This window comes from Pseudophryne corroboree, chromosome 11, assembly GCF_028390025.1.
Source record: "Pseudophryne corroboree isolate aPseCor3 chromosome 11, aPseCor3.hap2, whole genome shotgun sequence".
NCBI lineage: Eukaryota > Metazoa > Chordata > Amphibia > Anura > Myobatrachidae > Pseudophryne > Pseudophryne corroboree.
The window spans coordinates 313,784,579-313,928,757 of NC_086454.1; positions in this window are offsets into that span (position 1 = coordinate 313,784,579).

The window sequence follows — 144,179 nt, forward strand, 5'->3', positions numbered from 1 at the left end:
GTCTGTCAGCGTAGTGTCCAGAGCATGGAGGCGCTACCAGGAGACAGGCCAGTACATCAGGAGACGTGGAGGAGACCGTAGGAGGGCAACAACCCAACAGCAGGACCGCTACCTCCGCCTCTGTGCAAGGAGGAACAGGAGGAGCACTGCCAGAGCCCTGCAAAATGACCTCCAGCAAGCCACAAATGTGCATGTATCTACTCAAACGATCAGAAACAGACTCCACGAGGGTGGTATGAGGGCCCGACATCCACAGGTGGGGGTTGTGCTTACAGCCCAACACCGTGCAGGACGTTTGGCATTTGCCAGAGAACACCAAGATTGGCAAATTCGCCTCTGGCGCCCTGTGCTCTTCACAGATGAAAGCAGGTTCTCACTGAGCACATGTGACAGATGTGACAGAGTCTGGAGATGCCAAGGAGAACGTTCTGCTGCCTGCAACATCCTCCAGCGTGACCGGTTTGGCAGTGGGTCAGTAATGGTGTGGGGTGGCATTTCTTTGGGGGCCGCACAGCCCTCCATGTGTTCGCCAGAGGTAGCCTGACTGCCATTAGGTACTGAGATGAGATCCTCAGACCCCTTGTGAGACCATATGCTGGTGCGGTTGTCTATGGGTTCCTCCTAATGCAAGACAATGCTAGACCTCATGTGGCTGGAGTGTGTCAGCAGTTCCTGCAAGACGAAGGCATTGATGCTATGGACTGGCCCACCCGTTCCCCAGACCTAAATCCAATTGAGCACTACTGGGACATCATGTCTCGCTACATCCACCAACGCCACATTGTACCACAGACTGTCCAGGAGTTGGCGGATGCTTTAGTCCAGGTCTGGGAGGAGATCCCTCAGGAGACCATCTGCCATCTCATCAGGAGCATGCCCAGGCGTTGTAGGGAGGTCATACAGGCATGTGAAGGTCACACACACTACTGAGCCTCATTTTGACTTGTTTTAAGGACATTACATCAAAGTTGGATCAGCCTGTAGTGTGTTTTTCTACTTTAATTTTGAGTGTGACTCCAAATCCAGACCTCCATGGGTTAATAAATTTGATTTCCATTGATAATTTTTGTGTGATTTTGTTGTCAGAATATTCAACTATGTAAAGAACAAAGTATTTAATAAGAATATTTCATTCATTCAGATCTATGAGGTGTTGTATAAGTGTTCCATTTATTTTTTTGAGCAGTGTATATATATGTAATCTGAACAGCGGCCCTACGACCTTTCACCGCAGCTCAGGGTAACATCATTCCCCAGTTATCTCACTGTCCGAATCCTGGCCGTCTCCCAGCTGCTGGTTACTGACTCCCCTCCCGTCCTATCACGTAGCACCCATGGTAACCGGCAGTAATGTGTCTGTTCCTGTACTACACCCCGTTATCTGTGATGTCGGCTAGTGATGGTGGTGTTTACAGTTTGCGGCTCCTTTGCATGTGGTGGAAGATGGGTAAATAAAATTATAGGCTTCATTCACTACACTTGTCAGTTCGGTCACTAATTTTATACTCAATAAAGGGGCGGATTGGGATGGAAAACCAGCCTCGGAAATTTACGGAAGCAGCCCTAATGGGGGTGGGGTCTATAGAGGGGGGCGGGATCCCTCCTCATGGGGCCTGTTTGTACGCAGTTGTGGCCTTCCTTGCGTCCTTTGCTGCAGTTGTGTCTGAGACCAGGGGAGGATTGGGAACTAAAAGTGACCGTGTAGAATTTAGTAGAAGTGGCCGGACATGGGCAGCACAAGAGGTATAACAGGCAGAGTTGCTGTACTGCAGAGGTGGAATAACAGAATGAATGGGGACAATGCAGTGTAATGAGTGCGGTGGGCTGCCTGTCATGTGGGGGGTGCGGCCACATGTCAACACACAAAACAGGCCCCGCAGGCACATCAGCCTACCGGGAATCTTCCTGGAGTGTCTTATGGCCAATCCGCTCCTGCTGTTTCCAACTGTAAAGCGCAACGGAATTTGCTCCGCTATATAAGAAACTGTTAAGAAATAAATAATAAATGATCTTGTTGCCCATCTGCCCCTGGTTAATAAGGTTAGAATAAAGCACATGAATCGCCACATTCAGTGGTGGAAAGCAGGTAGGGGGAGGCTGATGATGTTACAGACAGCCGTTGTGATGTCACTCAGGTGAGAGGAAAAAGGCCCTGCATGACAGAGGACAATCAGTTATTGGATGAGAGTGAGCTGTGTAGCTACATACACGCGTTTTCTCATTACTTTAGCGCTGATTACGGATACGAGAGTCTAAGGTAAGCTTATTTTTACCTGAATATTATAGGAAAATATAGTTTAATAACATGGGGCTGTTATAGCGGGACCATCGAAGCCCGGCATAGCCTGCAGCTGGTTACAGTTTTTTTTGGGTGGACCTTACAACATTATTCCTTTGCATTAGATATGTGCAGACTATGCTATGGCCGTCGGTGCTTAGCAGGGGCGGATTGGGAACAAAAAGCGGCCCTGGAAAAATTTGTACTAGTGGACCCACATGGGCAGCACCAGAGGTGTAAGTTCTAGCCATGGGCCATGGCAGCAGCACCCTCCCCCCAAGACTTTCCAGATAGTGGGCATGTCCAGCATCAAGGGGGAAGTTAATAAGAAATAAAATTAAATATTATGAGCACATTATATGATACACCTTCAGAATTTAGGAAACTATATCATTCTTTAGAAATATATATTTTCTTACTTATTACACCAACCGTATCCCAATCACTATTCACTCAATATTTTACTGTATGTCAGCCAAGCAGTCAGAGAGAACATACACTAGATCATCTGCAATCACAGGCTAAGTGGCAGAGTAATTTTCATATATGCAAATTATTTAGCATCTTATTCATTATGTCTATAAAAAGGACCACATGTCCTCAAACAAAACAGGCCCCACTGGTGCGTTGGCCCACTGGGAATCTTCCCTGTGAACCCTATGGCCAATCCGCCTCTGGTACTTAGAGATATTTTATTTTGCTGGTGCGGTTGGCTATTATTTTCCCATTTACCATTTTTTTATTGAACCACAACACACTTGCTACAATTCCATCTGAAATGTGATGTGCAGTGACATGAAGTCGTGGAACAGGCCATAGCAGTCATGTGACCTTACCGCTTTGGCTTTCATACTTGTGTCTTTTCCACGCATTTAAATAATATTAGTAAGTAAAAACACTGGTCATTTTATTAATGTATTTATTTTATTTTTTCTTGCACATTTACAGAAAATGTGGTTGCCACATCTTGGACTGACAGATCAAGACAGAGATGACATCCTCCAGGGCATCGATCTGACCGGTGACATTCCTGATGCTGCTCTGCATATACTGCGCAAGCGATTTAAGATCCAAGGCTTGCAAGCCACAGCGAAAGCAGAGTTTGGCTCCTTCGACGCTGTTTCTGGGCCGGCTGTGCAGATCCACCCAGATCTGGATCTCTCACACTGCTTTGTGTCTTGTTTTCGGAATGGACGCATACAAATTGCCGACAGTGGTGGATGGCAGCTTACCCCCTGTGCCAGCAAACAGCTGCTAGACCTCTACGGGACTGTCATTCCAAAACACACCCTGGAAAACATTGAAGTCCTGGACGTGGAGAGACAGGGGGCGGACACAGAAGACTGTGTTGTATATGCCATAGCGACAGTTGTGGAGCTCCTCTTTACCGGCGATGTGCCCACCCACAGCTACAACACTGCATTAATGAGGCCACATCTTGTACGGTGCCTGGAGGCTGGGAAATTTACACCTTTCCCAAAAGCTGCAAAAAGAAAATGCCATGATGAAGATGGATGTAAGAAACGGAGGAAACTTGATCCGGCTTTTGTCAGATGCAGCCTAGACGCTGGAAAATTAACATCAATTCCAGAAACTAGGAAAAGAAAATGCCGTGATGGACGTAAGAAACGGAGATAACTTCATCCAGCTATACTCTGTTGGTCCATGAAGTGACGTTGTATATTCACTATCTTCTGTTTTTGGTACATATACGGCATTAATACCGCCCTGCAGCTGGTACCATCTTATATATAAAGTCATTGGTCTGTCTGTCTGTTCGGCTGAACAGAAAGGAGAGCTGGGGATTAGGGCTACTGGCGACACCCCAAGAAAAAAAAAAACGACACTGGGCAGCCACCTCATGGGTCTGTTGGAAGAGCTGCTATCTCATTTGATGCGCAATGTCCGCAGTGCGACTGCGCCAAGTAAATTTGCTATTAAGTTAGGTATTTTACTCACGGCATTACAAGGTTTTTTCTTCGTTCTGGTGATCGTAGTGTGATTGACAGGAAGTGGGTGTTTCTGGGCGGAAACTGGCCGTTTTATGGGTGTGTGCGAAAAAACGCTGCCGTTTCTGGGAAAAACGCGGGAGTGTCTGAAGAAACGGGGGAGTGTCTGGGTGAACGCTGTGTGTGTTTGTGACGTCAAACCAGGACTGAACTGATCGCAGTGGCAGAGTAAGTCTCGAGCTACTCAGAAACTGCTAAGAACTGTCTATTCGCAAATCTGGAGGAAGAGGAGAAAAAGAGCTGTATTATCGGTGCACAAGAAGAAGATCCGATCTGGTTATCGCATCCACTTATATTGGTTTAAAATTTAAAAACAATATAAGTGGATGCGATAACCAGATCGGATCTTCTTCTTGTGCACCGATAATACAGCCCTTTTTCTCCTCTTCCTCCATGTATCTAGTATAGCTGTAGTTGGTTGCACCCCCGAAGTAAATGGTAATTACCAGTAACATAATAGGGGTCTGATATTGAACTTATGTTTCATACCTTCATTTGACAAAAAAGAGTGTGTGTGCAGATACAACATTGGTCTCCATGGCCCTCATTCCGAGTGTATCGCTCGCAAGGCGAATTTAGCAGAGTTGCTCACGCTAAGCCTACGCCTACTGGGAGTGTATCTTAGCTTCTTAAAATTGCGACCGATGTATTCGCAATATTGCGATTACAAACTACTTAGCAGTTTCAGAGTAGCTTCAGACTTACTCGGCATCTGCGTTCAGTTCAGTGCTTGTCGTTCCTGGTTTGACGTCATAAACACACCCAGCGTTCGCCCAGACACTCCCCCGTTTCTCCGGCCACTCCTGCGTTTTTTCCGGAAACGGTAGCGTTTTTATCCACACGCCCCGAAAACGCCGTGTTTCCGCCCAGTAACACCCATTTCCTGTCAATCACACTACGTTCGCCAGAGCGAAGAAAAAGCCGTGAGTAAAAATACTATCTTCATTGTAAAATTACTTGGCGCAGTCGCAGTGCGAATATTGCGCATGCGTACTAAGCGGAATTTCACTGCGATGCGAAGAAAATTACCGAGCGAACGACTCGGAATGAGGGCCCATATTCGCAAATCTGCTAATCTTTCATTCGCAAATCTACTATGCTAAGTAGGCAGCGGCTTAGCGTTTACAACTCGGAATGAGGGCCCATGTGCACTGCAGGGGAGGCAGATATAACATGTGCAGAGAGAGTTAGATTTGGGTGTGGTGTGTTCAATCTGCAAACTAATTTGCAGTGTAAAAATAAAGCAGACAGGCTGGCAGTGTCTGAACTGACTTCACGTGTGGCAAGTTCAAAAGGTTGCAGAACCTTGCACAACGTTGAAATCATTCTCCACTGCGCTTGAGACAGGTACAGATGTATAGGCTTGAATGGCCTTTTGCTGCTCCTCCATCCTCTGAAGCATATAGAGGGTTGAATTCCACCTCGTTACCACTTCTTGCTTCAGATGATGGCAGGGCAGGTTCAGGCGTTTTTGGTGTTGCTCCAGTCTTCTGTACGCGGTGCCTGTACGCCGAAAGTGTCCCGCAATTCTTCTGGCCACCGACAGCATCTCTTGCACGCCCCTGTCGTTTTTTAAATAATTCTGCACCACCAAATTCAAGGTATGTGCAAAACATGGGACGTGCTGGAATTTGCCCAGATGTAATGCACGCACAATATTGCTGGCGTTGTCCGATGCCACAAATCCACAGGAGAGTCCAATTGGGGTAAGCCATTCTGCGATGATCTTCCTCAGTTGCCGTAAGAGGTTTTCAGCTGTGTGCGTATTCTGGAAAGCGGTGATACAAAGTGTAGCCTGCCTATGAACGAGTTGGCGTTTGCGAGATGCTGCTACTGGTGCCGCCGCTGCTGTTCTTGCGGCGGGAGTCAATACATCTACCCAGTGGGCTGTCACAGTCATATAGTCCTGAGTCTGCCCTGCTCCACTTGTCCACATGTCCGTGGTTAAGTGGACATTGGGTACAACTGCATTTTTTAGGACACTGAGGACTCTTTTTCTGAGGTCTGTGTAAATTTTCGGTATCGCCTGCCTAGAGAAGTGGAACCTAGATGGTATTTGGTACCGGGGACACAGTACCTCAATCAAGTCTATAGTTGGCTCTGAAGTCATGATGGATACCGGAACCACGTTTCTCACCGCCCAGGATGCCAAGGCCTCAGTTATCCGCTTTGCAGCAGGATGACTGCTGTGATATTTCATCTTCCTCGCAAAGGACTGTTGGCAGAGCTGGATTAAGGCTTTGGGGGGCCCGGGGCATTGAAGACTGGGGGGCCCTCATTCAGATGTGGACGGAGTAGCTATCGCTGCTGCTTACATAAAAGCAGCAGCGATAACACTAATGTGGTAAATGCACAGTAGGTGTCATGCCTCCAGCTGCATTACCGATATGAACTATGTCCAAGGATGGGGATTTAGTTGGTCACAATACCGACGGCTACATCCCGAACCCCCTAAATCCCGACAAGCATTGGCTGGCTGCGTGACCCAAGGGGTTGCGCAAGCCGCCCGCCACAATACCTACCAAGAGGCCAGGAAATATCCATCCTCTGACAGAGACCCTGGCCTACTGTGTCCCCGGAGACATGCCTGTTTGGAGAAATGGAGGCCGTCGCTGCCCCCAAATGGCATCAGACTGTCAATCTCTGACAGTCTGATGCCGCCTTATGTCTGGCGCCACAGACCCGTACTGCGCACATGCAGTACGGGTCTGGTCCATGCACAAAGTACTGAACATCGGTACTTTGCTGCATGAACCACTACTCATCCACATCTCAATAAGAGCCATAGGTGGTCATTCCGAGTTGATCGCTAGCTGCATTCGTTCGCTGTGCAGAGATCAGGCAAAAAAACGGCACTTCTGCGCATGCGGGGCAATGCGCACGCGTGACGTACTATTAGAACAACCGATGTAGTTTCCACAGGGTCTAGCGAAGCTTTTCAGTCGCACTGCTGGCCGCAGAGTGATTAACATGAAGTGGGCATTTCTGGGTGTCAACTGACCGTTTTCAGGGAGTGTTCAGAAAAACACAGGCGTGCCAGGAAAAACGCAGGCGTGGCTGGGCGAACGCAGGGCGTGTTTGTGACGTCAAAACAGGAACTGAACAGTCTGAAGTGATCGCAAGCGCTGAGTAGGTTTTGAGCTACTCTAAAAGTGCACAAAATTATTTTGTAGCCGCTCTGCGATCCTTTCGTTCGCACTTCTGCTAAGCTAAAATACACTCCCATAGCGTTTGCACGGCTGCTAAAAACTGCTAGTGAGCGAACAACTTGGAATGACCACCATAGTGCGCAAGCCTTCTGCGTGTACATAAACAAGGAGCACGGACACACGTCACGCAAAAAATTCATTTCATGCAGGGGGCATGCACATCACTTAACCAGCCGATGTACTGCCCCCAGCATCATGCACACAGCAGGTAGGAGCGATCCCTCATAACCTTTTCTCCAGTCCACAGGTGGGACAGTTCCCGAAAAACAGGACGGTCCCACCAAAACGTGATGGTTGGCAGGAAATGCATGCATTCATACTCATATACATATATACACACACACACACACACACACACACACACACACACACACACTAACTATATATATATATATATATATAGCAGAACTGGCAGGCTCGGCACTCACTGTTGGGGCTGATTACTTGCTGTGGTGCCTTCCGCGAATGTTGCCATCCCAATGTAGTTTCAAAGAAAAGCAGCGGCACTCAGCAGACTGATTTGCAGAAAAAAAGCCGTTTATTCCGGTCCGGAATAAACGGCTTTTTTTCTGCAAATCAGTCTGCTGAGTGCCGCTGCTTTTCTTTGAAACTATATATATATATATATACACACACACACATTTATACAGTATATATAAACACACAAAAGCATACATACAGTCTCACACGTATACACATGCATGTATACTGTTACACACTGACAGTTACACACTTATACAAATACATTCACACAGTCACACATACACATACATTCACAAACATAGTCACACACTTATACACATATATACATTTGTCACAGTCAGAAACATATACACCTATCACAAACACACTTATACATATACTGTAGAGTGCTCCTCTCCTCCCTCGCTCTTACCTCACTATCACACACTGACTGGGTGGGCTGTGGGCACGTCTGTAGCTGCTCCTCCTGCCTTCTCTCCTCCCTCCTCTCACATGCTGCCTGCAGTGAAACTGAAAGCAGTGCCGTGTAGCCCCGCCCCCCGGCTCGGATTCCACCCCTCTGCCCTCTCCCTCTTCTTTCTTTGGACTTTATGCAGCTTGCGGTGCGCTTTGCACTGCAGCTGCACACTGAACTGTGAGGCCCCTAGCAGAAGGGGGGCCCAGGGGAATGTACCCCCTGTGACTCCCCCTTAATCCGGCTCTGACTGTTGGACAGTCAATTGCTTGGTGGAAGTAGTAAAAGTGGTCTTACGACTTCCCCTCTGGGATGACCATCGACTCCCAGCAGCAACAACAGCAGCGCCAGCAGCAGTAGGCATTACACGCAAGGATGCATCGGAGGAATCCCAGGCAGGAGAGGACTCGTCAGAATTGCCAGTGACATGGCCTGCAGGACTATTGGCATTCCTGGGGAAGGAGGAAATTGACACTGAGGGAGTTGGTGGGGTGGTTTGTGTGAGCTTGGTTACAAGAGGAAGGGATTTACTGGTCAGTGGACTGCTTCCGCTGTCGCCCAAAGTTTTTGAACTTGTCACTGACTTATGATGAATGCGCTGCAGGTGACGTATAAGGGAGGATGTTCCGAGGTGGTTAACGTCCTTACCCCTACTTATTACAGCTTGACAAAGGCAACACACGGCTTGACACCTGTTGTCCGCATTTGTGATGAAATAATTCCACACCGAAGAGCTGATTTTTTTTTGTATTTTGACCAGGCATGTCAATGGTTATATTCCTCCAACGGACAACAGATGTCTCACCGGGTGCCTGACTTAAACAAACCACCTCGCCATCAGAATCCTCCTTGTCAATTTCCTCCCCAGCGCCAGCAACACCCATATCCTCCTCATCCTGGTGTACTTCAACACTGACATCTATAATCTGACTATCAGGAACTGGACTGCGGGTGCTCCTTCCAGCACTTGCAGGGGGCGTGCAAATGGTGGAAGGCGCATGCTCTTCACGTCCAGTGTTGGCAAGGTCAGGCATCGCAACCGACACAATTGGACTCTCCTTGTGGATTTGTGATTTCGAAGAACGCACAGTTCTTTGCTGTGCTTTTGCCAGCTTAAGTCTTTTCATTTTTCTAGCGAGAGGCTGAGTGCTTCCATCCTCATGTGAAGCTGAACCACTAGCCATGAACATAGGCCAGGGCCTCAGCCGTTCCTTGCCACTCCGTGTGGTAAATGGCATATTGGCAAGTTTACGCTTCTCCGACAATTTTAATTTTGATTTTTGAGTCATTTTTTTACTGATCTTTTGTGTTTTGGATTTTACATGCTCTGTACTATGACATTGGGCATCGGCCTTGGCAGACGACGTTGATGGCATTTCATCGTCTCGGCCATGACTAGTGGCAGCAGATTCAGCACAAGGTGGAAGTGGATCTTGATCTTTCCCTATTTTTTGAACTTCAACATTTTTGTTCTCCATATTTTAATGCGCACAACTAAAAGGCACCTCAGGTATACAATGGAGATGGATGGATAGTATACTTATGGATGACGAGTGACTGACGACACAGAGGTAGCTACAGCCGTGGACTACCGTACTGCGTCTGCTAGTATAGAGATGATAAAGATATAATAAAAAAATATATGATACTACTGTCTACTGTAGGTATATATATAATATATAATGACGGACCTGCTGGACACTGTCAGCAGACTGCTAAACTAACTAGTACTAGACTAGTATGAATGAAGATAGAAAAAAGAAAACACCACACAGGTAGAGGTATATTATTTACAATATTGGCCGAGCACTAGTAGTCACAACACAGAGGTAGCACTAGCTACAGCCGTGGACTACCGTACTGCGTCTGCTAGTATAGAGATGATAAAGAATTATAATAAAAAAAAACATAATACTACTGTCTACTGTAGGTATATATATATATATAATGACGGACCTGCTGGACACTGTCAGCAGACTGCTAAACTAACTAGTACTAGACTAGTATGAATGAAGATAGAAAAAAGAAAACACCACACAGGTAGAGGTATATTATTTACAATATTGGCCGAGCACTAGTAGTCACGACACAGAGGTAGCACTAGCTACAGCCGTGGACTACCGTACTGCGTCTGCTAGTATAGAGATGATAAAGAATTATAATTAAAAAAAATATGATACTACTGTCTACTGTAGGTATATATATATAATATAATGACGGACCTGCTGGACACTGTCAGCAGACTGCTAAACTAACTAGTACTAGACTAGTATGAATGAAGATAGAAAAAAGAAAACACCACACAGGTAGAGGTATATTATTTACAATATTGGCCGAGCACTAGTAGTCACGACACAGAGGTAGCACTAGCTACAGCCGTGGACTACCGTACTGCGTCTGCTAGTATAGAGATGATAAAGAATTATATTTAAAAAAAATATGATACTACTGTCTACTGTAGGTATATATATATAATATAATGACGGACCTGCTGGACACTGTCAGCAGACTGCTAAACTAACTAGTACTAGACTAGTATGAATGAAGATAGAAAAAAGAAAACACCACACAGGTAGAGGTATATTATTTACAATATTGGCCGAGCACTAGTAGTCACGACACAGAGGTAGCACTAGCTACAGCCGTGGACTACCGTACTGCGTCTGCTAGTATAGAGATGATAAAGAATTATAATTAAAAAAAATATACTACTGTCTACTGTAGGTATATATATATTATATAATGACGGACCTGCTGGACACTGTCAGCAGACTGCTAAACTAACTAGTACTAGACTAGTATGAATGAAGATAGAAAAAAGAAAACACCACACAGGTAGAGGTATATTATTTACAATATTGGCCGAGCACTAGTAGTCACGACACAGAGGTAGCACTAGCTACAGCCGTGGACTACCGTACTGCGTCTGCTAGTATAGAGATGATAAAGATGATAGAGATGAAAAAAAAATATAACACTACTGTAGGTAAATATTTATATAATATAATGAATGACGGACGTGCTGGACACTGTCAGCAGAATGCGTTTATAGAATTAAAAAAAAAGACACCACAGGAGTGTTTAACTTTTTCAGGCAGACAAACGTATACTGGTGGTCACTGGCAGCAAAAGTGTGCACTGTACTCCTGCTATAACTGCTCCCCAGTCTCCCCCACAATTAAGCAGTGTGAGCAGTGAGCACTCAGCACAGTCAGATATACATATATCATGCAGCACACTGAGGCTGAGCACAGATAGTATGGAGCATTTTTGTTCAGGCAGAGAACGGATAAAAAAAAAATAGCAAAACCTCCCCAATCCTCCCAACACTAAGCTAAGCAGTAGCACTAGCAAATCAATTAGATCAAGTGTAATACGTAGTAATAATAATAACTAACTACTATAAAGTAAACGGAGAGGACGCCAGCCACGTCCTCTCCCTGTCAATCTCAATGCACGTGTGAAAATGGCGGCGACGCGCGGCTCCTTATATAGAATCCGAGTCTCGCGAGAATCCGACAGCGGGATGATGACGTTCGGGCGCGCTCGGTTTACCCGAGCCACACGGGAGAATCCGAGCACGGCTCGGACCCGTGTAAAAAGGCTGAAGTTCGGGGGGGTTCGGTTTCCGAGAAACCGAACCCGCTCATCACTATATGTAATAGTTTGTTTTTAGAGGAGATGCTCCCCTCCACCCAAACATACAGTATATAGACTACCACATACACAAAGAAGGCAGTAAATGGGTGCACTGGTCTATCAGATGTTGACAGCAATGAAGTACTGTTGTCAACAAAAATAACAGAAGGGGTCACATAATTAGAAAAGGCTGGTACTGCCATCTAAGGGTGGACAGTTGTAATTGCACATGAAATACGGGAGGTTTCCTTTAGTCTTTGATCTAGACATCCAATGAGAAGCATTGGGCAGATTCAGGGGGTACAACAATCACATGAATGAAACTAAAATAACTAATTGTATGCATTGGCAAATAATAAAATGTATAGAAAGAAATGATAATTGGACTTTTTTTTTATAATAATTAATAAATAATAAATGTAGCTATACAGACAGAGCTGAACACAAGTATAGAACATAACTGAAGCTTAATAAGAGCATATAACATTAGTTTATTTATGCCATACTTAGTAAGCAGTCCCCCCACTCCCAGGGGGTTCAGGGGCATTTGCAGGATTTCTGGACGGGGGGTTTCCCAATGCCCGATTGTAGAGCAATTGTCGCCAGTCCATGAACAATGCAGAATTAGCAGGTAACAAGCTATAGCCTGCCCCCAAAGTGCTGTTTATGGAATACAGTACGTCAGACATATGCAGACCTAATGATCACGATAAGCCACTTACCAGAGTCTCTCTCTGTCTTTGGTGCAATTATTGAGCACTCAGATCCACAGACACACACACAGCAGGCTTGGTAGTAAAATCTACTGCCACTGGGGATGGATGTGCAGCAACTTAGTTCCACCTTTTATACTACATGTAGTTGTCGCTGTCCAGGTTGTTGGGAAGGGGAGTCTCCGGGCAACTGGAACCCCCCCGTGTTTGCATCCTGAAGTGAAGTAGATTGCCTGGGGATTGATGACGCAATTTGCAGTGAATTGCGCCATGAATGTCTCACTGTCTGTATTATATGAATTGTGCCACAGCGGGAGAGGGGAGGGGGGCTGCGATAATGCAATGCACCATCACACCCCACTTCTATCTTGTCTCTGGAATCTACGAGAAGGGAGTATTTAAAAATAGGCAAGTATGCACTAAAGTTGCCTAAACTTGCAGAACATTCAGATTAGGAAGAGAACTCTTGGACTCCCAAGAGAGCAGCCATTCTCCTGCTGCAAAGTGGGCAGAGACGTGATATGTGTCACATGATCAGGTACTGCCAACCTCATTAAACACCAAGCAGAAGGGGCAGGGTGATGAAAATGACATGATCACTGAGGTGGGTGTGGCTTATTCATGTGATTTACCAAGTACTATTAAAAAAAGTATATCTGCAAGTATTGGGTTCTACGTACCCAGGAAGATGGGGACATACTTCTTAAGATATAGAAATACTTTAAATTTATTGGTGGGGCTTCATATTTATACGGAACAGTTTCTATCATCATAGCAGTTTAAGAGACTTGTTTCATGTTAATTTGAACAAAGCTGTTGACACAGTGAAACGCGTCGGTTTTAAGAGGCCTCCCACTACAGTTACCACTTTTATCCTGGAATACGCCTAGAAGTCCATCAACGATCTCAAACGGAGAACTTGTTGCTGTCCGAGAGAGGAGTACAAGACCAAGCTTTCAATAGGACTGTATTTGTCCAGAATCAAGCATTCAAGGTCCCTCCATCTTACTCCATATGAACTAAAAACATCTACAAGTGTTACATATACCCCCTGGACTGTGGCATTTTTTCCAAGGATTCTAAACAGGAGACTGTGTTTGGCTTCCACATGTGGTAATACATCTAACAAATTGTTGTGCTGTGTTTGCCCTAATTGTTTACACATTTTTAATTTAGTATTTTATATCAGCATTGACTTGTTGCAACTAGATGATAATTTTTAATAATAAAAAGCTATCTTGTCTATATCCAGTTTATAGCGCTGTACATCTTTTCCTGTATACCTTTTTTTTATGGTCTGTACCGATTTTTGGCTCTCCAAACTTACATTGAAAGTATAGGAAAAGGGACGTGGCCACGCTCCCTTTACCCATGGCCACACCCACTTCCCCAATTTGTACCAAATTTTATGTGTAAAATGTTGGAGGGTATGCAGCACCTTATTCATTAGCGTTCAGCATCACCCCAGAAACGTTGGACCAACCGCCTCAATTTGGCTGCCAAACTTACTCCAATTCAGGGTTGGACTGGCCCACAGGGGTACAGGGGAAACCACCGGTGGGCCCTACTGCCTGTGGGCCCACCCCATCCTCAGGTTCCAGACTGTGCTGTTACTAATCTAGTACATTAGCTTGCATGCACTACAGTATTTACTGTATATATTTATCTAGGGGACCAACACTTGCAAAATGGTTAGGCAAACCAATGTGGTGGTTGGACACACACCCTCTGGAGACTGGCCACACCCCTAAACATGGGCCCCTACAACTGCATTCACCCGGTGGGCCTTACATGCCCTAGTCCGTCACTGCTCCAATTGCATCATACTCTTCTATACTTTCATTCAAAAGTTGGTGGTCGCTGTTCAGTAGACGGTCACTGATATCATCACTGTGTCCTGCCTCACTGAATCTTCTCCTGATCCTTCTATGTGAGCTACCAGAACCTTGGCGCTGAGAAGCTTAGTTGCTGGTGGATGCAGTTGGAGGATGGATACTGGTGGATGAAGTGGGTTGATGCTGGGAGTTGTTTGAAGAGAGGACTCCTGATCTGTTACTGGTAAAGGCTGAAAATATATTTTTAGACATTTACTCTTAATTTTACATTTAAAATACTTCAAAATAAAAAGTCCTTCTACAAGAGAGGAGTGTCTACACATTGTGATGGAAGTATTGGACAGGTGGGTTTTCAATAAACTGTGGCTGAGCTATAGATGGCTTGAGTCAGCCCTAAAAACAACGCAAAGTGAACAGGTTCAACTGGGACCTCTAACTCACACTGGGGCAGATTAAAGTAACCTGGAGAAGGCAAAAGGAAGGGATAAGTGCACGATGATAAAAGCACCAGCCAATCAGCTCCTGTTAATTTACATATTGGAGCTGATTGGCTGGTGCATTTATCATCTTGCACTTATCACTGGTTTATCACTTCCTTATGCCGTCTCCAGGCTTAATATATCTGCCCCATTGTTTCATACCACTGACAACATACATTGTCAAAACAACATAATTTGCGTATCTAGAATGGGTGCAGGGTGTGTGGTGTACATGGGCCCCATGGTCCAGGGTGGCCACACCGCACACCCTGCACCCATATAATTATACTATCACCTCTGGAGTATCGCGATGGCTGACATACAAACAGAAATCACTGGGAAAATGGCGCAAGCTCAGCTACAGGCTCCCCAGGAGTCCATCCTACAGCGATGAAAGTGCATTGACGTCACAGGGACCTCTGAGGCAATATGCTACTGCGCACCTGCTCCGCAAGTTATTCTTCTCTGTCCTCCATGAGTCAATGATGTGCCCCTGAGTGTCTCCCTGACACACTACAGAGCCTGCTATTACTGTTGTGTCACCACTGCTAGGCACCGCAAACCTTCTACTGTCACCACTGAGTACATATAGAAGCATGTCCTCCAGATAACATGCAACATTAGCATTAAACCCATTCCTGGATGCACGTCTTACACTATATTCCTGTATTGTGTATCTGCTGAATTAACCGGGTGTGGTATGGCTGACCGCCGGTCAGCATACCGACGCTGGGATACCGGCAGCATACTGACGCCGGGATCCTGGCAGGGAGGGGCGAATGCAGCAAGCCCCTTGCGGGCTTGGTGGCGACCACGGGTTGTATTCCCACTCTGTGGGTGTCGTGGACACCCACGAGTGGAAATAGTCCCTGTTGGTCGGCATGCTGACCGTCGGGATAGTGAGGGGGCAGGATGTTGGTGAAGGTCATGTTACCGTCGGTCTCCCTACCGCCGGTCACATGGATACCACCTGAATTAACCCTGTGTTGATTTGCGCCCTGTGTTCTACCTGGCTAATAAACCAATCTCTGGTGAAGGTATTCATCGTGTAGACCAGGCTTTTTCAACCATTGTGCCGCGGCACACTAGTGTGCCGCGACCTGTTGCAAGGTGTGCCGCGGAGCCAGAGCAGCTTCCTGCACCTTCAGAGTGAACTGGTGGCCCGGGATCTTCTTAGAGGATCAGTCGTGCTCTGGCCGTGACCTATGCCTTGAAGACACGGCGGTGTGATATCATAGGTCACGGCCGCCGCTTCTCACCACCCAGTCAGCCCACCCGCCTGCATACACATCTTCCAGTTTCTGCCTGCATCCACAGCTTTCCTTGCCCACCCACATCCACACCTGCCCGCCCGCTGCTCAGTATTCACAGCACTCCACTATGAACAACCCCCGCCACTGAGGGACAGGGAGGAGGACAGCTGACCTGTAGGGGCTAATATTTGTTATTTTATTTCTCTTGTTGGGAACAATAGGATTTTTGTGGGGGAGAATAAGGATTTATGGGGGGAACAATGTGAATAATTCATGTGGGGAGCAACATGATTTATGTGTGGAGCAATAGGACTTATGTATTGAGCAACATGATTTATGTGGGGAGCAATGTGATTTTTTTATTTCTGTGTAGGCCAATGTATGTGTGGATTTTTGTTTTTCTGTGGGGAACTGTTGGTGTGCCTTGGCAATTTTAAAATATTGTTTGGTGTGCCGCGAGTAAAAAAAAGGTTGAAAATCACTGGTGTAGAGTCAGACTGACCTCCATTACATACTGCTGACACCATTATTGACACCTGTAGGTTCTGTCAATCATTTCTAAAGAGACTGTTAAAATTGGTCTTATTCAGAATGTATATTCTATTACATTAATTTCTCATTTACTTAAGATGCTTACTGTTGTCTCATCCTGGGTTTCAGTACAAGCCTCGTCATCTTCATCCAAGGTGTGTAGAGATGTTCTTGGCAGCTCCTGGTCCCATGGAAATGTCATTAGGTCGTTACACCACAGGTGAGGAGTACAGATGCTGTCTGCGTCTGGACCTGATCTTTTTGAGTCCAAAATTTTATTGTGCTCCTTTTTGAAAACAGTTTTTTTTCTATTTTAATCTTCACCAACACAACGCTGGCGTTAGGGTGATAGGATTTTGCCAATTCAACAAGTTGATTTTATGCCAATACCCTTTTCTACTGGTTGACATACTCTGGTGGTTTACACTTCCATAAATTGGATTTGCTTCAATAAGTTTAGTTACTATATGGAATCTTTCTCAGGAGCCATGTCTGCAAAGCAAAGTATCACAATTAATGTATTAAAGTTTATTCACTTTAATAAAGACTATGGGGGAGACGTAATAGGGTGTAAGAATCAGGATGTGAGAGATTTTGTGAGTATTTTCCTGTTTTTTAAAGTGGCAATCATTTACATAGCAAAATCAACCTGCTCTTGTCATGTAAATGATCGCCACTTTTAAAAAAAAAACCAAAACAACAGAAAAACTTTCACAAAATCTCTCACATCCTGGTTCTCTCACCCTATTACATTTCCCCACTATACCTATCACCATGGCCATAGTGGGAATCGCATGTATATTTCTTATACCCATAGTATTCATAAATTTTTTGACATTATATAACACAACATTTTGCATCTAGACAATTGCGAATATATTATTATTATTATTATCCTTTATTTATATAGCGCCACAAGGGATCCACTGCGCCCAATTACAGAGTACGTAACAAATAAGTAAAAGAAGAAAACAGTGGCCCTCATTCCGAGTTGTTCGCTTGGTCATTTTCTTCGCATCGCAGCGATTTTCCGCTAATTGCGCATGCGCAATGTTCGCACTGCGACTGCGCCAAGTAAATTTGCTAAGAAGTTAGGTATTTTACTCACGGCATTACAAGGTTTTTTTCTTCGTTCTGGTGATCGTAATGTGATTGACAGGAAGTGGGTGTTTCTGGGCGGAAACTGGCCATTTTATGGGTGTGTGTGAAAAAACGCAGCCGTTTCTGGGAAAAACGCGGGAGTGGCTGGAGAAACGGGGGAGTGTCTGGGCGAACGCTGGGTGTGTTTGTGACGTCAAACCAGGAACGAAACTGACTGAACTGATCGCAGTGACAGAGTAAGTCTCGAGCTACTCAGAAACTGCAAAGAAATTTCTATTCGCAATTTAGAGAATCTTTCGTTCGCAATTTTGATAAGCTAAGATACACTCCCAGTAGGCGGCGGCTTAGCGTGTGCAATGCTGCTAATAGCAGCTTGCGAGTGAACAACTCGGAATGAGGGCCAGTGCCTTACAGTTCAAGTCAATATAGGACACGTACAGTATATACACCCAACCCCCTACAGTACAGACTGTTTAGTGAAGATTTACACCTTTTATACCTGGAAGGAATCCTCCAGGGTTAATATCTCATTACCGGGGGCGGGGGGAAGTGTATGTATTTTTTTTTTTGTAACCCCTTTAAAAGAATAAAACTTCACAACATTTTTCAAGGGCCACCATATTAGTATATGCCCTAGACACCATCATCCCTAGTTATGCCTCTGTATGTATGTGTGCAGGAGTGGATTGTCCATAGGACTCTCCAGGAAGATTACTGGTGGGCCGACAAGTCTGTGGGGTCTGTTTTGTGTGGTGTCATGTGGCCGCACCCCCACATGACAGGCAGCCCACCGCACTCATTACACTGCATTATCCTCATCCGTGCTGTTGTTCCATCTATGCAGTACAGCAACCCTACCTGTTATATCTCTTGTGTTGCCCATATCGGGCCACCACTACTACATTTTACAGGGCCACTTTTACTTCCCAATCTGCCCCTGGTCTCAGACACAACTGCAGCAAAAGATGCAAGGAAGGCCACAACTGCGTACAATCAGGCCCTATGACATACCTCCCAACATTCTTCTTAGTGAAAGAGGAATACGCGTGCGTTGAAGCCGCACGTGCTCCAGAGAAGGGGACGTGGCCTATGAAAAGGGGGTGTGGCTTTGTGGGAGGACCCGCAATCGCGATCCATGCCCCCATTTTCATCAGTGAGAGGGCATGCCCAGCGCTCCGTGAGCTGCTGGTATGCCCCCTCTCCTCTCCTCCTGTCTCCGCTGAATAGATGCTGTGCGCATGTTTAGCAGAGCAGCGAGTGCAGGAGCCTCCCAACTGCCCCCCCCTCCCCCCACCGCTGGACACTGCAGCCCGCGGGTGGGACAGCGGGACAGTCCCAAAAAAACGGGACTGTCCCGCGAAAATCGGGACAGTTGGGAGGTATGCTATGAGGAGGCATCCCGCCCTTCTCAACAGACCACACCCCCATTAGGGCTGCTTCTATAAACTTCCTGGGCTGGTTTTCCATCCCAATCAGACCCTGGGAAACAGTGATAACATTAAACAATTGTAAACAACAGGGAAAACACAAGACTGGGTGATAACAGACATAGAGGAAGGAAGGCCCTGCTCGCTTACAGTCTATAGGTGGCCATAGCTCACCAGAAGGCGGGTGTATACAATAATTATTCTCTGAGAAATTGGGGAGGGGGCTGAGACATATAAAAAAGAGGTTTTGAGTGATAAAAAGGGGGCGAGAGGGAAAGTGGGGGGAGGGGTGCTAGGGGTAATAGAGACATAGGGCTGGATGTGCTGTGTTTGAAAAATGACATTTAGGAGCTGATTGGCTGGTACTTTATCACTCTCCACTTTATCACTTTTTTTAGGCTTAGTACATCTGGCCCATAGAGAGAAAAGGGAGTTAAAAAGAAAGAAGAGTGTGAAAAATGTTGAGCAGTGAAATTCAACATGCAGGACTCCAGCTGCTGGAGAACTACACATCCCAGCATGTTATGCCATAGTTTTGCTATTAGGGCATGTAAAACTGTTGCGGGGTATGCTGAGGTGTGTAGTCCCACAATAGGCCTCTGCTGCCCCCTGTGTATCAGACTACCAAATCCTATACAATGATACCGTGTTAAACAGAGAGCCACAGATATGCCGCTACTACTTGTTTCTACATCGAGATGTATATACAAATCCTACAAAGTACAAACTCGATAAACACAGAGACATAAAATGTGCAAAAATCAAATATACTTCATCTTTAGAAAGGAGTTTAAGACGAGATAGAAATTTGCTGCTTAACATGAAATAAAAGAGAAACCGCTTAAGTGATAAACACGTCATTTATTATAATATAAAATACAGACTGATTGTGAACCAAACCATACATGGAGGATAATAAATAAAAAGTATATATATATATATATATATATATATATACACACACACTGCTCAAAAAAATAAAGGGAACACTTAAACAACACAATGTGGTGACCACAGACCACTTCTCAGCTCCTATGCTTTCTGGCTGATGTTTTGGTCACTTTTGAAAGCTGGCGGTGCTTTCACTCTAGTGGTAGCATGACACGGAGTCTACAACCCACACAAGTGGCTCAGGTAGTGCAGCTCATCCAGGAGGGCACATCAATGCGAGCTGTGGCAAGAAGGTTTGATGTGTCTGTCAACGTAGTGTCCAGAGCATGGAGGCGCTACCAGGAGACAGGCCAGTACATCAGGAGACGTGGAGGAGGCCGTAGGAGGGCAACAACCCAGCAACAGGACCGCTACCTCCGCCTTTGTGCAAGGAGGAACAGGAGGAGCACTGCCAGAGCCCTGCAAAATGACCTCCAGCAAGCCACAAATGTGCATGTGTCTACTCAAACAATCAGAAACAGACTCCATGAGGCTTACAGCCCAACACCGGGCAGGACGTTTGGCATTTGCCAGAGATCACCAAGATTGGCAAATTCTCCACTGGCGCCCTGTGCTCTTCACAGATGAAAGCAGGTTCTCACTGAGCACATGTGACAGATGTGACAGAGTCTGGAGATGCCAAGGAGAACGTTCTGCTGCCTGCAACATCCTCCAGCATGACCGGTTTGGCAGTGGGTCAGTAATGGTGTGGGGTGGCATTTCTTTGGGGGCCGCACAGCCCTCCATGTGTTCGCCAGAGGTAGCCTGACTGCCATTAGGTACTGAGATGAGATCCTCAGACCACTTGTGAGACCATATGCTGGTGCGGTTGTCTATGGGTTCCTCCTAATGCAAGACAATGCTAGACCTCATGTGGCTGGAGTGTGTCAGCAGTTCCTGCAAGACGAAGGCATTGATGCTATGGACTGGCCCACCCGTTCCCCAGACCTGAATCCAATTGAGCACATCTGGGACATCATGTCTCGCTCCATCCACCAATGCCACATTGCACCACAGACTGTCCAGGAGTTGGCGGATGCTTTAGTCCAGGTCTGGGAGGAGATCCCTCAGGTGACCATCTGCCATCTCATCAGGAGCATGCCCAGGCGTTGTAGGGAGGTCATACAGGCATGTGAAGGTCACACACACTACTGAGCCTCATTTTGACTTGTTTTAAGGACATTACATCAAAGTTGGATCAGCCTGTAGTGTGTTTTTCTACTTTAATTTTGAGTGTGACTCCAAATCCAGACCTCCATGGGTTAATAAATTTGATTTCCATTGATAATTTTTGTGTGATTTTGTTGTCAGAATATTCAACTATGTAAAGAACAAAGTATTTAATAAGAATATTTCATTCATTCAGATCTATGAGGTGTTGTATAAGTGTTCCATTTATTTTTTTGAGCAGTGTATATATATGCAATCTGAACAGCGGCCCTACGACCTTTCACCGCAGCTCAGGGTAACATCATTCCCCAGTTATCTCACTGTCCGAATCCTGGCCGTCTCCCAGCTGCTGGTTACTGACTCCCCTCCCGTCCTATCACGTAGCACCCATGGTAACCGGCAGTAATGTGTCTGTTCCTGTACTACACCCCGTTATCTGTGATGTCGGCTAGTGATGGTGGTGTTTACAGTTTGCGGCTCCTTTGCATGTGGTGGAAGATGGGTAAATAAAATTATAGGCTTCATTCACTACACTTGTCAGTTCGGTCACTAATTTTATACTCAATAAAGGGGCGGATTGGGATGGAAAACCAGCCTCGGAAATTTACGGAAGCAGCCCTAATGGGGGTGGGGTCTATAGAGGGGGGCGGGATCCCTCCTCATGGGGCCTGTTTGTACGCAGTTGTGGCCTTCCTTGCGTCCTTTGCTGCAGTTGTGTCTGAGACCAGGGGAGGATTGGGAACTAAAAGTGGCCCTGTAGAATTTAGTAGAAGTGGCCCGACATGGGCAGCACAAGAGGTATAACAGGCAGGGCTGATGTACCGCAGAGGTGGAATAACAGAATGAATGGGGACCATGCAGTGTAATGAGTGTGGTGGGCTGCCTGTCATGTGGGGGGTGCGGCCACATGTCAACACACATAACAGGCCCCGCAGGCACATCAGCCTACCAGGAATCTTCCTGGAGAGTCTTATGGCCAATCCGCTCCTGCTGTTTCCAACTGTAAAGCGCAACGGAATTTGCTGCGCTATATAAGAAACTGTTAAGAAATAAATAATAAATGATCTTGTTGCCCATCTGCCCCTGGTTAATAAAGGTTAGAATAAAGCACATGAATCGCCACATTCAGTGGTGGAAAGCAGGCAGGGTGAGGCTGATGATGTTACAGACAGCTGTTGTGATGTCACTCAGGTGAGAGGAAAAAGGCCCTGCATGACAGAGGACAATCAGTTATTGGATGAGAGTGAGCTGTGTAGCTACATACACGCGTTTTCTCATTACTTTAGCGCTGATTACGGATACGAGAGTCTAAGGTAAGCTTATTTTTACCTGAATATTATAGGAAAATATAGTTTAATAACATGGGGCTGTAATTAGAGATGAGCGGGTTCGGTTTCTCTGAATCCGAACCCGCACGAACTTCATGTTTTTTTTCACTGGTCCGAGCGACTCGGATCTTCCCGCCTTGCTCGGTTAACCCGAGCGCGCCCGAACGTCATCATGACGCTGTCGGATTCTCGCGAGACTCGGATTCTATATAAGGAGCCGCGCGTCGCCGCCATTTTCACGCGTGCATTGAGATTGATAGGGAGAGGACGTGGCTGGCGTCCTCTCCATTTAGATTAGGAGAGAGAGAGAGAGATTGACCTGAGGCTGATACTGTAGAAGAGAGTGCAGAGTTTAGTGACTGACCACAGTGACCACCAGCAGTGCAGTTGTTTTATTTAATATATCCGTTCTCTGCCTGAAAAAAACGGTACACACAGTGACTCAGTCACATACCATATCTGTGTGCACTGCTCAGCCCAGTGTGCTGCATGCCTGCATCATCTATGTATATATTATATATCTGACTGTGCTCAGCTCACACAGCTTATAATTGTGGGGGAGACTGGGGAGCACTGCAGTGCCAGTTATAGGTTATAGCAGGAGCCAGGAGTACAAGACAGTCACATACCATATCTGTGTGCACTGCTCAGCCCAGTGTGCTGCATCATCTATGTATATATTATATATCTGACTGTGCTCAGCTCACACAGCTTATAATTGTGGGGGAGACTGGGGAGCACTGCAGTGCCAGTTATAGGTTATAGCAGGAGCCAGGGGTACATATTATATTAAAATTAAACAGTGCACACTTTTGCTGCAGGAGTGCCACTGCCAGTGTGACTGACCAGTGACCTGACCACACTGACCACCAGTATAGTTAGTAGTATACTATATTGTGATTGCCTGAAAAAGTTAAACACTCGTCGTGTGACTTCACTTGTGTGGTGTTTTTTTTTTTTATTCTATAAAAAACTCATTCTGCTGACAGACAGTGTCCAGCAGGTCCGTCATTATATAATATATATACCTGTCCGGCTGCAGTAGTGATATATATATATTTTTTATATCATTATTTATCATCCAGTCGCAGCAGACACAGTACGGTAGTTCACGGCTGTAGCTACCTCTGTGTCGGCACTCGGCAGTCCATCCATAATTGTATACCACCTATCCGTGGTTTTTTTTTCTTTCTTCTTTATACATACATACTACTACATCTCTTTATCAACCAGTCTATATTAGCAGCAGACACAGTACAGTACGGTAGTTCACGGCTGTGGCTACCTCTGTGTCGGCACTCGGCAGTCCGTCCATAATTGTATACCACCTAACCGTGGTTTTTTTTTCTTTCTTCTTCATACATACATACTACGACATCTCTTTATCAACCAGTCTATATTAGCAGCAGACACAGTACAGTACGGTAGTTCACGGCTGTGGCTACCTCTGTGTCGGCACTCGGCAGTCCGTCCATAATTGTATACCACCTACCCGTGGTTTTTTTTTCTTTCTTCTTCATACATACATACTACTACATCTCTTTATCAACCAGTCTATATTAGCAGCAGACACAGTACAGTACGGTAGTTCACGGCTGTGGCTACCTCTGTGTCGGCACTCGGCAGTCCGTCCATAATTGTATACCACCTACCCGTGGTTTTTTTTTCTTTCTTCTTCATACATACATACTACGACATCTCTTTATCAACCAGTCTATATTAGCAGCAGACACAGTACAGTACGGTAGTTCACGGCTGTGGCTACCTCTGTGTCGGCACTCGGCAGTCCGTCCATAATTGTATACCACCTAACCGTGGTTTTTTTTTCTTTCTTCTTCATACATACTACGACATCTCTTTATCAACCAGTCTATATTAGCAGCAGACACAGTACGGTAGTTCACGGCTGTAGCTACCTCTGTGTCGGCACTCGGCAGTCCGTCCATAATTGTATACTAGTATCCATCCATCTCCATTGTTTACCTGAGGTGCATTTTAGTTGTGCCTATTAAAATATGGAGAACAAAAATGTTGAGGTTCCAAAATTAGGGAAAGATCAAGATCCACTTCCACCTCGTGCTGAAGCTGCTGCCACTAGTCATGGCCGAGACGATGAAATGCCAGCAACGTCGTCTGCCAAGGCCGATGCCCAATGTCATAGTACAGAGCATGTCAAATCCAAAACACCAAATATCAGTAAAAAAAGGACTCCAAAACCTAAAATAAAATTGTCGGAGGAGAAGCGTAAACTTGCCAATATGCCATTTACCACACGGAGTGGCAAGGAACGGCTGAGACCCTGGCCTATGTTCATGGCTAGTGGTTCAGCTTCACATGAGGATGGAGGCACTCAGCCTCTCGCTAGAAAAATAAAAAGACTCAAGCTGGCAAAAGCAGTAGCACCGCAAAGAACTGTGCGTTCTTCGAAATCCCAAATCCACAAGGAGAGTCCAATTGTGTCGGTTGCGATGCCTGACCTTCCCAACACTGGACGTGAAGAGCATGCGCCTTCCACCATTTGCACGCCCCCTGCAAGTGCTGGAAGGAGCACCCGCAGTCCAGTTCCTGATAGTCAGATTGAAGATGTCAGTGTTGAAGTACACCAGGATGAGGAGGATATGGGTGTTGCTGGCGCTGGGGAGGAAATTGACCAGGAGGATTCTGATGGTGAGGTGGTTTGTTTAAGTCAGGCACCCGGGGAGACACCTGTTGTCCGTGGGAGGAATATGGCCGTTGACATGCCTGGTGAAAATACCAAAAAAATCAGCTCTTCGGTGTGGAACTATTTCAACAGAAATGCGGACAACAGGTGTCAAGCCGTGTGTTCCCTTTGTCAAGCTGTAATAAGTAGGGGTAAGGACGTTAACCACCTCGGAACATCCTCCCTTATACGTCACCTGCAGCGCATTCATCATAAGTCAGTGACAAGTTCAAAAACTTTGGGTGACAGCGGAAGCAGTCCACTGACCAGTAAATCCCTTCCTCTTGTAACCAAGCTCACGCAAACCACCCCACCAACTCCCTCAGTGTCAATTTCCTCCTTCCCCAGGAATGCCAATAGTCCTGCAGGCAATGTCACTGGCAATTCTGACGAGTCCTCTCCTGCCTGGGATTCCTCCGATGCATCCTTGCGTGTAACGCCTACTGCTGCTGGCGCTGCTGTTGTTGCTGCTGGGAGTCGATGGTCATCCCAGAGGGGAAGTCGTAAGCCCACTTGTACTACTTCCAGTAAGCAATTGACTGTTCAACAGTCCTTTGCGAGGAAGATGAAATATCACAGCAGTCATCCTGCTGCAAAGCGGATAACTGAGGCCTTGACAACTATGTTGGTGTTAGACGTGCGTCCGGTATCCGCCGTTAGTTCACAGGGAACTAGACAATTTATTGAGGCAGTGTGCCCCCGTTACCAAATACCATCTAGGTTCCACTTCTCTAGGCAGGCGATACCGAGAATGTACACGGACCTCAGAAAAAGACTCACCAGTGTCCTAAAAAATGCAGTTGTACCCAATGTCCACTTAACCACGGACATGTGGACAAGTGGAGCAGGGCAGGGTCAGGACTATATGACTGTGACAGCCCACTGGGTAGATGTATGGACTCCCGCCGCAAGAACAGCAGCGGCGGCACCAGTAGCAGCATCTCGCAAACGCCAACTCTTTCCTAGGCAGGCTACGCTTTGTATCACCGGTTTCCAGAATACGCACACAGCTGAAAACCTCTTACGGCAACTGAGGAAGATCATCGCGGAATGGCTTACCCCAATTGGACTCTCCTGTGGATTTGTGGCATCGGACAACGCCAGCAATATTGTGTGTGCATTAAATATGGGCAAATTCCAGCACGTCCCATGTTTTGCACATACCTTGAATTTGGTGGTGCAGAATTATTTAAAAAACGACAGGGGCGTGCAAGAGATGCTGTCGGTGGCCAGAAAAATTGCGGGACACTTTCGGCGTACAGGCACCACGTACAGAAGACTGGAGCACCACCAAAAACTACTGAACCTGCCCTGCCATCATCTGAAGCAAGAAGTGGTAACGAGGTGGAATTCAACCCTCTATATGCTTCAGAGGTTGGAGGAGCAGCAAAAGGCCATTCAAGCCTATACAATTGAGCACGATATAGGAGGTGGAATGCACCTGTCTCAAGCGCAGTGGAGAATGATTTCAACGTTGTGCAAGGTTCTGATGCCCTTTGAACTTGCCACACGTGAAGTCAGTTCAGACACTGCCAGCCTGAGTCAGGTCATTCCCCTCATCAGGCTTTTGCAGAAGAAGCTGGAGACATTGAAGGAGGAGCTAACACGGAGCGATTCCGCTAGGCATGTGGGACTTGTGGATGGAGCCCTTAATTCGCTTAACAAGGATTCACGGGTGGTCAATCTGTTGAAATCAGAGCACTACATTTTGGCCACCGTGCTCGATCCTAGATTTAAAGCCTACCTTGGATCTCTCTTTCCGGCAGACACAAGTCTGCTGGGGTTGAAAGACCTGCTGGTGAGAAAATTGTCAAGTCAAGCGGAACGCGACCTGTCAACATCTCCTCCTTCACATTCTCCCGCAACTGGGGGTGCGAGGAAAAGGCTCAGAATTCCGAGCCCACCCGCTGGCGGTGATGCAGGGCAGTCTGGAGCGACTGCTGATGCTGACATCTGGTCCGGACTGAAGGACCTGACAACGATTACGGACATGTCGTCTACTGTCACTGCATATGATTCTCTCACCATTGAAAGAATGGTGGAGGATTATATGAGTGACCGCATCCAAGTAGGCACGTCACACAGTCCATACTTATACTGGCAGGAAAAAGAGGCAATTTGGAGGCCATTGCACAAACTGGCTTTATTCTACCTAAGTTGCCCTCCCACAAGTGTGTACTCCGAAAGAGTGTTTAGTGCCGCCGCTCACCTTGTCAGCAATCGGCGTACGAGGTTACATCCAGAAAATGTGGAGAAGATGATGTTCATTAAAATGAATTATAATCAATTCCTCCGCGGAGACATTGACCAGCAGCAATTGCCTCCACAAAGTACACAGGGAGCTGAGATGGTGGATTCCAGTGGGGACGAATTGATAATCTGTGAGGAGGGGGATGTACACGGTGATATATCGGAGGGTGATGATGAGGTGGACATCTTGCCTCTGTAGAGCCAGTTTGTGCAAGGAGAGATTAATTGCTTCTTTTTTGGGGGGGGTCCAAACCAACCCGTCATATCAGTCACAGTCGTGTGGCAGACCCTGTCACTGAAATGATGGGTTGGTTAAAGTGTGCATGTCCTGTTTTGTTTATACAACATAAGGGTGGATGGGAGGGCCCAAGGACAATTCCATCTTGCACCTCTTTTTTCTTTTATTTTTCTTTGCGTCATGTGCTGATTGGGGAGGGTTTTTTGGAAGGGACATCCTGCGTGACACTGCAGTGCCACTCCTAAATGGGCCCGGTGTTTGTGTCGGCCACTAGGGTCGCTAATCTTACTCACACAGTCAGCTACCTCATTGCGCCTCTTTTTTTCTTTGCGTCATGTGCTGATTGGGGAGGGTTTTTTGGAAGGGACATCCTGCGTGACACTGCAGTGCCACTCCTAAATGGGCCCGGTGTTTGTGTCGGCCACTAGGGTCGCTAATCTTACTCACACAGTCAGCTACCTCATTGCGCCTCTTTTTTTCTTTGCGTCATGTGCTGATTGGGGAGGGTTTTTTGGAAGGGACATCCTGCGTGACACTGCAGTGCCACTCCTAAATGGGCCCGGTGTTTGTGTCGGCCACTAGGGTCGCTAATCTTACTCACACAGTCAGCTACCTCATTGCGCCTCTTTTTTTCTTTGCGTCATGTGCTGATTGGGGAGGGTTTTTTGGAAGGGACATCCTGCGTGACACTGCAGTGCCACTCCTAAATGGGCCCGGTGTTTGTGTCGGCCACTAGGGTCGCTAATCTTACTCACACAGTCAGCTACCTCATTGCGCCTCTTTTTTTCTTTGCGTCATGTGCTGATTGGGGAGGGTTTTTTGGAAGGGACATCCTGCGTGACACTGCAGTGCCACTCCTAAATGGGCCCGGTGTTTGTGTCGGCCACTAGGGTCGCTAATCTTACTCACACAGTCAGCTACCTCATTGCGCCTCTTTTTTTCTTTGCGTCATGTGCTGATTGGGGAGGGTTTTTTGGAAGGGACATCCTGCGTGACACTGCAGTGCCACTCCTAAATGGGCCCGGTGTTTGTGTCGGCCACTAGGGTCGCTTATCTTACTCACACAGTCAGCTACCTCATTGCGCCTCTTTTTTTCTTTGCGTCATGTGCTGATTGGGGAGGGTTTTTTGGAAGGGACATCCTGCGTGACACTGCAGTGCCACTCCTAGATGGGCCAGGTGTTTGTGTCGGCCACTAGTGTCGCTTAGCTTAGTCATCCAGCGACCTTGGTGCAAATTTTAGGACTAAAAATAATATTGTGAGGTGTGAGGTATTCAGAATAGACTGAAAATGAGTGGAAATTATGGTTTTTGAGGTTAATAATAATATGGGATCAAAATGACCCCCAAATTCTATGATTTAAGCTGTTTTTTTAGTGTTTTTTAAAAAAAAACACCCGAATCCAAAACACACCCGAATCCGACAAAAAAAATTCGGTGAGGTTTTGCCAAAACGCGGTCGAACCCAAAACACGGCCGCGGAACCGAACCCAAAACCAAAACACAAAACCCGAAAAATTTCAGGTGCTCATCTCTAGCTGTAATAGCGGGACCATCGAAGACCGGCATAGCCTGCAGCTGGTTGCAGTTTTTTTGGGGTGGACCTTACAACATTATTCCCTTGCATTAGATATGTGCAGACTATGCTATGGCTGTCGGTGCTTAGCAGGGGCGGATTGGGAACAAAAAGCGGCCCTGGAAAAATTTGTACTAGTGGACCCACATGGGCAGCACCAGATGTAAGGTCTAGTCATGGGCCATGGCAGCAGCACCCTCCCCCCAAGACTTTCCAGATAGTGGGCATGTCCAGCATCAAGGGGGAAGTTAATAAGAAATAAAATTAAATATTATGAGCACATTATATGATACACCTTCAGAATTTAGGAAACTATATAATTCTTTAGAAATATATATTTTCTTGCTTATTACACCAACCGTATCCCAATCACTATTCACTCAATATTTTACTGTATGTCAGCCAAGCAGTCAGAGAGAACATACACTAGATCATCTGCAATCACAGGCTAAGTGGCAGAGTAATTTTCATATATGCAAATTATTTAGCATCTTATTCATTATGTCTATAAAAAGGACCACATGTCCTCAAACAAAACAGGCCCCACTGGTGCGTTGGCCCACTGGGAATCTTCCCTGTGAACCCTATGGCCAATCCGCCTCTGGTACTTAGAGATATTTTATTTTGCTGGTGTGGTTGGCTATTATTTTCCCATTCATCATTTCTTTATTGAACCACAACACACTTGCTACAATTCCATCTGAAATGTGATGCGCAGTGACATGAAGGCGTGGAATGGGCCATAGCAGTCATGTGACCTTACCGCTTTGGCTTTCATACTTGTGTCTTTTCCACGCATTTAAATAATATTAGTAAGTAAAAACACCGGTCATTTTATTAATGTATTTATTTTATTTTTTCTTGCACATTTACAGAAAATGTGGTTGCCACATCTTGGACTGACAGATCAAGACAGAGATGACATCCTCCAGGGCATCGATCTGACCGGTGACATTCCTGATGCTGCTCTGCATATACTGCGCAAGCGATTTAAGATCCAAGGCTTGCAAGCCACAGCAAAAGCAGAGTTTGGCTCCTTCGACGCTGTTTCTGGGCCGGCTGTGCAGATCCACCCAGATCTGGATCACTCACACTGCTTTGTGTCTTGTTTTCGGAATGGACGCATACAAATTGCCGACAGTGGTGGATGGCAGCTTACCCCCTGTGCCAGCAAACAGCTGCTAGACCTCTACGGGACTGTCATTCCAAAAGACACCCTGGAAAACATCGAAGTCCTGGACGTGGAGAGACAGGGGGCGGACACAGAAGACTGTGTTGTATATGCCATAGCGACAGTTGTGGAGCTCCTCTTTACCGGCGATGTGCCCACCCACAGCTAGAACACTGCATTAATGAGGCCACATCTTGTACGGTGCCTGGAGACTGGGAAATTTACACCTTTCCCAAAAGCTGCAAAAAGAAAATGCCATGATGAAGATGGATGTAAGAAACGGAGGAAACTTGATCCGGCGTTTGTCAGATGCAGCCTAGACGCTGGAAAATTAACATCAATTCCAGAAACTAGGAAAAGAAAATGCCGTGATGGACGTAAGAAACGGAGATAACTTCATCTGTTGGTCCATGAAGTGACGTTGTATATTCACTATCTTCTGTTTTTGGTACATATACGGCATTAATACCGCCCTGCAGCTGGTACCATCTTATATATAAAGTCATTGGTCTGTCTGTCTGTTCGGCTGAACAGAAAGGAGAGCTGGGGATTAGGGCTACTGGCGACACCCCAAGAAAAAAAAAACGACACTGGGCAGCCACCTCATGGGTCTGTTGGAAGAGCTGCTATCTCATTTGATGCGCAATGTCCGCAGTGCGACTGCGCCAAGTAAATTTGCTATTAAGTTAGGTATTTTACTCACGGCATTACAAGGTTTTTTCTTCGTTCTGGTGATCGTAGTGTGATTGACAGGAAGTGGGTGTTTCTGGGCGGAAACTGGCCGTTTTATGGGTGTGTGCGAAAAAACGCTGCCGTTTCTGGGAAAAACGCGGGAGTGTCTGAAGAAACGGGGGAGTGTCTGGGTGAACGCTGTGTGTGTTTGTGACGTCAAACCAGGAACGAAACTGACTGAACTGATCGCAGTGGCAGAGTAAGTCTCGAGCTACTCAGAAACTGCTAAGAACTGTCTATTCGCAAATCTGCTAATCTTTCATTCGCAAATCTACTATGCTAAGTAGGCAGCGGCTTAGCGTTTGCAATGCTGCTAAAATCAGCTTGCGAGCGAACAACTCGGAATGAGGGCCCATGTGCACTGCAGGGGAGGCAGATATAACATGTGCAGAGAGAGTTAGATTTGGGTGTGGTGTGTTCAATCTGCAATCTAATTTGCAGTGTAAAAATAAAGCAGACAGGCTGGCAGTGTCTGAACTGACTTCACGTGTGGCAAGTTCAAAAGGTTGCAGAACCTTGCACAACGTTGAAATCATTCTCCACTGCGCTTGAGACAGGTACAGATGTATAGGCTTGAATGGCCTTTTGCTGCTCCTCCATCCTCTGAAGCATATAGAGGGTTGAATTCCACCTCGTTACCACTTCTTGCTTCAGATGATGGCAGGGCAGGTTCAGGCGTTTTTGGTGTTGCTCCAGTCTTCTGTACGCGGTGCCTGTACGCCGAAAGTGTCCCGCAATTCTTCTGGCCACCGACAGCATCTCTTGCACGCCCCTGTCGTTTTTTAAATAATTCTGCACCACCAAATTCAAGGTATGTGCAAAACATGGGACGTGCTGGAATTTGCCCAGATGTAATGCACGCACAATATTGCTGGCGTTGTCAGATGCCACAAATCCACAGGAGAGTCCAATTGGGGTAAGCCATTCTGCGATGATCTTCCTCAGTTGCCGTAAGAGGTTTTCAGCTGTGTGCGTATTCTGGAAAGCGGTGATACAAAGCGTAGCCTGCCTATGAACGAGTTGGCGTTTGCGAGATGCTGCTACTGGTGCCGCCGCTGCTGTTCTTGCGGCGGGAGTCAATACATCTACCCAGTGGGCTGTCACAGTCATATAGTCCTGAGTCTGCCCTGCTCCACTTGTCCACATGTCCGTGGTTAAGTGGACATTGGGTACAACTGCATTTTTTAGGACACTGAGGACTCTTTTTCTGAGGTCTGTGTAAATTTTCGGTATCGCCTGCCTAGAGAAATGGAACCTAGATGGTATTTGGTACCGGGGACACAGTACCTCAATCAAGTCTATGGTTGGCTCTGAAGTAATGATGGATACCGGAACCACGTTTCTCACTGCCCAGGATGCCAAGGCCTCAGTTATCCGCTTTGCAGCAGGATGACTGCTGTGATATTTCATCTTCCTCGCAAAGGAATGTTGGACAGTCAATTGCTTGGTGGAAGTAGTAAAAGTGGTCTTACGACTTCCCCTCTGGGATGACCATCGACTCCCAGCAGCAACAACAGCAGCGCCAGCAGCAGTAGGCGTTACACGCAAGGATGCATCGGAGGAATCCCAGGCAGGAGAGGACTCGTCAGAATTGCCAGTGACATGGCCTGCAGGACTATTGGCATTCCTGGGGAAGGAGGAAATTGCCACTGAGGGAGTTGGTGGGGTGGTTTGTGTGAGCTTGGTTACAAGAGGAAGGGATTTACTGGTCAGTGGACTGCTTCCGCTGTCGCCCAAAGTTTTTGAACTTGTCACTGACTTATGATGAATGCGCTGCAGGTGACGTATAAGGGAGGATGTTCCGAGGTGGTTAACGTCCTTACCCCTACTTATTACAGCTTGACAAAGGCAACACACGGCTTGACACCTGTTGTCCGCATTTGTGATGAAATAATTCCACACCGAAGAGCTGATTTTTTTTTGTATTTTGACCAGGCATGTCAATGGCCATATTCCTCCAACGGACAACAGGTGTCTCACCGGGTGCCTGACTTAAACAAACCACCTCGCCATCAGAATCCTCCTTGTCAATTTCCTCCCCAGCGCCAGCAACACCCATATCCTCATCATCCTGGTGTACTTCAACACTGACATCTTCAATCTGACTATCAGGAACTGGACTGCGGGTGCTCCTTCCAGCACTTGCAGGGGGCGTGCAAATGGTGGAAGGCACATGCTCTTCACGTCCAGTGTTGGCAAGGTCAGGCATCGCAACCGACACAATTGGACTCTCCTTGTGGATTTGTGATTTCGAAGAATGCACAGTTCTTTGCTGTGCTTTTGCCAGCTTGAGTCTTTTCATTTTTCTAGCGAGAGGCTGAGTGCTTCCATCCTCATGTGAAGCTGAACCACTAGCCATGAACATAGGCAAGGGCCTCAGCCGTTCCTTGCCACTCCGTGTGGTAAATGGCATATTGGCAAGTTTACGCTTCTCCTCCGACAATTTTATTTTAGACCACACAGGTAGAGGTATATTATTTACAATATTGGCCGAGCACTTGTAGTCACGACACAGAGGTAGCACTAGCTACAGCCGTGGACTACCGTACTGCGTCTGCTAGTATAGAGATGATAAAGAATTATAATAAAAAAAAATATGATACTACTGTCTACTGTAGGTATATATATATATATAATATAATGACGGACCTGCTGGACACTGTCAGCAGACTGCTAAACTAACTAGTACTAGACTAGTATGAATGAAGATAGAAAAAAGAAAACACCACACAGGTAGAGGTATATTATTTACAATATTGGCCGAGCACTAGTAGTCACGACACAGAGGTAGCACTAGCTACAGCCGTGGACTACCGTACAGCGTCTGCTAGTATAGAGATGATAAAGAATTATAATTAAAAAAATATGATACTACTGTCTACTGTAGGTATATATATATAATATAATGACGGACCTGCTGGACACTGTCAGCAGACTGCTAAACTAACTAGTACTAGACTAGTATGAATGAAGATAGAAAAAAGAAAACACCACACAGGTAGAGGTATATTATTTACAATATTGGCCGAGCACTAGTAGTCATGACACAGAGGTAGCACTAGCTACAGCCGTGGACTACCATACTGCGTCTGCTAGTATAGAGATGATAAAGAATTATAATAAAAAAAATATGATACTACTGTCTACTGTAGGTATATATATATAATATAATGACGGACCTGCTGGACACTGTCAGCAGACTGCTAAACTAACTAGTACTAGACTAGTATGAATGAAGATAGAAAAAAGAAAACACCACACAGGTAGAGGTATATTATTTACAATATTGGCCGAGCACTAGTAGTCACGACACAGAGGTAGCACTAGCTACAGCCGTGGACTACCGTACTGCGTCTGCTAGTATAGAGATGATAAAGAATTATAATTTAAAAAATATGATACTACTGTCTACTGTAGGTATATATATATAATATAATGACGGACCTGCTGGACACTGTCAGCAGACTGCTAAACTAACTAGTACTAGACTAGTATGAATGAAGATAGAAAAAAAGAAAACACCACACAGGTAGAGGTATATTATTTACAATATTGGCCGAGCACTAGTAGTCACGACACAGAGGTAGCACTAGCTACAGCCGTGGACTACCGTACTGCGTCTGCTAGTATAGAGATGATAAAGAATTATATTTAAAAAAAATATGATACTACTGTCTACTGTAGGTATATATATATAATATAATGACGGACCTGCTGGACACTGTCAGCAGACTGCTAAACTAACTAGTACTAGACTAGTATGAATGAAGATAGAAAAAAAGAAAACACCACACAGGTAGAGGTATATTATTTACAATATTGGCCGAGCACTAGTAGTCACGACACAGAGGTAGCACTAGCTACAGCCGTGGACTACCGTACTGCGTCTGCTAGTATAGAGATGATAAAGAATTATAATTTAAAAAAAACATAATACTACTGTCTACTGTAGGTATATATATATATATAATGACGGACCTGCTGGACACTGTCAGCAGACTGCTAAACTAACTAGTACTAGACTAGTATGAATGAAGATAGAAAAAAGAAAACACCACACAGGTAGAGGTATATTATTTACAATATTGGCCGAGCACTAGTTGTCACGACACAGAGGTAGCACTAGCTACAGCCGTGGACTACCGTACTGCGTCCGCTAGTATAGAGATGATAAAGAATTATAATTAAAAAAAATATACTACTGTCTACTGTAGGTATATATATATTATATAATGACGGACCTGGTGGACACTGTCAGCAGACTGCTAAACTAACTAGTACTAGACTAGTATGAATGAAGATAGAAAAAAGAAAACACCACACAGGTAGAGGTATATTATTTACAATATTGGCCGAGCACTAGTAGTCACGACACAGAGGTAGCACTAGCTACAGCCGTGGACTACCGTACTGCGTCTGCTAGTATAGAGATGATAAAGATGATAGAGATGAAAAAAATATATAACACTACTGTAGGTAAATATTTATATAATATAATGAATGACGGACCTGCTGGACACTGTCAGCAGAATGCGTTTATAGAATAAAAAAAAATACACCACTGGAGTATTTAACTTTTTCAGGCAGACAAACGTATACTGGTGGTCACTGGCAGCAAAAGTGTGCACTGTACTCCTGCTATAACTGCTCCCCAGTCTCCCCCACAATTAAGCAGTGTGAGCAGTGAGCACTCAGCACAGTCAGATATACATATATCATGCAGCACACTGAGGCTGAGCACAGATAGTATGGAGCGTTTTTGTTCAGGCAGAGAACGGATAAAAAAAAAATAGCAAAACCTCCCCAATCCTCCCAACACTAAGCTAAGCAGTAGCACTAGCAAATCAATTAGATCAAGTGTAATACGTAATAATAATAACTAACTACTATAAAGTAAACGGAGAGGACGCCAGCCACGTCCTCTCCCTATCAATCTCAATGCACGTGTGAAAATGGCGGCGACGCGCGGCTCCTTATATAGAATCTGAGTCTCGCGAGAATCCGACAGCGGGATGATGACGTTCGGGCGCGCTCGGTTTACCCGAGCCACACGGGAGAATCCGAGCACGGCTCGGACCCGTGTAAAAAGGCTGAAGTTCGGGGGGGTTCGGTTTCCGAGAAACCGAACCCGCTCATCACTATATGTAATAGTTTGTTTTTAGAGGAGATGCTCCCCTCCACCCAAACATACAGTATATAGACTACCACATACACAAAGAAGGCAGTAAATGGGTGCACTGGTCTATCAGATGTTGACAGCAATGAAGTACTGTTGTCAACAAAAATAACAGAAGGGGTCACATAATTAGAAAAGGCTGGTACTGCCATCTAAGGGTGGACAGTTGTAATTGCACATGAAATACGGGAGGTTTCCTTTAGTCTTTGATCTAGACATCCGATGAGAAGCATTGGGCAGATTCAGGGGGTACAACAATCACATGAATGAAACTAAAATAACTAATTGTATGCATTGGCAAATAATAAAATGTATAGAAAGAAATGATAATTGGACTTTTTTTTTATAATAATTAATAAATAATAAATGTAGCTATACAAACAGAGCTGAACACAAGTATAGAACATAACTGAAGCTTAATAAGAGCATATAACATTAGTTTATTTATGCCATACTTAGTAAGCAGTCCCCCCACTCCCAGGGGGTTCAGGGGCATTTGCAGGATTTCTGGACGGGGGGTTTCCCAATGCCCGATTGTAGAGCAATTGTCGCCAGTCCATGAACAATGCAGAATTAGCAGGTAACAAGCTATAGCCTGCCCCCAAAGTGCTGTTTATGGAATACAGTACGTCAGACATATGCAGACCTAATGATCACGATAAGCCACTTACCAGAGTCTCTCTCTGTCTTTGGTGCAATTATTGAGCACTCAGATCCACAGACACACACACAGCAGGCTTGGTAGTAAAATCTACTGCCACTGGGGATGGATGTGCAGCAACTTAGTTCCACCTTTTATACTACATGTAGTTGTCGCTGTCCAGGTTGTTGGGAAGGGGAGTCTCCGGGCAACTGGAACCCCCCCGTGTTTGCATCCTGAAGTGAAGTAGATTGCCTGGGGATTGATGACGCAATTTGCAGTGAATTGCGCCATGAATGTCTCACTGTCTGTATTATATGAATTGTGCCACAGCGGGAGAGGGGAGGGGGGCTGCGATAATGCAATGCACCATCACACCCCACTTCTATCTTGTCTCTGGAATCTACGAGAAGGGAGTATTTAAAAATAGGCAAGTATGCACTAAAGTTGCCTAAACTTGCAGAACATTCAGATTAGGAAGAGAACTCTTGGACTCCCAAGAGAGCAGCCATTCTCCTGCTGCAAAGTGGGCAGAGACGTGATATGTGTCACATGATCAGGTACTGCCAACCTCGTTAAACACCAAGCAGAAGGGGAAGGGTGATGAAAATGACATGATCACTGAGGTGGGTGTGGCTTATTCATGTGATTTACCCAGTACTATTAAAAAAAGTATATCTGCAAGTATTGGGTTCTACGTACCCAGGAAGATGGGGACATACTTCTTAAGATATAGAAATACTTTAAATTTATTGGTGGGGCTTCATATTTATACGGAACAGTTTCTATCATCATAGCAGTTTAAGAGACTTGTTTCATGTTAATTTGAACAAAGCTGTTGACACAGCGAAACGCGTCAGTTTTAAGAGGCCTCCCACTACAGTTACCACCTTTATCCTGGAATACGCCTAGAAGTCCATCAACGATCTCAAACGGAGAACTTGTTGCTGTCCGAGAGAGGAGTACAAGACCAAGCTTTCAATAGGACTGTATTTGTCCAGAATCAAGCATTCAAGGTCCCTCCATCTTACTCCATATGGACTAAAAACATCTACAAGTGTTACATATACCCCCTGGACTGTGGCATTTTTTCCAAGGATTCTAAACAGGAGACTGTGTTTGGCTTCTACATGTGGTTATACATCTAACAAATTGTTGTGCTGTGTTTGCCCTATTTGTTTACACATTTTTAATTTAGTATTTTATATCAGCATTTACTTGTTGCAACTAGATGATAATTTTTTATAATAAAAAACTATCTTGTCTATATCCAGTTTATAGCGCTGTACATCTTTTCCTGTATACCTTTTTTTTATGGTCTGTACCGATTTTTGGCTCTCCAAACTTACATTGAAAGTATAGGAAAAGGGACGTGGCCACGCTCCCTTTACCCATGGCCACACCCACTTCCCCAATTTGTACCACATTTTATGTGTAAAATGTTGGAGGGTATGCAGCACCTTATTCATTAGCGTTCAGCATCACCCCAGAAACGTTGGACCAACCGCCTCAATTTGGCTGCCAAACTTACTCCAATTCAGGGTTGGACTGGCCCACAGGGGTACAGGGGAAACCACCGGTGGGCCCTACTGCCTGTGGGCCCACCCCATCCTCAGGTTCCAGACTGTGCTGTTACTAATCTAGTACATTATCTTGCATGCACTACAGTATTTACTGTATATATTTATCTAGGGGACCAACACTTGCAAAATGGTTAGGCAAACCAATGTGGTGGTTGGACACACACCCTCTGGAGACTGGCCACACCCCTAAACATGGGCCCCTACAACTGCATTCACCCGGTGGGCCCTACATGCCCTAGTCCGTCACTGCTCCAATTGCATCATACTCATCTATACTTTCATTCAAAAGTTGGTGGTCGCTGATCAGTAGACGGTCACTGATATCATCATCACTGTGTCCTGCCTCACTGAATCTTCTCCTGATCCTTCTATGTGAGCTACCAGAACCTTGGCGCTGAGAATCTTAGTTGCTGGTGGATGCAGTTGGAGGATGGATACTGGTGGATGAAGTGGGTTGATGCTGGGAGTTGTTTGAAGAGAGGACTCCTGATCTGTTACTGGTAAAGGCTGAAAATATATTTTTAGACATTTACTCTTAATTTTACATTTAAAATACTTCAAAATAAAAAGTCCTTCTACAAGAGAGGAGTGTCTACACATTGTGATGGAAGTATTGGACAGGTGGGTTTTCAATAAACTGTGGCTGAGCTATAGATGGCTTGAGTCAGCCCTAAAAACAACGCAAAGTGAACAGGTTCAACTGGGACCTCTAACTCACACTGGGGCAGATTAAAGTAACCTGGAGAAGGCAAAAGGAAGGGATAAGTGCACGATGATAAAAGCACCAGCCAATCAGCTCCTGTTAATTTACATATTGGAGCTGATTGGCTGGTGCATTTATCATCTTGCACTTATCACTGGTTTATCACTTCCTTATGCCGTCTCCAGGCTTAATATATCTGCCCCATTGTTTCATACCACTGACAACATACATTGTCAAAACAACATAATTTGCGTATCTAGAATGGGTGCAGGGTGTGTGGTGTACATGGGCCCCATGGTCCAGGGGGGCCACACCGCACACCCTGCACCCATATAATTATACTATCACCTCTGCAGTATCGCGATGGCTGACATACAAACAGAAATCACTGGGAAAATGGCGCAAGCTCAGCTACAGGCTCCCCAGGAGTCCATCCTACAGCGATGAAAGTGCATTGACATCACAGGGACCTCTGAGGCAATATGCTACTGCGCACCTGCTCCGCAAGTTATTCTTCTCTGTCCTCCATGAGTCAATGATGTGCCCCTGAGTGTCTCCCTGACACACTACAGAGCCTGCTATTACTGTTGTGTCACCACTGCTAGGCACCGCAAACCTTCTACTGTCACCACTGAGTACATATAGAAGCATGTCCTCCAGATAACATGCAACATTAGCATTAAACCCATTCCTGGATGCACGTCTTACACTATATTCCTGTATTGTGTATCTGCTGAATTAACCGGGTGTGGTATGGCTGACCGCCGGTCAGCATACTGACGCTGGGATACCGGCAGCATACTGACGCCGGGATCCTGGCGGGGAGGGGCGAATGCAGCAAGCCCCTTGCGGGCTTGGTGGCGACCACGGGTTGTATTCCCACTCTGTGGGTGTCGTGGACACCCACGAGTGGAAATAGTCCCTGTTGGTCGGCATGCTGACCGTCGGGATAGTGAGGGGACAGGATGTTGGTGAAGGTCATGTTACCGTCGGTCTCCCTACCGCCGGTCACATGGATACCACCTGAATTAACCCTGTGTTGATTTGCGCCCTGTGTTCTACCTGGCTAATAAACCAATCTCTGGTGAAGGTATTCATCGTGTAGACCAGGCTTTTTCAACCATTGTGCCGCGGCACACTAGTGTGCCGCGACCTGTTGCAAGGTGTGCCGCGGAGCCAGAGCAGCTTCCTGCACCTTCAGAGTGAACTGGTGGCCCGGGATCTTCTTAGAGGATCAGTCGTGCTCTGGCCGTGACCTATGCCTTGAAGACACGGCGGTGTGATATCATAGGTCACGGCCGCCGCTTCTCACCACCCAGCCAGCCCACCCGCCTGCATACACATCTTCCAGTTTCTGTCTGCATCCACAGCTTTCCTTGCCCACCCACATCCACACCTGCCCGCCCGCTGCTCAGTATTCACAGCACTCCACTATGAACAACCCCCGCCACTGAGGGACAGGGAGGAGGACAGCTGACCTGTAGGGGCTAATATTTGTTATTTTATTTCTCTTGTTGGGAACAATAGGATTTTTGTGGGGGAGAATAAGGATTTATGGGGGGAACAATGTGAATAATTCATGTGGGGAGCAACATGATTTATGTGTGGAGCAATAGGACTTATGTATTGAGCAACATGATTTATGTGGGGAGCAATGTGATTTTTTTATTTCTGTGTAGGCCAATGTATGTGTGGATTTTTGTTTTTCTGTGGGGAACTGTTGGTGTGCCTTGGCAATTTTAAAATATTGTTTGGTGTGCCGCGAGTAAAAAAAAGGTTGAAAATCACTGGTGTAGAGTCAGACTGACCTCCATTACATACTGCTGACACCATTATTGACACCTGTAGGTTCTGTCAATCATTTTTAAAGAGACTGTTAAAATTGGTCTTATTCAGAATGTATATTCTATTACAGGTTGAGTCTCCCTTATCCAAAATGCTTGGGACCAGAGGTACTTTGGATATCGGATTTTTCCGTATTTTGGAATAATTGCATACCATAGTGAGATATCATGGTGATGGGACCTAAATCTAAGCACAGAATGCATTTATGTTACATATACACCTTATACATACAGCCTGAAGGTCATTTTAGCCAATATTTTTTATAACTTTGTGCATTAAACAAAGTGTGTCTACATTCACACAATTCATTTATGTTTCATATACACCTTATACACACAGCCTGAAGGTCATTTAATACAATATTTTTAATAACTTTGTGTATTAAACAAAGTTTGTGTACATTGAGACATCAAAAAACAAAGGTTTCACTATCTCACTCTCACTCAAAAAAGTCCGTATTTCGGAATATTCCGTATTTCGGAATATATGGATATGGGATACTCAACCTGTACATTAATTTCTCATTTACTTAAGATGCTTACTGTTGTCTCATCCTGGGTTTCAGTACAAGCCTCGTCATCTTCATCCAAGGTGTGTAGAGATGTTCTTGGCAGCTCCTGGTCCCATGGGAAATGTCATTAGGTCGTTACACCACAGGTGAGGAGTACAGATGCTGTCTGCGTCTGGACCTGATCTTTTTGAGTCCAAAATTGTATTGTGCTCCTTTTTGAAAACAGTTTTTTTTCTATTTTAATCTTCACCAACACAACGCTGGCGTTAGGGTGATAGGATTTTGCCAATTCAACAAGTTGATTTTATGCCAATACCCTTTTCTACTGGTTGACATACTCTGGTGGTTTACACTTCCATAAATTGGATTTGCTTCAATAAGTTGAGTTACTATATGGAATCTTTCTCAGGAGCCATGTCTGCAAAGCAAAGTATCACAATTAATGTATTAAAGTTTATTCACTTTAATAAAGACTATGGGGGAGATGTAATAGGGTGTAAGAATCAGGATGTGAAAGATTTTGTGAGTATTTTCCTGTTTTTTAAAGTGGCAATCATTTACATAGCAAAATCAACCTGCTCTTGTCATGTAAATGATCGCCACTTTAAAAAAAACAACAACAAAAAACAGGAAAACTTTCACAAAATCTCTCACATCCTGGTTCTCTCACCCTATTACATTTCCCCACTATACCTATCACCATGGCCATAGTGGGAATCGCATGTATATTTCTTATACCCATAGTATTCATCATTCTGCATCTAGACAATTGCGCATATATTATTATTATTATTATCCTTTATTTATATAGCGCCACAAGGGATCCACTGCGCCCAATTACAGAGTACGTAACAAATAAGCAAAAGAAGAAAACAGTGACTTACAGTTCAAGTCAATATAGGACACGTACAGTATATACACCCAACCCCCTACAGTACAGACTGTTTAGTGAAGATTTACACCTTTTATACCTGGAAGGAATCCTCCAGGGTCAATATCTCATTACTGGGGGAGGGGGGAAGTGTATGTATTTTTTTTTTGTAACCCCTTTAAAAGAATAAAACTTCACAACATTTTTCAAGGGCCACCATATCAGTATATGCCCGAGACACCATCATCCCTAGTTATGCCTCTGTATGTATGTGTGCAGGAGTGGATTGTCCATAGGACTCTCCAGGAAGATTACTGGTGGGCCGACAAGTCTGTGGGGCCTGTTTTGTGTGTTGTCATGTGGCCGCACCCCCACATGACAGGCAGCCCACCGCACTCATTACACTGCATTGTCCTCATTCGTGCTGTTGTTCCATCTATGCAGTACAGCAACCCTGCCTGTTATATCTCTTGTGTTGCCCATATCGGGCCACCACTACTACATTTTACAGGGCCACTTTCAGTTCCCAATCCGCCCCTGGTCTCAGACACAACTGCAGCAAAAGATGCAAGGAAGGCCACAACTGCGTACAATCAGGCCCTATGACATACCTCCCAACATTCTTCTTAGTGAAAGAGGGACACACGTGCGTTGAAGCCGCACGTGCTCCAGAGAAGGGGACGTGGCCTCTGAAAAGGGGGTGTGGCTTTGTGTGAGGACCCGCAATCGCGAGCCATGCCCCCATTTTCATCAGTGAGAGGGCATGCCCAGCGCTCCGTGAGCTGCTGGTATGCCCCCTCTCCTCCTGTCTCCGCTGTCTGCGCTGTGCGCATGCTTAGCAGAGCAGCGAGTGCAGGAGCCTCCCAACTGCCCCCCCTCCCCCCACCGCTGGACACTGCGGCCCGCGGGTGGGACAGTTCTGCTGCCTGCAACATCCTCCAGCATGACCGGTTTGGCAGTGGGTCAGTAATGGTGTGGTGTGGCATTTCTTGGGGGGCCGCACAGCCCTCCATGTGTTCGCCAGAGGTAGCCTGACTGCCATTAGGTACTGAGATGAGATCCTCAGACCCCTTGTGAGACCATATGCTGGTGCGGTTGGCCCTGGGTTCCTCCTAATGCAAGACAATGCTAGACCTCATGTGGCTGGAGTGTGTCAGCAGTTCCTGCAAGACGAAGGCATTGATGCTATGGACTGGCCCGCCCGTTCCCCAGACCTGAATCCAATTGAGCACATCTGGGACAATATGTCTCGCTCCATCCACCAACGCCGCGTTGCACCACAGACTGTCCAGGAGTTGGCGGATGCTTTAGTCCAGGTCTGGGAGGAGATCCCTCAGGAGACCATCTGCCACCTCATCAGGAGCATGCCCAGGCGTTGTAGGGAAGTCATACAGGCACGTGGAGGCCACACACACTACTGAGCCTCATTTTGACTTGTTTTAAGGACATTACATCAAAGTTGGATCAGCCTGTAGTGTGTTTTTCCACTTTAATTTTGAGTGTGACTCCAAATCCAGACCTCCATGGGTTAATAAATTTGATTTCCATTGATAATTTTTGTGTTATTTTGTTGTCAGCACATTCAACTATGTAAAGAACAAAGTATTTAATAAGAATATTTCATTCATTCAGATCTATGAGGTGTTGTATAAGTGTTCCCTTTATTTTTTTGAGCAGTGTATATATATGTAATCTGAACAGCGGCCCTACGACCTTTCACCGCAGCTCAGGGTAACATCATTCCCCAGTTATCTCACTGTCCGAATCCTGGCCGTCTCCCAGCTGCTGGTTACTGACTCCCCTCCCGTCCTATCACGTAGCACCCATGGTAACCGGCAGTAATGTGTCTGTTCCTGTACTACACCCCGTTATCTGTGATGTCGGCTAGTGATGGTGGTGTTTACAGTTTGCGGCTCCTTTGCATGTGGTGGAAGATGGGTAAATAAAATTATAGGCTTCATTCACTACACTTGTCAGTTCGGTCACTAATTTTATACTCAATAAAGGGGCGGATTGGGATGGAAAACCAGCCTCGGAAATTTACGGAAGCAGCCCTAATGGGGGTGGGGTCTATAGAGGGGGGCGGGATCCCTCCTCATGGGGCCTGTTTGTACGCAGTTGTGGCCTTCCTTGCGTCCTTTGCTGCAGTTGTGTCTGAGACCAGGGGAGGATTGGGAACTAAAAGTGGCCCTGTAGAATTTAGTAGAAGTGGCCCGACATGGGCAGCACAAGAGGTATAACAGGCAGGGCTGATGTACCGCAGAGGTAGAATAACAGAATGAATGGGGACAATGCAGTGTAATGAGTGTGGTGGGCTGCCTGTCATGTGGGGGGTGCGGCCACATGTCAACACACAAAACAGGCCCCGCAGGCACATCAGCCTACCAGGAATCTTCCTGGAGAGTCTTATGGCCAATCCGCTCCTGCTGTTTCCAACTGTAAAGCGCAACGGAATTTGCTCCGCTATATAAGAAACTGTTAAGAAATAAATAATAAATGATCTTGTTGCCCATCTGCCCCTGGTTAATAAAGGTTAGAATAAAGCACATCAATCGCCACATTCAGTGATGGAAAGCAGGCAGGGGGAGGCTGATGATGTTACAGACAGCCATTGTGATGTCACTCAGGTGAGAGGAAAAAGGCCCTGCATGACAGAGGACAATCAGTTATTGGATGAGAGTGAGCTGTGTAGCTACATACACGCGTTTTCTCATTACTTTAGCGCTGATTACGGATACGAGAGTCTAAGGTAAGCTTATTTTTACCTGAATATTATAGGAAAACATAGCTTAATAACATGGGGCTGTTATAGCGGGACCATCGAAGCCCGGCATAGCCTGCAGCTGGTTACAGTTTTTTTTGGGTGGACCTTACAACATTATTCCCTTGCATTAGATATGTGCAGACTATGCTATGGCCGTCGGTGCTTAGCAGGGGCGGATTGGGAACAAAAAGCGGCCCTGGAAAAATTTGTACTAGTGGACCCACATGGGCAGCACCAGATGTAAGGTCTAGCCATGGGCCATGGCAGCAGCACCCTCCCCCCAAGACTTTCCAGATAGTGGGCATGTCCAGCATCAAGGGGGAAGTTAAAAAGAAATAAAATTAAATATTATGAGCACATTATATGATACACCTTCAGAATTTAGGAAACTATATAATTCTTTAGAAAGATATATTTTCTTGCTTATTACACCAACCGTATCCCAATCACTATTCACTCAATATTTTACTGTATGTCAGCCAAGCAGTCAGAGAGAACATACACTAGATCATCTGCAATCACAGGCTAACTGGCAGAGTCATTTTCATATATGCAAATTATTTAGCATCTTATTCATTATGTCTATAAAAAGGACCACATGTCCTCAAACAAAACAGGCCCCACTGGTGCGTTGGCCCACTGGGAATCTTCCCTGTGAACCCTATGGCCAATCCGCCTCTGGTACTTAGAGATATTTTATTTTGCTGGTGCGGTTGGCTATTATTTTCCCATTCACCATTTTTTTATTGAACCACAACACACTTGCTACAATTCCATCTGAAATGTGATGCGCAGTGACATGAAGTCGTGGAACGGGCCATAGCAGTCATGTGACCTTACCGCTTTGGCTTTCATACTTGTGTCTTTTCCACGCATTTAAATAATATTAGTAAGTAAAAACACTGGTCATTTTATTAATGTATTTATTTTATTTTTTCTTGCACATTTACAGAAAATGTGGTTGCCACATCTTGGACTGACAGATCAAGACAGAGATGACATCCTCCAGGGCATCGATCTGACCGGCGACATTCCTGATGCTGCTATGCATATACTGCGCAAGCGATTTAAGATCCAAGGCTTGCAAGCCACAGCAAAAGCAGAGTTTGGCTCCTTCGACGCTGTTTCTGGGCCGGCTGTGCAGATCCACCCAGATCTGGATCTCTCACACTGCTTTGTGTCTTGTTTTCGGAATGGACGCATACAAATTGCCGACAGTGGTGGATGGCAGCTTACCCCCTGTGCCAGCAAACAGCTGCTAGACCTCTACGGGACTGTCATTCCAAAACACACCCTGGAAAACATTGAAGTCCTGGACGTGGAGAGACAGGGGGCGGACACAGAAGACTGTGTTGTATATGCCATAGCGACAGTTGTGGAGCTCCTCTTTACCGGCGATGTGCCCACCCACAGCTACAACACTGCATTAATGAGGCCACATCTTGTACGGTGCCTGGAGGCTGGGAAATTTACACCTTTCCCAAAAGCTGCGAAAAGAAAATGCCATGATGAAGATGGATGTAAGAAACGGAGGAAACTTGATCCGGCTTTTGTCAGATGCAGCCTAGACGCTGGAAAATTAACATCAATTCCAGAAACTAGGAAAAGAAAATGCCGTGATGGACGTAAGAAACGGAGATAACTTCATCCAGCTATACTCTGTTGGTCCATGAAGTGACGTTGTATATTCACTATCTTCTGTTTTTGGTACATATACGGCATTAATACCGCCCTGCAGCTGGTACCATCTTATATATAAAGTCATTGGTCTGTCTGTCTGTTCGGCTGAACAGAAAGGAGAGCTGGGGATTAGGGCTACTGGCGACACCCCATGAAAAAAAAAAACGACACTGGGCAGCCACCTCATGGGTCTGTTGGAAGAGCTGCTATCTCATTTGATGCGCAATGTCCGCAGTGCGACTGCGCCAAGTAAATTTGCTATTAAGTTAGGTATTTTACTCACGGCATTACAAGGTTTTTTCTTCGTTCTGGTGATCGTAGTGTGATTGACAGGAAGTGGGTGTTTCTGGGCGGAAACTGGCCGTTTTATGGGTGTGTGCGAAAAAACGCTGCCGTTTCTGGGAAAAACGCGGGAGTGTCTGAAGAAACGGGGGAGTGTCTGGGTGAACGCTGTGTGTGTTTGTGACGTCAAACCAGGAACGAAACTGACTGAACTGATCGCAGTGGCAGAGTAAGTCTCGAGCTACTCAGAAACTGCTAAGAACTGTCTATTCGCAAATCTGGAGGAAGAGGAGAAAAAGGGCTGTATTATCGGTGCACAAGAAGAAGATCCGATCTGGTTATCGCATCCACTTATATTGTTTTAAAATTTAAAAACAATATAAGTGGATGCGATAACCAGATCGGATCTTCTTCTTGTGCACCGATAATACAGCCCTTTTTCTCCTCTTCCTCCATGTATCTAGTATAGCTGTAGTTGGTTGCACCCCCGAAGTAAATGGTAATTACCAGTAACATAATAGGGGTCTGATATTGAACTTATGTTTCATACCTTCATTTGACAAAAAAGAGTGTGTGTGCAGATACAACATTGGTCTCCATATTCGCAAATCTGCTAATCTTTAATTCGCAAATCTACTATGCTAAGTAGGCAGCGGCTTAGCGTTTGCAATGCTGCTAAAATCAGCTTGCGAGCGAACAACTCGGAATGAGAGCCCATGTGCACTGCAGGGGAGGCAGATATAACATGTGCAGAGAGAGTTAGATTTGGGTGTGGTGTGTTCAATCTGCAAACTAATTTGCAGTGTAAAAATAAAGCAGACAGGCTGGCAGTGTCTGAACTGACTTCACGTGTGGCAAGTTCAAAAGGTTGCAGAACCTTGCACAACGTTGAAATCATTCTCCACTGCGCTTGAGACAGGTACAGATGTATAGGCTTGAATGGCCTTTTGCTGCTCCTCCATCCTCTGAAGCATATAGAGGGTTGAATTCCACCTCGTTACCACTTCTTGCTTCAGATGATGGCAGGGCAGGTTCAGGCGTTTTTGGTGTTGCTCCAGTCTTCTGTACGCGGTGCCTGTACGCCGAAAGTGTCCCGCAATTCTTCTGGCCACCGACAGCATCTCTTGCACGCCCCTGTCGTTTTTTAAATAATTTTGCACCACCAAATTCAAGGTATGTGCAAAACATGGGACGTGCTGGAATTTGCCCAGATGTAATGCACGCACAATATTGCTGGCGTTGTCCGATGCCACAAATCCACAGGAGAGTCCAATTGGGGTAAGCCATTCTGCGATGAGCTTCCTCAGTTGCCGTAAGAGGTTTTCAGCTGTGTGCGTATTCTGGAAAGCGGTGATACAAAGCGTAGCCTGCCTAGGAAAGAGTTGGCGTTTGCGAGATGCTGCTACTGGTGCCGCCGCTGCTGTTCTTGCGGCGGGAGTCAATACATCTACCCAGTGGGCTGTCACAGTCATATAGTCCTGAGTCTGCCCTGCTCCACTTGTCCACATGTCCGTGGTTAAGTGGACATTGGGTACAACTGCATTTTTTAGGACACTGAGGACTCTTTTTCTGAGGTCTGTGTAAATTTTCGGTATCGCCTGCCTAGAGAAATGGAACCTAGATGGTATTTGGTACCGGGGACACAGTACCTCAATCAAGTCTATAGTTGGCTCTGAAGTAATGATGGATACCGGAACCACGTTTCTCACCGCCCAGGATGCCAAGGCCTCAGTTATCCGCTTTGCAGCAGGATGACTGCTGTGATATTTCATCTTCCTCGCAAAGGACTGTTGGCAGAGCTGGATTAAGGCTTTGGGAGGCCCGGGGCATTGAAGACTGGGGGGCCCTCATTCAGATGTGGACGGAGTAGCTATCGCTGCTGCTTACATAAAAGCAGCAGCGATAACACTAATGTGGTAATGCACAGTAGGTGTCATGCCTCCAGCTGCATTACTGATATGAACTATGTCCAAGGATGGGGATTTAGTTGGTCACAATACCGACGGCTACATCCCGAACCCCCTAAATCCCGACAAGCATTGGCTGGCTGCGTGACCCAAGGGGTTGCGCAAGCCGCCCGCCACAATACCTACCAAGAGGCCAGGAAATATCCATCCTCTGACAGAGACCCTGGCCTACTGTGTCCCCGGAGACATGCCTGTTTGGAGAAATGGAGGCCGTCGCTGCCCCCAAATGGCATCAGACTGTCAATCTCTGACAGTCTGATGCCGCCTTATGTCTGGCGCCACAGACCCGTACTGCGCACATGCAGTACGGGTCTGGTCCATGCACAAAGTACTGAACATCGGTACTTTGCTGCATGAACCACTACTCATCCACATCTCAATAAGAGCCATAGGTGGTCATTCCGAGTTGATCGCTAGCTGCATTCGTTCGCTGTGCAGAGATCAGGCAAAAAAACGGCACTTCTGCGCATGTGGGGCAATGCACACGCGTGACGTACTATTAGAACAACCGATGTAGTTTCCACAGGGTCTAGCGAAGCTTTTCAGTCGCACTGCTGGCCGCAGAGTGATTAACATGAAGTGGGCATTTCTGGGTGTCAACTGACCGTTTTCAGGGAGTGTTCAGAAAAACACAGGCGTGCCAGGAAAAACGCAGGCGTGGCTGGGCGAACGCAGGGCGTGTTTGTGACGTCAAAACAGGAACTGAACAGTCTGAAGTGATCGCAAGCGCTGAGTAGGTTTTGAGCTACTCTAAAAGTGCACAAAATTATTTTGTAGCCGCTCTGCGATCCTTTCGTTCGCACTTCTGCTAAGCTAAAATACACTCCCATAGCGTTTGCACGGCTGCTAAAAACTGCTAGTGAGCGAACAACTTGGAATGACCACCATAGTGCGCAAGCCTTCTGCGTGTACATAAACAAGGAGCACGGACACACGTCACGCAAAAAATTCATTTCACGCAGGGGGCATGCACATCACTTAACCAGCCGATGTACTGCCCCCAGCATCATGCACACAGCAGGTAGGAGCGATCCCTCATAACCTTTTCTCCAGTCCACAGGTGGGACAGTTCCCGAAAAACAGGACGGTCCCACCAAAACGTGATGGTTGGCAGGAAATGCATGCATTCATACTCATATACATATATATACACACACACACACACACTCACACACACACACACACACACACACTAACTATATATATATATATATATACACACACACACATTTATACAGTATATATAAACACACAAAAGCATACATACAGTCTCACACGTATACACGTGCATGTATACTGTTACACACTGACAGTTACACACTTATACAAATACATTCACACAGTCACACATACACATACATTCACAAACATAGTCACACACTTATACACATATATACATTTGTCACAGTCAGAAACATATACACCTATCACAAACACACTTATACATATACTGTAGAGTGCTCCTCTCCTCCCTCGCTCTTACCTCACTATCACACACTGACTGGGTGGGCTGTGGGCACGTCTGTAGCTGCTCCTCCTGCCTTCTCTCCTCCCTCCTCTCACATGCTGCCTGCAGTGAAACTGAAAGCAGTGCCGTGTAGCCCCGCCCCCCGGCTCGGATTCCACCCCTCTGCCCTCTCCCTCTTCTTTCTTTGGACTTTATGCAGCTTGCGGTGCGCTTTGCACTGCAGCTGCACACTGAACTGTGAGGCCCCTAGCAGAAGGGGGGCCCAGGGTAATGTACCCCCTGTGACTCCCCCTTAATCCGGCTCTGACTGTTGGACAGTCAATTGCTTGGTGGAAGTAGTAAAAGTGGTCTTACGACTTCCCCTCTGGGATGACCATCGACTCCCAGCAGCAACAACAGCAGCGCCAGCAGCAGTAGGCGTTACACGCAAGGATGCATCGGAGGAATCCCAGGCAGGAGAGGACTCGTCAGAATTGCCAGTGACATGGCCTGCAGGACTATTGGCATTCCTGGGGAAGGAGGAAATTGACACTGAGGGAGTTGGTGGGGTGGTTTGTGTGAGCTTGGTTACAAGAGGAAGGGATTTACTGGTCAGTGGACTGCTTCCGCTGTCGCCCACAGTTTTTGAACTTGTCACTGACTTATGATGAATGCGCTGCAGGTGACGTATAAGGGAGGATGTTCCGAGGTGGTTAACGTCCTTACCCCTACTTATTACAGCTTGACAAAGGCAACACACGGCTTGACACCTGTTGTCCGCATTTGTGATGAAATAATTCCACACCGAAGAGCTGATTTTTTTTTGTATTTTGACCAGGCATGTCAATGGCCATATTCCTCCAACGGACAACAGGTGTCTCACTGGGTGCCTGACTTAAACAAACCACCTCGCCATCAGAATCCTCCTTGTCAATTTCCTCCCCAGCGCCAGCAACACCCATATCCTCCTCATCCTGGTGTACTTCAACACTGACATCTATAATCTGACTATCAGGAACTGGACTGCGGGTGCTCCTTCCAGCACTTGCAGGGGGCGTGCAAATGGTGGAAGGCGCATGCTCTTCACGTCCAGTGTTGGCAAGGTCAGGCATCGCAACCGACACAATTGGACTCTCCTTGTGGATTTGTGATTTCGAAGAACGCACAGTTCTTTGCTGTGCTTTTGCCAGCTTAAGTCTTTTCATTTTTCTAGCGAGAGGCTGAGTGCTTCCATCCTCATGTGAAGCTGAACCACTAGCCATGAACATAGGCCAGGGCCTCAGCCGTTCCTTGCCACTCCGTGTGGTAAATGGCATATTGGCAGGTTTACGCTTCTCCGACGATTTTAATTTTGATTTTTTAGTCATTTTTTTACTGATCTTTTGTGTTTTGGATTTTACATGCTCTGTACTATGACATTGGGCATCGGCCTTGGCAGACGACGTTGATGGCATTTCATCGTCTCGGCCATGACTAGTGGCAGCAGATTCAGCACAAGGTGGAAGTGGATCTTGATCTTTCCCTATTTTTTGAACTTCAACATTTTTGTTCTCCATATTTTAATGCGCACAACTAAAAGGCACCTCAGGTATACAATGGAGATGGATGGATAGTATACTTATGGATGACGAGTGACTGATGACACAGAGGTAGCTACAGCCGTGGACTACCGTACTGCGTCTGCTAGTATAGAGATGATAAAGATATAATAAAAAAATATATGATACTACTGTCTACTGTAGGTATATATATAATATATAATGACGGACCTGCTGGACACTGTCAGCAGACTGCTAAACTAACTAGTACTAGACTAGTATGAATGAAGATAGAAAAAAGAAAACACCACACAGGTAGAGGTATATTATTTACAATATTGGCCGAGCACTAGTAGTCACGACACAGAGGTAGCACTAGCTACAGCCGTGGACTACCGTACTGCGTCTGCTAGTATAGAGATGATAAAGAATTATAATTAAAAAAAACATAATACTACTGTCTACTGTAGGTATATATATATATAATGACGGACCTGCTGGACACTGTCAGCAGACTGGTAAACTAACTAGTACTAGACTAGTATGAATGAAGATAGAAAAAAGAAAACACCACACAGGTAGAGGTATATTATTTACAATATTGGCCGAGCACTAGTAGTCATGACACAGAGGTAGCACTAGCTACAGCCGTGGACTACCGTACTGCGTCTGCTAGTATAGAGATGATAAAGAATTATAATTAAAAAATATATACTACTGTCTACTGTAGGTATATATATATTATATAATGACGGACCTGCTGGACACTGTCAGCAGACTGCTAAACTAACTAGTACTAGACTAGTATGAATGAAGATAGAAAAAAGAAAACACCACACAGGTAGAGGTATATTATTTACAATATTGGCCGAGCACTAGTAGTCACGACACAGAGGTAGCACTAGCTACAGCCGTGGACTACCGTACTGCGTCTGCTAGTATAGAGATGATAAAGATGATAGAGATGAAAAAAATATATAACACTACTGTAGGTAAATATTTATATAATATAATGAATGACGGACCTGCTGGACACTGTCAGCAGAATGCGTTTATAGAATAAAAAAAAAAGACACCACAGGAGTGTTTAACTTTTTCAGGCAGACAAACGTATACTGGTGGTCACTGGCAGCAAAAGTGTGCACTGTACTCCTGCTATAACTGCTGCCCAGTCTCCCCCACAATTAAGCAGTGTGAGCAGTGAGCACTCAGCACAGTCAGATATACATATATCATGCAGCACACTGAGGCTGAGCACAGATAGTATGGAGCGTTTTTGTTCAGGCAGAGAACGGATAAAAAAAAAATAGCAAAACCTCCCCAATTCTCCCAACACTAAGCTAAGCAGTAGCACTAGCAAATCAATTAGATCAAGTGTAATACGTAGTAATAATAATAACTAACTACTATAAAGTAAACGGAGAGGACGCCAGCCACGTCCTCTCCCTGTCAATCTCAATGCACGTGTGAAAATGGCGGCGACGCGCAGCTCCTTATATAGAATCCGAGTCTCGCGAGAATCCGACAGCGGGATGATGACGTTCGGGCGCGCTCGGTTTACCCGAGCCACACGGGAGAATCCGAGCACGGCTCGGACCCGTGTAAAAAGGCTGAAGTTCGGGGGGGTTCGGTTTCCGAGAAACTGAACCCGCTCATCACTATATGTAATAGTTTGTTTTTAGAGGAGATGCTCCCCTCCACCCAAACATACAGTATATAGACTACCACATACACAAAGAAGGCAGTAAATGGGTGCACTGGTCTATCAGATGTTGACAGCAATGAAGTACTGTTGTCAACAAAAATAACAGAAGGGGTCACATAATTAGAAAAGGCTGGTACTGCCATCTAAGGGTGGACAGTTGTAATTGCACATGAAATACGGGAGGTTTCCTTTAGTCTTTGATCTAGACATCCAATGAGAAGCATTGGGCAGATTCAGGGGGTACAACAATCACATGAATGAAACTAAAATAACTAATTGTATGCATTGGCAAATAATAAAATGTATAGAAAGAAATGATAATTGGACTTTTTTTTAATAATAATTAATAAATAATAAATGTAGCTATACAGACAGAGCTGAACACAAGTATAGAACATAACTGAAGCTTAATAAGAGCATATAACATTAGTTTATTTATGCCATACTTAGTAAGCAGTCCCCCCACTCCCAGGGGGTTCAGGGGCATTTGCAGGATTTCTGGACGGGGGGTTTCCCAATGCCCGATTGTAGAGCAATTGTCGCCAGTCCATGAACAATGCAGAATTAGCAGGTAACAAGCTATAGCCTGCCCCCAAAGTGCTGTTTATGGAATACAGTACGTCAGACATATGCAGACCTAATGATCACGATAAGCCACTTACCAGAGTCTCTCTCTGTCTTTGGTGCAATTATTGAGCACTCAGATCCACAGACACACACACAGCAGGCTTGGTAGTAAAATCTACTGCCACTGGGGATGGATGTGCAGCAACTTAGTTCCACCTTTTATACTACATGTAGTTGTCGCTGTCCAGGTTGTTGGGAAGGGGAGTCTCCGGGCAACTGGAACCCCCCCCCCCGTGTTTGCATCCTGAAGTGAAGTAGATTGCCTGGGGATTGATGACGCAATTTGCAGTGAATTGCGCCATGAATGTCTCACTGTCTGTATTATATGAATTGTGCCACAGCGGGAGAGGGGAGGGGGGCTGCGATAATGCAATGCACCATCACACCCCACTTCTATCTTGTCTCTGGAATCTACGAGAAGGGAGTATTTAAAAATAGGCAAGTATGCACTAAAGTTGCCTAAACTTGCAGAACATTCAGATTAGGAAGAGAACTCTTGGACTCCCAAGAGAGCAGCCATTCTCCTGCTGCAAAGTGGGCAGAGACGTGATATGTGTCACATGATCAGGTACTGCCAACCTCATTAAACACCAAGCAGAAGGGGCAGGGTGATGAAAATGACATGATCACTGAGGTGGGTGTGGCTTATTCATGTGATTTACCCAGTACTATTAAAAAAAGTATATCTGCAAGTATTGGGTTCTACGTACCCAGGAAGATGGGGACATACTTCTTAAGATATAGAAATACTTTAAATTTATTGGTGGGGCTTCATATTTATACGGAACAGTTTCTATCATCATAGCAGTTTAAGAGACTTGTTTCATGTTAATTTGAACAAAGCTGTTGACACAGTGAAACGCGTCGGTTTTAAGAGGCCTCCCACTACAGTTACCACCTTTATCCTGGAATACGCCTAGAAGTCCATCAACGATCTCAAACGGAGAACTTGTTGCTGTCCGAGAGAGGAGTACAAGACCAAGCTTTCAATAGGACTGTATTTGTCCAGAATCAAGCATTCAAGGTCCCTCCATCTTACTCCATATGAACTAAAAACATCTACAAGTGTTACATATACCCCCTGGACTGTGGCATTTTTTCCAAGGATTCTAAACAGGAGACTGTGTTTGGCTTCCACATGTGGTAATACATCTAACAAATTGTTGTGCTGTGTTTGCCCTAATTGTTTACACATTTTTAATTTAGTATTTTATATCAGCATTGACTTGTTGCAACTAGATGATAATTTTTAATAATAAAAAACTATCTTGTCTATATCCAGTTTATAGCGCTGTACATCTTTTCCTGTATACCTTTTTTTTATGGTCTGTACCGATTTTTGGCTCTCCAAACTTACATTGAAAGTATAGGAAAAGGGACGTGGCCACGCTCCCTTTACCCATGGCCACACCCACTTCCCCAATTTGTACCAAATTTTATGTGTAAAATGTTGGAGGGTATGCAGCACCTTATTCATTAGCGTTCAGCATCACCCCAGAAACGTTGGACCAACCGCCTCAATTTGGCTGCCAAACTTACTCCAATTCAGGGTTGGACTGGCCCACAGGGGTACAGGGGAAACCACCGGTGGGCCCTACTGCCTGTGGGCCCACCCCATCCTCAGGTTCCAGACTGTGCTGTTACTAATCTAGTACATTATCTTGCATGCACTACAGTATTTACTGTATATATTTATCTAGGGGACCAACACTTGCAAAATGGTTAGGCAAACCAATGTGGTGGTTGGACACACACCCTCTGGAGACTGGCCACACCCCTAAACATGGGCCCCTACAACTGCATTCACCCGGTGGGCCCTACATGCCCTAGTCCGTCACTGCTCCAATTGCATCATACTCATCTATACTTTCATTCAAAAGTTGGTGGTCGCTGTTCAGTAGACGGTCACTGATATCATCACTGTGTCCTGCCTCACTGAATCTTCTCCTGATCCTTCTATGTGAGCTACCAGAACCTTGGCGCTGAGAAGCTTAGTTGCTGGTGGATGCAGTTGGAGGATGGATACTGGTGGATGAAGTGGGTTGATGCTGGGAGTTGTTTGAAGAGAGGACTCCTGATCTGTTACTGGTAATGGCTGAAAATATATTTTTAGACATTTACTCTTAATTTTACATTTAAAATACTTCAAAATAAAAAGTCCTTCTACAAGAGAGGAGTGTCTACACATTGTGATGGAAGTATTGGACAGGTGGGTTTTCAATAAACTGTGGCTGAGCTATAGATGGCTTGAGTCAGCCCTAAAAACAACGCAAAGTGAACAGGTTCAACTGGGACCTCTAACTCACACTGGGGCAGATTAAAGTAACCTGGAGAAGGCAAAAGGAAGGGATAAGTGCACGATGATAAAAGCACCAGCCAATCAGCTCCTGTTAATTTACATATTGGAGCTGATTGGCTGGTGCATTTATCATCTTGCACTTATCACTGGTTTATCACTTCCTTATGCCGTCTCCAGGCTTAATATATCTGCCCCATTGTTTCATATCACTGACAACATACATTGTCAAAACAACATAATTTGCGTATCTAGAATGGGTGCAGGGTGTGTGGTGTACATGGGCCCCATGGTCCAGGGTGGCCACACCGCACACCCTGCACCCATATAATTATACTATCACCTCTGGAGTATCGCGATGGCTGACATACAAACAGAAATCACTGGGAAAATGGCGCAAGCTCAGCTACAGGCTCCCCAGGAGTCCATCCTACAGCGATGAAAGTGCATTGACGTCACAGGGACCTCTGAGGCAATATGCTACTGCGCACCTGCTCCGCAAGTTATTCTTCTCTGTCCTCCATGAGTCAATGATGTGCCCCTGAGTGTCTCCCTGACACACTACAGAGCCTGCTATTACTGTTGTGTCACCACTGCTAGGCACCGCAAACCTTCTACTGTCACCACTGAGTACATATAGAAGCATGTCCTCCAGATAACATGCAACATTAGCATTAAACCCATTCCTGGATGCACGTCTTACACTATATTCCTGTATTGTGTATCTGCTGAATTAACCGGGTGTGGTATGGCTGACCGCCGGTCAGCATACCGACGCTGGGATACCGGCAGCATACTGACGCCGGGATCCTGGCGGGGAGGGGCGAATGCAGCAAGCCCCTTGCGGGCTTGGTGGCGACCACGGGTTGTATTCCCACTCTGTGGGTGTCGTGGACACCCACGAGTGGAAATAGTCCCTGTTGGTCGGCATGCTGACCGTCGGGATAGTGAGGGGGCAGGATGTTGGTGAAGGTCATGTTACCGTCGGTCTCCCTACCGCCGGTCACATGGATACCACCTGAATTAACCCTGTGTTGATTTGCGCCCTGTGTTCTACCTGGCTAATAAACCAATCTCTGGTGAAGGTATTCATCGTGTAGACCAGGCTTTTTCAACCATTGTGCCGCGGCACACTAGTGTGCCGCGACCTGTTGCAAGGTGTGCCGCGGAGCCAGAGCAGCTTCCTGCACCTTCAGAGTGAACTGGTGGCCCGGGATCTTCTTAGAGGATCAGTCGTGCTCTGGCCGTGACCTATGCCTTGAAGACACGGCGGTGTGATATCATAGGTCACGGCCGCCGCTTCTCACCACCCAGCCAGCCCACCCGCCTGCATACACATCTTCCAGTTTCTGCCTGCATCCACAGCTTTCCTTGCCCACCCACATCCACACCTGCCCGCCCGCTGCTCAGTATTCACAGCACTCCACTATGAACAACCCCCGCCACTGAGGGACAGGGAGGAGGACAGCTGACCTGTAGGGGCTAATATTTGTTATTTTATTTCTCTTGTTGGGAACAATAGGATTTTTGTGGGGGAGAATAAGGATTTATGGGGGGAACAATGTGAATAATTCATGTGGGGAGCAACATGATTTATGTGTGGAGCAATAGGACTTATGTATTGAGCAACATGATTTATGTGGGGAGCAATGTGATTTTTTTATTTCTGTGTAGGCCAATGTATGTGTGGATTTTTGTTTTTCTGTGGGGAACTGTTGGTGTGCCTTGGCAATTTTAAAATATTGTTTGGTGTGCCGCGAGTAAAAAAAAGGTTGAAAATCACTGGTGTAGAGTCAGACTGACCTCCATTACATACTGCTGACACCATTATTGACACCTGTAGGTTCTGTCAATCATTTTTAAAGAGACTGTTAAAATTGGTCTTATTCAGAATGTATATTCTATTACATTAATTTCTCATTTACTTAAGATGCTTACTGTTGACTCATCCTGGGTTTCAGTACAAGCCTCGTCATCTTCATCCAAGGTGTGTAGAGATGTTCTTGGCAGCTCCTGGTCCCATGGAAATGTCATTAGGTCGTTACACCACAGGTGAGGAGTACAGATGCTGTCTGCGTCTGGACCTGATCTTTTTGAGTCCAAAATTTTATTGTGCTCCTTTTTGAAAACAGTTTTTTTTCTATTTTAATCTTCACCAACACAACGCTGGCGTTAGGGTGATAGGATTTTGCCAATTCAACAAGTTGATTTTATGCCAATACCCTTTTCTACTGGTTGACATACTCTGGTGGTTTACACTTCCATAAATTGGATTTGCTTCAATAAGTTGAGTTACTATGTGGAATCTTTCTCAGGAGCCATGTCTGCAAAGCAAAGTATCACAATTAATGTATTAAAGTTTATTCACTTTAATAAAGACTATGGGGGAGACGTAATAGGGTGTAAGAATCAGGATGTGAGAGATTTTGTGAGTATTTTCCTGTTTTTTAAAGTGGCAATCATTTACATAGCAAAATCAACCTGCTCTTGTCATGTAAATGATCGCCACTTTTAAAAAAAAAACCAAAACAACAGAAAAACTTTCACAAAATCTCTCACATCCTGGTTCTCTCACCCTATTACATTTCCCCACTATACCTATCACCATGGCCATAGTGGGAATCGCATGTATATTTCATATACCCATAGTATTCATCCATTTTTTGACATTATATAACACAACATTTTGCATCTAGACAATTGCGAATATATTATTATTATTATTATCCTTTATTTATATAGCGCCACAAGGGATCCACTGCGCCCAATTACAGAGTACGTAACAAATAAGTAAAAGAAGAAAACAGTGGCCCTCATTCCGAGTTGTTCGCTCGGTAATTTTCTTCGCATCGCAGCGATTTTCCGCTAATTGCGCATGCGCAATGTTCGCACTGCGACTGCGCCAAGTAAATTTGCTAAGAAGTTAGGTATTTTACTCACGGCATTACAAGGTTTTTTTCTTCGTTCTGGTGATCGTAATGTGATTGACAGGAAGTGGGTGTTTCTGGGCGGAAACTGGCCATTTTATGGGTGTGTGTGAAAAAACGCAGCCGTTTCTGGGAAAAACGCGGGAGTGGCTGGAGAAACGGGGGAGTGTCTGGGCGAACGCTGGGTGTGTTTGTGACGTCAAACCAGGAACGAAACTGACTGAACTGATCGCAGTGACAGAGTAAGTCTCGAGCTACTCAGAAACTGCAAAGAAATTTCTATTCGCAATTTAGAGAATCTTTCGTTCGCAATTTTGATAAGCTAAGATACACTCCCAGTAGGCGGCGGCTTAGCGTGTGCAATGCTGCTAATAGCAGCTTGCGAGTGAACAACTCGGAATGAGGGCCAGTGCCTTACAGTTCAAGTCAATATAGGACACGTACAGTATATACACCCAACCCCCTACAGTACAGACTGTTTAGTGAAGATTTACACCTTTTATACCTGTAAGGAATCCTCCAGGGTTAATATCTCATTACCGGGGGCGGGGGGAAGTGTATGTATTTTTTTTTTTGTAACCCCTTTAAAAGAATAAAACTTCACAACATTTTTCAAGGGCCACCATATTAGTATATGCCCTAGACACCATCATCCCTAGTTATGCCTCTGTATGTATGTGTGCAGGAGTGGATTGTCCATAGGACTCTCCAGGAAGATTACTGGTGGGCCGACAAGTCTGTTGGGCCTGTTTTGTGTGTTGTCATGTGGCCGCACCCCCACATGACAGGCAGCCCACCGTACTCATTACACTGCATTATCCTCATCCGTGCTGTTGTTCCATCTATGCAGTACAGCAACCCTACCTGTTATATCTCTTGTGTTGCCCATATCGGGCCACCACTACTACATTTTACAGGGCCACTTTTACTTCCCAATCTGCCCCTGGTCTCAGACACAACTGCAGCAAAAGATGCAAGGAAGGCCACAACTGCGTACAATCAGGCCCTATGACATACCTCCCAACATTCTTCTTAGTGAAAGAGGAATACGCGTGCGTTGAAGCCGCACGTGCTCCAGAGAAGGGGACGTGGCCTATGAAAAGGGGGTGTGGCTTTGTGGGAGGACCCGCAATCGCGATCCATGCCCCCATTTTCATCAGTGAGAGGGCATGCCCAGCGCTCCGTGAGCTGCTGGTATGCCCCCTCTCCTCTCCTCCTGTCTCCGTGAATAGATGCTGTGCGCATGTTTAGCAGAGCAGCGAGTGCAGGAGCCTCCCAACTGCCCCCCCCTCCCCCCACCGCTGGACACTGCAGCCCGCGGGTGGGACAGCGGGACAGTCCCAAAAAAACGGGACTGTCCCGCGAAAATCGGGACAGTTGGGAGGTATGCTATGAGGAGGCATCCCGCCCTTCTCAACAGACCACACCCCCATTAGGGATGCTTCTATAAACTTCCTGGGCTGGTTTTCCATCCCAATCAGACCCTGGGAAACAGTGATAACATTAAACAATTGTAAACAACAGGGAAAACACAAGACTGGGTGATAACAGACATAGAGGAAGGAAGGCCCTGCTCGCTTACAGTCTATAGGTGGCCATTGCTCACCAGAAGGCGGGTGTATACAATAATTATTCTCTGAGAAATTGGGGAGGGGGCTGAGACATATAAAAAAGAGGTTTTGAGTGATAAAAAGGGGGCGAAAGGGAAAGTGGGGGGAGGGGTGCTAGGGGTAATAGAGACATAGGGCTGGATGTGCTGTGTTTGAAAAATGACATTTAGGAGCTGATTGGCTGGTACTTTATCACTCTCCACTTTATCACTTTTTTTAGGCTTAGTACATCTGGCCCATAGAGAGAAAAGGGAGTTAAAAAGAAAGAAGAGTGTGAAAAATGTTGAGCAGTGAAATTCAACATGCAGGACTCCAGCTGCTGGAGAACTACACATCCCAGCATGTTATGCCATAGTTTTGCTATTAGGGCATGTAAAACTGTTGCAGGGTATGCTGAGGTGTGTAGTCCCACAATAGGCCTCTGCTGCCCCCTGTGTATCAGACCACCAAATCCTATACAATGATACCGTGTTAAACAGAGAGCCACAGATATGCCGCTACTACTTGTTTCTACATCGAGATGTATATACAAATCCTACAAAGTACAAACTCGATAAACACAGAGACATAAAATGTGCAAAAATCAAATATACTTCATCTTTAGAAAGGAGTTTAAGACGAGATAGAAATTTGCTGCTTAACATGAAATAAAAGAGAAACCGCTTAAGTGATAAACACGTCATTTATTATAATATAAAATACAGACTGATTGTGAACCAAACCATACATGGAGGATAATAAATAAAAAGTATATATATATATATATATATATACACACACACTGCTCAAAAAAATAAAGGGAACACTTAAACAACACAATGTGGTGACCACAGACCACTTCTCAGCTCCTATGCTTTCTGGCTGATGTTTTGGTCACTTTTGAAAGCTGGCGGTGCTTTCACTCTAGTGGTAGCATGACACGGAGTCTACAACCCACACAAGTGGCTCAGGTAGTGCAGCTCATCCAGGAGGGCACATCAATGCGAGCTGTGGCAAGAAGGTTTGCTGTGTCTGTCAACGTAGTGTCCAGAGCATGGAGGCGCTACCAGGAGACAGGCCAGTACATCAGGAGACGTGGAGGAGGCCGTAGGAGGGCAACAACCCAGCAACAGGACCGCTACCTCCGCCTTTGTGCAAGGAGGAACAGGAGGAGCACTGCCAGAGCCCTGCAAAATGACCTCCAGCAAGCCACAAATGTGCATGTGTCTACTCAAACAATCAGAAACAGACTCCATGAGGCTTACAGCCCAACACCGGGCAGGACGTTTGGCATTTGCCAGAGATCACCAAGATTGGCAAATTCTCCACTGGCGCCCTGTGCTCTTCACAGATGAAAGCAGGTTCTCACTGAGCACATGTGACAGATGTGACAGAGTCTGGAGATGCCAAGGAGAACGTTCTGCTGCCTGCAACATCCTCCAGCATGACCGGTTTGGCAGTGGGTCAGTAATGGTGTGGGGTGGCATTTCTTTGGGGGCCGCACAGCCCTCCATGTGTTCGCCACAGGTAGCCTGACTGCCATTAGGTACTGAGATGAGATCCTCAGACCACTTGTGAGACCATATGCTGGTGCGGTTGTCTATGGGTTCCTCCTAATGCAAGACAATGCTAGACCTCATGTGGCTGGAGTGTGTCAGCAGTTCCTGCAAGACGAAGGCATTGATGCTATGGACTGGCCCACCCGTTCCCCAGACCTGAATCCAATTGAGCACATCTGGGACATCATGTCTCGCTCCATCCACCAATGCCACATTGCACCACAGACTGTCCAGGAGTTGGCGGATGCTTTAGTCCAGGTCTGGGAGGAGATCCCTCAGGTGACCATCTGCCATCTCATCAGGAGCATGCCCAGGCGTTGTAGGGAGGTCATACAGGCATGTGAAGGTCACACACACTACTGAGCCTCATTTTGACTTGTTTTAAGGACATTACATCAAAGTTGGATCAGCCTGTAGTGTGTTTTTCTACTTTAATTTTGAGTGTGACTCCAAATCCAGACCTCCGTGGGTTAATAAATTTGATTTCCATTGATAATTTTTGTGTGATTTTGTTGTCAGAATATTCAACTATGTAAAGAACAAAGTATTTAATAAGAATATTTCATTCATTCAGATCTATGAGGTGTTGTATAAGTGTTCCATTTATTTTTTTGAGCAGTGTATATATATGTAATCTGAACAGCGGCCCTACGACCTTTCACCGCAGCTCAGGGTAACATCATTCCCCAGTTATCTCACTGTCCGAATCCTGGCCGTCTCCCAGCTGCTGGTTACTGACTCCCCTCCCGTCCTATCACGTAGCACCCATGGTAACCGGCAGTAATGTGTCTGTTCCTGTACTACACCCCGTTATCTGTGATGTCGGCTAGTGATGGTGGTGTTTACAGTTTGCGGCTCCTTTGCATGTGGTGGAAGATGGGTAAATAAAATTATAGGCTTCATTCACTACACTTGTCAGTTCGGTCACTAATTTTATACTCAATAAAGGGGCGGATTGGGATGGAAAACCAGCCTCGGAAATTTACGGAAGCAGCCCTAATGGGGGTGGGGTCTATAGAGGGGGGCGGGATCCCTCCTCATGGGGCCTGTTTGTACGCAGTTGTGGCCTTCCTTGCGTCCTTTGCTGCAGTTGTGTCTGAGACCAGGGGAGGATTGGGAACTAAAAGTGGCCCTGTAGAATTTAGTAGAAGTGGCCCGACATGGGCAGCACAAGAGGTATAACAGGCAGGGCTGATGTACCGCAGAGGTGGAATAACAGAATGAATGGGGACCATGCAGTGTAATGAGTGTGGTGGGCTGCCTGTCATGTGGGGGGTGCGGCCACATGTCAACACACAAAACAGGCCCCGCAGGCACATCAGCCTACCAGGAATCTTCCTGGAGAGTCTTATGGCCAATCCGCTCCTGCTGTTTCCAACTGTAAAGCGCAACGGAATTTGCTGCGCTATATAAGAAACTGTTAAGAAATAAATAATAAATGATCTTGTTGCCCATCTGCCCCTGGTTAATAAAGGTTAGAATAAAGCACATGAATCGCCACATTCAGTGGTGGAAAGCAGGCAGGGTGAGGCTGATGATGTTACAGACAGCTGTTGTGATGTCACTCAGGTGAGAGGAAAAAGGCCCTGCATGACAGAGGACAATCAGTTATTGGATGAGAGTGAGCTGTGTAGCTACATACACGCGTTTTCTCATTACTTTAGCGCTGATTACGGATACGAGAGTCTAAGGTAAGCTTATTTTTACCTGAATATTATAGGAAAATATAGTTTAATAACATGGGGCTGTAATAGCGGGACCATCGAAGCCCGGCATAGCCTGCAGCTGGTTGCAGTTTTTTTGGGGTGGACCTTACAACATTATTCCCTTGCATTAGATATGTGCAGACTATGCTATGGCTGTCGGTGCTTAGCAGGGGCGGATTGGGAACAAAAAGCGGCCCTGGAAAAATTTGTACTAGTGGACCCACATGGGCAGCACCAGATGTAAGGTCTAGTCATGGGCCATGGCAGCAGCACCCTCCCCCCAAGACTTTCCAGATAGTGGGCATGTCCAGCATCAAGGGGGAAGTTAATAAGAAATAAAATTAAATATTATGAGCACATTATATGATACACCTTCAGAATTTAGGAAACTATATAATTCTTTAGAAAGATATATTTTCTTGCTTATTACACCAACCGTATCCCAATCACTATTCACTCAATATTTTACTGTATGTCAGCCAAGCAGTCAGAGAGAACATACACTAGATCATCTGCAATCACAGGCTAAGTGGCAGAGTAATTTTCATATATGCAAATTATTTAGCATCTTATTCATTATGTCTATAAAAAGGACCACATGTCCTCAAACAAAACAGGCCCCACTGGTGCGTTGGCCCACTGGGAATCTTCCCTGTGAACCCTATGGCCAATCCGCCTCTGGTACTTAGAGATATTTTATTTTGCTGGTGTGGTTGGCTATTATTTTCCCATTCATCATTTCTTTATTGAACCACAACACACTTGCTACAATTCCATCTGAAATGTGATGCGCAGTGACATGAAGTCATGGAAAGGGCCATAGCAGTCATGTGACCTTACCGCTTTGGCTTTCATACTTGTGTCTTTTCCACGCATTTAAATAATATTAGTAAGTAAAAACACCGGTCATTTTATTAATGTATTTATTTTATTTTTTCTTGCACATTTACAGAAAATGTGGTTGCCACATCTTGGACTGACAGATCAAGACAGAGATGACATCCTCCAGGGCATCGATCTGACCGGTGACATTCCTGATGCTGCTCTGCATATACTGCGCAAGCGATTTAAGATCCAAGGCTTGCAAGCCACAGCAAAAGCAGAGTTTGGCTCCTTCGACGCTGTTTCTGGGCCGGCTGTGCAGATCCACCCAGATCTGGATCACTCACACTGCTTTGTGTCTTGTTTTCGGAATGGACGCATACAAATTGCCGACAGTGGTGGATGGCAGCTTACCCCCTGTGCCAGCAAACAGCTGCTAGACCTCTACGGGACTGTCATTCCAAAAGACACCCTGGAAAACATTGAAGTCCTGGACGTGGAGAGACAGGGGGCGGACACAGAAGACTGTGTTGTATATGCCATAGCGACAGTTGTGGAGCTCCTCTTTACCGGCGATGTGCCCACCCACAGCTACAACACTGCATTAATGAGGCCACATCTTGTACGGTGCCTGGAGACTGGGAAATTTACACCTTTCCCAAAAGCTGCAAAAAGAAAATGCCATGATGAAGATGGATGTAAGAAACGGAGGAAACTTGATCCGGCGTTTGTCAGATGCAGCCTAGACGCTGGAAAATTAACATCAATTCCAGAAACTAGGAAAAGAAAATGCCGTGATGGACGTAAGAAACGGAGATAACTTCATCTGTTGGTCCATGAAGTGACGTTGTATATTCACTATCTTCTGTTTTTGGTACATATACGGCATTAATACCGCCCTGCAGCTGGTACCATCTTATATATAAAGTCATTGGTCTGTCTGTCTGTTCGGCTGAACAGAAAGGAGAGCTGGGGATTAGGGCTACTGGCGACACCCCAAGAAAAAAAAAAACGACACTGGGCAGCCACCTCATGGGTCTGTTGGAAGAGCTGCTATCTCATTTAATGCGCAATGTCCGCAGTGCGACTGCGCCAAGTAAATTTGCTATTAAGTTAGGTATTTTACTCACGGCATTACAAGGTTTTTTCTTCGTTCTGGTGATCGTAGTGTGATTGACAGGAAGTGGGTGTTTCTGGGCGGAAACTGGCCGTTTTATGGGTGTGTGCGAAAAAACGCTGCCGTTTCTGGGAAAAACGCGGGAGTGTCTGAAGAAACGGGGGAGTGTCTGGGTGAACGCTGTGTGTGTTTGTGACGTCAAACCAGGAACGAAACTGACTGAACTGATCGCAGTGGCAGAGTAAGTCTCGAGCTACTCAGAAACTGCAAAGTGGTCTTACGACTTCCCCTCTGGGATGACCATCGACTCCCAGCAGCAACAACAGCAGCGCCAGCAGCAGTAGGCGTTACACGCAAGGATGCATCGGAGGAATCCCAGGCAGGAGAGGACTCGTCAGAATTGCCAGTGACATGGCCTGCAGGACTATTGGCATTCCTGGGGAAGGAGGAAATTGCCACTGAGGGAGTTGGTGGGGTGGTTTGTGTGAGCTTGGTTACAAGAGGAAGGGATTTACTGGTCAGTGGACTGCTTCCGCTGTCGCCCAAAGTTTTTGAACTTGTCACTGACTTATGATGAATGCGCTGCAGGTGACGTATAAGGGAGGATGTTCCGAGGTGGTTAACGTCCTTACCCCTACTTATTACAGCTTGACAAAGGCATTGGCAACACACGGCTTGACACCTGTTGTCCGCATTTGTGATGAAATAATTCCACACCGAAGAGCTGATTTTTTTTGTATTTTGACCAGGCATGTCAATGGCCATATTCCTCCAACGGACAACAGGTGTCTCACCGGGTGCCTGACTTAAACAAACCACCTCGCCATCAGAATCCTCCTTGTCAATTTCCTCCCCAGCGCCAGCAACACCCATATCCTCCTCATCCTGGTGTACTTCAACACTGACATCTTCAATCTGACTATCAGGAACTGGACTGCGGGTGCTCCTTCCAGCACTTGCAGGGGGCGTGCAAATGGTGGAAGGCACATGCTCTTCACGTCCAGTGTTGGCAAGGTCAGGCATCGCAACCGACACAATTGGACTCTCCTTGTGGATTTGTGATTTCGAAGAATGCACAGTTCTTTGCTGTGCTTTTGCCAGCTTGAGTCTTTTCATTTTTCTAGCGAGAGGCTGAGTGCTTCCATCCTCATGTGAAGCTGAACCACTAGCCATGAACATAGGCCAGGGCCTCAGCCGTTCCTTGCCACTCCGTGTGGTAAATGGCATATTGGCAAGTTTACGCTTCTCCTCCGACAATTTTATTTTAGACCACACAGGTAGAGGTATATTATTTACAATATTGGCCGAGCACTAGTAGTCACGACACAGAGGTAGCACTAGCTACAGCCGTGGACTACCGTACTGCGTCTGCTAGTATAGAGATGATAAAGAATTATAATTAAAAAAAATATGATACTACTGTCTACTGTAGGTATATATATATATAATATGACGGACCTGCTGGACACTGTCAGCAGACTGCTAAACTAACTAGTACTAGACTAGTATGAATGAAGATAGAAAAAAGAAAACACCACACAGGTAGAGGTATATTATTTACAATATTGGCCGAGCACTAGTAGTCACGACACAGAGGTAGCACTAGCTACAGCCGTGGACTACCGTACTGCGTCTGCTAGTATAGAGATGATAAAGAATTATAATTAAAAAAAATATGATACTACTGTCTACTGTAGGTATATATATATAATATAATGACGGACCTGCTGGACACTGTCAGCAGACTGCTAAACTAACTAGTACTAGACTAGTATGAATGAAGATAGAAAAAAGAAAACACCACACAGGTAGAGGTATATTATTTACAATATTGGCCGAGCACTAGTAGTCATGACACAGAGGTAGCACTAGCTACAGCCGTGGACTACCATACTGCGTCTGCTAGTATAGAGATGATAAAGAATTATAATTAAAAAAAATATGATACTACTGTCTACTGTAGGTATATATATATAATATAATGACGGACCTGCTGGACACTGTCAGCAGACTGCTAAACTAACTAGTACTAGACTAGTATGAATGAAGATAGAAAAAAGAAAACACCACACAGGTAGAGGTATATTATTTACAATATTGGCCGAGCACTAGTAGTCACGACACAGAGGTAGCACTAGCTACAGCCGTGGACTATCGTACTGCGTCTGCTAGTATAGAGATGATAAAGAATTATAATTAAAAAAAATATGATTCTACTGTAGGTATATATATATAATATAATGACGGACCTGCTGGACACTGTCAGCAGACTGCTAAACTAACTAGTACTAGACTAGTATGAATGAAGATAGAAAAAAGAAAACACCACACAGGTAGAGGTATATTATTTACAATATTGGCCGAGCACTAGTAGTCACGACACAGAGGTAGCACTAGCTACAGCCGTGGACTACCGTACTGCGTCTGCTAGTATAGAGATGATAAAGAATTATAATTAAAAAAAATATGATACTACTGTCTACTGTAGGTATATATATATATAATATAATGACGGACCTGCTGGACACTGTCAGCAGACTGCTAAACTAACTAGTACTAGACTAGTATGAATGAAGATAGAAAAAAAGAAAACACCACACAGGTAGAGGTATATTATTTACAATATTGGCCGAGCACTAGTAGTCACGACACAGAGGTAGCACTAGCTACAGCCGTGGACTACCGTACTGCGTCTGCTAGTATAGAGATGATAAAGAATTATATTTAAAAAAAATATGATACTACTGTCTACTGTAGGTATATATATATAATATAATGACGGACCTGCTGGACACTGTCAGCAGACTGCTAAACTAACTAGTACTAGACTAGTATGAATGAAGATAGAAAAAAGAAAACACCACACAGGTAGAGGTATATTATTTACAATATTGGCCGAGCACTAGTTGTCACGACACAGAGGTAGCACTAGCTACAGCCGTGGACTACCGTACTGCGTCTGCTAGTATAGAGATGATAAAGAATTATAATTAAAAAAAATATACTACTGTCTACTGTAGGTATATATATATTATATAATGACGGACCTGCTGGACACTGTCAGCAGACTGCTAAACTAACTAGTACTAGACTAGTATGAATGAAGATAGAAAAAAGAAAACACCACACAGGTAGAGGTATATTATTTACAATATTGGCCGAGCACTAGTAGTCACGACACAGAGGTAGCACTAGCTACAGCCGTGGACTACCGTACTGCGTCTGCTAGTATAGAGATGATAAAGATGATAGAGATGAAAAAAATATATAACACTACTGTAGGTAAATATTTATATAATATAATGAATGACGGACCTGCTGGACACTGTCAGCAGAATGCGTTTATAGAATAAAAAAAAAGACACCACTGGAGTGTTTAACTTTTTCAGGCAGACAAACGTATACTGGTGGTCACTGGCAGCAAAAATGTGCACTGTACTCCTGCTATAACTGCTCCCCAGTCTCCCCCACAATTAAGCAGTGTGAGCAGTGAGCACTCAGCACAGTCAGATATACATATATCATGCAGCACACTGAGGCTGAGCACAGATAGTATGGAGCGTTTTTGTTCAGGCAGAGAACGGATAAAAAAAAAATAGCAAAACCTCCCCAATCCTCCCAACACTAAGCTAAGCAGTAGCACTAGCAAATCAATTAGATCAAGTGTAATACGTAATAATAATAACTAACTACTATAAAGTAAACGGAGAGGACGCCAGCCACGTCCTCTCCCTATCAATCTCAATGCACGTGTGAAAATGGCGGCGACACGCGGCTCCTTATATAGAATCTGAGTCTCGCGAGAATCCGACAGCGGGATGATGACGTTCGGGCGCGCTCGGTTTATCCGAGCCACACGGGAGAATCCGAGCACGGCTCGGACCCGTGTAAAAAGGCTGAAGTTCGGGGGGGTTCGGTTTCCGAGAAACCGAACCCGCTCATCACTATATGTAATAGTTTGTTTTTAGAGGAGATGCTCCCCTCCACCCAAACATACAGTATATAGACTACCACATACACAAAGAAGGCAGTAAATGGGTGCACTGGTCTATCAGATGTTGACAGCAATGAAGTACTGTTGTCAACAAAAATAACAGAAGGGGTCACATAATTAGAAAAGGCTGGTACTGCCATCTAAGGGTGGACAGTTGTAATTGCACATGAAATACGGGAGGTTTCCTTTAGTCTTTGATCTAGACATCCGATGAGAAGCATTGGGCAGATTCAGGGGGTACAACAATCACATGAATGAAACTAAAATAACTAATTGTATGCATTGGCAAATAATAAAATGTATAGAAAGAAATGATAATTGGACTTTTTTTTAATAATAATTAATAAATAATGAATGTAGCTATACAAACAGAGCACACTGGGGATGGATGTGCAGCAACTTAGTTCCACCTTTTATACTACATGTAGTTGTCGCTGTCCAGGTTGTTGGGAAGGGGAGTCTCCGGGCAACTGGAACCCCCCCCCCGTGTTTGCATCCTGAAGTGTAGGAGATTGCCTGGGGATTGATGACGCAATTTGCAGTGAATTGCGCCATGAATGTCTCACTGTCTGTATTATATGAATTGTGCCACAGCGGGAGAGGGGAGGGGGGCTGCGATAATGCAATGCACCATCACACCCCACTTCTATCTTGTCTCTGGAATCTACGAGAAGGGAGTATTTAAAAATAGGCAAGTATGCACTAAAGTTGCCTAAACTTGCAGAACATTCAGATTAGGAAGAGAACTCTTGGACTCCCAAGAGAGCAGCCATTCTCCTGCTGCAAAGTGGGCAGAGACGTGATATGTGTCACATGATCAGGTACTGCCAACCTCATTAAACACCAAGCAGAAGGGGCAGGGTGATGAAAATGACATGATCACTGAGGTGGGTGTGGCTTATTCATGTGATTTACCCAGTACTATTAAAAAAAGTATATCTGCAAGTATTGGGTTCTACGTACCCAGGAAGATGGGGACATACTTCTTAAGATATAGAAATACTTTAAATTTATTGGTGGGGCTTCATATTTATACGGAACAGTTTCTATCATATATACCCCCTGGACTGTGGCATTTTTTCCAAGGATTCTAAACAGGAGACTGTGTTTGGCTTCTACATGTGGTTATACATCTAACAAATTGTTGTGCTGTGTTTGCCCTATTTGTTTACACATTTTTAATTTAGTATTTTATATCAGCATTTACTTGTTGCAACTAGATGATAATTTTTAATAATAAAAAACTATCTTGTCTATATATCCAGTTTATAGCGCTGTACATCTTTTCCTGTATACCTTTTTTTTATGGTCTGTACCGATTTTTGGCTCTCCAAACTTACATTGAAAGTATAGGAAAAGGGACGTGGCCACGCTCCCTTTACCCATGGCCACACCCACTTCCCCAATTTGTACCAAATTTTATGTGTAAAATGTTGGAGGGTATGCAGCACCTTATTCATTAGCGTTCAGCATCACCCCAGAAACGTTGGACCAACCGCCTCAATTTGGCTGCCAAACTTACTCCAATTCAGGGTTGGACTGGCCCACAGGGGTACAGGGGAAACCACTGGTGGGCCCTACTGCCTGTGGGCCCACCCCATCCTCAGGTTCCAGACTGTGCTGTTACTAATCTAGTACATTATCTTGCATGCACTACAGTATTTACTGTATATATTTATCTAGGGGACCAACACTTGCAAAATGGTTAGGCAAACCAATGTGGTGGTTGGACACACACCCTCTGGAGACTGGCCACACCCCTAAACATGGGCCCCTACAACTGCATTCACCCGGTGGGCCCTACATGCCCTAGTCCGTCACTGCTCCAATTGCATCATACTCATCTATACTTTCATTCAAAAGTTGGTGGTCGCTGATCAGTAGACGGTCACTGATATCATCACTGTGTCCTGCCTCACTGAATCTTCTCCTGATCCTTCTATGTGAGCTACGAGAACCTTGGCGCTGAGAAGCTTAGTTGCTGGTGGATGCAGTTGGAGGATGGATACTGGTGGATGAAGTGGGTTAATGCTGGGAGTTGTTTGAAGAGAGGACTCCTGATCTGTTACTGGTAAAGGCTGAAAATATATTTTTAGACATTTACTCTTAATTTTACATTTAAAATACTTCAAAATAAAAAGTCCTTCTACAAGAGAGGAGTGTCTACACATTGTGATGGAAGTATTGGACAGGTGGGTTTTCAATAAACAGTGGCTGAGCTATAGATGGCTTGAGTCAGCCCTAAAAACAACGCAAAGTGAACAGGTTCAACTGGGAACTCTAACTCACACTGGTCCAGATTAAAGTAACCTGGAGAAGGCAAAAGGAAGGGATAAGTGCACGATGATAAAAGCACCAGCCAATCAGCTCCTGTTAATTTACATATTGGAGCTGATTGGCTGGTGCATTTATCATCTTGCACTTATCACTGGTTTATCACTTCCTTATGCCGTCTCCAGGCTTAATATATCTGCCCCATTGTTTCATACCACTGACAACATACATTGTCAAAACAACATAATTTGCGTATCTAGAATGGGTGCAGGGTGTGTGGTGTACATGGGCCCCATGGTCCAGGGGGGCCACACCGCACACCCTGCACCCATATAATTATACTATCACCTCTGGAGTATCGCGATGGCTGACATACAAACAGAAATCACTGGGAAAATGGCGCAAGCTCAGCTACAGGCTCCCCAGGAGTCCATCCTACAGCGATGAAAGTGCATTGACGTCACAGGGACCTCTGAGGCAATATGCTACTGCGCACCTGCTCCGCAAGTTATTCTTCTCTGTCCTCCATGAGTCAATGATGTGCCCCTGAGTGTCTCCCTGACACACTACAGAGCCTGCTATTACTGTTGTGTCACCACTGCTAGGCACCGCAAACCTTCTACTGTCACCACTGAGTACATATAGAAGCATGTCCTCCAGATAACATGCAACATAAGCATTAAACCCATTCCTGGATGCATTCTTACACTATATTCCTGTATTGTGTATCTGCTGAATTAACCGGGTGTGGTATGGCTGACCGCCGGTCAGCATACCGACGCTGGGATACCGGCAGCATACTGACGCCGGGATCCTGGCGGGGAGGGGCGAATGCAGCAAGCCCCTTGCGGGCTTGGTGGCGACCACGGGTTGTATTCCCACTCTGTGGGTGTCGTGGACACCCACGAGTGGAAATAGTCCCTGTTGGTCGGCATGCTGACCGTCGGGATAGTGAGGGGGCAGGATGTTGGTGAAGGTCATGTTACCGTCGGTCTCCCTACCGCCGGTCACATGGATACCACCTGAATTAACCCTGTGTTGATTTGCGCCCTGTGTTCTACCTGGCTAATAAACCAATCTCTGGTGAAGGTATTCATCGTGTAGACCTGGCTTTTTCAACCATTGTGCCGCGGTACACTAATGTGCCGCGATCTGTTGCAAGGTGTGCCGCGGAGCCAGAGCAGCTTCCTGCACCTTCAGAGTGAACTGGTGGCCCGGGATCTTCTTAGAGGATCAGTCGTGCTCTGGCCGTGACCTATGCCTTGAAGACACGGCGGTGTGATATCATAGGTCACGGCCGCCGCTTCTCACCACCCAGCCAGCCCACCCGCCTGCATACACATCTTCCAGTTTCTGCCTGCATCCACAGCTTTCCTTGCCCACCCACATCCACACCTGCCCGCCCGCTGCTCAGTATTCACAGCACTCCACTATGAACAACCCCCGCCACTGAGGGACAGGGAGGAGGACAGCTGACCTGTAGGGGCTAATATTTGTTATTTTATTTCTCTTGTTGGGAACAATAGGATTTTTGTGGGGGAGAATAAGGATTTATGGGGGGAACAATGTGAATAATTCATGTGGGGAGCAACATGATTTATGTGTGGAGCAATAGGACTTATGTATTGAGCAACATGATTTATGTGGGGAGCAATGTGATTTTTTTATTTCTGTGTAGGCCAATGTATGTGTGGATTTTTGTTTTTCTGTGGGGAACTGTTGGTGTGCCTTGGCAATTTTAAAATATTGTTTGGTGTGCCGCGAGTAAAAAAAAGGTTGAAAATCACTGGTGTAGAGTCAGACTGACCTCCATTACATACTGCTGACACCATTATTGACACCTGTAGGTTCTGTCAATCATTTTTAAAGAGACTGTTAAAATTGGTCTTATTCAGAATGTATATTCTATTACATTAATTTCTCATTTACTTAAGATGCTTACTGTTGTCTCATCCTGGGTTTCAGTACAAGCCTCGTCATCTTCATCCAAGGTGTGTAGAGATGTTCTTGGCAGCTCCTGGTCCCATGGAAATGTCATTAGGTCGTTACACCACAGGTGAGGAGTACAGATGCTGTCTGCGTCTGGACCTGATCTTTTTGAGTCCAAAATTTTATTGTGCTCCTTTTTGAAAACAGTTTTTTTTCTATTTTAATCTTCACCAACACAACGCTGGCGTTAGGGTGATAGGATTTTGCCAATTCAACAAGTTGATTTTATGCCAATACCCTTTTCTACTGGTTGACATACTCTGGTGGTTTACACTTCCATAAATTGGATTTGCTTCAATAAGTTGAGTTACTATATGGAATCTTTCTCAGGAGCCATGTCTGCAAAGCAAAGTATCACAATTAATGTATTAAAGTTTATTCACTTTAATAAAGACTATGGGGGAGACGTAATAGGGTGTAAGAATCAGGATGTGAGAGATTTTGTGAGTATTTTCCTGTTTTTTAAAGTGGCAATCATTTACATAGCAAAATCAACCTGCTCTTGTCATGTAAATGATCGCCACTTTTAAAAAAAAACCCAAAACAACAGAAAAACTTTCACAAAATCTCACACATCCTGGTTCTCTCACCCTATTACATTTCCCCACTATACCTATCACCATGGCCATAGTGGGAATCGCATGTATATTTCTTATACCCATAGTATTCATAAATTTTTTGACATTATATAACACAACATTTTGCATCTAGACAATTGCGAATATATTATTATTATTATTATCCTTTATTTATATAGCGCCACAAGGGATCCACTGCGCCCAATTACAGAGTACGTAACAAATAAGTAAAAGAAGAAAACAGTGGCCCTCATTCCGAGTTGTTCGCTCGGTAATTTTCTTCGCATCGCAGCGATTTTCCGCTAATTGCGCATGCGCAATGTTCGCACTGCGACTGCGCCAAGTAAATTTGCTAAGAAGTTAGGTATTTTACTCACGGCATTACAAGGTTTTTTTCTTCGTTCTGGTGATCGTAATGTGATTGACAGGAAGTGGGTGTTTCTGGGCGGAAACTGGCCGTTTTATGGGTGTGTGTGAAAAAACGCAGCCGTTTCTGGGAAAAACGCGGGAGTGGCTGGAGAAACGGGGGAGTGTCTGGGCGAACGCTGGGTGTGTTTGTGACGTCAAACCAGGAACGAAACTGACTGAACTGATCGCAGTGGCAGAGTAAGTCTCGAGCTACTCAGAAACTGCAAAGAAATTTCTATTCGCAATTTAGAGAATCTTTCGTTCGCAATTTTGATAAGCTAAGATACACTCCCAGTAGGCGGCGGCTTAGCGTGTGCAATGCTGCTAATAGCAGCTAGCGAGTAAACAACTCGGAATGAGGGCCAGTGCCTTACAGTTCAAGTCAATATAGGACACGTACAGTATATACACCCAACCCCCTACAGTACAGACTGTTTAGTGAAGATTTACACCTTTTATACCTGGAAGGAATCCTCCAGGGTCAATATCTCATTACCGGGGGCGGGGGGAAGTGTATGTATTTTTTTTTTGTAACCCCTTTAAAAGAATAAAACTTCACAACATTTTTCAAGGGCCACCATATTAGTACATGCCCTAGACACCATCATCCCGAGTTATGCCTCTGTATGTATGTGTGCAGGAGTGGATTGTCCATAGGACTCTCCAGGAAGATTACTGGTGGGCCGACAAGTCTGTGGGGCCTGTTTTGTGTGTTGTCATGTGGCCGCACCCCCACATGACAGGCAGCCCACCGCACTCATTACACTGCATTGTCCTCATTCGTGCTGTTGTTCCATCTATGCAGTACAGCAACCCTACCTGTTATATCTCTTGTGTTGCCCATATCGGGCCACCACTACTACATTTTACTGGGCCACTTTTAGTTCCCAATCCGCCCCTGGTCTCAGACACAACTGCAGCAAAAGATGCAAGGAAGGCCACAACTGCGTACAATCAGGCCCTATGACATACCTCCCAACATTCTTCTTAGTGAAAGAGGGACACACGTGCGTTGAAGCCGCACCTGCTCCAGAGAAGGGGACGTGGCCTATGAAAAGGGGGTGTGGCTTTGTGGGAGGACCCGCAATCGTGATCCATGCCCCCATTTTCATCAGTGAGAGGGCATGCCCAGCGCTCCGTGAGCTGCTGGTATGCCCCCTCTCCTCTCATCCTGTCTCCGCTGAATAGATGCTGTGCGCAAGCTTAGCAGAGCAGCGTGTGCAGGAGCCTTCCAACTGCCCCCCCCCTCCCTCCCCCCACAGCTGGACACTGCGGCCCGCGGGTGGGACAGCGGGACAGTCCAAAAAAAACGGGACTGTCCTACGAAAATCGGAACAGTAGGGAGGTATGCTATGAGTAGGCATCCCGCCCTTCTCAACAGACCACACCCCCATTAGGGTTGCTTCTATAAACTTCCTGGGCTTGTTTTCCATCCCAATCAGACCCTGGGAAACAGTGATAACATTAAACAATTGTAAACAACAGGGAAAACACAAGACTGGGTGATAACAGACATAAAGAAAGGAAGGCCCTGCTCGCTTACAGTCTATAGGTGGCCATTGCTCACCAGAAGGCAGGTGTAGACAATAATTATTCTCAGAGAAATTGGGGAGGGGGCTGAGGCATATAAAAAAGAGGTTTTGAGTGATGAAAAGGGGGCGAGAGGGAAAGTGTGTGTGGGGGGGGGGGGGGTGCTAGAGGTAATAGAGACATGGGGCTAGATGTGCTGTGTTTGAAAAATGACATTTAGGAGCTGATTGGCTGGTACTTTATCACTCTCCACTTTATCACTTTTTTAGGCTTAGTACATCTGGCCCATAGAGAGAAAAGGGAGTTAAAAAGAAAGAAGAGTGTGAAAAATGTTGAGCAGTGGAATTCAACATGCAGGACTCCAGCTGCTGGAGAACTACACATCCCAGCATGTTATGCCATAGTTTTGCTATTAGGGCATGTAAAACTGTTGCAGGGTATGCTGGGGTGTGTAGTCCCACAATAGGCCTCTGCTGCCCCCTGTGTATCAGACCACCAAATCCTATAAAATTATACAGTGTTAAACAGAGAGCCACAGATATGCCGCTACTACTTGTTTCTACACGGAAATGTATATACAAATCCTACAAAGTACAAACTCGATAAACACAGAGATATAAAATGTCCAAAAATCAAATATACTTCATCTTTAGAAAGGAGTTTAAGACGAGATAGAAATTTGCTGCTTAACATGAAATAAAAGAGTAACCGCTTAAGTGATAAAGACGTCATTTATTATAATATAAAGGGGGTAATTCCAAGTTGATCGCAGCAGGATTTTTTATAGCAATTGGGCAAAACCATGTGCACTGCAGGGGAGGCAGATATAACATGTGCAGAGAGAGTTAGATTTGGGTGTGGTGTGTTCAATCTGCAATCTAATTTGCAGTGTAAAAATAAAGCAGCCAGTATTTACCCTGCACAGAAATAAAATAACCCACCCAAATCTAACTCTCTCTGCACATGTTATATCTGCCTCCCCTGCAGTGCACATGGTTTTGCCCAATTGCTATCAAAAATCCTGCTGCGATCAACTTGGAATTACCCCCAAAATACAGACTGATTGTGAACCAAACCATACATGGAGAATAATAAATAAAAAGTATATATATATACATATATATATATATTATAAACTCCCAACGGCGGCACTCCGGACAGGTGAAATAATTTCAAATAGACTGCATTTCTGCAAAGAAATGCAGTCTATTTGAAATTATTTCACCTGTCCGGAGTGCCGCCGTTGGGAGTTTATATGAGACACGCCATTTGACATGTTCTCTGGAGGGCACCCGGTAAAGTTACTAATTTGATCTCGTGGAGTGCCGGATCTTGGGATACGTATATACATATATATATATATATATATATATATATATATATATATACAGGTTGAGTATCCCATATCCAAATATTCCGAAATACGGAATATTCCAAAATACGGACTTTTTTGAGCGATAGTGAGATTGTGAAACCTTTGTTTTTTGATGGCTCAATGTACACAAACTTTGTTTAATACACAAAGTTATTAAAAATATTGTATTAAATGACCTTCAGGCTGTGTGTATAAGGTGTAAATGAAACATAAATGAATTGTGTGAATGTAGATACAGTTTGTTTAATGCACAAAGTTATAAAAAATATTGGCTAAAATTACCTTCAGGCTGTGTGTATAAGGTGTATATGTAACATAAATGCATTCTGTGCTTAGAGTTAGGTCCCATCACCTTGATATCTCATTATGGTATGCAATTATTCCAAAATACGGAAAAATCCCATATCCAAAATACCTCTGGTCCCAAGCATTTTGGATAAGGGAGACTCAACCTGTATATATATACACACACACACTGCTCAAAAAAATAAAGGGAACACTTAAACAACACAATGTGGTGACCACAGACCACTTCTCAGCTCCTATGCTTTCTGGCTGATGTTTTGGTCACTTTTGAAAGCTGGCGGTGCTTTCACTCTAGTGGTAGCATGAGATGGAGTCTACAACCCACACAAGTGGCTCAGGTAGTGCAGCTCATCCAGGAGGGCACATCAATGCGAGCTGTGGCAAGAAGGTTTGCTGTGTCTGTCAGCGTAGTGTCCAGAGCATGGAGGCGCTACCAGGAGACAGGCCAGTACATCAGGAGACGTGGAGGAGACCGTCGGAGGGCAACAACCCAACAGCAGGACCGCTACCTCCGCCTCTGTGCAAGGAGGAACAGGAGGAGCACTGCCAGAGCCCTGCAAAATGACCTCCAGCAAGCCACAAATGTGCATGTATCTACTCAAACGATCAGAAACAGACTCCATGAGGGTGGTATGAGGGCCCGACATCCACAGGTGGGGGTTGTGCTTACAGCCCAACACCGTGCAGGATGTTTGGCATTTGCCAGAGAACACCAAGATTGGCAAATTCGCCACTGGCGCCCTGTGCTCTTCACAGATGAAAGCAGGTTCTCACTGAGCACATGTGACAGATGTGACAGAGTCTGGAGATGCCAAGGAGAACGTTCTGCTGCCTGCAACATCCTCCAGCATGACCGGTTTGGCAGTGGGTCAGTAATGGTGTGGGGTGGCATTTCTTTGGGGGCCGCACAGCCCTCCATGTGTTCGCCAGAGGTAGCCTGACTGCCATTAGGTACTGAGATGAGATCCTCAGACCCCTTGTGAGACCATATGCTGGTGCGGTTGTCTATGGGTTCCTCCTAATGCAAGACAATGCTAGACCTCATGTGGCTGGAGTGTGTCAGCAGTTCCTGCAAGACGAAGGCATTGATGCTATGGACTGGCCCACCCGTTCCCCAGACCTAAATCCAATTGAGCACTACTGGGACATCATGTCTCGCTACATCCACCAACGCCACATTGTACCACAGACTGTCCAGGAGTTGGCGGATGCTTTAGTCCAGGTCTGGGAGGAGATCCCTCAGGAGACCATCTGCCATCTCATCAGGAGCATGCCCAGGCGTTGTAGGGAGGTCATACAGGCATGTGAAGGTCACACACACTACTGAGCCTCATTTTGACTTGTTTTAAGGACATTACATCAAAGTTGGATCAGCCTGTAGTGTGTTTTTCTACTTTAATTTTGAGTGTGACTCCAAATCCAGACCTCCATGGGTTAATAAATTTGATTTCCATTGATAATTTTTGTGTGATTTTGTTGTCAGAATATTCAACTATGTAAAGAACAAAGTATTTAATAAGAATATTTCATTCATTCAGATCTATGAGGTGTTGTATAAGTGTTCCATTTATTTTTTTGAGCAGTGTATATATATGTAATCTCAACAGCGGCCCTACGACCTTTCACCGCAGCTCAGGGTAACATCATTCCCCAGTTATCTCACTGTCCGAATCCTGGCTGTCTCCCAGCTGCTGGTTACTGACTCCCCTCCCGTCCTATCACGTAGCACCCATGGTAACCGGCAGTAATGTGTCTGTTCCTGTACTACACCACGTTATCTGTGATGTCGGCTAGTGATGGTGGTGTTTACAGTTTGCGGCTCCTTTGCATGTGGTGGAAGATGGGTAAATAAAATTATAGGCTTCATTCACTACACTTGTCAGTTCGGTCACTAATTTTATACTCAATAAAGGGGCGGATTGGGATGGAAAACCAGCCTCGGAAATTTACGGAAGCAGCCCTAATGGGGGTGGGGTCTATAGAGGGGGGCGGGATCCCTCCTCATGGGGCCTGTTTGTACGCAGTTGTGGCCTTCCTTGCGTCCTTTGCTGCAGTTGTGTCTGAGACCAGGGGAGGATTGGGAACTAAAAGTGACCGTGTAGAATTTAGTAGAAGTGGCCCGACATGGGCAGCACAAGAGGTATAACAGGCAGAGTTGCTGTACTGCAGAGGTGGAATAACAGAATGAATGGGGACAATGCAGTGTAATGAGTGCGGTGGGCTGCCTGTCATGTGGGGGGTGCGGCCACATGTCAACACACAAAACAGGCCCCGCAGGCACATCAGCCTACCGGGAATCTTCCTGGAGTGTCTTATGGCCAATCCGCTCCTGCTGTTTCCAACTGTAAAGCGCAACGGAATTTGCTCCCTATATAAGAAACTGTTAAGAAATAAATAATAAATGATCTTGTTGCCCATCTGCCCCTGGTTAATAAGGTTAGAATAAAGCACATGAACCGCCACATTCAGTGGTGGAAAGTAGGCAGGGTGAGGCTGATGATGTTACAGACAGCCGTTGTGATGTCACTCAGGTGAGAGGAAAAAGGCCCTGCATGACAGAGGACAATCAGTTATTGGATGAGAGCGAGCTGTGTAGCTACATACACGCGTTTTCTCATTACTTTAGCGCTGATTACGGATACGAGAGTCTAAGGTAAGCTTATTTTTACCTGAATATTATAGGAAAATATAGTTTAATAACATGGAGCTGTTATAGCGGGACCATCGAAGCCCGGCATAGCCTGCAGCTGGTTACAGTTTTTTTTGGGTGGACCTTACAACATTATTCCTTTGCATTAGATATGTGCAGACTATGCTATGGCCGTCGGTGCTTAGCAGGGACGGATTGGGAACAAAAAGCGGCCCTGGAAAAATTTGTACTAGTGGACCCACATGGGCAGCACCAGATGTAAGGTCTAGCCATGGGCCATGGCAGCAGCACCCTCCCCCCAAGACTTTCCAGATAGTGGGCATGTCCAGCATCAAGGGGGAAGTTAATAAGAAATAAAATTAAATATTATGAGCACATTATATGATACACCTTCAGAATTTAGGAAACTATATCATTCTTTAGAAATATATATTTTCTTACTTACCAACCGTATCCCAATCACTATTCACTCAATATTTTACTGTATGTCAGCCAAGCAGTCAGAGAGAACATACACTAGATCATCTGCAATCACAGGCTAAGTGGCAGAGTAATTTTCATATATGCAAATTATTTAGCATCTTATTCATTATGTCTATAAAAAGGACCACATGTCCTCAAACAAAACAGGCCCCACTGGTGCGTTGGCCCACTGGGAATCTTCCCTGTGAACCCTATGGCCAATCCGCCTCTGGTACTTAGAGATATTTTATTTTGCTGGTGCGGTTGGCTATTATTTTCCCATTCACCATTTTTTTATTGAACCACAACACACTTGCTACAATTCCATCTGAAATGTGATGTGCAGTGACATGAAGGCATGGAATGGGCCATAGCAGTCATGTGACCTTACCGCTTTGGCTTTCATACTTGTGTCTTTTCCACGCATTTAAATAATATTAGTAAGTAAAAACACTGGTCATTTTATTAATGTATTTATTTTATTTTTTCTTGCACATTTACAGAAAATGTGGTTGCCACATCTTGGACTGACAGATCAAGACAGAGATGACATCCTCCAGGGCATCGATCTGACCGGTGACATTCCTGATGCTGCTCTGCATATACTGCGCAAGCGATTTAAGATCCAAGGCTTGCAAGCCACAGCAAAAGCAGAGTTTGGCTCCTTCGACGCTGTTTCTGGGCCGGCTGTGCAGATCCACCCAGATCTGGATCTCTCACACTGCTTTGTGTCTTGTTTTCGGAATGGACGCATACAAATTGCCGACAGTGGTGGATGGCAGCTTACCCCCTGTGCCAGCAAACAGCTGCTAGACCTCTACGGGACTGTCATTCCAAAACACACCCTGGAAAACATTGAAGTCCTGGACGTGGAGAGACAGGGGGCGGACACAGAAGACTGTGTTGTATATGCCATAGCGACAGTTGTGGAGCTCCTCTTTACCGGCGATGTGCCCACCCACAGCTACAACACTGCATTAATGAGGCCACATCTTGTACGGTGCCTGGAGGCTGGGAAATTTACACCTTTCCCAAAAGCTGCAAAAAGAAAATGCCATGATGAAGATGGATGTAAGAAACGGAGGAAACTTGATCCGGCTTTTGTCAGATGCAGCCTAGACGCTGGAAAATTAACATCAATTCCAGAAACTAGGAAAAGAAAATGCCGTGATGGACGTAAGAAACGGAGATAACTTCATCCAGCTATACTCTGTTGGTCCATGAAGTGACGTTGTATATTCACTATCTTCTGTTTTTGGTACATATACGGCATTAATACCGCCCTGCAGCTGGTACCATCTTATATATAAAGTCATTGGTCTGTCTGTCTGTTCGGCTGAACAGAAAGGAGAGCTGGGGATTAGGGCTACTGGCGACACCCCAAGAAAAAAAAAAACGACACTGGGCAGCCACCTCATGGGTCTGTTGGAAGAGCTGCTATCTCATTTGATGCGCAATGTCCGCAGTGCGACTGCGCCAAGTAAATTTGCTATTAAGTTAGATATTTTACTCACGGCATTACAAGGTTTTTTCTTCGTTCTGGTGATCGTAGTGTGATTGACAGGAAGTGGGTGTTTCTGGGCGGAAACTGGCCGTTTTATGGGTGTGTGCGAAAAAACGCTGCCGTTTCTGGGAAAAACGCGGGAGTGTCTGAAGAAACGGGGGAGTGTCTGGGTGAACGCTGTGTGTGTTTGTGACGTCAAACCAGGAACGAAACTGACTGAACTGATCGCAGTGGCAGAGTAAGTCTCGAGCTACTCAGAAACTGCTAAGAACTGTCTATTCGCAAATCTGGAGGAAGAGGAGAAAAAGGGCTGTATTATCGGTGCACAAGAAGAAGATCCGATCTGGTTATCGCATCCACTTATATTGTTTTAAAATTTAAAAACAATATAAGTGGATGCGATAACCAGATCGGATCTTCTTCTTGTGCACCGATAATACAGCCCTTTTTCTCCTCTTCCTCCATGTATCTAGTATAGCTGTAGTTGGTTGCACCCCCGAAGTAAATGGTAATTACCAGTAACATAATAGGGGTCTGATATTGAACTTATGTTTCATACCTTCATTTGACAAAAAAGAGTGTGTGTGCAGATACAACATTGGTCTCCATATTCGCAAATCTGCTAATCTTTCATTCGCAAATCTACTATGCTAAGTAGGCAGCGGCTTAGCGTTTGCAATGCTGCTAAAATCAGCTTGCGAGCGAACAACTCGGAATGAGGGCCCATGTGCACTGCAGGGGAGGCAGATATAACATGTGCAGAGAGAGTTAGATTTGGGTGTGGTGTGTTCAATCTGCAAACTAATTTGCAGTGTAAAAATAAAGCAGACAGGCTGGCAGTGTCTGAACTGACTTCACGTGTGGCAAGTTCAAAAGGTTGCAGAACCTTGCACAACGTTGAAATCATTCTCCACTGCGCTTGAGACAGGTACAGATGTATAGGCTTGAATGGCCTTTTGCTGCTCCTCCATCCTCTGAAGCATATAGAGGGTTGAATTCCACCTCGTTACCACTTCTTGCTTCAGATGATGGCAGGGCAGGTTCAGGCGTTTTTGGTGTTGCTCCAGTCTTCTGTACGCGGTGCCTGTACGCCGAAAGTGTCCCGCAATTCTTCTGGCCACCGACAGCATCTCTTGCACGCCCCTGTCGTTTTTTAAATAATTCTGCACCACCAAATTCAAGGTATGTGCAAAACATGGGACGTGCTGGAATTTGCCCAGATGTAATGCACGCACAATATTGCTGGCGTTGTCAGATGCCACAAATCCACAGGAGAGTCCAATTGGGGTAAGCCATTCTGCGATGATCTTCCTCAGTTGCCGTAAGAGGTTTTCAGCTGTGTGCGTATTCTGGAAAGCGGTGATACAAAGCGTAGCCTGCCTATGAACGAGTTGGCGTTTGCGAGATGCTGCTACTGGTGCCGCCGCTGCTGTTCTTGCGGCGGGAGTCAATACATCTACCCAGTGGGCTGTCACAGTCATATAGTCCTGAGTCTGCCCTGCTCCACTTGTCCACATGTCCGTGGTTAAGTGGACATTGGGTACAACTGCATTTTTTAGGACACTGAGGACTCTTTTTCTGAGGTCTGTGTAAATTTTCGGTATCGCCTGCCTAGAGAAATGGAACCTAGATGGTATTTGGTACCGGGGACACAGTACCTCAATCAAGTCTATAGTTGGCTCTGAAGTAATGATGGATACCGGAACCACGTTTCTCACTGCCCAGGATGCCAAGGCCTCAGTTATCCGCTTTGCAGCAGGATGACTGCTGTGATATTTCATCTTCCTCGCAAAGGACTGTTGGACAGTCAATTGCTTGGTGGAAGTAGTAAAAGTGGTCTTACGACTTCCCCTCTGGGATGACCATCGACTCCCAGCAGCAACAACAGCAGCGCCAGCAGCAGTAGGCGTTACACGCAAGGATGCATCGGAGGAATCCCAGGCAGGAGAGGACTCGTCAGAATTGCCAGTGACATGGCCTGCAGGACTATTGGCATTCCTGGGGAAGGAGGAAATTGCCACTGGGGGAGTTGGTGGGGTGGTTTGTGTGAGCTTGGTTACAAGAGGAAGGGATTTACTGGTCAGTGGACTGCTTCCGCTGTCGCCCAAAGTTTTTGAACTTGTCACTGACTTATGATGAATGCGCTGCAGGTGACGTATAAGGGAGGATGTTCCGAGGTGGTTAACGTCCTTACCCCTACTTATTACAGCTTGACAAAGGCAACACACGGCTTGACACCTGTTGTCCGCATTTGTGATGAAATAATTCCACACCGAAGAGCTGATTTTTTTTGTATTTTGACCAGGCATGTCAATGGCCATATTCCTCCAACGGACAACAGGTGTCTCACCGGGTGCCTGACTTAAACAAACCACCTCGCCATCAGAATCCTCCTTGTCAATTTCCTCCCCAGCGCCAGCAACACCCATATCCTCCTCATCCTGGTGTACTTCAACACTGACATCTTCAATCTGACTATCAGGAACTGGACTGCGGGTGCTCCTTCCAGCACTTGCAGGGGGCGTGCAAATGGTGGAAGGCACATGCTCTTCACGTCCAGTGTTGGCAAGGTCAGGCATCGCAACCGACACAATTGGACTCTCCTTGTGGATTTGTGATTTCGAAGAACGCACAGTTCTTTGCTGTGCTTTTGCCAGCTTGAGTCTTTTCATTTTTCTAGCGAGAGGCTGAGTGCTTCCATCCTCATGTGAAGCTGAACCACTAGCCATGAACATAGGCCAGGGCTTCAGCCGTTCCTTGCCACTCCGTGTGGTAAATGGCATATTGGCAAGTTTACGCTTCTCCTCCGACAATTTTATTTTAGACCACACAGGTAGAGGTATATTATTTACAATATTGGCCGAGCACTAGTAGTCACGACACAGAGGTAGCACTAGCTACAGCCGTGGACTACCGTACTGCGTCTGCTAGTATAGAGATGATAAAGAATTATAATTAAAAAAAATATACTACTGTCTACTGTAGGTATATATATATTATATAATGACGGACCTGCTGGACACTGTCAGCAGACTGCTAAACTAACTAGTACTAGACTAGTATGAATGAAGATAGAAAAAAGAAAACACCACACAGGTAGAGGTATATTATTTACAATATTGGCCGAGCACTAGTAGTCACGACACAGAGGTAGCACTAGCTACAGCCGTGGACTACCGTACTGCGTCTGCTAGTATAGAGATGATAAAGATGATAGAGATGAAAAAAAATATATAACACTACTGTAGGTAAATATTTATATAATATAATGAATGACGGACCTGCTGGACACTGTCAGCAGAATGCGTTTATAGAATAAAAAAAAAGACACCACTGGAGTGTTTAACTTTTTCAGGCAGACAAACGTATACTGGTGGTCACTGGCAGCAAAAGTGTGCACTGTACTCCTGCTATAACTGCTCCCCAGTCTCCCCCACAATTAAGCAGTGTGAGCAGTGAGCACTCAGCACAGTCAGATATACATATATCATGCAGCACACTGAGGCTGAGCACAGATAGTATGGAGCGTTTTTGTTCAGGCAGAGAACGGATAAAAAAAAAATAGCAAAACCTCCCCAATCCTCCCAACACTAAGCTAAGCAGTAGCACTAGCAAATCAATTAGATCAAGTGTAATACGTAATAATAATAACTAACTACTATAAAGTAAACGGAGAGGACGCCAGCCACGTCCTCTCCCTATCAATCTCAATGCACGTGTGAAAATGGCGGCGACGCGCGGCTCCTTATATAGAATCTGAGTCTCGCGAGAATCCGACAGCGGGATGATGACGTTCGGGCGCGCTCGGTTTACCCGAGCCACACGGGAGAATCCGAGCACGGCTCGGACCCGTGTAAAAAGGCTGAAGTTCGGGGGGGTTCGGTTTCCGAGAAACCGAACCCGCTCATCACTATATGTAATAGTTTGTTTTTAGAGGAGATGCTCCCCTCCACCCAAACATACAGTATATAGACTACCACATACACAAAGAAGGCAGTAAATGGGTGCACTGGTCTATCAGATGTTGACAGCAATGAAGTACTGTTGTCAACAAAAATAACAGAAGGGGTCACATAATTAGAAAAGGCTGGTACTGCCATCTAAGGGTGGACAGTTGTAATTGCACATGAAATACGGGAGGTTTCCTTTAGTCTTTGATCTAGACATCCGATGAGAAGCATTGGGCAGATTCAGGGGGTACAACAATCACATGAATGAAACTAAAATAACTAATTGTATGCATTGGCAAATAATAAAATGTATAGAAAGAAATGATAATTGGACTTTTTTTTTATAATAATTAATAAATAATAAATGTAGCTATACAAACAGAGCTGAACACAAGTATAGAACATAACTGAAGCTTAATAAGAGCATATAACATTAGTTTATTTATGCCATACTTAGTAAGCAGTCCCCCCACTCCCAGGGGGTTCAGGGGCATTTGCAGGATTTCTGGACGGGGGGTTTCCCAATGCCCCGATTGTAGAGCAATTGTCGCCAGTCCATGAACAATGCAGAATTAGCAGGTAACAAGCTATAGCCTGCCCCCAAAGTGCTGTTTATGGAATACAGTACGTCAGACATATGCAGACCTAATGATCACGATAAGCCACTTACCAGAGTCTCTCTCTGTCTTTGGTGCAATTATTGAGCACTCAGATCCACAGACACACACACAGCAGGCTTGGTAGTAAAATCTACTGCCACTGGGGATGGATGTGCAGCAACTTAGTTCCACCTTTTATACTACATGTAGTTGTCGCTGTCCAGGTTGTTGGGAAGGGGAGTCTCCGGGCAACTGGAAACCCCCCCCCCCCCCCCCCCCCCGTGTTTGCATCCTGAAGTGAAGTAGATTGCCTGGGGATTGATGACGCAATTTGCAGTGAATTGCGCCATGAATGTCTCACTGTCTGTATTATATGAATTGTGCCACAGCGGGAGAGGGGAGGGGGGCTGCGATAATGCAATGCACCATCACACCCCACTTCTATCTTGTCTCTGGAATCTACGAGAAGGGAGTATTTAAAAATAGGCAAGTATGCACTAAAGTTGCCTAAACTTGCAGAACATTCAGATTAGGAAGAGAACTCTTGGACTCCCAAGAGAGCAGCCATTCTCCTGCTGCAAAGTGGGCAGAGACGTGATATGTGTCACATGATCAGGTACTGCCAACCTCGTTAAACACCAAGCAGAAGGGGCAGGGTGATGAAAATGACATGATCACTGAGGTGGGTGTGGCTTATTCATGTGATTTACCCAGTACTATTAAAAAAAGTATATCTGCAAGTATTGGGTTCTACGTACCCAGGAAGATGGGGACATACTTCTTAAGATATAGAAATACTTTAAATTTATTGGTGGGGCTTCATATTTATACGGAACAGTTTCTATCATCATAGCAGTTTAAGAGACTTGTTTCATGTTAATTTGAACAAAGCTGTTGACACAGCGAAACGCGTCAGTTTTAAGAGGCCTCCCACTACAGTTACCACCTTTATCCTGGAATACGCCTAGAAGTCCATCAACGATCTCAAACGGAGAACTTGTTGCTGTCCGAGAGAGGAGTACAAGACCAAGCTTTCAATAGGACTGTATTTGTCCAGAATCAAGCATTCAAGGTCCCTCCATCTTACTCCATATGGACTAAAAACATCTACAAGTGTTACATATACCCCCTGGACTGTGGCATTTTTTCCAAGGATTCTAAACAGGAGACTGTGTTTGGCTTCTACATGTGGTTATACATCTAACATATTGTTGTGCTGTGTTTGCCCTATTTGTTTACACATTTTTAATTTAGTATTTTATATCAGCATTTACTTGTTGCAACTAGATGATAATTTTTAATAATAAAAAACTATCTTGTCTATATCCAGTTTATAGCGCTGTACATCTTTTCCTGTATACCTTTTTTTTATGGTCTGTACCGATTTTTGGCTCTCCAAACTTACATTGAAAGTATAGGAAAAGGGACGTGGCCACGCTCCCTTTACCCATGGCCACACCCACTTCCCCAATTTGTACCACATTTTATGTGTAAAATGTTGGAGGGTATGCAGCACCTTATTCATTAGCGTTCAGCATCACCCCAGAAACGTTGGACCAACCGCCTCAATTTGGCTGCCAAACTTACTCCAATTCAGGGTTGGACTGGCCCACAGGGGTACAGGGGAAACCACCGGTGGGCCCTACTGCCTGTGGGCCCACCCCATCCTCAGGTTCCAGACTGTGCTGTTACTAATCTAGTACATTATCTTGCATGCACTACAGTATTTACTGTATATATTTATCTAGGGGACCAACACTTGCAAAATGGTTAGGCAAACCAATGTGGTGGTTGGACACACACCCTCTGGAGACTGGCCACACCCCTAAACATGGGCCCCTACAACTGCATTCACCCGGTGGGCCCTACATGCCCTAGTCCGTCACTGCTCCAATTGCATCATACTCATCTATACTTTCATTCAAAAGTTGGTGGTCGCTGATCAGTAGACGGTCACTGATATCATCACTGTGTCCTGCCTCACTGAATCTTCTCCTGATCCTTCTATGTGAGCTACCAGAACCTTGGCGCTGAGAAGCTTAGTTGCTGGTGGATGCAGTTGGAGGATGGATACTGGTGGATGAAGTGGGTTGATGCTGGGAGTTGTTTGAAGAGAGGACTCCTGATCTGTTACTGGTAAAGGCTGAAAATATATTTTTAGACATTTACTCTTAATTTTACATTTAAAATACTTCAAAATAAAAAGTCCTTCTACAAGAGAGGAGTGTCTACACATTGTGATGGAAGTATTGGACAGGTGGGTTTTCAATAAACTGTGGCTGAGCTATAGATGGCTTGAGTCAGCCCTAAAAACAACGCAAAGTGAACAGGTTCAACTGGGACCTCTAACTCACACTGGGGCAGATTAAAGTAACCTGGAGAAGGCAAAAGGAAGGGATAAGTGCACGATGATAAAAGCACCAGCCAATCAGCTCCTGTTAATTTACATATTGGAGCTGATTGGCTGGTGCATTTATCATCTTGCACTTATCACTGGTTTATCACTTCCTTATGCCGTCTCCAGGCTTAATATATCTGCCCCATTGTTTCATACCACTGACAACATACATTGTCAAAACAACATAATTTGCGTATCTAGAATGGGTGCAGGGTGTGTGGTGTACATGGGCCCCATGGTCCAGGGGGGCCACACCGCACACCCTGCACCCATATAATTATACTATCACCTCTGGAGTATCGCGATGGCTGACATACAAACAGAAATCACTGGGAAAATGGCGCAAGCTCAGCTACAGGCTCCCCAGGAGTCCATCCTACAGCGATGAAAGTGCATTGACGTCACAGGGACCTCTGAGGCAATATGCTACTGCGCACCTGCTCCGCAAGTTATTCTTCTCTGTCCTCCATGAGTCAATGATGTGCCCCTGAGTGTCTCCCTGACACACTACAGAGCCTGCTATTACTGTTGTGTCACCACTGCTAGGCACCGCAAACCTTCTACTGTCACCACTGAGTACATATAGAAGCATGTCCTCCAGATAACATGCAACATTAGCATTAAACCCATTCCTGGATGCACGTCTTACACTATATTCCTGTATTGTGTATCTGCTGAATTAACCGGGTGTGGTATGGCTGACCGCCGGTCAGCATACCGACGCTGGGATACCGGCAGCATACTGACGCCGGGATCCTGGCGGGGAGGGGCGAATGCAGCAAGCCCCTTGCGGGCTTGGTGGCGACCACGGGTTGTATTCCCACTCTGTGGGTGTCGTGGACACCCACGAGTGGAAATAGTCCCTGTTGGTCGGCATGCTGACCGTCGGGATAGTGAGGGGGCAGGATGTTGGTGAAGGTCATGTTACCGTCGGTCTCCCTACCGCCGGTCACATGGATACCACCTGAATTAACCCTGTGTTGATTTGCGCCCTGTGTTCTACCTGGCTAATAAACCAATCTCTGGTGAAGGTATTCATCGTGTAGACCAGGCTTTTTCAACCATTGTGCCGCGGCACACTAGTGTGCCGCGACCTGTTGCAAGGTGTGCCGCGGAGCCAGAGCAGCTTCCTGCACCTTCAGAGTGAACTGGTGGCCCGGGATCTTCTTAGAGGATCAGTCGTGCTCTGGCCGTGACCTATGCCTTGAAGACACGGCGGTGTGATATCATAGGTCACGGCCGCCGCTTCTCACCACCCAGCCAGCCCACCGCCTGCATACACATCTTCCAGTTTCTGCCTGCATCCACAGCTTTCCTTGCCCACCCACATCCACACCTGCCCGCCCGCTGCTCAGTATTCACAGCACTCCACTATGAACAACCCCCGCCACTGAGGGACAGGGAGGAGGACAGCTGACCTGTAGGGGCTAATATTTGTTATTTTATTTCTCTTGTTGGGAACAATAGGATTTTTGTGGGGGAGAATAAGGATTTATGGGGGGAACAATGTGAATAATTCATGTGGGGAGCAACATGATTTATGTGTGGAGCAATAGGACTTATGTATTGAGCAACATGATTTATGTGGGGAGCAATGTGATTTTTTTTATTTCTGTGTAGGCCAATGTATGTGTGGATTTTTGTTTTTCTGTGGGGAACTGTTGGTGTGCCTTGGCAATTTTAAAATATTGTTTGGTGTGCCGCGAGTAAAAAAAAGGTTGAAAATCACTGGTGTAGAGTCAGACTGACCTCCATTACATACTGCTGACACCATTATTGACACCTGTAGGTTCTGTCAATCATTTTAAAAGAGACTGTTAAAATTGGTCTTATTCAGAATGTATATTCTATTACATTAATTTCTCATTTACTTAAGATGCTTACTGTTGTCTCATCCTGGGTTTCAGTACAAGCCTCGTCATCTTCATCCAAGGTGTGTAGAGATGTTCTTGGCAGCTCCTGGTCCCATGGGAAATGTCATTAGGTCGTTACACCACAGGTGAGGAGTACAGATGCTGTCTGCGTCTGGACCTGATCTTTTTGAGTCCAAAATTGTATTGTGCTCCTTTTTGAAAACAGTTTTTTTTTCTATTTTAATCTTCACCAACACAACGCTGGCGTTAGGGTGATAGGATTTTGCAAATTCAACAAGTTGATTTTATGCCAATACCCTTTTCTACTGGTTGACATACTCTGGTGGTTTACACTTCCATAAATTGGATTTGCTTCAATAAGTTGAGTTACTATATGGAATCTTTCTCAGGAGCCATGTCTGCAAAGCAAAGTATCACAATTAATGTATTAAAGTTTATTCACTTTAATAAAGACTATGGGGGAGACGTAATAGGGTGTAAGAATCAGGATGTGAGAGATTTTGTGAGTATTTTCCTGTTTTTTAAAGTGGCAATCATTTACATAGCAAAATCAACCTGCTCTTGTCATGTAAATGATCGCCACTTTAAAAAAAAAAACCAAAACAACAGAAAAACTTTCACAAAATCTCTCACATCCTGGTTCTCTCACCCTATTACATTTCCCCACTATACCTATCACCATGGCCATAGTGGGAATCGCATGTATATTTCTTATACCCATAGTATTCATAAATTTTTTGACATTATATAACACAACATTTTGCATCTAGACAATTGCGAATATATTATTATTATTATTATTATCCTTTATTTATATAGCGCCACAAGGGATCCACTGCGCCCAATTACAGAGTACGTAACAAATAAGTAAAAGAAGAAAACAGTGGCCCTCATTCCGAGTTGTTCGCTCGGTAATTTTCTTCGCATCGCAGCGATTTTCCGCTAATTGCGCATGCGCAATGTTCGCACTGCGACTGCGCCAAGTAAATTTGCTAAGAAGTTAGGTATTTTACTCACGGCATTACAAGGTTTTTTTCTTCGTTCTGGTGATCGTAATGTGATTGACAGGAAGTGGGTGTTTCTGGGCGGAAACTGGCCATTTTATGGGTGTGTGTGAAAAAACGCAGCCGTTTCTGGGAAAAACGCGGGAGTGGCTGGAGAAACGGGGGAGTGTCTGGGCGAACGCTGGGTGTGTTTGTGACGTCAAACCAGGAACGAAACTGACTGAACTGATCGCAGTGACAGAGTAAGTCTCGAGCTACTCAGAAACTGCAAAGAAATTTCTATTCGCAATTTAGAGAATCTTTCGTTCGCAATTTTGATAAGCTAAGATACACTCCCAGTAGGCGGCGGCTTAGCGTGTGCAATGCTGCTAATAGCAGCTTGCGAGTGAACAACTCGGAATGAGGGCCAGTGCCTTACAGTTCAAGTCAATATAGGACACGTACAGTATATACACCCAACCCCCTACAGTACAGACTGTTTAGTGAAGATTTACACCTTTTATACCTGGAAGGAATCCTCCAGGGTTAATATCTCATTACCGGGGGCGGGGGGAAGTGTATGTATTTTTTTTTTGTAACCCCTTTAAAAGAATAAAACTTCACAACATTTTTCAAGGGCCACCATATTAGTATATGCCCTAGAAACCATCATCCCGAGTTATGCCTCTGTGTGTATGTGTGCAGGAGTGGATTGTCCATAGGACTCTCCAGGAAGATTACTGGTGGGCCGACAAGTCTGTGGGGTCTGTTTTGTGTGATGTCATGTGGCCGCACCCCCACATGACAGGCAGCCCACCGCACTCATTACACTGCATTATCCTCATCCGTGCTGTTGTTCCATCTATGCAGTACAGCAACCCTACCTGTTATATCTCTTGTGTTGCCCATATCGGGCCACCACTACTACATTTTACAGGGCCACTTTTAGTTCCCAATCCGCCCCTGGTCTCAGACACAACTGCAGCAAAAGATGCAAGGAAGGCCACAACTGCGTACAATCAGGCCCTATGACATACCTCCCAACATTCTTCTTAGTGAAAGAGGGACACACGTGCGTTGAAGCCGCACCTGCTCCAGAGAAGGGGACGTGGCCTATGAAAAGGGGGTGTGGCTTTGTGGGAGGACCCGCAATCGTGATCCATGCCCCCATTTTCATCAGTGAGAGGGCATGCCCAGCGCTCCGTGAGCTGCTGGTATGCCCCCTCTCCTCCTGTCTCCGCTGAATAGATGCTGTGCGCAAGCTTAGCAGAGCAGCGTGTGCAGGAGCCTTCCAACTGCCCCCCCCCCCTCCCCCCACAGCTGGACACTGCGGCCCGCGGGTGGGACAGCGGGACAGTCCAAAAAAAACGGGACTGTCCTACGAAAATCGGAACAGTTGGGAGGTATGCTATGAGGAGGCATCCCGCCCTTCTCAACAGACCACACCCCCATTAGGGTTGCTTCTATAAACTTCCTGGGCTTGTTTTCCATCCCAATCAGACCCTGGGAAACAGTGATAACATTAAACAATTGTAAACAACAGGGAAAACACAAGACTGGGTGATAACAGACATAGAGGAAGGAAGGCCCTGCTCGCTTACAGTCTATAGGTGGCCATTGCTCACCAGAAGGCAGGTGTAGACAATAATTATTCTCAGAGAAATTGGGGAGGGGGCTGAGGCATATAAAAAAGAGGTTTTGAGTGATGAAAAGGGGGCGAGAGGGAAAGTGTGTGTGGGGGGGGGGGGTGCTAGAGGTAATAGAGACATGGGGCTAGATGTGCTGTGTTTGAAAAATGACATTTAGGAGCTGATTGGCTGGTACTTTATCACTCTCCACTTTATCACTTTTTTAGGCTTAGTACATCTGGCCCATAGAGAGAAAAGGGAGTTAAAAAGAAAGAAGAGTGTGAAAAATGTTGAGCAGTGGAATTCAACATGCAGGACTCCAGCTGCTGGAGAACTACACATCCCAGCATGTTATGCCATAGTTTTGCTATTAGGGCATGTAAAACTGTTGCAGGGTATGCTGGGGTGTGTAGTCCCACAATAGGCCTCTGCTGCCCCCTGTGTATCAGACCACCAAATCCTATAAAATTATACAGTGTTAAACAGAGAGCCACAGATATGCCGCTACTACTTGTTTCTACATGGAAATGTATATACAAATCCTACAAAGTACAAACTCGATAAACACAGAGATATAAAATGTCCAAAAATCAAATATACTTCATCTTTAGAAAGGAGTTTAAGACGAGATAGAAATTTGCTGCTTAACATGAAATAAAAGAGTAACCGCTTAAGTGATAAAGACGTCATTTATTATAATATAAAATACAGACTGATTGTGAACCAAACCATACATGGAGAATAATAAATAAAAAGTATATATATATACATATATATATATATATTATAAACTCCCAACGGCGGCACTCCGGACAGGTGAAATAATTTCAAATAGACTGCATTTCTGCAAAGAAATGCAGTCTATTTGAAATTATTTCACCTGTCCGGAGTGCCGCCGTTGGGAGTTTATATGAGACACGCCATTTGACATGTTCTCTGGAGGGCACCCGGTAAAGTTACTAATTTGATCTCGTGGAGTGCCGGATCTTGGGATACGTATATACATATATATATATATATATATATATATATATACACACACACACTGCTCAAAAAAATAAAGGGAACACTTAAACAACACAATGTGGTGACCACAGACCACTTCTCAGCTCCTATGCTTTCTGGCTGATGTTTTGGTCACTTTTGAAAGCTGGCGGTGCTTTCACTCTAGTGGTAGCATGAGATGGAGTCTACAACCCACACAAGTGGCTCAGGTAGTGCAGCTCATCCAGGAGGGCACATCAATGCGAGCTGTGGCAAGAAGGTTTGCTGTGTCTGTCAGCGTAGTGTCCAGAGCATGGAGGCGCTACCAGGAGACAGGCCAGTACATCAGGAGACGTGGAGGAGACCGTCGGAGGGCAACAACCCAACAGCAGGACCGCTACCTCCGCCTCTGTGCAAGGAGGAACAGGAGGAGCACTGCCAGAGCCCTGCAAAATGACCTCCAGCAAGCCACAAATGTGCATGTATCTACTCAAACGATCAGAAACAGACTCCATGAGGGTGGTATGAGGGCCCGACATCCACAGGTGGGGGTTGTGCTTACAGCCCAACACCGTGCAGGACGTTTGGCATTTGCCAGAGAACACCAAGATTGGCAAATTCGCCACTGGCGCCCTGTGCTCTTCACAGATGAAAGCAGGTTCTCACTGAGCACATGTGACAGATGTGACAGAGTCTGGAGATGCCAAGGAGAACGTTCTGCTGCCTGCAACATCCTCCAGCATGACCGGTTTGGCAGTGGGTCAGTAATGGTGTGGGGTGGCATTTCTTTGGGGGCCGCACAGCCCTCCATGTGTTCGCCAGAGGTAGCCTGACTGCCATTAGGTACTGAGATGAGATCCTCAGACCCCTTGTGAGACCATATGCTGGTGCGGTTGTCTATGGGTTCCTCCTAATGCAAGACAATGCTAGACCTCATGTGGCTGGAGTGTGTCAGCAGTTCCTGCAAGACGAAGGCATTGATGCTATGGACTGGCCCGCCCGTTCCTCAGACCTAAATCCAATTGAGCACATCTGGGACATCATGTCTCGCTACATCCACCAACGCCACATTGTACCACAGACTGTCCAGGAGTTGGCGGATGCTTTAGTCCAGGTCTGGGAGGAGATCCCTCAGGAGACCATCTGCCATCTCATCAGGAGCATGCCCAGGCGTTGTAGGGAGGTCATACAGGCATGTGAAGGTCACACACACTACTGAGCCTCATTTTGACTTGTTTTAAGGACATTACATCAAAGTTGGATCAGCCTGTAGTGTGTTTTTCTACTTTAATTTTGAGTGTGACTCCAAATCCAGACCTCCATGGGTTAATAAATTTGATTTCCATTGATAATTTTTGTGTGATTTTGTTGTCAGAATATTCAACTATGTAAAGAACAAAGTATTTAATAAGAATATTTCATTCATTCAGATCTATGAGGTGTTGTATAAGTGTTCCATTTATTTTTTTGAGCAGTGTATATATATGTAATCTCAACAGCGGCCCTACGACCTTTCACCGCAGCTCAGGGTAACATCATTCCCCAGTTATCTCACTGTCCGAATCCTGGCTGTCTCCCAGCTGCTGGTTACTGACTCCCCTCCCGTCCTATCACGTAGCACCCATGGTAACCGGCAGTAATGTGTCTGTTCCTGTACTACACCCCGTTATCTGTGATGTCGGCTAGTGATGGTGGTGTTTACAGTTTGCGGCTCCTTTGCATGTGGTGGAAGATGGGTAAATAAAATTATAGGCTTCATTCACTACACTTGTCAGTTCGGTCACTAATTTTATACTCAATAAAGGGGCGGATTGGGATGGAAAACCAGCCTCGGAAATTTACGGAAGCAGCCCTAATGGGGGTGGGGTCTATAGAGGGGGGCGGGATCCCTCCTCATGGGGCCTGTTTGTACGCAGTTGTGGCCTTCCTTGCGTCCTTTGCTGCAGTTGTGTCTGAGACCAGGGGAGGATTGGGAACTAAAAGTGACCGTGTAGAATTTAGTAGAAGTGGCCCGACATGGGCAGCACAAGAGGTATAACAGGCAGAGTTGCTGTACTGCAGAGGTGGAATAACAGAATGAATGGGGACAATGCAGTGTAATGAGTGCGGTGGGCTGCCTGTCATGTGGGGGGTGCGGCCACATGTCAACACACAAAACAGGCCCCGCAGGCACATCAGCCTACCGGGAATCTTCCTGGAGTGTCTTATGGCCAATCCGCTCCTGCTGTTTCCAACTGTAAAGCGCAACGGAATTTGCTCCCTATATAAGAAACTGTTAAGAAATAAATAATAAATGATCTTGTTGCCCATCTGCCCCTGGTTAATAAGGTTAGAATAAAGCACATGAACCGCCACATTCAGTGGTGGAAAGTAGGCAGGGTGAGGCTGATGATGTTACAGACAGCCGTTGTGATGTCACTCAGGTGAGAGGAAAAAGGCCCTGCATGACAGAGGACAATCAGTTATTGGATGAGAGCGAGCTGTGTAGCTACATACACGCGTTTTCTCATTACTTTAGCGCTGATTACGGATACGAGAGTCTAAGGTAAGCTTATTTTTACCTGAATATTATAGGAAAATATAGTTTAATAACATGGGGCTGTTATAGCGGGACCATCGAAGCCCGGCATAGCCTGCAGCTGGTTACAGTTTTTTTTGGGTGGACCTTACAACATTATTCCTTTGCATTAGATATGTGCAGACTATGCTATGGCCGTCGGTGCTTAGCAGGGGCGGATTGGGAACAAAAAGCGGCCCTGGAAAAATTTGTACTAGTGGACCCACATGGGCAGCACCAGATGTAAGGTCTAGCCATGGGCCATGGCAGCAGCACCCTCCCCCCAAGACTTTCCAGATAGTGGGCATGTCCAGCATAAAGGGGGAAGTTAATAAGAAATAAATTTAAATATTATGAGCACATTATATGATACACCTTCAGAATTTAGGAAACTATATCATTCTTTAGAAATATATATTTTCTTACTTATTACACCAACCGTATCCCAATCACTATTCACTCAATATTTTACTGTATGTCAGCCAAGCAGTCAGAGAGAACATACACTAGATCATCTGCAATCACAGGCTAAGTGGCAGAGTAATTTTCATATATGCAAATTATTTAGCATCTTATTCATTATGTCTATAAAAAGGACCACATGTCCTCAAACAAAACAGGCCCCACTGGTGCGTTGGCCCACTGGGAATCTTCCCTGTGAACCCTATGGCCAATCCGCCTCTGGTACTTAGAGATATTTTATTTTGCTGGTGCGGTTGGCTATTATTTTCCCATTCACCATTTTTTTATTGAACCACAACACACTTGCTACAATTCCATCTGAAATGTGATGTGCAGTGACATGAAGGCGTGGAATGGGCCATAGCAGTCATGTGACCTTACCGCTTTGGCTTTCATACTTGTGTCTTTTCCACGCATTTAAATAATATTAGTAAGTAAAAACACTGGTCATTTTATTAATGTATTTATTTTATTTTTTCTTGCACATTTACAGAAAATGTGGTTGCCACATCTTGGACTGACAGATCAAGACAGAGATGACATCCTCCAGGGCATCGATCTGACCGGTGACATTCCTGATGCTGCTCTGCATATACTGCGCAAGCGATTTAAGATCCAAGGCTTGCAAGCCACAGCAAAAGCAGAGTTTGGCTCCTTCGACGCTGTTTCTGGGCCGGCTGTGCAGATCCACCCAGATCTGGATCTCTCACACTGCTTTGTGTCTTGTTTTCGGAATGGACGCATACAAATTGCCGACAGTGGTGGATGGCAGCTTACCCCCTGTGCCAGCAAACAGCTGCTAGACCTCTACAGGACTGTCATTCCAAAACACACCCTGGAAAACATTGAAGTCCTGGACGTGGAGAGACAGGGGGCGGACACAGAAGACTGTGTTGTATATGCCATAGCGACAGTTGTGGAGCTCCTCTTTACCGGCGATGTGCCCACCCACAGCTACAACACTGCATTAATGAGGCCACATCTTGTACGGTGCCTGGAGGCTGGGAAATTTACACCTTTCCCAAAAGCTGCAAAAAGAAAATGCCATGATGAAGATGGATGTAAGAAACGGAGGAAACTTGATCCGGCTTTTGTCAGATGCAGCCTAGACGCTGGAAAATTAACATCAATTCCAGAAACTAGGAAAAGAAAATGCCGTGATGGACGTAAGAAACGGAGATAACTTCATCCAGCTATACTCTGTTGGTCCATGAAGTGACGTTGTATATTCACTATCTTCTGTTTTTGGTACATATACGGCATTAATACCGCCCTGCAGCTGGTACCATCTTATATATAAAGTCATTGGTCTGTCTGTCTGTTCGGCTGAACAGAAAGGAGAGCTGGGGATTAGGGCTACTGGCGACACCCCAAGAAAAAAAAAAACGACACTGGGCAGCCACCTCATGGGTCTGTTGGAAGAGCTGCTATCTCATTTGATGCGCAATGTCCGCAGTGCGACTGCGCCAAGTAAATTTGCTATTAAGTTAGATATTTTACTCACGGCATTACAAGGTTTTTTCTTCGTTCTGGTGATCGTAGTGTGATTGACAGGAAGTGGGTGTTTCTGGGCGGAAACTGGCCGTTTTATGGGTGTGTGCGAAAAAACGCTGCCGTTTCTGGGAAAAACGCGGGAGTGTCTGAAGAAACGGGGGAGTGTCTGGGTGAACGCTGTGTGTGTTTGTGACGTCAAACCAGGAACGAAACTGACTGAACTGATCGCAGTGGCAGAGTAAGTCTCGAGCTACTCAGAAACTGCTAAGAACTGTCTATTCGCAAATCTGGAGGAAGAGGAGAAAAAGGGCTGTATTATCGGTGCACAAGAAGAAGATCCGATCTGGTTATCGCATCCACTTATATTGTTTTAAAATTTAAAAACAATATAAGTGGATGCGATAACCAGATCGGATCTTCTTCTTGTGCACCGATAATACAGCCCTTTTTCTCCTCTTCCTCCATGTATCTAGTATAGCTGTAGTTGGTTGCACCCCCGAAGTAAATGGTAATTACCAGTAACATAATAGGGGTCTGATATTGAACTTATGTTTCATACCTTCATTTGACAAAAAAGAGTGTGTGTGCAGATACAACATTGGTCTCCATATTCGCAAATCTGCTAATCTTTCATTCGCAAATCTACTATGCTAAGTAGGCAGCGGCTTAGCGTTTGCAATGCTGCTAAAATCAGCTTGCGAGCGAACAACTCGGAATGAGGGCCCATGTGCACTGCAGGGGAGGCAGATATAACATGTGCAGAGAGAGTTAGATTTGGGTGTGGTGTGTTCAATCTGCAAACAGTGTAAAAATAAAGCAGACAGGCTGGCAGTGTCTGAACTGACTTCACGTGTGGCAAGTTCAAAAGGTTGCAGAACCTTGCACAACGTTGAAATCATTCTCCACTGCGCTTGAGACAGGTACAGATGTATAGGCTTGAATGGCCTTTTGCTGCTCCTCCATCCTCTGAAGCATATAGAGGGTTGAATTCCACCTCGTTACCACTTCTTGCTTCAGATGATGGCAGGGCAGGTTCAGGCGTTTTTGGTGTTGCTCCAGTCTTCTGTACGCGGTGCCTGTGCCGAAAGTGTCCCGCAATTCTTCTGGCCACCGACAGCATCTCTTGCACGCCCCTGTCGTTTTTTTAAATAATTCTGCACCACCAAATTCAAGGTATGTGCAAAACATGGGACGTGCTGGAATTTGCCCAGATGTAATGCACGCACAATATTGCTGGCGTTGTCAGATGCCACAAATCCACAGGAGAGTCCAATTGGGGTAAGCCATTCTGCGATGATCTTCCTCAGTTGCCGTAAGAGGTTTTCAGCTGTGTGCGTATTCTGGAAAGCGGTGATACAAAGCGTAGCCTGCCTATGAACGAGTTGGCGTTTGCGAGATGCTGCTACTGGTGCCGCCGCTGCTGTTCTTGCGGCGGGAGTCAATACATCTACCCAGTGGGCTGTCACAGTCATATAGTCCTGAGTCTGCCCTGCTCCACTTGTCCACATGTCCGTGGTTAAGTGGACATTGGGTACAACTGCATTTTTTAGGACACTGAGGACTCTTTTTCTGAGGTCTGTGTAAATTTTCGGTATCGCCTGCCTAGAGAAATGGAACCTAGATGGTATTTGGTACCGGGGACACAGTACCTCAATCAAGTCTATAGTTGGCTCTGAAGTAATGATGGATACCGGAACCACGTTTCTCACTGCCCAGGATGCCAAGGCCTCAGTTATCCGCTTTGCAGCAGGATGACTGCTGTGATATTTCATCTTCCTCGCAAAGGACTGTTGGACAGTCAATTGCTTGGTGGAAGTAGTAAAAGTGGTCTTACGACTTCCCCTCTGGGATGACCATCGACTCCCAGCAGCAACAACAGCAGCGCCAGCAGCAGTAGGCGTTACACGCAAGGATGCATCGGAGGAATCCCAGGCAGGAGAGGACTCGTCAGAATTGCCAGTGACATGGCCTGCAGGACTATTGGCATTCCTGGGGAAGGAGGAAATTGCCACTGAGGGAGTTGGTGGGGTGGTTTGTGTGAGCTTGGTTACAAGAGGAAGGGATTTACTGGTCAGTGGACTGCTTCCGCTGTCGCCCAAAGTTTTTGAACTTGTCACTGACTTATGATGAATGCGCTGCAGGTGACGTATAAGGGAGGATGTTCCGAGGTGGTTAACGTCCTTACCCCTACTTATTACAGCTTGACAAAGGCAACACACGGCTTGACACCTGTTGTCCGCATTTGTGATGAAATAATTCCACACCGAAGAGCTGATTTTTTTTGTATTTTGACCAGGCATGTCAATGGCCATATTCCTCCAACGGACAACAGGTGTCTCACCGGGTGCCTGACTTAAACAAACCACCTCGCCATCAGAATCCTCCTTGTCAATTTCCTCCCCAGCGCCAGCAACACCCATATCCTCCTCATCCTGGTGTACTTCAACACTGACATCTTCAATCTGACTATCAGGAACTGGACTGCGGGTGCTCCTTCCAGCACTTGCAGGGGGCGTGCAAATGGTGGAAGGCACATGCTCTTCACGTCCAGTGTTGGCAAGGCCAGGCATCGCAACCGACACAATTGGACTCTCCTTGTGGATTTGTGATTTCGAAGAACGCACAGTTCTTTGCTGTGCTTTTGCCAGCTTGAGTCTTTTCATTTTTCTAGCGAGAGGCTGAGTGCTTCCATCCTCATGTGAAGCTGAACCACTAGCCATGAACATAGGCCAGGGCCTCAGCCGTTCCTTGCCACTCCGTGTGGTAAATGGCATATTGGCACGTTTACGCTTCTCCTTCGACAATTTTATTTTAGACCACACAGGTAGAGGTATATTATTTACAATATTGGCCGAGCACTAGTAGTCACGACACAGAGGTAGCACTAGCTACAGCCGTGGACTACCGTACTGCGTCTGCTAGTATAGAGATGATAAAGAATTATAATTAAAAAAAATATGATACTACTGTCTACTGTAGGTATATATATATAATATAATGACGGACCTGCTGGACACTGTCAGCAGACTGCTAAACTAACTAGTACTAGACTAGTATGAATGAAGATAGAAAAAAGAAAACACCACACAGGTAGAGGTATATTATTTACAATATTGGCCGAGCACTAGTAGTCACGACACAGAGGTAGCACTAGCTACAGCCGTGGACTACCGTACTGCGTCTGCTAGTATAGAGATGATAAAGAATTATAATTAAAAAAAATATGATACTACTGTCTACTGTAGGTATATATATATAATATAATGACGGACCTGCTGGACACTGTCAGCAGACTGCTAAACTAACTAGTACTAGACTAGTATGAATGAAGATAGAAAAAAGAAAACACCACACAGGTAGAGGTATATTATTTACAATATTGGCCGAGCACTAGTAGTCACGACACAGAGGTAGCACTAGCTACAGCCGTGGACTACCGTACTGCGTCTGCTAGTATAGAGATGATAAAGAATTATAATTAAAAAAAATATGATACTACTGTCTACTGTAGGTATATATATATAATATAATTACGGACCTGCTGGACACTGTCAGCAGACTGCTAAACTAACTAGTAGTAGACTAGTATGAATGAAGATAGAAAAAAAGAAAACACCACACAGGTAGAGGTATATTATTTACAATATTGGCCGAGCACTAGTAGTCACGACACAGAGGTAGCACTAGCTACAGCCGTGGACTACCGTACTGCGTCTGCTAGTATAGAGATGATAAAGAATTATATTTAAAAAAAATATGATACTACTGTCTACTGTAGGTATATATATATAATATAATGACGGACCTGCTGGACACTGTCAGCAGACTGCTAAACTAATAAGTACTAGACTAGTATGAATGAAGATAGAAAAAAGAAAACACCACACAGGTAGAGGTATATTATTTACAATATTGGCCGAGCACTAGTAGTCACGACACAGAGGTAGCACTAGCTACAGCCGTGGACTACCGTACTGCGTCTGCTAGTATAGAGATGATAAAGAATTATAATTAAAAAAAAACATAATACTACTGTCTACTGTAGGTATATATATATATAATGACGGACCTGCTGGACACTGTCAGCAGACTGCTAAACTAACTAGTACTAGACTAGTATGAATGAAGATAGAAAAAAGAAAACACCACACAGGTAGAGGTATATTATTTACAATATTGGCCGAGCACTAGTTGTCACGACACAGAGGTAGCACTAGCTACAGCCGTGGACTACCGTACTGCGTCTGCTAGTATAGAGATGATAAAGAATTATAATTAAAAAAAATATACTACTGTCTACTGTAGGTATATATATATTATATAATGATGGACCTGCTGGACACTGTCAGCAGACTGCTAAACTAACTAGTACTAGACTAGTATGAATGAAGATAGAAAAAAGAAAACACCACACAGGTAGAGGTATATTATTTACAATATTGGCCGAGCACTAGTAGTCACGACACAGAGGTAGCACTAGCTACAGCCGTGGACTACCGTACTGCGTCTGCTAGTATAGAGATGATAAAGATGATAGAGATGAAAAAAATATATAACACTACTGTAGGTAAATATTTATATAATATAATGAATGACGGACCTGCTGGACACTGTCAGCAGAATGCGTTTATAGAATAAAAAAAAAAGACACCACTGGAGTGTTTAACTTTTTCAGGCAGACAAACGTATACTGGTGGTCACTGGCAGCAAAAGTGTGCACTGTACTCCTGCTATAACTGCTCCCCAGTCTCCCCCACAATTAAGCAGTGTGAGCAGTGAGCACTCAGCACAGTCAGATATACATATATCATGCAGCACACTGAGGCTGAGCACAGATAGTATGGAGCGTTTTTGTTCAGGCAGAGAACGGATAAAAAAAAAATAGCAAAACCTCCCCAATCCTCCCAACACTAAGCTAAGCAGTAGCACTAGCAAATCAATTAGATCAAGTGTAATACGTAATAATAATAACTAACTACTATAAAGTAAACGGAGAGGACGCCAGCCACGTCCTCTCCCTATCAATCTCAATGCACGTGTGAAAATGGCGGCGACGCGCGGCTCCTTATATAGAATCTGAGTCTCGCGAGAATCCGACAGCGGGATGATGACGTTCGGGCGCGCTCGGTTTACCCGAGCCACACGGGAGAATCCGAGCACGGCTCGGACCCGTGTAAAAAGGCTGAAGTTCGGGGGGGTTCGGTTTCCGAGAAACCGAACCCGCTCATCACTATATGTAATAGTTTGTTTTTAGAGGAGATGCTCCCCTCCACCCAAACATACAGTATATAGACTACCACATACACAAAGAAGGCAGTAAATGGGTGCACTGGTCTATCAGATGTTGACAGCAATGAAGTACTGTTGTCAACAAAAATAACAGAAGGGGTCACATAATTAGAAAAGGCTGGTACTGCCATCTAAGGGTGGACAGTTGTAATTGCACATGAAATACGGGAGGTTTCCTTTAGTCTTTGATCTAGACATCCGATGAGAAGCATTGGGCAGATTCAGGGGGTACAACAATCACATGAATGAAACTAAAATAACTAATTGTATGCATTGGCAAATAATAAAATGTATAGAAAGAAATGATAATTGGACTTTTTTTTTATAATAATTAATAAATAATAAATGTAGCTATACAAACAGAGCTGAACACAAGTATAGAACATAACTGAAGCTTAATAAGAGCATATAACATTAGTTTATTTATGCCATACTTAGTAAGCAGTCCCCCCACTCCCAGGGGGTTCAGGGGCATTTGCAGGATTTCTGGACGGGGGGTTTCCCAATGCCCGATTGTAGAGCAATTGTCGCCAGTCCATGAACAATGCAGAATTAGCAGGTAACAAGCTATAGCCTGCCCCCAAAGTGCTGTTTATGGAATACAGTACGTCAGACATATGCAGACCTAATGATCACGATAAGCCACTTACCAGAGTCTCTCTCTGTCTTTGGTGCAATTATTGAGCACTCAGATCCACAGACACACACACAGCAGGCTTGGTAGTAAAATCTACTGCCACTGGGGATGGATGTGCAGCAACTTAGTTCCACCTTTTATACTACATGTAGTTGTCGCTGTCCAGGTTGTTGGGAAGGGGAGTCTCCGGGCAACTGGAACCCCCCCGTGTTTGCATCCTGAAGTGAAGTAGATTGCCTGGGGATTGATGACGCAATTTGCAGTGAATTGCGCCATGAATGTCTCACTGTCTGTATTATATGAATTGTGCCACAGCGGGAGAGGGGAGGGGGGCTGCGATAATGCAATGCACCATCACACCCCACTTCTATCTTGTCTCTGGAATCTACGAGAAGGGAGTATTTAAAAATAGGCAAGTATGCACTAAAGTTGCCTAAACTTGCAGAACATTCAGATTAGGAAGAGAACTCTTGGACTCCCAAGAGAGCAGCCATTCTCCTGCTGCAAAGTGGGCAGAGACGTGATATGTGTCACATGATCAGGTACTGCCAACCTCATTAAACACCAAGCAGAAGGGGCAGGGTGATGAAAATGACATGATCACTGAGGTGGGTGTGGCTTATTCATGTGATTTACCCAGTACTATTAAAAAAAGTATATCTGCAAGTATTGGGTTCTACGTACCCAGGAAGATGGGGACATACTTCTTAAGATATAGAAATACTTTAAATTTATTGGTGGGGCTTCATATTTATACGGAACAGTTTCTATCATCATAGCAGTTTAAGAGACTTGTTTCATGTTAATTTGAACAAAGCTGTTGACACAGTGAAACGCGTCGGTTTTAAGAGGCCTCCCACTACAGTTACCACCTTTATCCTGGAATACGCCTAGAAGTCCATCAACGATCTCAAACGGAGAACTTGTTGCTGTCCGAGAGAGGAGTACAAGACCAAGCTTTCAATAGGACTGTATTTGTCCAGAATCAAGCATTCAAGGTCCCTCCATCTTACTCCATATGAACTAAAAACATCTACAAGTGTTACATATACCCCCTGGACTGTGGCATTTTTTCCAAGGATCCTAAACAGGAGACTGTGTTTGGCTTCCACATGTGGTAATACATCTAACAAATTGTTGTGCTGTGTTTGCCCTAATTGTTAACACATTTTTAATTTAGTATTTTATATCAGCATTTACTTGTTGCAACTAGATGATAATTTTTAATAATAAAAAACTATCTTGTCTATATCCAGTTTATAGCGCTGTACATCTTTTCCTGTATACCTTTTTTTATGGTCTGTACCGATTTTTGGCTCTCCAAACTTACATTGAAAGTATAGGAAAAGGGACGTGGCCACGCTCCCTTTACCCATGGCCACACCCACTTCCCCAATTTGTACCAAATTTTATGTGTAAAATGTTGGAGGGTATGCAGCACCTTATTCATTAGCGTTCAGCATCACCCCAGAAACGTTGGACCAACCGCCTCAATTTGGCTGCCAAACTTACTCCAATTCAGGGTTGGACTGGCCCACAGGGGTACAGGGGAAACCACCGGTGGGCCCTACTGCCTGTGGGCCCACCCCGTCGTCAGGTTCCAGACTGTGCTGTTACTAATCTAGTACATTATCTTGCATGCACTACAGTATTTACTGTATATATTTATCTAGGGGACCAACACTTGCAAAATGGTTAGGCAAACCAATGTGGTGGTTGGACACACACCCTCTGGAGACTGGCCACACCCCTAAACATGGGCCCCTACAACTGCATTCACCCGGTGGGCCCTACATGCCCTAGTCCGTCACTGCTCCAATTGCATCATACTCATCTATACTTTCATTCAAAAGTTGGTGGTCGCTGTTCAGTAGACGGTCACTGATATCATCACTGTGTCCTGCCTCACTGAATCTTCTCCTGATCCTTCTATGTGAGCTACCAGAACCTTGGCGCTGAGAAGCTTAGTTGCTGGTGGATGCAGTTGGAGGATGGATACTGGTGGATGAAGTGGGTTGATGCTGGGAGTTGTTTGAAGAGAGGACTCCTGATCTGTTACTGGTAAAGGCTGAAAATATATTTTTAGACATTTACTCTTAATTTTACATTTAAAATACTTCAAAATAAAAAGTCCTTCTACAAGAGAGGAGTGTTTACACATTGTGATGGAAGTATTGGACAGGTGGGTTTTCAATAAACTGTGGCTGAGCTATAGATGGCTTGAGTCAGCCCTAAAAACAACGCAAAGTGAACAGGTTCAACTGGGACCTCTAACTCACACTGGGGCAGATTAAAGTAACCTGGAGAAGGCAAAAGGAAGGGATAAGTGCACGATGATAAAAGCACCAGCCAATCAGCTCCTGTTAATTTACATATTGGAGCTGATTGGCTGGTGCATTTATCATCTTGCACTTATCACTGGTTTATCACTTCCTTATGCTGTCTCCAGGCTTAATATATCTGCCCCATTGTTTCATACCACTGACAACATACATTGTCAAAACAACATAATTTGCGTATCTAGAATGGGTGCAGGGTGTGTGGTGTACATGGGCCCCATGGTCCAGGGGGGCCACATCGCACACCCTGCACCCATATAATTATACTATCACCTCTGGAGTATCGCGATGGCTGACATACAAACAGAAATCACTGGGAAAATGGCGCAAGCTCAGCTACAGGCTCCCCAGGAGTCCATCCTACAGCGATGAAAGTGCATTGACGTCACAGGGACCTCTGAGGCAATATGCTACTGCGCACCTGCTCCGCAAGTTATTCTTCTCTGTCCTCCATGAGTCAATGATGTGCCCCTGAGTGTCTCCCTGACACACTACAGAGCCTGCTATTACTGTTGTGTCACCACTGCTAGGCACTGCAAACCTCCTACTGTCACCACTGAGTACATATAGAAGCATGTCCTCCAGATAACATGCAACATTAGCATTAAACCCATTCCTGGATGCACGTCTTACACTATATTCCTGTATTGTGTATCTGCTGAATTAACCGGGTGTGGTATGGCTGACCGCCGGTCAGCATACCGACGCTGGGATACCGGCAGCATACTGACGCCGGGATCCTGGCAGGGAGGGGCGAATGCAGCAAGCCCCTTGCGGGCTTGGTGGCGACCACGGGTTGTATTCCCACTCTGTGGGTGTCGTGGACACCCACGAGTGGAAATAGTCCCTGTTGGTCGGCATGCCGACCGTCGGGATAGTGAGGGAGCAGGATGTTGGTGAAGGTCATGTTACCGTCGGTCTCCCTACCGCCGGTCACATGGATACCACCTGAATTAACCCTGTGTTGATTTGCGCCCTGTGTTCTACCTGGCTAATAAACCAATCTCTGGTGAAGGTATTCATCGTGTAGACCAGGCTTTTTCAACCATTGTGCCGCGGCACACTAGTGTGCCGCAACCTGTTGCAAGGTGTGCCGCGGAGCCAGAGCAGCTTCCTGCACCTTCAGAGTGAACTGGTGGCCCGGGATCTTCTTAGAGGATCAGTCGTGCTCTGGCCGTGACCTATGCCTTGAAGACACGGCGGTGTGATATCATAGGTCACGGCCGCCGCTTCTCACCACCCAGCCAGCCCACCCGCCTGCATACACATCTTCCAGTTTCTGCCTGCATCCACAGCTTTCCTTGCCCACCCACATCCACACCTGCCCGCCCGCTGCTCAGTATTCACAGCACTCCACTATGAACAACCCCCGCCACTGAGGGACAGGGAGGAGGACAGCTGACCTGTAGGGGCTAATATTTGTTATTTTATTTCTCTTGTTGGGAACAATAGGATTTTTGTGGGGGAGAATAAGGATTTATGGGGGGAACAATGTGAATAATTCATGTGGGGAGCAACATGATTTATGTGTGGAGCAATAGGACTTATGTATTGAGCAACATGATTTATGTGGGGAGCAATGTGATTTTTTTTATTTCTGTGTAGGCCAATGTATGTGTGGATTTTTGTTTTTCTGTGGGGAACTGTTGGTGTGCCTTGGCAATTTTAAAATATTGTTTGGTGTGCCGCGAGTAAAAAAAAGGTTGAAAATCAGTGGTGTAGAGTCAGACTGACCTCCATTACATACTGCTGACACCATTATTGACACCTGTAGGTTCTGTCAATCATTTTTAAAGAGACTGTTAAAATTGGTCTTATTCAGAATGTATATTCTATTACATTAATTTCTCATTTACTTAAGATGCTTACTGTTGTCTCATCCTGGGTTTCAGTACAAGCCTCGTCATCTTCATCCAAGGTGTGTAGAGATGTTCTTGGCAGCTCCTGGTCCCATGGAAATGTCATTAGGTCGTTACACCACAGGTGAGGAGTATAGATGCTGTCTGCGTCTGGACCTGATCTTTTTGAGTCCAAAATTTTATTGTGCACCTTTTTGAAAACAGTTTTTTTTTCTATTTTAATCTTCACTAACACAACGCTGGCGTTAGGGTGATAGGATTTTGCCAATTCAACAAGTTGATTTTATGCCAATACCCTTTTCTACTGGTTGACATACTCTGGTGGTTTACACTTCCATAAATTGGATTTGCTTCAATAAGTTGAGTTACTATATGGAATCTTTCTCAGGAGCCATGTCTGCAAAGCAAAGTATCACAATTAATGTATTAAAGTTTATTCACTTTAATAAAGACTATGGGGGAGACGTAATAGGGTGTAAGAATCAGGATGTGAGAGATTTTGTGAGTATTTTCCTGTTTTTTAAAGTGGCAATCATTTACATAGCAAAATCAACCTGCTCTTGTCATGTAAATGATCGCCACTTTTTAAAAAAAAACCAAAACAACAGAAAAACTTTCACAAAATCTCTCACATCCTGGTTCTCTCACCCTATTACATTTCCCCACTATACCTATCACCATGGCCATAGTGGGAATCGCATGTATATTTCTTATACCCATAGTATTCATCAATTTTTTGACATTATATAACACAACATTTTGCATCTAGACAATTGCGAATATATTATTATTATTATTATCCTTTATTTATATAGCGCCACAAGGGATCCACTGCGCCCAATTACAGAGTACGTAACAAATAAGTAAAAGAAGAAAACAGTGGCCCTCATTCCGAGTTGTTCGCTCAGTAATTTTCTTCGCATCGCAGCGATTTTCCGCTAATTGCGCATGCGCAATGTTCGCACTGCGACTGCGCCAAGTAAATTTGCTAAGAAGTTAGGTATTTTACTCACGGGATTACAAGGTTTTTTTCTTCGTTCTGGTGATCGTAATGTGATTGACAGGAAGTGGGTGTTTCTGGGCGGAAACTGGCCGTTTTATGGGTGTGTGTGAAAAAACGCAGCCGTTTCTGGGAAAAACGCGGGAGTGGCTGGAGAAACGGGGGAGTGTCTGGGCGAACGCTGGGTGTGTTTGTGACGTCAAACCAGGAACGAAACTGACTGAACTGATCGCAGTGACAGAGTAAGTCTCGAGCTACTCAGAAACTGCAAAGAAATTTCTATTCGCAATTTAGAGAATCTTTCGTTCGCAATTTTGATAAGCTAAGATTCACTCCCAGTAGGCGGCGGCTTAGCGTGTGCAATGCTGCTAATAGCAGCTTGCGAGTGAACAACTCGGAATGAGGGCCAGTGCCTTACAGTTCAAGTCAATATAGGACACGTACAGTATATACACCCAACCCCCTACAGTACAGACTGTTTGTGAAGATTTACGCCTTTTATACCTGGAAGGAATCCTCCGGGGTCAATATCTCATTACCGGGGGCGGGGGGAAGTGTATGTATTTTTTTTTTGTAACCCCTTTAAAAGAATAAAACTTCACAACATTTTTCAAGGGCCACCATATCAGTACATGCCCGAGACACCATCATCCCGAGTTATGCCTCTGTATGTATGTGTGCAGGAGTGGATTGTCCATTGGACTCTCCAGGAAGATTACTGGTGGGCCGACAAGTCTGTGGGGTCTGTTTTGTGTGTTGTCATGTGGCCGCACCCCCACATGACAGGCAGCCCACCGCACTCATTACACTGCATTATCCTCATCCGTGCTGTTGTTCCATCTATGCAGTACAGCAACCCTACCTGTTATATCTCTTGTGTTGCCCATATCGGGCCACCACTACTACATTTTACAGGGCCACTTTTAGTTCCCAATCCGCCCCTGGTCTCAGACACAACTGCAGCAAAAGATGCAAGGAAGGCCACAACTGCGTACAATCAGGCCCTATGACATACCTCCCAACATTCTTCTTAGTGAAAGAGGGACACACGTGCGTTGAAGCCGCACGTGCTCCAGAGAAGGGGACGTGGCCTATGAAAAGGGTGTGTGGCTTTGTGGGAGGACCCGCAACCGCGAGCCATGCCCCCATTTTCATCAGTGAGAGGGCATGCCCAGCGCTCCGTGAGCTGCTGGTATGCCCCCTCTCCTCCTGTCTCCGCTGAATAGATGCTGTGCGCATGCTTAGCAGAGCAGAGAGTGCAGGAGCCTCCCAACTGCCCCCCCCCTCCCCCCACCGCTGGACACTGCGGCCCGCGGGTGGGACAGCGGGACAGTCCCCCAAAAAACGGGACTGTCCCGCGAAAATCGGGACAGTTGGGAGGTATGCTATGAGGAGGCATCCCGCCCTTCTCAACAGACCACACCCCCATTAGGGTTGCTTCTATAAACTTCCCGGGCTGGTTTTCCATCCCAATCAGACCCTGGGAAACAGTGATAACATTAAACAATTGTAAACAACAGGGAAAACACAAGACTGGGTGATAACAGACATAGAGGTAGGAAGGCCCTGCTCGCTTACAATCTATAGGTGGCCATTGCTCACCAGAAGGCAGGTGTAGACAATAATTATTCTCAGAGAAATTGGGGAGGGGGCTGAGACATATAAAAAAGAGGTTTTGAGTGATAAAAAGGGGGCGAGAGGGAAAGTGGGGGGGGGGTGCTAGAGGTAATAGAGACATGGGGCTAGATGTGCTGTGTTTGAAAAATGACAATGAGGAGCTGATTGGCTGGTACTTTATCACTCTCCACTTTATCTCTATTTTAGGCTTAGTACATCTGGCCCATAGAGAGAAAAGGGAGTTAAAAAGAAAGAAGAGTGTGAAAAATGTTGAGCAGTGGAATTCTACATGCAGGACTCCGGCTGCTGGAGAACTACACATCCCAGCATGTTATGCCATAGTTTTGCTATTAGGGCATGTAAAACTGTTGCAGGGTATGCTGGGGTGTGTAGTCCCACAATAGGCCTCTGCTGCCCCCTGTGTATCAGACCACCAAATCCTATAAAATGATACCGTGTTAAACAGAGAAACACAGATATGCCGCGACTACTTGTTTCTACATGGAAATGTATATTATATACAAATCCTACAAAGTACAAACTCGATAAACTCAGAGATATAAAATGTCCAAAAATCAAATATACTTCATCTTTAGAAAGGAGTTTAAGACGAGATAGAAATTTGCTGCTTAACATGAAATAAAAGAGTAACCGCTTAAGTGATAAACACGTCATTTATTATAATATAAAATACAGACTGATTGTGAACCAAACCATACATGGAGGATAATAAATAAAAAGTATATATATATATATATATATATATATATACACAGACACACTGCTCAAAAAAATAAAGGGAACACTTAAACAACACAATGTGGTGACCACAGACCACTTCTCAGCTCCTATGCTTTCTGGCTGATGTTTTGGTCACTTTTGAAAGCTGGCGGTGCTTTCACTCTAGTGGTAGCATGAGACGGAGTCTACAACCCACACAAGTGGCTCAGGTAGTGCAGCTCATCCAGGATGGCACATCAATGCGAGCTGTGGCAAGAAGGTTTGCTGTGTCTGTCAGCGTAGTGTCCAGAGCAAGGAGGCGCTACCAGGAGACAGGCCAGTACATCAGGAGACGTGGAGGAGGCCGTAGGAGGGCAACAACCCAGCAACAGGACCGCTACCTTCGCCTCTGTGCAAGGAGGAACAGGAGGAGCACTGTCAGAGCCCTGCAAAATGACCTCCAGCAAGCCACAAATGTGCATGTGTCTACTCAAACGATCAGAAACAGACTCCATGAGGCTTACAGCCCAACACCGGGCAGGACGTTTGGCATTTGCCAGAGAACAACAAGATTGGCAAATTCGCCACTGGCGCCCTGTACTCTTCACAGATGAAAGCAGGTTCTCACTGAGCACATGTGACAGATGTGACAGAGTCTGGAGATGCCAAGGAGAACGTTCTGCTGCCTGCAACATCCTCCAGCATGACCGGTTTGGCAGTGGGTCAGTAATGGTGTGGGGTGGCATTTCTTTGGGGGCCGCACAGCCCTCCATGTGTTCGCCAGAGGTAGCCTGACTGCCATTAGGTACTGAGATGAGATCCTCAGACCCCTTGTGAGACCATATGCTGGTGCGGTTGTCTATGGGTTCCTCCTAATGCAAGACAATGCTAGACCTCATGTGGCTGGAGTGTGTCAGCAGTTCCTGCAAGACGAAGGCATTGATGCTATGGACTGGCCCGCCCGTTCCCCAGACCTAAATCCAATTGAGCACTACTGGGACATCATGTCTCGCTACATCCACCAACGCCACATTGTACCACAGACTGTCCAGGAGTTGGCGGATGCTTTAGTCCAGGTCTGGGAGGAGATCCCTCAGGAGACCATCTGCCATCTCATCAGGAGCATGCCCAGGCGTTGTAGGGAGGTCATACAGGCATGTGAAGGTCACACACACTACTGAGCCTCATTTTGACTTGTTTTAAGGACATTACATCAAAGTTGGATTAGCCTGTAGTGTGTTTTTCTACTTTAATTTTGAGTGTGACTCCAAATCCATACCTCCATGGGTTAATAAATTTGATTTCCATTGATAATTTTTGTGTGATTTTGTTGTCAGAATATTCAACTATGTAAAGAACAAAGTATTTAATAAGAATATTTCATTCATTCAGATCTAGGATGTGTTATTTTAGTGTTCCATTTATTTTTTTGAGCAGTGTATATATATATGTAATCTCAACAGCGGCCCTACGACCTTTCACCGCAGCTCAGGGTAACATCATTCCCCAGTTATCTCACTGTCCGAATCCTGGCCGTCTCCCAGCTGCTGGTTACTGACTCCCCTCCCGTCCTATCACGTAGCACCCATGGTAACCGGCAGTAATGTGTCTGTTCCTGTACTACACCCCGTTATCTGTGATGTCGGCTAGTGATGGTGGTGTTTACAGTTTGCGGCTCCTTTGCATGTGGTGGAAGATGGGTAAATAAAATTATAGGCTTCATTCACTACACTTGTCAGTTCGGTCACTAATTTTATACTCAATAAAGGGGCGGATTGGGATGGAAAACCAGCCTCGGAAATTTACGGAAGCAGCCCTAATGGGGGTGGGGTCTATAGAGGGGGGCGGGATCCCTCCTCATGGGGCCTGTTTGTACGCAGTTGTGGCCTTCCTTGCGTCCTTTGCTGCAGTTGTGTCTGAGACCAGGGGAGGATTGGGAACTAAAAGTGGCCCTGTAGAATTTAGTAGAAGTGGCCCGACATGGGCAGCACAAGAGGTATAACAGGCAGGGCTGATGTACCGCAGAGGTGGAATAACAGAATGAATGGGGACAATGCAGTGTAATGAGTGTGATGGGCTGCCTGTCATGTGGAGGGTGCGGCCACATGTCAACACACAAAACAGGCCCCGCAGGCACATCAGCCTACCAGGAATCTTACTGGAGAGTCTTATGGCCAATCCGCTCCTGCTGTTTCCAACTGTAAAGCGCAACGGAATTTGCTCCGCTATATAAGAAACTGTTAAGAAATAAATAATAAATGATCTTGTTGCCCATCTGCCCCTGGTTAATAAAGGTTAGAATAAAGCACATGAATCGCCACATTCAGTGGTGGAAAGCAGGCAGGGGGAGGCTGATGATGTTACAGACAGCCGTTGTGATGTCACTCAGGTGAGAGGAAAAAGGCCCTGCATGACAGAGGACAATCAGTTATTGGATGAGAGTGAGCTGTGTAGCTACATACACGCGTTTTCTCATTACTTTAGCGCTGATTACGGATACGAGAGTCTAAGGTAAGCTTATTTTTACCTGAATATTATAGGAAAACATAGCTTAATAACATGGGACTGTTATAGCGGGACCATCGAAGCCCGGCATAGCCTGCAGCTGGTTACAGTTTTTTTTGGGTGGACCTTACAACATTATTCCCTTGCATTAGATATGTGCAGACTATGCTATGGCCGTCGGTGCTTAGCAGGGGCGGATTGGGAACAAAAAGCGGCCCTGGAAAAATTTGTACTAGTGGACCCACATGGGCAGCACCAGATGTAAGGTCTAGCCATGGGCCATGGCAGCAGCACCCTCCCCCCAAGACTTTCCAGATAGTGGGCATGTCCAGCATCAAGGGGGAAGTTAATAAGAAATAAAATTAAATATTATGAGCACATTATATGATACACCTTCAGAATTTAGGAAACTATATCATTCTTTAGAAAGATATATTTTCTTACTTATTACACCAACCGTATCCCAATCACTATTCACTCAATATTTTACTGTATGTCAGCCAAGCAGTCAGAGAGAACATACACTAGATCATCTGCAATCACAGGCTAAGTGGCAGAGTCATTTTCATATATGCAAATTATTTAGCATCTTATTCATTATGTCTATAAAAAGGACCACATGTCCTCAAACAAAACAGGCCCCACTGGTGCGTTGGCCCACTGGGAATCTTCCCTGTGAACCCTATGGCCAATCCGCCTCTGGTACTTAGAGATATTTTATTTTGCTGGTGCGGTTGGCTATTATTTTCCCATTCACCATTTTTTTATTGAACCACAACACACTTGCTACAATTCCATCTGAAATGTGATGCGCAGTGACATGAAGTCGTGGAACGGGCCATAGCAGTCATGTGACCTTACCGCTTTGGCTTTCATACTTGTGTCTTTTCCACGCATTTAAATAATATTAGTAAGTAAAAACACTGGTCATTTTATTAATGTATTTATTTTATTTTTTCTTGCACATTTACAGAAAATGTGGTTGCCACATCTTGGACTGACAGATCAAGACAGAGATGACATCCTCCAGGGCATCGATCTGACCGGTGACATTCCTGATGCTGCTCTGCATATACTGCGCAAGCGATTTAAGATCCAAGGCTTGCAAGCCACAGCAAAAGCAGAGTTTGGCTCCTTCGACGCTGTTTCTGGGCCGGCTGTGCAGATCCACCCAGATCTGGATCTCTCACACTGCTTTGTGTCTTGTTTTCGGAATGGACGCATACAAATTGCCGACAGTGGTGGATGGCAGCTTACCCCCTGTGCCAGCAAACAGCTGCTAGACCTCTACGGGACTGTCATTCCAAAAGACACCCTGGAAAACATCGAAGTCCTGGACGTGGAGAGACAGGGGGCGGACACAGAAGACTGTGTTGTATATGCCATAGCGACAGTTGTGGAGCTCCTCTTTACCGGCGATGTGCCCACCCACAGCTACAACACTGCATTAATGAGGCCACATCTTGTACGGTGCCTGGAGGCTGGGAAATTTACACCTTTCCCAAAAGCTGCAAAAAGAAAATGCCATGATGAAGATGGATGTAAGAAACGGAGGAAACTTGATCCGGCTTTTGTCAGATGCAGCCTAGATGCTAGAAAATTAACATCAATTCCAGAAACTAGGAAAAGAAAATGCCGTGATGGACGTAAGAAACGGAGATAACTTCATCCAGCTATACTCTGTTGGTCCATGAAGTGACGTTGTATACTCACTATCTTCTGTTTTTGGTACATATACGGCATTAATACCGCCCTGCAGCTGGTACCATCTTATATATAAAAGTCATTGGTCTGTCTGTCTGTTCGGCTGAACAGAAAGGAGAGCTGGGGATTAGGGCTACTGGCGACACCCCAAGAAAAAAAAAAACGACACTGGGCAGCCACCTCATGGGTCTGTTGGAAGAGCTGCTATCTCATTTGATAAATTATGAACTGGAAAATGTAACCCTGGGCAACGCCGGGTACCTCAGCTAGTGTACAATATGGGTAATACCCAGCACGGGAATATTTATTTTCTGTATAGTTTTATACCGGGCAGTACCTTGCTCTGCCAGGTATAAAGCTGCCAAAGTAAGATCCAAGATACAAATTTGGGGATTTATTAACATCAGTGTGACCAAATTGACTAATTTTGGAGGAAAAAAATGATTATTTTTTTTTAACTTGGATTTTGCTCAATTTTCATTTGTTATTTGTAATGAAACATATGCAGTGTTATATATCATATGAAAGCCCATAAAAGGAGACTTTGCTCAACTCTCTAGCTCCATTAGGTCCATACCTTGCCTGGCATATCGGTGCACTATCTTACAGATAGCAGAGCCAATAGTGACAGGGGTACATAGCGCCCCCATTATTTTCTGAACTTTTTCATACTTAACGATCACGTGGACTACAATTGGGAACAGTAACCTGTGCCGAGCGCAGAGAGGCACCTTGCTCGAAGCATGGCGAGCGAAGCGAGCCATGTGAGGGAACACCGTGCACTAATGGGGGTTCCCGGTCACTCTATGAATTAAACTACACCAAATAAATAATAAAAACTCATGTCAACCTTTTTTCATGTCAACCTAGACTCCCTGTCTACCTAGAAACCATGTCGACTAACTTACTATCAACCAATAGTGGTCGACCTAGACACTGTCGACCTAAGTCCAGTCTATCTAACATACCACACCCAATTTTAATAGTACTTAGAGAAGGGTTCAGCTTTAAGAAATTTAGGTCTCCAGAACGAGACATCATATCCGACTTATCAATAATTATCTGATAGCCTGAGAAGGAGCTAAATTGGGCTATAATATCTAGGACTGTCGGTAAGGCGTATTCTGGGTGCGATATGAATAACAACATGTCATCTACAAATAGGGTGACCCGTAAGTCTGTATGTCCAGAGCCGGCCTTAGGCATAGGCAAACTAGGCAAATGACTAGGGGCACCAGCAGCTTCTGCTGATTAAAATGATATGCGGCATGCCTATATTCTGTGTGTGGCTGCGGCTGTATCTACATACGAAATGCTACGTTGCAGTGTATTCCTGGAAATCACTGTAATGTAGCATTTCGTATGCAGATACAGCCACAGTCACACACAGAATATAAGCATGCTGCATATAATTTTAATCAGCAGAAGCTGCTAGTAGAGATGTGCACTTGAAATTTTTCGGGTTTTGTGTTTTGGTTTTGGGTTCGGTTCCGCGGCCGTGTTTTGGGTTCGACCGCGTTTTGGCAAAACCTCACCGAATTTTTTTTGTCGGATTCGAGTGTGTTTTGGATTCGGGTGTTTTTTTCAAAAAACCCTAAAAAACAGCTTAAATCATAGAATTTGGGGGTCATTTTGATCCCAAAGTATTATTAACCTCAAAAACCATAATTTCCACTCACCTCACAATATTATTTTTAGTCCTAAAATTTGCACCGAGGTCGCTGGATGACTAAGCTAAGCGACCCAAGTGGCCGACACAAACACCTGGCCCATCTAGGAGTGGCACTGCAGTGTCACGCAGGATGGCCCTTCCAAAAAACACTCCCCAAACAGCACATGACGCAAAAAAAAAAAAAGAGGCGCAATGAGGTAGCTGTGTGAGTAAGCTAAGCGACCCTAGTGGCCGACACAAACACCTGGCCCATCTAGGAGTGGCACTGCAGTGTCACGCAGGATGGCCCTTCCAAAAAACACTCCCCAAACAGCACATGACGCAAAAAAAAAAAAGAGGCGCAATGAGGTAGCTGTGTGAGTAAGCTAAGCGACCCTAGTGGCCGACACAAACACCTGGCCCATCTAGGAGTGGCACTGCAGTGTCACGCAGGATGACCCTTCCAAAAAACACTCCCCAAACAGCACATGACGCAAAGAAAAAAAGAGGCGCAATGAGGTAGCTGTGTGAGTAAGCTAAGCGACCCTAGTGGCCGACACAAACACCTGGCCCATCTAGGAGTGGCACTGCAGTGTCACGCAGGATGACCCTTCCAAAAAACACTCCCCAAACAGCACATGACGCAAAGAAAAAAAGAGGCGCAATGAGGTAGCTGTGTGAGTAAGCTAAGCGACCCTAGTGGCCGACACAAACACCTGGCCCATCTAGGAGTGGCACTGCAGTGTCACGCAGGATGACCCTTCCAAAAAACACTCCCCAAACAGCACATGACGCAAAGAAAAAAAGAGGCGCAATGAGGTAGCTGTGTGAGTAAGCTAAGCGACCCTAGTGGCCGACACAAACACCTGGCCCATCTAGGAGTGGCACTGCAGTGTCACGCAGGATGGCCCTTCCAAAAAACACTCCCCAAACAGCACATGACGCAAAGAAAAAAAGAGGCGCAATGAGGTAGCTGTGTGAGTAAGCTAAGCGACCCTAGTGGCCGACAAAAACACCTGGCCCATCTAGGAGTGGCACTGCAGTGTCACGCAGGATGGCCCTTCCAAAAAACACTCCCCAAACAGCACATGACGCAAAGAAAAATGAAAGAAAAAAGAGGTGCAAGATGGAATTGTCCTTGGGCCCTCCCACCCACCCTTATGTTGTATAAACAGGACATGCAAACTTTAACAAACCCATCATTTCAGTGACAGGGTCTGCCACACGACTGTGACTGAAATGACGGGTTGGTTTGGACCCCCACCAAAAAAGAAGCAATTAATCTCTCCTTGCACAAACTGGCTCTACAGAGGCAAGATGTCCACCTCATCATCATCCTCCGATATATCACCGTGTACATCCCCCTCCTCACAGATTATCAATTCGTCCCCACTGGAATCCACCATCTCAGCTCCCTGTGTACTTTGTGGAGGCAATTGCTGCTGGTCAATGTCTCCACGGAGGAATTGATTATAATTCATTTTAATGAACATCATCTTCTCCACATTTTCTGGAAGTAACCTCGTACGCCGATTGCTGACAAGGTGAGCGGCGGCACTAAACACTCTTTCGGAGTACACACTTGTGGGAGGGCAACTTAGGTAGAATAAAGCCAGTTTGTGCAAGGGCCTCCAAATTGCCTCTTTTTCCTGCCAGTATAAGTACGGACTGTCTGACGTGCCTACTTGGATGCGGTCACTCATATAATCCTCCACCATTCTTTCAATGGGGAGAGAATCATATGCAGTGCCAGTAGACAACATGTCCGTAATCGTTGGCAGGTCCTTCAGTCCGGACCAGATGTCAGCATCAGCAGTCGCTCCAGACTGCCCTGCATCACCGCCAGCGGGTGGGCTCGGAATTCTGAGCCTTTTCATCGCACCCCCAGTTGCGGGAGAATGTGAAGGAGGAGATGTTGACAGGTCGGGTTCCGCTTGACTTGACAATTTTCTCACCAGCAGGTCTTTGAACCCCAGCAGACTGCCGGAAAGAGAGATCCAAGGTAGGTTTTAAATCTAGGATCGAGCACGGTGGCCAAAATGTAGTGCTCTGATTTCAACAGATTGACCACCCGTGAATCCTTGTTAAGCGAATTAAGGGCTCCATCCACAAGTCCCACATGCCTAGCGGAATCGCTCTGTGTTAGCTCCTCCTTCAATGTCTCCAGCTTCTTCTGCAAAAGCCTGATGAGGGGAATGACCTGACTCAGGCTGGCAGTGTCTGAACTGACTTCACGTGTGGCAAGTTCAAAGGGCAGCAGAACCTTGCACAACGTTGAAATCATTCTCCACTGCGCTTGAGACAGGTGCATTCCACCTCCTATATCGTGCTCAATTGTATAGGCTTGAATGGCCTTTTGCTGCTCCTCCAACCTCTGAAGCATATATAGGGTTGAATTCCACCTCGTTACCACTTCTTGCTTCAGATGATGGCAGGGCAGGTCCAGGCGTTTTTGGTGGTGCTTCAGTCTTCTGTACGTGGTGCCTGTACGCCGAAAGTGTCCCGCAATTCTTCTGGCCACCGACAGCATCTCTTGCACGCCCCTCTCGTTTTTTAAATAATTCTGCACCACCAAATTCAAGGTATGTGCAAAACATGGGACGTGCTGGAATTTGCCCATATTTAATGCACACACAATATTGCTGGCGTTGTCCGATGCCACAAATCCACAGGAGAGTCCAATTGGGGTAAGCCATTCCGCGATGATCTTCCTCAGTTGCCGTAAGAGGTTTTCAGCTGTGTGCGTATTCTGGAAACCGGTGATACAAAGCGTAGCCTGCCTAGGAAAGAGTTGGCGTTTGCGAGATGCTGCTACTGGTGCCGCCGCTGCTGTTCTTGCGGCGGGAGTCCATACATCTACCCAGTGGGCTGTCACAGTCATATAGTCCTGACCCTGCCCTGCTCCACTTGTCCACATGTCCGTGGTTAAGTGGACATTGGGTACAGCTGCATTTTTTAGGACACTGGTGACTCTTTTTCTGAGGTCTGTGTACATTTTCGGTATCGCCTGCCTAGAGAAATGGAAGCTAGATGGTATTTGGTACCGGGGACACAGTACCTCCAACAAGTCTCTAGTTGGCTCTGCAGTAATGATGGATACCGGAACCACGTTTATCACCACCCAGGATGCCAAGGCCTCAGTTATCCGCTTTGCAGCAGGATGACTGCTGTGATATTTCATCTTCCTCGCAAAGGACTGTTGGACAGTCAATTGCTTGGTGGAAGTAGTAAAAGTGGTCTTACGACTTCCCCTCTGGGATGACCATCGACTCCCAGCAGCAACAACAGCAGCGCCAGCAGCAGTAGGCGTTACACGCAAGGATGCATCGGAGGAATCCCAGGCAGGAGAGGACTCGTCAGAATTGCCAGTGACATGGCCTGCAGGACTATTGGCATTCCTGGGGAAGGAGGAAATTGACACTGAGGGAGTTGGTGGGGTGGTTTGCGTGAGCTTGGTTACAAGAGGAAGGGATTTACTGGTCAGTGGACTGCTTCCGCTGTCGCCCAAAGTTTTTGAACTTGTCACTGACTTATTATGAATGTGCTGCAGGTGACGTATAAGGGAGGATGTTCCGAGGTGGTTAACGTACTTACCCCTACTTATTACAGCTTGACAAAGGCAACACACGGCTTGACAAATGTTGTCCGCATTTCTGTTGAAATACTTCCACACCGAAGAGCTGATTTTTTTTGGTATTTTCACCAGGCATGTCAATGGCCATATTCCTCCCACGGACAACAGGTGTCTCCCCGGGTGCCTGACTTAAACAAACCACCTTACCATCAGAATCCTCCTTGTCAATTTCCTCCCCAGCGCCAGCAACATCCATATCCTCCTCATCCTGGTGTACTTCAACACTGACATCTTCAATCTGACTATCAGGAACTGGACTGCGGGTGCTCCTTCCAGCACTTGCAGGGGGCGTGCAAATGGTGGAAGGCGCATGCTCTTCACGTCCAGTGTTGGGAAGGTCAGGCATCGCAACCGACACAATTGGACTCTCCTTGTGGATTTGGGATTTCGAAGAACGCACAGTTCTTTGCTGTGCTTTTGCCAGCTTGAGTCTTTTCATTTTTCTAGCGAGAGGCTGAGTGCTTCCATCCTCATGTGAAGCTGAACCACTAGCCATGAACATAGGCCAGTGCCTCAGCCGTTCCTTGCCACTCCGTGTGGTAAATGGCATATTGGCAAGTTTACGCTTCTCCTCCGACAATTTTATTTTAGATTTTTGAGTCCTTTTTTTACTGCTATTTGGTGTTTTGGATTTTACATGCTCTGTACTATGACATTGGGCATCGGCCTTGGCAGACGACGTTGATGGAATTTCATCGTCTCGGCCATGACTAGTGGCAGCAGCTTCAGCACGAGGTGGAAGTCGATCTTGATCTTTCCCTATTTTTGGAACCTCAACATTTTTGTTCTCCATATTTTAATAGGCACAACTAAAAGGCACCTCAGGTAAACAATGGAGATGGATGGATACTAGTATACTTATGGATGGACGAGCGACTGCCGACACAGAGGTAGCTACAGCCGTGGACTACCGTACTGTGTCTGCTGCTAATATAGACTGGATGATAATGAGATAAAATTAAAATATATATATATATCACACTAGTACTGCAGCCGGACAGGTATATATATTATGTAATGACGGACCTGCTGGACACTGTCTGTCAGCACTGCAGACTCCTAAAGTAAGCTACTAGTATCAAGAAGATAGAAAAAAAAAACACGGGTAGGTGGTATACAATTATGGATGGACGAGAGACTGCCGACACAGAGGTAGCTACAGCCGTGGACTACCGTACTGTGTCTGCTGCTAATATAGACTGGATGATAATGAGATAAAAATAAAATATATATATATATCACACTAGTACTGCAGCTGGACAGGTATATATATTATGTAATGACGGACCTGCTGGACACTGTCTGTCAGCACTGCAGACTCCTAAAGTAAGCTACTAGTATCAAGAAGATAGAAAAAAAAAACCACGGGTAGGTGGTATACAATTATGGATGGACGAGCGACTGCCGACACAGAGGTAGCTACAGCCGTGGACTACCGTACTGTGTCTGCTGCTAATATAGACTGGATGATAATGAGATAAAAATAAAATATATATATATATCACACTAGTACTGCAGCCGGACAGGTATATATATTATGTAATGACGGACCTGCTGGACACTGTCTGTCAGCACTGCAGACTCCTAAAGTAAGCTACTAGTATCAAGAAGATAGAAAAAAAAAACACGGGTAGGTGGTATACAATTATGGATGGACGAGCGACTGCCGACACAGAGGTAGCTACAGCCGTGGACTACCGTACTGTGTCTGCTGCTAATATAGACTGGATGATAATGAGATAAAAATAAAATATATATATATATCACACTAGTACTGCAGCTGGACAGGTATATATATTATGTAATGACGGACCTGCTGGACACTGTCTGTCAGCACTGCAGACTCCTAAAGTAAGCTACTAGTATCAAGAAGATAGAAAAAAAAACCCACGGGTAGGTGGTATACAATTATGGATGGACGAGCGACTGCCGACACAGAGGTAGCTACAGCCGTGGACTACCGTACTGAGTCTGCTGCTAATATAGACTGGATGATAATGAGATAAAAATAAAATATATATATATATATATATCACACTAGTACTGCAGCCGGACAGGTATATATATTATGTAATGACGGACCTGCTGGACACTGTCTGTCAGCACTGCAGACTCCTAAAGTAAGCTACTAGTATCAAGAAGATAGAAAAAAAAACCACGGGTAGGTGGTATACAATTATGGATGGACGAGCGACTGCCGACACAGAGGTAGCTACAGCCGTGGACTACCGTACTGTGTCTGCTGCTAATATAGACTGGATGATAATGAGATAAAAATAAAATATATATATATATATCACACTAGTACTGCAGCCGGACAGGTATATATATTATGTAATGACGGACCTGCTGGACACTGTCTGTCAGCACTGCAGACTCCTAAAGTAAGCTACTAGTATCAAGAAGATAGAAAAAAAAACCACGGGTAGGTGGTATACAATTATGGATGGACGAGCGACTGCCGACACAGAGGTAGCTACAGCCGTGGACTACCGTACTGTGTCTGCTGCTAATATAGACTGGATGATAATGAGATAAAATTAAAATATATATATATATCACACTAGTACTGCAGCCGGACAGGTATATATTATGTAATGACGGACCTGCTGGACACTGTCTGCAGAATGCGTTTATAAAAACACCACACGACGAGTGTTTAACTTTTTCAGGCAGACAATCACAATATACTGGTGGTCAGCAGACAATCACAATATACTGGTGGTCAGTGGTCACTGGTCAGTCACACTGGCAGTGGCACTCTGGCAGCAAAAGTGTGCACTGTACTTAAAATATGTACTCCTGCTATAACTGCTCCCCAGTCTCCCCCACAATTAAGCTGTGTGAGCAGTGAGCACTCAGCACAGTCAGATAATGATATACAGTATTACATATGATGCAGCACACTGGGCTGAGCACAGATATGGTATGTGACTGTGTCACACTGTGTATCGTTTTTTTTTCAGGCAGAGAACGGATTAATTAAACTGGTGGTGGTCACTGGTCACTGGTCACACTATCAGCAAGTAGTACTCCGTCCTAAGCAGACAATCACAATATACTGGTGGTCAGTGTGGTCACTGGTCAGTCACACTGGCAGTGTGGCACTCTGGCAGCAAAAGTGTGCACTGTACTTAAAATATATTATTTATGTACTCCTGCTCTAACTGCTCCCCAGTCTCCCCCACAATTAAGCTGTGTGAGCAGTGAGCACTCAGCACAGTCAGATATACAGTATTACATATGATGATGCAGCACACTGAGGCTGAGCACAGATATGGTATGTGACTGTGTCACACTGTGTATCGTTTTTTTTCAGGCAGAGAACGGATTAATTAAACTGGTGGTCAATGGTCACACTATCAGCAAGTAGTAGTACTCCAGTCCTATATGCTCCCCAAAATTAGTAAATAATAAATAGTGTCTCTAACTCTCTACTCTCTTCTCTATAAACGGAGAGGACGCCAGCCACGTCCTCTCCCTATCAATCTCAATGCACGTGTGAAAATGACGGCGACGCGCGGCTCCTTATATAGAATCCGAGTCTCGCGATAGAATTCGAGCCTCGCGAGAATCCGACAGCGGGATGATGACGTTCGGGCGCGCTCGGGTTAGCCGAGCAAGGCGGGAAGGTTCGAACCTGCCTCGGACCCGTGTAAAAAGGCTGAAGTTCGGGGGGGTTCGGATTCCGAGGAACCAAACCCGCTCATCACTAGCTGCTAGTGCATCCTAGCCACATAGTAATGCAAATAAGATGCATTTTCATAAACAAAAGGCGCCCAACGCTAGCAGAGCTGCCAGCTGAGTCATGCCAGGCATCTCCTGCAGAACTAGCGGAGATGCTAGGGGGCACCAGCCAAAATCATGCCTAGGGTATCATATTGGTTAGGGCCGGCTCTGTGTATGTCCAATTATTATACCTTGGTATAGAGGTGAATTGCGTAATGCAATTGCTAATGGTTCTAATGCTATGGCAAAGAGTAAAGGTGACAGCGGACAACCTTGTCTTGTACCCCTCATTATGGGGAAAGGGTCTGACAAGTAACTGTTACAGGATACTTGGGAGGTCGGGTGAGTATACAGAGTTTTAAATCTCTCTGGGAAACTGAACCTCGACATGGTGTTGAACAGATGGACCCATAACACCATGTCAAAGGCCTTTTTTGGCGTCTAAGGAAAGAATTGCTCTAGGGGAGGGCTTAACTAATGGGTTAGTTGCATGTATAGCCGAAAGTACCCTACGGACATTGGTTCTTCCGGAAATAAAGCCTGATTGATCAATATGAATACTAAGTGGCAATACTTGCTTCAGTCTGTCTGCTAGTATTTTTGCCAATGGCTTATAATCTAAATTTAAGAGATATGGGTTAGAATGATGCAGGATTACTGAAATCTCTCCCAGCCGTTGGTATCAGCTTTATTATCGCAGAGTTAAAATACCTGGGCATCAGGAAGTCAAGACAAAGTTAAATAATTTTGTCAGTATGGGTGAGATAGTTGGTGCCAAGAGTTTATAGTAATCAGGCATCAAGCCCTCAGGTGCTGGGGCCTAACCAGGTTTCTCCTTGGCTTTAACAGTTTTAACCTCTAGTTCACTGAATGGGGAGGAAAGGAAATCCTGTACCTGTGTGACAAGAGTTGTGGGATGGGTAAGGCATCCCAAAGGAACGGGCCTCCTGAGTAGTGTTCCGACTAGATATAGAGTATAAATCTGCATAAAAGTCTTTCATAATAGATGCTGTCTGTGCACTTTCTATGACAGCAGTGCCATCAGAAAGTTTCAAAAGATGCACCACCATAGGAGACTTTTGTCTCAGCAATAAATGAGTAACTTCCCTATTTTGTTACCAAATTTAAAGAATAAGCAGCCTTTTTAAAAGATTAAGAACTTGCAATTTTTGTGAAAATGGTTACATAATGCAACTTACTGTAGCGGATAAGTAAGCATTCTTATTCGGCATTGTAGGTTTGGAAATATATCTCTGGTATGCAACTGGTAAAGCTGACTGCTTAGTAGTTTAGAGACGGAGAAAATCCCGCACTAGAAAGTAATTTATGCATACTTCCCAACTGTGCCGATTTTCGCGGGACAGTCCCTTTTTTTGTGACTGTCCCGCTCAGTGGCGGAACAAGCAAGCGGTGGGCCCAGGTGCGACAAAATGCTTTGGGCCCCCCCCCATCCAAGTCCACCCCGGGGGCAGTGCGCGCCGTTGGCGCGCGCAAAAATACATAGTGGCGTGGCTTCGTGGGGAAGGGGTGTGGCCACAAAATAATACCAACACAGTAGTCTCCATTATTCAAATTACGCCGCACAGTAGCACCACTACACCAGGTAGAGACCCTTTTACACCTTACAGCGAACAGATTCCTCTTTTTACACATTACAGCAGACAGCGTGCCCTTTTTACACATAACGGCAGACCGCGTGCCCTTGTTACACATTACGGCAGACAGCGTGCCCTTTTTACACATTACGGTAGACAGCGTGCCCTTGTTACACATTACGGCAGACAGCGTGCCCTTGTTACACATTACGGCAGACAGCGTCCCCATTTTTACACATTACGGCAGGCAGATTCCTCCTTTTTACACATAGCAGCAGGCAGATTCCCCATTTTTACACATAGCGTCAGGCAGCCCCCCTTTTTTACACATTACGGCAGGCAGATTCCCCATTTTTACACATAGCGTCGGGCAGATTACCCCTTTTTACACATAACGGCAGACCGCGTGCCCTTGTTACACATTACGGCAGACAGCGTCCCCATTTTTACACATTACGGCAGGCAGATTCCCCTTTTTACACATAGTGGCAGGCAGTCCCCCCTTTTTACACATTGCGGCAGGTAGTCCCCCCTTTTTACACATTGCGGCAGGCAGTCCCCCCTTTTTACACAGTGCGGCAGGCAGTCCCCCCTTTTTACACATTGCGGCAGGCAGTCCCCCCTTTTTACACATTGCGGCAGGTAGTCCCCCCTTTTTACACATTGCGGCAGGCAGTCCCCCCTTTTTACACATTGCGGCAGGTAGTCCCCCCTTTTTACACATTGCGGCAGGCAGTCCCCCCTTTTTACACAGTGCGGCAGGCAGTCCCCCCTTTTTACACATTGCGGCAGGTAGTCCCCCCTTTTTACACATTGCGGCAGGCAGGCACAAGAAAGAAAGAAGGAAAGAGAAAGAAAGAAAGAAAGAAAGAAAGAAAGAAAGAAAGAAAGAAAGAAAGAAAGAAAGAAGAATTATACTTACCCTCAGGCTCCTCGGTGCAGCTGCGTCAGACGACGATTCCCGGGCAGTAGAGAATGAGGAGGAGGGAGCCGGAGGACGGAGCCGCAGCAGCGCTTTGTTACTGGTGGAGGCGCTGCTGCTGCTGCCCCTCTGCTTCCCTATAGGCTGTTCTCGGAAGACAGCCTATAGGGAAGCAGAGGAGCAGCAGCAGCAGCGCCTCCACCAGTAACAAAGCGCTGCAGCGGCTCCGTCCTCCGGCTCCCTCCTCCTTCCCCCGTCTGTACCGCTGCTCAGCTTCTATCTCCGGGCGGCTGTGCGCTGCGGGCAGCGGTTGCCTGCAGCGCACAGCGGCATGTAATGAGTCAGTTTGACTCATTACATGCTTGGGCCCCTGGACAGAGGCGGGCCCCAGTGCAGTGCACTGCCTGCACTGCCGGTAGTTCCGCCTCTGGTCCCGCTGTCCCACCGTCGGGCCAGTGTCCCGTGGTGGGGGGCCAGTTGGGAGGTGAATAGACGTCCCTCCCGGGAAGCCATGCCCCTTTCCAATAGGCCACATACCCTTTTCGGGCGCCCGTGCGCTGCACGTAGATGTCCCTCTTCACAGCTACTAAAATTTGGGAGGTATGATTTATGCAGTAATTATCTTGAGGGAATAGGTTTATCTTATGACAGTAGCTAGATGCGTTCTACATCATATACCTTACTGGTGTCACCTACTGATTCATAGAAGTAGATAAGAACAAGATTAAGAGAAAAAGAGAATGAGTCTTTTTTATGTATGATGCACTCATTCCCTTCCACACAATAATAATGCATGTGTGTTCGTGTTTTATTGTCCTTTCATTTTTACATTGTGTACTATTAGAAATTACTACACACCTATGGAATTGCTTTATTGTGTGAATACTCCACAAAGTGGGGTGTAGTATGGTATGCCGGCGGCCGGGCTCCCGGCGACCAGCATACCGGTGCCGGGAGCCCGACTGCCGGCATACCGACAGTGTGGCAAGCGCAAAGGAGCCCCTGCGGGCACGGTGGTGCGCTACGTGCGCCACGCTATTTTATTCTTCCTGGGGTCGTGGACCTCCACGAGGAAGAATAGCTATCGGTATGCCGGGTGTCGGGATCCCGGCGCCGGTATACTGTGCGCCGGGATCCCGACATTCAGCATACTGAACAAAGTGTGTCATGTATTACCCATTAAATCTGTTAGTGTTATCTATATGTAGTGGTGCATCCTGGTGTAAGGAATTACAGTGAGACACAACACTACTATTTTTATCTAATTATAACACAGTATATGTTTGGATATGGAAGCATAATACTATGGTCCTAATTCAGAGTTGATCTCGGCCCTCATTCCGAGTTGTTCGCTCGGAGTTTTTCATCGCATCGCAGTGAGAATTCTCTTAGTGCGCATGCGCAATGTTCGCACTGCGACTGCGCCAAGTAACTTTACTATGAAGAAAGTAAGTTTACTCACGGCATTTTCATCGCTCCGACGTTCGCATTGTGATTGACAGGAAATGGGTGTTACTGGGCGGATGCACGGCGTTTTAGGGGCGTGTGGCTGGAAACGCTACCGTTTCCGGAAAAAACGCAGGAGTGGCCGGAGAAACGGTGGGAGTGCCTGGGCGAACGCTGGGTGTGTTTATGACGTCAGCCAGGAACGAAAAGCACTGAACTGATCGCACAGGCAGAGTAAGTCTGAAGCTACTCAGAAACTGCTATCTCGTTTGTAATCGCAATATTGCGCGTACGTCGGTCGCAATTTTAAGAAGCTAAGATTCACTCCCAGTAGGCGGCGGCTTAGCGTGTGTAACTCTGCTACATTCGCCTTGCGAGCGAACAACTCGGAATGAGGGCCCTCAGCAGCAAATTTGTTAGCAGTTGAGCAAAACCATGGGGGTAATTCTGAGTTGATCGCAGCAGGAACTTTGGGGGTAATTCCAAGTTGATCACAGCAGGAATTTAGTTAGCAATTGGGCAAAACCATGTGCACTGCAGGGGAGGCAGATTTAACATGTGCAGAGAGAGTTAGATTTGGGTGTGGTGAGTTCAAACTGAAATCTAAATTGCAGTGTAAAAATAAAGCAGCTAGTATTTACCCTGCACAGAAACAAAATAACCCACCCAAATCTAACTCTCTCTGCACATGTTAAATCTGCCTCCCTGCAGTGCACATGGTTTTGCCCAACTGCTAAAAAATGTCCTGCTGCGATCAACTTGGAATTACCCCCCATGTGCACTGCAGGTGGGCAGATATAACATATGCAGAGAGGCCTATGGCTGTTCATTTAACCTCATCATAAGATTTCTGTGCATACTACTGACTGAGATCCAGGGTCGGACTGGCCCACAGGTGTACAGGGGAAATCACCGGTGGGCCCCACTGCCTGGGGTTCACTCCTTCCTCTAGGGATCAGGTTCCAGACTGTGCACTTGTATTATACATGTGGATATGTTGCATTACACTGCACAAGTCTATTGTGTATTTCAAGCCTCTGTGGAGGTTAGCCACACCCCCTTTGTAGGCTGACCACACCCCTAAGTATGGGCCCCTATCACTGCATCCCCCTGGTGGGCCCTTCAAAGCCCAGTCCGACACTGCTGAGATCCCAGGGACAGCCATGCAGCGTGCACGGTGCCCGGGAATCAGTATACGCCATTATGGAGTTTAGCCGGCTCCCTGGACTCCTATTGACTTAGCAGTAAAATGCCTTATGCTGATACCCGGGCGCAGCAAGGCGTCCGGGAATCAGCACTGGGGCTGGCGATCCCCACGTGCGATCATCAGGCGATTAACTCGCCTTTCCCCAACAGTCGCCCCTCCATACACCTTCCCACCCTCTACCACTTTAATTTAAAAACACAGCTCCCAGGGTATGTTTTTTTTAATTAAAAACTTGCCACTGAAGGGGTTAAAAGCTATATGAAATCAGCATGTTTGGAGAGTATAACATTATAATACAAAAGTGAATAAAGCAAATATTATTCAGAATAAATGACACCACACGGCATTGGTTTTAAATAATTTTCTTTATTTTTACACAATTTAATTTATTTAGCACATTATTCTATCTATTCTAACACAAACAAATTTAATTAATCAGGCAGATAACTTGATTTCACTTATTGCCTTCTAATATGTTGGTCTATTTCTTTTGTACACCGAGCAGCATAGTTACAGTATATTATTTTCCTGTTTGGTTGCAATACAGATTGAGTATCCCATATCCAAATATTCCAAAATACGGAATATTCCGAAAAACTTAATTTTTTGAGTGAGAGTGAGATAGTGAAACCTTTGTTTTCTGATTGCTCAATGTAAACAAACTTTATTTAATACACAAAGTTATTACAAATATTGTATTAAATGACCTTCAGGCTGTGTGTATAAGGTGTATATGAAACATAAATGAATTGTGTGAATGTACACACACTTTGTTTAATGCACAAAGTTATAAAAAAAATAAGATTTTACTCACCGGTAAATATATTTCTCGTAGTCCATAGTGGATGCTGGGGACTCCGTAAGGACCATGGGGAATAGCGGCTCAGCAGGAGACTGGGCACAACTAAAGAAAGCTTTAGGACTACCTGGTGTGCACTGGCTCCTCCCTCTATGACCCTCCTCCAGACCTCAGTTAGGATACTGTGCCCGGAAGAGCTGACACAATAAGGAAAGGATTTGGAATCCCGGGTAAGACTCATACCAGCCACACCAATCACACCGTATAACTTGTGATACTATACCCAGTTAACAGTATGAAATATAACTGAGCCTCTCAACAGATGGCTCAACAATAACCCTTTAGTTAAACAATAACTATATACAAGTATTGCAGACAATCCGCACTTGGGACGGGCGCCCAGCATCCACTACGGACTACGAGAAATAGATTTACCGGTGAGTAAAATCTTATTTTCTCTAACCTCCTAAGTGGATGCTGGGGACTCTGTAAGGACCATGGGGATTATACCAAAGCTCCCAAACGGGCGGGAGAGTGCGGATGACTCTGCAGCACCAAATGAGCGAACTCTAGGTCCTCCTCAGCCAGGGTATCAAACTTGTAGAATTTAGCAAATGTGTTTGACCCCGACCAAGTAGCTGCTCGGCAAAGTTGTAAAGCCGAGACCCCTCGGGCAGCCGCCCAAGAAGAGCCCACCTTCCTCGTGGAATGAGCTTTTACAGATTTAGGATGCGGCAGTCCAGCCGCAGAATGTGCAAGTTGAATCGTGCTACAGAACCAGCGAGCAATAGTCTGCTTTGAAGCAGGCGCACCCAACTTGTTGGGTGCATGCAGGATAAATAGCGAGTCAGTCTTTCTGACTCCAGCTGTCCTGGAAACATAGATTTTTAGGGCCCGGACTACGTCCAGCAACTTGGAATTCTCCAAGTCACGAGTAGCCGCAGGCACCACAATAGGCTGGTTCAAATGAAAAGCTGAAACCACCTTTTGGAGAAATTGGGGACGAGTCCTCAATTCTGCCCTATCCATATGGAAAATCAGATAAGGGCTTTTACATGACAAAGCCGCCAATTCTGACACACGCCTGGCTGAAGCCAAGGCCAACAGCATGACCACTTTCCACGTGAGATATTTTAGTTCTACGGTTTTAAGTGGTTCAAACCAATATGACTTTAGGAAATCCAACACCACGTTGAGATCCCAAGGTGCCACTGGAGGCACAAAAGGGGGCTGAATATGAAGCACTCCCTTAACAAATGTCTGAACTTCAGGCAGTGAAGCCAGTTCTTTCTGGAAGAAAATCGATAGAGCCGAAATCTGGACCTTAATGGAACCCAATTTTAGGCCCATAGTCACCCCTGACTGTAGGAAGTGCAGAAAACGGCCCAGCTGAAATTCCTCCGTTGGGGCCTTCCTGGCCTCACACCATGCAACATATTTCCACCATATGCGGTGATAATGGTTTGCGGTCACTTCTTTCCTAGCTTTAATCAGCGTAGGGATGACTTCCTCCGGAATGCCCTTTTCCTTCAGGATCCGGCGTTCAGCCGCCATGCCGTCAAACGCAGCCGCGGTAAGTCTTGGAACAGACAGGGCCCCTGCTGCAGCAGGTCCTGTCTGAGCGGCAGAGGCCATGGGTCCTCTGAGATCATTTCTTGAAGTTCTGGGTACCAAGCTCTTCTTGGCCAATCTGGAACAATGAGTATAGTCTTACTCCTCTTCTTCTTATTATCCTCAGTACCTTGGGTATGAGAGGAAGAGGAGGGAACACATAAACCGACTGGTACACCCACGGTGTCACTAGAGCGTCCACAGCTATTGCCTGAGGGTCTCTCGACCTGGCGCAATATCTTTCCAGCTTTTTGTTGAGGCGGGACGCCATCATGTCCACCTGTGGCCGTACCCAACGGTTTACAATCAGCTGAAAGACTTCTGAATGAAGTCCCCACTCTCCCGGGTGGAGGTCGTGCCTGCTGAGGAAGTCTGCTTCCCAGTTGTCCACTCCCGGAATGAACACTGCTGACAGTGCTAACACGTGATTTTACGCCCATCGGAGAATCCTTGTGGCTTCTGCCATCGCCATCCTGCTTCTTGTGCCGCCCTGTCGGTTTACATGGGCGACCGCCGTGATGTTGTCTGACTGGATCAGTACCGGCTGGTTTTGAAGCAGGGGTCTTGCCTGACTTAGGGCATTGTAGATGGCCCTTAGTTCCAGAATATTTATGTGAAGGGAAATCTCCTGGCTTGACCATAGTCCTTGGAAGTTTCTTCCCTGTGTGACTGCCCCCCAGCCTCGAAGGCTGACATCCGTGGTCACCAGGACCCAGTCCTGTATGCCGAATCTGCGGCCCTCTAGAAGATGAGCACTCTGCAGCCACCACAGCAGAGACACCCTGGTCCTTGGAGACAGGGTTATCAGCCGATACATCTGAAGATGCGATCCGGATCACTTGTCCAACAGATCCCACTGAAAGATTCTTGCATGGAACCTGCCGAATGGAATTGCTTCATAGGAAGCTACCATTTTTCCCAGGACTCGCGTGCAGTGATGCACCGACACCTGTTTTGGTTTCAGGAAATCTCTGACTAGAGATGACAACTCCTTGGCTTTCTCCTCCGGGAGAAACACCCTTTTCTGGTCTGTGTCCAGAACCATCCCCAGGAACAGTAGACGTGTCGTAGGAACCAGCTGTGACTTTGGAATATTCAGAATCCAACCGTGCTGTTGTAGCACCTCCCGAGATAGTGCTACCCCGACCAACAACTGCTCTCTGGACCTTGCCTTTATAAGGAGATCGTCCAAGTACGGGATAATTAAAACTCCCTTTTTTCGAAGGAGTATCATCATTTCGGCCATTACCTTGGTAAATACCCTCGGTGCCGTGGACAGACCAAACGGCAACGTCTGGAATTGGTAATGACAGTCCTGTACCACAAATCTGAGGTACTCCTGGTGAGGAGGGTAAATGGGGACATGTAGGTAAGCATCCTTGATGTCCAGTGATACCATGTAATCCCCTTCCTCCAGGCTTGAAATAACCGCCCTGAGCGATTCCATCTTGAACTTGAACCTTTTTATATAGGTGTTCAAGGATTTCAAATTTCAAATGGGTCTCACCAAAACGTCCGGTTTCGGTACCACAAACATTGTTGAATAGTAACCCCTTCCTTGTTGAAGGAGGGGTACCTTGACTATCACCTGCTGGGAATACAGCTTGTGAATTGCCTCTAGCACTGCCTCCCTGTCTGAGGGAGTTGTTGGCAAGGCAGATTTGAGGAAACGGCGAGGGGGAGACGTCTCGAATTCCAGCTTGTACCCCTGAGATACCACTTGTAGAATCCAGGGATCCACCCGTGAGCGAGCCCACTGAACGCTGAAGTTCTTGAGACGGGCCCCCACCGCACCTGGCTCCGCCTGTGGAGCCCCAGCGTCATGCGGTGGACTTAGAGGAAGCGGGGGAGGACTTTTGTTCCTGGGAACTGACTGTATTTTGCAGCTTTTTCCCTCTACCTCTGCCTCTGGGCAGAAAGGACGCGCCTATAACCTGCTTGCCTTTCTGGGAACGAAAGGACTGTACCTGATAATACGGTGCTTTCTTTGGCTGTGAGGGAACATGGGGTAAAAATGTTGACTTCCCAGCTGTTGCTGTGGAAACTAGGTCAGAGAGACCATCCCCAAACAACTCCTCACCCTTGTAAGGAAAAACTTCCATGTGCCTTTTAGAATTTGCATCCCCTGTCCACTGCCGAGTCCATAAACCCCTCCTGGCAGAAATGGACATTGCACTTATTTTAGATGCCAGCCGGCAAATATCCCTCTGTGCATCTCTCATGTATAAGACTGCGTCTTTTATATGCTCTATGGTTAGCAATATAGTGTCCCTGTCTAAGGTATCAATATTTTCCGACAGGGAATCTGACCACGCAGCTGCAGCACTGCACATCCATGCTGAAGCAATAGCTGGTCTCAGTATAATACCTGAGTGTGTATAAACAGACTTCAGGATAGCCTCCTGCTTCCTATCAGCAGGCTCCTTTAGGGCGGCCGTGTCTGGAGACGGTAGTGCCACCTTCTTTGACAGGCGTGTGAGCGCTTTATCCACCCTAGGGGATGTCTCCCAACGTGACCTATCCTCTGGCGGGAAAGGGTATGCCATTAGTAACTTTTTAGAAATTACCAGTTTCTTATCGGGGGAAGCCCACGCTTCTTCACACACTTCATTTAATTCATCAGAAGGGGGAAAAACCACTGGTAGTTTTTTCTCCCCAAACATAATACCCTTTTTTGTGGTACCTGGGGTAATATCAGAAATGTGTAACACATTTTTCATTGCCGTAATCATGTAACGGGTGGCTCTATTGGAATGTACACTAGTCTCATCATCGTCGACACTGGAGTCAGTATCCGTGTCGACATCTGTGTCTGCCATCTGAGGTAGCGGGCGTTTTAGAGCTTCTGATGGCTTTTGAGACGTCTGGGCAGGCACGGGCTGAGAAGCCGGCTGTCCCACATCTGCTATGTCGTCAAACCTCTTATGTAAGGAGTTGACACTGTCGCGTAATTCCTTCCACATATCCATCCACTCAGGTGTCGACCCCGCAGGGGGTGACATCACATTTATCGGCACCTGCTCCGCCTCCACATTAGCCTCCTCATCAAACATGTCGACACAGCCGTACCGACACACCGCACACACACACGGAATGCTCTGACTGAGGACAGGACCCCACAAAGCCCTTTGGGGAGACAGAGAGAGAGTATGCCAGCACACACCAGAGCGCTATATAAAACAGGGTTACACACTACACAGTGATTTTTCCCCTTATAGCTGCTTATATAACACAGATTGCACCTAAAATTAGTGCCCCCCCCCCCTCTCTTTTTTACCCTATGTAGTCTGGAACTGCAGGGGAGAGCCTGGGGAGTGATCCTTCCAGCGGAGCTGTGAGGGAAAATGGCACCAGTGTGCTGAGGTAGATAGCCCCGCCCCTTTTCCAGCGGGCTTCTCCCGCTTTTTTTATACAGTTATGGCAGGGGATTTTACACATATATAGTCTTAAAGGCTATATTATGTGTTAATTTGCCAAGTAAGGTACTTATATTGCAGCCCAGGGCGCCCCTCCCCCCCCCCCCCCCCAGCGCCCTGCACCCTTCAGTGACCGGAGTATGTGGTGTGCCTGGGGAGCAATGGCGCACAGCTGCAGTGCTGTGCGCTACCTTAATGAAGACCGAAGTCTTCTGCCGCCGATTTCCAGGAACGTCTTCTTCCTTCTGGCTCTGCTAGGGGGACGGCGGCACGGCTCCGGGACCGGATGACCGAGGCTGGGCCTGTGTTCGATCCCTCTGGAGCTAATGGTGTGCAGTAGCCTAGAAGCCCAAGCTAGCTGCAAGCAGGTAGGTTCGCTTCTCTCCCCTAGGTCCCTCGTAGCAGTGAGTCTGTTGCCAGCAGATCTCACTGAAAATAAAAAAAACTAAATATTACTTTCTTTCTAAGAGCTCTGGAGAGCCCCTAGTGTGCATCCAGCTCGGCCGGGCACAAAATTCTAACTGAGGTCTGGAGGAGGGTCATAGAGGGAGGAGCCAGTGCACACCAGGTAGTCCTAAAGCTTTCTTTAGTTGTGCCCAGTCTCCTGCGGAGCCGCTATTCCCCATGGTCCTTACGGAGTCCCCAGTATCCACTTAGGACGTTAGAGAAATATTGGGTAAAAGTACCTTCAGGCTGTGTGTATAAGGTGTATATGAAACATAAATGCATTCTGTGCTTAGATTTAGGTCCCATCGCCATGATATCTCATTATGGTATGCAACTATTCCAAAATACGAAAAATCTGATATCCAAAATACTTCTGGTCCCAAACATTTTGGATAAGGGATACTCAACCTGTATTTCATAAAAGTGATATAGTACAGATAAGATATTCATGTTTGATATTATCTTTTTTTATTTATTTATTTTTTTATCATATTTCACTTTGTATAACCCTAAAATGGGTAATACATGACACACTGGGGGTCATTCTGAGTTGTTCACTTGTTGCCGATTTTCGCTATGCTGCAATTTGTTGCTAATTGCACATGCGCAAGGCACGCAGGGCGCATGCGCTTAGTTATTTAACAAAAAACTTAGCAGTTTTGCTGTGGATCCTGCGGCGCTTTTCAGTCACACTGCTGATCGGTGAATGACTGACAGGAAAGGGGCGTTTCTGGGTGGTAACTGATCGTTTTCCGGGAGTGTGCTAAAAAATGCAGGCGTGTCAGGGAAAAACGCGGGAGTGTCTGGAGAAACGGGGGAGTGGCTGGCCGAACGCAGGGCGTGTTTGTGACGTCAAACCAGGAACTAAACGGACCGAGCTGATCGCAGTCTAGGAGTAGGTCTGGAGCTACTCAGAAACTGCAAAGAATTATTTAGTAGCAGTTCTGCTAATCTTTCGTTCGCTATTCTGCTAAGCTAAGATACACTCCCAGAGGGCGGCGGCCTAGCGTGTGCAATGCTGCTAAAAGCAGCTAGCGAGCGAACAACTCGGAATGAGGGCCACTATGTGGAATATTCACACAATGAAGTAAACAGATTCCATAGGCGTGTTGTAATTTCTAATAGTACACAATAAAACACATACACACATTCATTATTATTGTGTGGAAGGGAATGAGTGCACCATACATATAAAAGACTGATTCTCTTTTTCTCTTAATCTGCAGCTATTTTTTTATTTTTTTATTATTATGAGTCGTGACATACGCAATAATAGAATCTCTGATAACCGCCTTGGATCATAGCCAGAATAACACGGGGTCTGTATCTAAGTAGTCTGTATTATTGATCTCGTAATCTGCCCACATAGCCTGAACTCTACTTCCAAATTTGAGCAAGGTGGAAAAAGGCGAAGGGTATCTCCAGAGAATTTAGGGACCTAAATCTATGCCAGTGTGTATATTAAGCCAAACAAGAGTATGGTCTGATAAAACCCATCTGTTTATTTCTATCTCTTCAATGTTTGGAAATAAGGGGGGTCATTCTGACCCGTTCGTACGCAGCGGTTCTTCGCTGCGGTGCGAATGGGTCAGAACTACGGCTGCGCGGTGCCCGCATTGCACATGCGCGGCGTTGCTCAGCGACGGCAGTCGCCGGGCAACGATGCCAGGACCAAAGAAAGCAATCTCAGGCCCGATCACAAGAAGATTGACACTGAGAAGGAGGATCGGGGCATCTACTCACTGTTTCCCAGGCGTGGCAAGGTAAACACAGCCAAGACCTTCATCGCTGAATCCGTCGCACTGGGTAAGTAGGTGCAGGGCTGGTCTTGTTCTGCACAAAACCTTTTTAGCATAGCAGGGCTGAACAAGCGAACACAGCCCTGCTATGCTAAAACACACTCCCCCATAGGCGGCGTCAAGTTGATCACACGAGCAGCAAAAAGTTGCTACATGCGAACAACTTGGAATGACCACCAAGGTGCTAGAGACCAAAATATAATCGATCCTGGACATAGAGCCGTGCGCAAAATAAACACATGTAACTTTTATCTAACGGGTGGTGGGACCTCCAACTATCTAATAAATGAAGACTTTCAAGCAATGTGGGTATACCGGGGATTGTGTTCTAATAACATGGAGAAACAAGGGGTAAAAAATAAAACACAGAAAAACAAAATAATACAAGGTGTATTTCGAAGCACAGAACCTCTTGCCAGATTCCAACATTGAAACCAGCCGGGCAGTGCCTCTGCCACCAAACTTTTGGGATAGTGAACTTCGGTAACTTATGTAACCAGACAGCAAATAGAACTGGAGGTCACTCCTCAAGGACGTCGTAAGCACAAGCATGTATCAAATTCTGTTGACCACCATTATTATCCTTTATTTATATGGCGCCACAAGGGATCCGTAGCGCCCAGTTACAGAGTACATAAACAAATAATCAAGCAGGAAAACAGCAAATTACAGTTGACGACAATATAGGACAAGTACAGGGTAAATAAACATAGCTACATCAGCAGATGACACTGGAATAAGTATCAGGTGGCAGAAGACTGCTGGATTTGGTGCAGTTGAATATTATTAAAGTAAGAAAAGGATAAGCACATGAGGGAAGAGAGCCCTGCTCGTGAGAGCTTACATTCTAAATGGGAGGGGTAGACAGACAGGGGTGAGACAGATGGGGTACATAGAGAGCGTGGAACAGAGGTTTAGAATGACATTTGGCTGGGTTTGGTGAAGAAGTGGGTCTTGAGAGCCCGTTTGAAGTTTTGTAGAGAGGTGGAGAGTCTGAGGGGGAGAGGTAGGGAATTCCAGAGAAGTGGTGCAGCACGTGAAAAATCTTGGAGGTAGAAGTGGGAGGAAGTAATCCGTAGGCAGGAGAGTTGGCGTGCATTAGCAGAGCGAAGAGGACGGGTGGGAGTGTATGTAAAGGGAGATAAATTCAGAGATGTAGATGGTAGTGATGTGCCCCCGGACATTTTTCGGGTTTTGTGTTTTGGTTTTGGATTCGGTTCCGCGGCCGTGTTTTGGATTCGGACGCGTTTTGGCAAAACCTCACCGAATTTTTTTTGTCGGATTCGGGTGTGTTTTGGATTCGGGTGTTTTTTTCAAAAAACCCTAAAAAACAGCTTAAATCATTGAATTTGGGGGTCATTTTGATCCCATAGTATTATTAACCTCAATAACCATAATTTACACTCATTTTCAGTCTATTCTGAACACCTCACACCTCACAATATTATTTTTAGTCCTAAAATTTGCACCGAGGTCGCTGGATGACTAAGCTAAGCGACCCAAGTGGCCGACACAAACACCTGGCCCATCTAGGAGTGGCACTGCAGTGTCAGGCAGGATGGCCCTTCCAAAAAATACTCCCCAAACAGCACATGATGCAAAGAAGAAAAAAAAGAGGCGCAATGAGGTAGCTGTGTGAGTAAGCTAAGCGACCCTAGTGGCCGACACAAACACCTGGCCCATCTAGGAGTGGCACTGCAGTGTCACGCAGGATGGCCCTTCCAAAAAATACTCCCCAAACAGCACATGACGCAAAGAAGAAAAAAAAGAGGCGCAATGAGGTAGCTGTGTGAGTAAGCTAAGCGACCCTAGTGGCCGACACAAACACCTGGCCCATCTAGGAGTGGCACTGCAGTGTCACGCAGGATGGCCCTTCCAAAAAATACTCCCCAAACAGCACATGACGCAAAGAAAAAAAAAAGAGGCGCAATGAGGTAGCTGTGTAAGTAAGCTAAGCGACCCTAGTGGCCGACACAAACACCTGGCCCATCTAGGAGTGGCACTGCAGTGTCACGCAGCATGGCCCTTCCAAAAAATACTCCCCAAACAGCACATGACGCAAAGAAGAAAAAAAAGAGGCGCAATGAGGTAGCTGTGTGAGTAAGCTAAGCGACCCTAGTGGCCGACACAAACACCTGGCCCATCTAGGAGTGGCACTGCAGTGTCACGCAGGATGGCCCTTCCAAAAAATACTCCCCAAACAGCACATGACGCAAAGAAGAAAAAAAAGAGGCGCAATGAAGTAGCTGTGTGAGTAAGCTAAGCGACCCTAGTGGCCGATACAAACACCTGGCCCATATAGGTGTGGCACTGCAGTGTCACGCAGGATGGCCCTTCCAAAAAATACTCCCCAAACAGCACATGACGCAAAGAAGAAAAAAAAAACGCAATGGGGTAGCTGTGTGAGTAAGCTAAGCGACCCTAGTGGCCGACACAAACACCTGGCCCATCTAGGAGTGGCACTGCAGTGTCACGCAGGATGGCCCTTCCAAAAAATACTCCCCAAACAGCACATGACGCAAAGAAAAAAAAAAAGAGGCGCAATGAGGTAGCTGTGTGAGTAAGCTAAGCGACCCTAGTGGCCGACACAAACACCTGGCCCATCTAGGAGTGGCACTGCAGTGTCACGCAGGATGGCCCTTCCAAAAAATACTCCCCAAACAGCACATGACGCAAAGAAGAAAAAAAAGAGGCGCAATGAGGTAGCTGTGTAAGTAAGCTAAGCGACCCTAGTGGCCGACACAAACACCTGGCCCATCTAGGAGTGGCACTGCAGTGTCACGCAGAATGGCCCTTCCAAAAAATACTCCCCAAACAGCACATGACGCAAAGAAGAAAAAAAAGAGGCGCAATGAGGTAGCTGTGTGAGTAAGCTAAGCGACCCTAGTGGCCGATACAAACACCTGGCCCATCTAGGAGTGGCACTGCAGTGTCACGCAGGATGGCCCTTCCAAAAAATACTCCCCAAACAGCACATGACGCAAAGAAGAAAAAAAAGAGGCGCAATGAAGTAGCTGTGTGAGTAAGCTAAGCGACCCTAGTGGCCGATACAAACACCTGGCCCATATAGGTGTGGCACTGCAGTGTCACGCAGGATGGCCCTTCCAAAAAATACTCCCCAAACAGCACATGACGCAAAGAAGAAAAAAAAGAGGCGCAATGAGGTAGCTGTGTGAGTAAGCTAAGCGACCCTAGTGGCCGACACAAACACCTGGCCCATCTAGGAGTGGCACTGCAGTGTCACGCAGGATGGCCCTTCCAAAAAATACTCCCCAAACAGCACATGACGCAAAGAAGAAAAAAAAGAGGCGCAATGAAGTAGCTGTGTGAGTAAGCTAAGCGACCCTAGTGGCCGATACAAACACCTGGCCCATATAGGTGTGGCACTGCAGT